General features: G+C 39.8%; 10 protein-coding genes and 1 long non-coding RNA gene across 27 annotated transcripts in view; 5 read left to right on the top strand and 6 right to left on the bottom strand.

Moving 5' to 3' along the window:
• Positions 1-1258, top strand: part of LOC115751307 — a 3032-nt gene extending 1774 nt beyond the window's left edge. For all 4 annotated transcript variants that reach the window (XM_030689158.2, XM_030689155.2, XM_030689156.2 and 1 more), the window contains exons 4-6: positions 43-165; positions 356-499; positions 674-1258. In XM_030689158.2, coding sequence (XP_030545018.1) covers positions 43-165; positions 356-499; positions 674-1123 — 717 coding nt within the window. In that variant the 3' untranslated portion in view covers positions 1124-1258. The remainder of the gene's footprint in view (positions 1-42; positions 166-355; positions 500-673) is intronic.
• Positions 1259-2725: 1467 nt separating this feature from the next.
• Positions 2726-8261, top strand: LOC115751325 (type 2 DNA topoisomerase 6 subunit B-like). Of its 7 annotated transcripts, XR_004016607.1 has the most exons (13): positions 2726-2900; positions 3041-3149; positions 3473-3556; positions 3734-3760; positions 4066-4270; positions 4371-4446; positions 4967-4987; positions 5323-5519; positions 6186-6336; positions 6946-7139; positions 7229-7358; positions 7477-7545; positions 7754-7892. XR_004016607.1 is itself a non-coding variant. In XM_030689204.1 (12 exons), exons 1-12 carry the CDS (start codon positions 2736-2738, stop codon positions 8051-8053), a joined length of 1563 nt encoding a protein of 520 aa, XP_030545064.1. In that variant the 5' UTR covers positions 2726-2735; the 3' UTR covers positions 8054-8261. The 7 variants fall into 7 exon arrangements, 6 of the variants coding, with proteins under 6 accessions (XP_030545064.1, XP_030545061.1, XP_030545067.1 ...); XM_030689204.1 differs by lacking the exon at positions 7477-7545 and having other exon boundaries at positions 4162-4270; positions 7754-8261; XM_030689201.1 differs by lacking the exon at positions 7477-7545 and having other exon boundaries at positions 7754-8261.
• A 556-nt stretch (positions 8262-8817) lies between these two features.
• LOC115751326 (galactinol synthase 1-like) lies at positions 8818-11319 on the bottom strand. The gene is made up of 4 exons (XM_030689209.2): positions 10816-11319; positions 9771-10091; positions 9473-9610; positions 8818-9349 (listed from the first exon to the last, which is right to left on the bottom strand). Exons 1-4 carry the CDS (start codon positions 11149-11151, stop codon positions 9125-9127), a joined length of 1020 nt encoding a protein of 339 aa, XP_030545069.1. The 5' UTR covers positions 11152-11319; the 3' UTR covers positions 8818-9124.
• A 22779-nt stretch (positions 11320-34098) lies between these two features.
• LOC115751293 (disease resistance protein L6-like) lies at positions 34099-66424 on the top strand. Its single transcript, XM_048277006.1, has 8 exons — positions 34099-34889; positions 35774-36865; positions 38939-39250; positions 39346-40761; positions 64372-65339; positions 66040-66105; positions 66203-66275; positions 66359-66424. Exons 1-8 carry the CDS (start codon positions 34233-34235, stop codon positions 66422-66424), a joined length of 4650 nt encoding a protein of 1549 aa, XP_048132963.1. The 5' UTR covers positions 34099-34232.
• Positions 44341-63197, top strand: LOC125313593. The gene is made up of 3 exons (XR_007197256.1): positions 44341-44351; positions 61721-61949; positions 63175-63197. It is a non-coding gene; the product is annotated as an uncharacterized LOC125313593 (long non-coding RNA).
• A 1341-nt stretch (positions 66425-67765) lies between the features above and the next one.
• On the bottom strand, positions 67766-80223 carry LOC115751294 (phosphatidylinositol 3-kinase, root isoform). 3 transcript variants are annotated; one of them, XM_048273270.1, is made up of 19 exons: positions 79947-80223; positions 79339-79435; positions 78150-78170; positions 77349-77445; positions 76121-76279; positions 75830-76039; positions 74688-74863; positions 73570-73717; positions 73074-73169; positions 72175-72310; positions 71970-72091; positions 71221-71415; positions 70933-71103; positions 70460-70597; positions 69795-69949; positions 69015-69158; positions 68723-68870; positions 68456-68632; positions 67766-68180 (listed from the first exon to the last, which is right to left on the bottom strand). In XM_048273270.1, exons 1-18 carry the CDS (start codon positions 80059-80061, stop codon positions 68495-68497), a joined length of 2466 nt encoding a protein of 821 aa, XP_048129227.1. In that variant the 5' UTR covers positions 80062-80223; the 3' UTR covers positions 67766-68180; positions 68456-68494. The 3 variants fall into 3 exon arrangements, with proteins under 3 accessions (XP_048129227.1, XP_030544997.1, XP_048129228.1); XM_030689137.2 differs by lacking the exons at positions 67766-68180; positions 78150-78170 and having other exon boundaries at positions 68434-68632; positions 79947-80222; XM_048273271.1 differs by lacking the exons at positions 67766-68180; positions 78150-78170; positions 79339-79435; positions 79947-80223 and having other exon boundaries at positions 68434-68632; positions 76126-76279.
• A 6513-nt stretch (positions 80224-86736) lies between these two features.
• LOC115751366 (1,4-dihydroxy-2-naphthoyl-CoA synthase, peroxisomal) lies at positions 86737-89664 on the bottom strand. The gene is made up of 9 exons (XM_030689259.2): positions 89326-89664; positions 89119-89241; positions 88661-88762; positions 88364-88402; positions 88159-88257; positions 87862-87909; positions 87631-87726; positions 87251-87373; positions 86737-86989 (listed from the first exon to the last, which is right to left on the bottom strand). The coding sequence occupies exons 1-9, from the start codon at positions 89596-89598 to the stop codon at positions 86873-86875; spliced, it is 1020 nt and encodes a 339-aa protein (XP_030545119.1). The 5' UTR covers positions 89599-89664; the 3' UTR covers positions 86737-86872.
• A 19734-nt stretch (positions 89665-109398) lies between these two features.
• On the top strand, positions 109399-116935 carry LOC115751313 (pleiotropic drug resistance protein 1-like). The gene is made up of 24 exons (XM_030689168.2): positions 109399-109902; positions 110219-110339; positions 110448-110536; positions 110925-111009; positions 111126-111285; positions 111398-111474; positions 111673-111726; positions 111808-111898; positions 111968-112269; positions 112373-112654; positions 112739-113055; positions 113151-113311; positions 113404-113507; positions 113601-113763; positions 113845-113961; positions 114099-114232; positions 114362-114694; positions 114834-115124; positions 115214-115297; positions 115383-115516; positions 115608-115835; positions 115912-116083; positions 116186-116440; positions 116531-116935. The coding sequence occupies exons 1-24, from the start codon at positions 109580-109582 to the stop codon at positions 116789-116791; spliced, it is 4338 nt and encodes a 1445-aa protein (XP_030545028.1). The 5' UTR covers positions 109399-109579; the 3' UTR covers positions 116792-116935.
• A 3429-nt stretch (positions 116936-120364) lies between these two features.
• Positions 120365-123801, bottom strand: LOC115751315 (probable polygalacturonase At1g80170). Of its 2 annotated transcripts, XM_030689173.2 has the most exons (9): positions 123067-123801; positions 122695-122823; positions 122350-122520; positions 122247-122267; positions 121922-122129; positions 121657-121738; positions 121386-121494; positions 121079-121195; positions 120365-120965 (listed from the first exon to the last, which is right to left on the bottom strand). In XM_030689173.2, exons 1-9 carry the CDS (start codon positions 123364-123366, stop codon positions 120651-120653), a joined length of 1452 nt encoding a protein of 483 aa, XP_030545033.2. In that variant the 5' UTR covers positions 123367-123801; the 3' UTR covers positions 120365-120650. The 2 variants fall into 2 exon arrangements, with proteins under 2 accessions (XP_030545033.2, XP_030545034.2); XM_030689174.2 differs by lacking the exons at positions 121079-121195; positions 121386-121494; positions 121657-121738 and having other exon boundaries at positions 120365-121078.
• Positions 123137-126013, bottom strand: LOC115751314 (pentatricopeptide repeat-containing protein At1g74600, chloroplastic). 3 transcript variants are annotated; one of them, XM_048274410.1, is made up of 3 exons: positions 125852-126013; positions 123919-125819; positions 123137-123260 (listed from the first exon to the last, which is right to left on the bottom strand). In XM_048274410.1, the coding sequence occupies exons 1-2, from the start codon at positions 125888-125890 to the stop codon at positions 123978-123980; spliced, it is 1881 nt and encodes a 626-aa protein (XP_048130367.1). In that variant the 5' UTR covers positions 125891-126013; the 3' UTR covers positions 123137-123260; positions 123919-123977. The 3 variants fall into 3 exon arrangements, with proteins under 3 accessions (XP_048130367.1, XP_030545030.1, XP_030545032.1); XM_030689170.1 differs by having other exon boundaries at positions 123919-126013; XM_030689172.2 differs by having other exon boundaries at positions 123142-123260; positions 123811-126013.
• A 2565-nt stretch (positions 126014-128578) lies between these two features.
• On the bottom strand, positions 128579-132552 carry LOC115751316 (pyrrolidone-carboxylate peptidase 1). Of its 3 annotated transcripts, none has more exons than XM_048274429.1 (5): positions 132152-132552; positions 130407-130768; positions 129977-130081; positions 129830-129877; positions 128579-128967 (listed from the first exon to the last, which is right to left on the bottom strand). In XM_048274429.1, the coding sequence occupies exons 2-5, from the start codon at positions 130665-130667 to the stop codon at positions 128728-128730; spliced, it is 654 nt and encodes a 217-aa protein (XP_048130386.1). In that variant the 5' UTR covers positions 130668-130768; positions 132152-132552; the 3' UTR covers positions 128579-128727. The 3 variants fall into 3 exon arrangements, with proteins under 3 accessions (XP_048130386.1, XP_030545038.1, XP_048130380.1); XM_030689178.2 differs by having other exon boundaries at positions 132197-132548; XM_048274423.1 differs by lacking the exon at positions 132152-132552 and adding an exon at positions 131932-132130.
• Between the last annotated feature and the right edge of the window lie 8611 nt (positions 132553-141163).

The raw sequence follows: 141163 nt of genomic DNA, 5'->3' as shown, positions 1-141163 counted from the left end.
CGCTGCTGCAAAAGTACTGGAGTCTAATGTAAGTCTTGGCAGGTGAGTGTGCCAAAAGGATCTCTTTGCAACCTCAATGTAAAAGTCAATGTGGGGTTGCCTCCGGATGCGGTGTACAACATTGTCACTGATCCTGATAATAAGAGGGTTTTCAAGAATATTAAGGTATCACGCTTTTCCACCATTTCTTCTATATTTCAGCCATTAATACATGAAGGATCAAACAAGTTATCTTCTGGTTAATCCGCTGCAATTTTCGTCTTTCCCTTGCGAATTATTCTTGTTCATTTTGGCAATCTTATATATAAAGTGGAGAACTTTTTAGAAGAATTTTGAAATTTAACTTTTCTCTTAGGAAGTCATATCCAGAAGGGTTTTGGTCGATGAAGGTTTAAGACAGGTTGTTGAACTGGAGCAAGCGGCCATGTGGAAGTTCCTTTGGTGGTCAGGGACCATTTCAGTACATGTTTTGGTGGATCAAAATAGAGCAGACCACACGGTAAGACTTTGCTCTTGTTGCAGATTATACGTACCTTTTCTTTATCCTGATTGCCATTAGTAGAATGCCTGTGCCTTTCCATTCCCTCTTGTTCGGAGAAAGGTGGTATATTTGTAAATTCTAAGATAATCTCAGGTAAACTATGAAACTATTCCTATTCATCTATTTTTTCAGATGAAGTTCAAGCAAGTGAAAACGGGGTTTATGAAAAGATTCGAAGGATGCTGGAGAGTAGAACCTTTGTTTGTCGACGAGAAACTCTGCTACCCGTTCAAGCCTAAGACTTGGGAAGACTATAATTCTTGTACCGGAGGAAAAGGAAGGATCGGATCAAGCGTGAGCCTGGACCAGCTGATCCAACCATCTATAGTCCCGCCTCCGCCCATTTCTTGGTATCTAAGGGGAATCACCAGCAGGACCACAGAGATGCTGATAACCGATTTGCTTGCTGAAACCACAAGAATCAGAGGCGGCTTTGATCCTGCGAAATCGGGTGACAATCATGAGTCGTCTAACGAAGCTTTCGATAAGCAACTCGAGGAAACAAGCGATATTAAAAAGCGATGGGCCTTGCGGAGGAGATCGATGAGGCAAAGAGATAGAAGGGTGCTATCTGTGGAATGATGCTCGGGAGATTAGTCTTGTATCTGTCTGCAAGGATCTATTCTCTGTACTAATTGCTGTCTTTGCTCCGACAGCCTCCGACTACATCGTCACTAAATCTTTTTGGATGTGTCACGGTTGCATATTCCTTTCAAAGGGTGGGGCACCCACACATGTTATGTAGTAGTAGTCTGGGATAGGTCACATTCTAATTCCTTCAAAAATATGTGGAGAAGAGGAGACTTGGCCCTAAGCTTCTAGCCCGTTTAAATCTTACTTTCGTCGGCGGCGGCCATAGGCCAGTGACAACCGCCATCTTCTTTTTCTATTCAGTGGCGGCCTCTCCGGCAACACCGGTTCTTCCCCTCGCTATAGCCATCGACCCCGTCGAAGCTATTCTAAGAAAATGTCTCGTGTGTGCATTTGATTAGCATGAATCTCGTTGAGCAGGCTACTTTCTCCGAAAACGCTTATATGATTGAAAGGCACATTTGAAACGAACGCCCGCCGACGTAGGCATACAACGGTTGATATTGGAGGAATAGAAAGCTCAGCCTTTCCAATTTAACCTGGCTGTAAAACCTACATTCCCCACATACGATGTTGATGTTGTTGTTGTTGCTCCGGAGATAGATGCATCTTCATTTTGGTTGAAATTTACGGGGATTTCGTCGCATGAACCGTGGATCTATCTTTGATGTCGATCATATTTGGGCTGTGCAATTGGTTCGGTTCCACTCGAGAATCGGACTGAATTGACCATGGAAATGGTTCCCGGTTTTGCTCTGGGTGATCCACCCACCTACCCATTCGAGAATCGGCAATTAGAGCCAAATTTATGGATTTAGATTAAGATTATTTATATTTTTTTTAAATGAACTTAACTTCCAAACTACTTTCCTTCTAAAACCATGGTGAAGTGCATCTTCCAAATTCCAATGATATTCACCTGCACATTTTACTCGAGTAAATAATTCTGATTTTCTTATTCTTTCATTTCTCAAGACTCGACACGAGGGCACCGCCTCGCACGAACAATTCATTCATGCCACTGTTTCCCATCATTTATGTCGGGAGGATATAAAACACTGTTTGTTTCGCAAATATAATATATATATATATTAAAATAATTGTATGTATCGTTTATAAAAATGAACGCACGAAAAATATTTTTCGTAATATATAAATCGGTATCGTTAATAAAAACACTTTTTATTGACTAATTATTTCAAACAATATAAGTGATCATTTTTAAGATAATCTTTTTCAACTCATTCAATTTTCGTTAAACAAACGGGCCTAAATTTCAGTGGTTATTCGGGGGGTTAAGGTCGATCTATTTGAACGGGCAATCCGACTTCGAAAGGCTTTCGTTTTCTATTTCAAATTGAAAGGTCTCGATTTTTTTTTTCCCGTAAGGAGAGATATCGATTGCGAAGGCATCTTCTCGCTTCTTCGCGGCGAATTGACTGTGATTTTTTGGAAACTACTTAAAAAGAAAAATGCCTTTTTTTTTTTTAAATTCAAAACCTGTTTTATAAGCGATACATTTATTAAATTGCCATAGTCTACGAATTCATCCGAAATTCTAATGAAATGGATGGTAAATAAACACTCTTTAAAAAAAAATTAAATGATTCTATTTTATATTGCACCGGTGGCGGGAGAGACCAGCACGCTCGGTGAATTCGTCGGTGTAGCTCTCGGCTCGTCTTCTTCTCTCTGCGCGAAGAAGAAGAAGAATCTCTCCGGCTCCGGCATGGACTCCGTCCGTACGATTCCCGACCTCTGCCACCGTGTTAGTTCCCACCTGTTCTCTCTCTCTCTCTCCGGCGATCGCCGATGAAGGACCTGCATTCCTCTCCTCCGCTTTCGCTTTTGGTTTCTCCGTATTCACCTCCCGTGACTTGCATTTTGTCCTCCTTTTCTTCGTCGCAGCTGATTTCGTTCGCTTTCCAAAGATGCCGCGTCTCCGACGACTTGTGCCGTATCTCCGTCGCTCTCGTGGGTTCGCTGCTCGCCGGCTCTCCGGTTGTCCGAATCTCCAGTACGTCGCTGTCTCCTTTGTCCTGCGCTGCGTTTCGGTTTCCGTGTTTCTTTTTCCCGGAATTCGATTTGTGGCATGTTCGTAAGTTTACTGAGTAGTGAGATGTTTCTAGCCCTAGGATATAACTGGAACTAGACCTGGATACATCCGCAGTGTGACAGTGCGTTGTTTAGGGATTCAAATGCTACTGAAGCTTAAGCTAGGATATAGCTGTGCCATGTGTGATATTATAAGTGTCATCTTGATAGTTTTTAGTAGATTAATGGTTTCACGATTGCAAAGTGACGTGATGCGACTCTCTGTTTGGCCTTACTTGGAATCAGTTTCGGACACGGGTGCTGCTAGTTGCTTGGAAGAGTTTCAGGACTTAAGAGTCACAGATGAAGGGATTTTTGCCGAAAAGTGGGGTAAGGAGTATGGCCATGTTTCAGGTTTTGTGCCCAATTGCAAGAAATAACACCATCCAGCTTGCTCTCTACTGAAGATATGAGCAAGCCCCCTTTCTGCTAAATGAATGCTGTTTGAATTCGAGGATTTTAACTATGTTCGCTATGTTAGTTACAAGCAATCTTTGAACAATGCAGATGGAATGCTTGCTGTCAGAACTACTGGTAATTTCCTGTCTCAGTGGAACTCTTCGAAATTGTGCTTTCCCCTGTATAAGAAGTGTGGAATCGCAGAAGCTATGTACACTCAAATGAGGTTGACTTAAATAATACTGCACATGAAATTTATAAAAAAAATAAAAAAAGAGCTAGATGTCATTTGATGTAGTAGTTTCAGTTCTTTTCATTCTTTTACGTTGGTTTGTAGTGGAGGATCCATTGCCTGGTCAACTTTCTACACATTAACAATTATAATCCTTCTACTTCGGAAAAAAGACTTAGAAGATCATGCGCCATTCCTCCTTTGAAAGGTCATTCCTTTCTATGTTATTTATTCAGCCATCGTAAAAGGGAAGGCCATCACTGTGAAGTGTTGGTGCTTTTACTTATGGTTGAGTATGCTGCAGGTGCTTCTGATGAGGAGGTACATTATTATAACTTGAATCTAAAAGAAGGTAGCTCGAATAATTGGCTAACCAGGCTCCCTTCAATCACTAAAAATGGCGTGAGATTCAGGCATGCAATAGTATACGCATTTATAGTATTATACCACATCTAGCGTTCTTACCCATTAAAGTTTTAGTGCTGAGACTTTTTGTTGGTATTTCTTTCTCAGTGGGACTGAAGTTTGTCTATCTGTCTCTGAGAAATTTGAAGTTCTTCTGGGTGGGATCAAGCAATTCGTTGAGAAGGTGTATTGTGCTCCATAGAAGTTCTAGTTCTTTTACTTGTGGATCATGCAATTTGTCTATACTAAAGTATTACATGTCATGAAGCTATTGAATTTAGCCATCTTGTGAAATAAATATTCACATATAATTCTGATTCTTTAACACTGAAAAGGCTAAATAACTAGGGATGCTGTTGTAGGAAAGCATCATCTAATCACACATACATGTAATAATAACACAAGAGGATCAAAGTTCACCTTATTGGTTCTATATATCAAATAGGATCTTAATCATCCACTCATACTTATGTGACCTGAACAACAAAGTTACTCACCAGCTTCTTGGCACTAGTCGTGCCAAGTCTTTTGTCGTTATCAATTCTGTAATGAAAAGATATTACCAAGAATATTTGTATCTTGTACAAGGTAAGCTTCTTTTACTTCACTCGGTCACATACGTTCCTTCTGCGCCTCTTCCTTTTCAAAGATGGTCAATTAAATATCCTCTTTCTGTCTAATCATTTTATCTTGGTTTTTTGCAGATGCTGATTTTGAACATCCCGGTTAGTCCAAATGCTGTATTTCTTGAGTATCTAGTTCTTTAAGTTTTCCCGAAATATTTTTTTTGCTTCTCTTTTTAAGAAAAACAGATGGAAAGAATTCTGATCGATTCTTCTTTAGTCATTTGTTGTAATTTTAGGATTTGAAAGCAGAGTAGCTTGCACACCTTGATTGATACTGGCCGTGACCACTCTAAAGAGCAAAAATGTCCTAGGAGAAGTATTGTCTTATGTTTCTAATGATAATTTGTACATTCTTCACCTTGTGATGGCATATCTATACTTGGTTGCTTACAATATTTAGCATTTGGTCTTACCGTCCTGGTATCCTTATGCAGAATATTGCATTTGAACTGGCGGTCCAACATGAGAATGTCTATAAATCATGCTATGGGGATGCTTTCCTGCCAAATAAAAGCATGCCTTCACCCTTTTCAGCTTCAAATGTAGAACGTTTGAAGTACGGCCTTCAGGATTATATTTTAAGGCGCCGCAACGATCTAGATAACAACCTTGGTTTATCATTAAATGCCTTGTAAGTTACATGCCAAGATGATGCACATTCCTGTTGTTTCCAGTAGCCAGCTTTGGTGGCTTGGCTGGCAAGGAAAAATAGTTGCTTTACCTATCGAAGTTTTCCAGCTAGAATTGATGTTAATGCTGAATTTCTATTTTAGTGGAAATTGTCTGTTGTTATGTCTTGCATGTTATTTTATGCAAGGTAGGGCTGGATTCGGGTCCTGTGTGCATTGCTGTATTACAGGCCTGTCATAAGATATCTGTGAGTGGACAATTTTGTATTATCATGTGGTCATTCGATGGATATATCTGGAGGAAATAAACTGTTAGTTCATTAGGATGTTTCTGTAGACTGCTGTGTCAATGAATGCCACTGTTAATGAAACTTTAATTTGACAGCTCACCTAAAAACATTTTGCTTGGTGATCTTTCCACATGAATTTGAAAGGTTTTCTGCTGCCCTTCTGTTGCATCCACTGGAGTAGTAGACGGAAATAAGTAGAGGATGCATGTTCTTTTTATCAATGGTATTAACTGTTTTTGAACTTTCTTGGACTGCTTATTCCACTGCCTAAGCAACAATAGTCGAATGCAGTTAGAAATTGTATCCAACTGTTTACGTCATAAACAAGAGGTTTCAGCATGTTTTGAAAATTCTTTATTGTTTGCATACATCTTCAAGGGAGCATTTGAGGACTGGAATGGGAACTATTTGCAGCTCAAAAACTTCTGGAAGACAAAATCCGGGATTAGTGGTTGATGCAGTAATAATCATATGCGAGTTTTCTGATCAAACAAGTCCTTGTCCGAGGGAGTGTGGTCACCAGACACAGGTTTTTCTAGAAGCATTTTCTCCTACTGTCTTAATCGTCGATCAACAGTTTTTTTGGCAGAAGACCATTTTGCTATTTTTCTTTCATGCACATTCTCAGAGACAGCTATGTATTGTGATATTCCCTGCTACTTCTGTCATTCCTTGGGCTTGCATATTAAAATAATCAAACTTGCTTCCTCAAATTCCCAGATCTAAGCTAGAATTGCGGGCAGCTTTAGAGTATTATGCATGGAAATTGTCCCATCACCACATCTTTAGTTGCACATTGTCGATGTCGACATTACCCACTGAGATTTTCTGATGGCATAGTGAGAGAAATCAATTGATTGTTGTCATTGTCTACACACCATAATTATGGAACCTCTGTATATTTTTCGTTGTTTTCTTCTGAACCTAATAAACTATCTGTATATTTTTCGTTGTTTTCTTCTGAACCTAATAAACTATCTTTGGATTGTTGCTTGAGAAGAGCATTAGTCATGGTTTATTGATTCACAATGACCCATCACAGAGTGACTGGGGTTAACAACTGTCTGTCATGCTTCATTTTTGTCTCACTATTGTCGAACTCGATTTCCAGTAGTAAGTGTGCCTTTTTTTCTTCCAGGTTTTGTATTTCAAGGATTTCTCACCTTCCTCAATTTCCAAGTCATCTCTTAGTGCATTGAAGAGCATTGATTGGAAGAGTTATGGCTTGACACTAGGCAACATCATGGATCAAGGAGGTGGTGTCTCTCTAGAATGGGATAACTTGCCACCACATACTCATATTGATGTTATCTTTCATTGCTATCAAGCAGAATATCCGCTTCTATTAAGTTATTTATTTCTTTAGTGAACCATAATTTACTGCATCATATACTATGTTGCAATCCTTGACTCATCGGTAAGGTTAACTTCCCTCCTTCGAAGCAAAAGGTCTTGTCAGAAAGATCTCTTCTGAAGAAAGCAGCTAAACTAGCATTGGATGATATGAAGGAGAAACATTCAGGAGTTCTTCTAAGTGATCGTGCTCTGAAGGTAAATCTCTCTCTCTCTCTCTCTCTGGGGCGCGCTGCTTGGGTAGGTGCTTGAGATGGTTGAATTCTTTGAAGCGTCATGGTTTCATAAGAAAATATTTTTTCCTAGTGCTTCACAGACGTAGTCCAACAACTCAATGTTCATATAGTCAGCTAATGGACAGCTACAAGATTCAGTACATTCACTGGTTTAGTTTCATATATTCTAGAAATGTGCGAAAATTAAATACTTCCAATATAATTCACCACTTGGCCAATCAAATCAATATTATTCATCACATGGCCAATCTAAAAATACCATCGGCCTATGTACGCATTTGCGATTAACATTTAAGCATTGTCACAAGGAAGATTGCATTTGTGCTGAGCACCATTTTTTTGGTGTTGCATCTGCAGATACAAAGTCATGCCCCTGCTCTTGCAAGAACACTCGCTGGTCTTATTTTGTCCTCCAATGACATGGAATTCCAAGGAGAATGTCTCTCTCTTTTGGGTTTGCTGACAGGAGTTGAGGCGGAGATAGTTGAAGAATGTGTCAAGGACAAGATTAATGCGGTTATAGAGCTGAATGACAGGAAACCTGAGAGATGCAAAGACTCTGTTCCTTTACTTTTCGAAGATGATCGTCTTCAGGAAATGAACTTTGAAGACGAATGTGAAGAAGGTGATGACTCTTATGACTCTTTAGATATATAATACCAAGAGTATTGCACTTCATATAATGTGGCGCAAATCGGTAGACACCTAGCTGTGTTTCACCTCTTGATGATGACCACATAGGCTATGATGCATACGTGCCAATCCTTTTAGAGGCAAACACTTGCTCACTAGTTAAATATGATCTTGTGTCAACTGAAGCAGCAGCGTCCACTTCTGGATAATGAAAGTTGTTATGCTTTTGATATTTTACAGAGCTTCCTTTGTAGTCTGAAATTTTAGGTAGACTATTGAAGGAGAAGATTTGTTTCTTCCCATTGTAATAACCAGTAACAAACTGCCATATTGGTTCACCCCAAGACAGTGGCTGGAAGTAGAGAAGATATGAGCCTACAAATTCTAATCATAGAGGGACCATTCAAATATTCTCTACAGGTGCTACAGTCTAAGACAGGTGACGGCGCAGGTTCTATGATAGCTTGCAATGTCTTGAGCTCCTCCTTCGACATGATTATATTAAGCTACAAACCAAAGCAACGAAGGTGAAATACTCGTCTCGACTTGGTTGATGTAGATAGATACTATTAAGTGTTAGGTTATTCCCAAAAAGGATGCATAAATAGGCAGTTGGTCGTGAATTTGCCACGCAATGCTCGATCAATGGTGGTCAGTCGCTTCACTCCAGGAAGGTTATCTTCGCTGGATTCTCATGGTAGCATTAAACAAGAGTTTGGGAAACGCAAGTGTATGTTATAGGATCAATCCTTCTGAAACAGAGTCCCATATATAAAAACCACACCATGTCTATATAAGCACTACGTATTCATCATAACTTTTTAGATAACAAGGAAAGGCCAAGATGCCTTAGAAAACTAATTACCGGGTGGTCAAAGCTGGAAAAGAGGGAAAAAGATTTGAATCCCAACTAATTTAAACACACTTCAAAAGACCTCTCTAGCTTCAAGCGGCAGGGGGTGCAGGAACATAGGAAATAGCGGGGTCAGGCATGGAAGGCGTGATATATATCCTCGATACTGTCTGTTCTTCGGCTTGGGCAGATTGAATACCAACTAATTTCAAACACTCTCTTCAAAGGACGACCTCTCTACTTCAAGCGGCGGAGGGTGCAGGAACAAAGGAAATAGCTGGGTCAGGCATAGAAGCCATGATGGATGACCTCGATACCATCTGATCTTCGGCTTGGACGGCGGCCTCTTCCGCCCTCAAGTCCAACGATGTGTCGTTGTAGATATCCCACCATTTGGACACTAGCATCTTGATGTCCTCTCTCTCCATGTTAGCTTCCTTGCCCGTGTACCTCCACGGCTTTGAACCCTGTTGTCATTGAAGAAAACAGAAGAAAATTTTCACTCTGGTGCTTTTGGAAGATCGAAATTTGAAATTTCGGAAGATCGCCGAGGAGCGGAAAGATGAAAAGCAAGTGGAAGATTTGCTTACGGCGGCACAGTAGTGAACCACCTTGACCTTTTCGAGCTCGCCCACGTTCTCCCGGTGGCGCCATAACATGGCCAGAACCAAGTTGTATGCCGGAGGGATGGGCTTGTAAGTTTTCTGGAAGAACATGTTCAAGAAGTCCTGCCATGTACATGAAGAATTGTTGAAAAAGGAAGTGAGAAAAAAGAGATATTCGTTGCTTAATTGAAGGGCGACGAACATTCAAAGTATGCTCATCTCTAGTTCTCTCACTGTGCCCTCAAGTCATATCCTAATCAGATCATCGATTCGAGTTAATCACCTGCTCCGCAAAGGGCGTGGGAGGGGTGATCCTGAGAGTGTGGAGAAGGCTCTCGTAGGTCGAGCGGCTCGGCTCGAACACGAACATGCCGGCATTGAAGTACAAGGGTGGCGGCGAGCCCATCTCGGCAGGCCACGCGACCTTCTCGGGGCACTGCTGGCAGTACCCGACCGAGTACTGCGGAGAGTGGCTCCACGTCTTCTCGCAGAAGCAGTCCATGACGGCGTAGAAGTAGCCATCTTCCGCGTCGAGCAGATGGTCGATGTTCTCGTACACCTGAATGTCCGCGTCCAGATACACCATCTTGCTGTAGTCTAAGAACTGCAGTACGGGGCGGATGAAACGAATCAAAAATCACCGAATTGGATCGCGCAGCGCATCAAAGTAAGAATTTGACCGCGACTGCTCCTGCATGTTTGAAAAAGGTTGCATGCACGTCCACCATACATGCAGCGAGACAACCTTTGACAGTAGATATGGTTCCGACTATTTCAAGCCACCTCTCGCTCCTATAGCCTAAGAAAAAAAAAGGGTTTTTTTGTCCATGATTTTTCCCAAACTAGCCAACCACCTCAGTCAACGGAAAATTATACGAAAAATGCTAGATATACTAACATAGATTTGCGACAACAATTAGGTATTGAGTATGAACTACTTGTCTAGTTATCTGCTTGTAGTCGGTCATATCATTTGATTTATAGAACTCATTCGGATAGAAGTGGAACTTATTTAAAGGATTCTTCGAAAAAAGGGGGTCCTCAAGTCGACAACCATAGTATACTCGTTTTTAGACCATATGGAAGCTGCCTGATTAAGAACTGTAAAATCAAATCACTTGAAACTCATGAACGAACTCCGGAATTCAGTTCCTGGTTTAGCATGTTAAAGACTGCAAAATAAGCAATTCTAGTCACTAGGCAAAGTCCAAGTTCTTGTTTTTTTGGTCGGAGGCAAAGTCCGAGTTGAGAATGCCTTAAATTGACTTCTTTCCCTATGTGGAATCTTCACTACTAGAATTATTACTCGTGAGCTTTGTTTTACTTACATTCCATATGCGAAGCTTGGAGTAGTTGATCACGTAGTAAGCCATGGCAAACTGGACATGGTTCTCAGGAGGATAGATCGGCTCTATCTCGTGGACAACACACCCTTGGGACCGCAATATGCCGCGGTGCTCCTCCGGCACATCGGGCAGCACCGCCACCACTAGCGGGTACGCGCTCTTCACCTTGCGCAGCCCTTTCGCCAATCCCACCACCCCCTTCACGTAATCGCCGCTCCCCGCCAAAAAAGTTACGTACCCCTTTCTCGCATACCCTCCATCGACCGCACAAACCTTCCCGGCTCCGGTGAACGAATCGAAGGGCACTTCCGGGGCCATCGAGAAAAGGGATTTTTTTTTTTTTCAACTCTTTCCTTCTCTCTTTTTTGGGTTGGTGAGAGGCCAAAGCGAGATGGGTATTTTATGTGAGGAGTGTAGGGAAAGCAAGATTAGCAACACTTCACGATTGCCACCCTACTAACCTTCCGTTCCCGAGTGTGAGCAACAAACCTTAAGACTCCTTAAAAAGACCAGAAATGAGACGTAAATGCACGCGAGATTGAGGCGCAAATGAAACTCAAATTCGAACAGACAAAGCAATGTCTTTTTCAATTTAAGAAAATAATCACTTTTTTTTTTTTTTGCTGTTCCGAAATGTCCTCCGCCTTGGAGTCGGATTTATTTATTTATTCATAGATAAACGGAAACCGTGGAAATCAAACAAAGATCAAAATGAATGAACATAGTTCATTCTTCTTCCTCACCGTCCATCCAGCCTTATCATCAGAACGAAGGGATGGGATTAAAAGAGTGTTTAAGGTCAACATCTGCCCGAAATTGATGTGGACACTAATTCCCATCTGTCATTTTTATAAGAGAAGAATATAGATTGAGTACATACGAAGAAATCGAATTTTTTTTTTTACTATGCACTTCTCTTGTTTCTTCCTATTCCTCCTTTTTAAAGGTATTATTACATTGCGCTTTGATGATGTTGAGCTGCACATGTAGCTTGGATTTCATTTGACGCTGCAGAAATCACGAGCTTTGACATTGTGCTTTGATGACGTTGAGCTGCATCATCGTAATGATCCACTTGATGATTGTTTTAAAAAAATTCACGGTCAAATTTGTGACGCTTGATGTGATTATTCACTGATGGGGGTGGTGGTAACAGACCGGCATTGTTCTGGGACTCCTAGTTACTTTCTTTACTGGTAGTTTTCTGGGTAGGGTTATTTCCACGCTCTTAATGGACGGAGACGCTCCCCGTCAATTTGAACGAGCTAGATTACCTTAAAATTTACCAAGTCAATATGATGGATCCGCATGATTGACTTTCCTTAAAAATGCTTGCATCGAAATGGGTTTCTTGCAGACGAAAATGAAAATGTTTGGGAGTCGAACCATTCAACGAGATTTGCACGTTTGTCCTCATTTGAAGATGCGTCATTGGACGATGGATCTCCAATGGCTATGACACGTTTCGAATTCAACTCTCGACCAACGAATGACATCTCGAATAACTTGCCACTTGACGATTGATTTTTTCTTTTCGGTAGGAATTGATTGATTGGGAGGGCTATAAGCAAGTCTTGATTTTTGTTGGCTTAGTTTGTCATGAAGAGGTGAAATAAAACTATAGTTGACAGGAAGGAGAAGACGGCTAGGGTGAAAAGGGTCTGCGTTTCTTTTAAATTGAAACTCGTAAGAGAAAGAATGGAAATTGGAACGGGATACAAAATTATTTGATTTTTCTCTATCGCATAATAGAGGTATGTCTGTTCGGATAAAAGGCGTGTCTCTAGCCATTTAGGATGTGAAAACAGCGCCGCCCCATTTTTTTGGCGAGTGCTTGTTCCTTAATGATAATTTCGTAGTAGGATACATATATATATTTTTAATTACTATTTCACATGCATGCATGGCAAGGACAAACTAAATAAGCTAAATGAAAGCCCGCGGAAATCTAAGAATCAAAATCTAAACATTAACGGGAAATTTAACGTCATAAAGTTAGCGATTTTGTTTCATAAGAGACGGTATAACATACCCGACAACTGACATATTTGGATCGTGAGGAGAATTTCAGCACGACGAGATTAACACCGACGAACACGACATTTGGCGAACAGCAAAATTCAAACAGAATTTCAAGGCAATATAGCCATTTCTAAGAAGAAAACTTTGATGTGCTTTTGGAACATCTTGCGGGAGAAAATCAACCGGTCATTCTGTCGGACGGATTGGTGGCCAACCATTAATCGTGAATGTAGTGTCTAACTTTAAAATTGACACATTCTGAATGTTATATTGTTCTTTAATGTTGTTATTCAACTTTAACTTTGTTCCATCTAATTGCGGGAGTTTCGGCCAGACTTTACCGTCCATGAACAGAAGAAATGAGATCTCTTAAGAAAAAGCTTCTGATCCTGTCGAAATTGAACGAGTACCTCTCTCTTGTTACGGCTTCGCGATCGCTTGCCCAACCAGTAAAGAATCACAGACAGAACATCGCTTTAAAAGAGCACATGTTAAACCTTTTCCAGTCTTGTACTAGAAGTCAAATCATGCCTCACATCGAAATCACTGATTAAGGAGGATTGCTAGTTTGGGTAAGAACGATAAATATGTTAAGGACGATGAAAATTAATGCGAAGAACTATTTGTTCGGCCTTTCCGCTCGGTCTATTTCGCTCTTCCAATTCTTATAGTCTAAAAGGAATCCGCTGGTGCAATCCTTGTAACCTTTGACGACGTTTATGTTAAAAAGTCCAATCCAAAAACTTAAATTGATAGATGTAGGGAGATTACATGAATATAAATAGCATACATGATCAATTCATAATCAATGTGAGACAACAACAACAACTTCAACAGTTTAGAGATGAATTTGTCTCTCTATGAGAGGCTATAGCTCACTCTATAAGTACACATCCTTCATTTTATGGTCAAATTACTCTTTTTATCAGGATTACACAGGTAAATCTCAGAGAATTACAATCAAAGTCACGATGTTTTTTTTCTCCCCCCTCAAAATAAGCACAACAAGTAAGAATAATCTTGAGCATTTTTTTTTATCCCTTAACCACCTTTAACTCTTTCTTTCATAAATGTCCCTCCATGCTTCCTCAACACATTGGACACTTCAAATAGTTCAAAGTTTCGATCAAAAGAAAAAAAAAAGGTCAAAGTAGCAATTCCAAAAGCTACCCTTAGCTCAGAACGTTCACCTAAAGCTAATTAATAGTAAATTTTCATGCTTAAAACTTACTAGTCACATGAATAAGTAAATTACCGCACACCACTCTTACTTCTCTATAATAGAACACAAGACGGGGTAAGTGGATTCGAAGTCTTAAACCTTACAACAAAATTGCAATCAAATCCTAAAATTTTTTAATTTGTGCAATCAAGTCCCAAGTCCTGAGTGAAAAATGCAATGAAGTACCTAGTTACCTCCGCTCAATTTAGGTGATGAAAACTAGTGGCATGGCTCTTTATTAAAATGGTTTTTGGGGCCACACGGCATTGATTCGACGCCAAGTTGGTGCCACGTGAACATAAATCCCAAAGGAAGAGAAAAACAAGGAAGAAAAAAAATCCAAAAAGGATAGAAAAGCAACGGAACTAGAACGAAGGCCCTCACCAATAATGACATACAGATGATGAAAATTGCTGTTGTCTGTAGAGAAGGCAGATGCTGGTCTCGAATAATGACATCCAGGACGAGCCTCAAGAATTAGTTTACTTGTTAAGAGATATCCTGAAACCTTGGTAGAGGGATTTTGAATGTACTTAAGGAACATCAGATGCACTTTGACATATAGCTCCAATATATGTTTTTATACGAGCCCCTTTATTCTTTTTTTCCCCTCACTTATGTAGATGATTTATGACAAATTTTGCATTCCATAACTAGTCACGTGTATTCGGGAAAATTACCAAAAGAGTCCTACACATATTGCAATTGTGTCAATTTAGTCGTAAACCTTTTACAATTATCTCAATTTAGTCTATCTGGGTAAATTTCACTAGTCGGTGCTGCCTTGAAAATTTTAATATTATTTTGATATTTTTTCATATTATTTATTTTTTTTCCTTCTTCCTCCAATCGGTAGCCGATAGCGAGGGCGACCACATTGGCCATTGGCGAGATTGACCTTGCCGGCCCTCACCAATTTCGAAAGGTAACGCTAGGGTCACGTTAGGGTCACGTTGTCACCAATTTCGAAAGGTAAGGGGGCAAGTTGCAAAAATTAAAACGCAAGGGGGCAACTTGCCACAATCCCAAAAGCTTAGGGGGTGGGAGGAAATTGTAATTCTCCCTTTATACCGATCTTTCCCGTAAAAAAATGCTAGAAGTAGCACTCATTGTTGTGCGAGGCGGATGTATTACTTAAATTCTGTGTGGCTCAATCATCTTCCTCCCACTTTGTGGGAGAGGTTGGTCGTTACACGTTGTGTGATATATAACTATCGAAGATAAGATGTAACAATTCAAATATCTAAATTTCGTTTCAAATGCCATTTTCTACTCTAATATTTGATCGTGCCTAAGGACATATCGATTAGCATAATCCGATTAAATGCAAGACTTTAGCAAAAATAATGGGGTTGTGGAAAATTTAGTTGTTGGAGCAGACTAAATTGGATTGAGCCTTAGTATGGATCTACTAAGTGACAACGTGCGAATTCAAATATACCCTAGAACCAACTTCATTGCAATTCCACTTGATACTTATCGTAAATAAAAATCGCAAAAGGAAATTTCAGGCTGTTTTAAAATTAGACATGGAAAAGGGCTATGATCGAGGAGTAGTGTGTGGCTTTCAGCGTCTCGCCGTCCAAATGGGGTTATAAATCCTTGATTCCAGCAAAATTGACTTCACATTTAACACGTGGGCTACGCAAGTTGTGTGAAATAGTGGACTGGACAAGGCTTCCGTGCATGGTGGTTTGCCATGGCTCGTGGTCATGACTACAAAACGCAACGTTCGGCGAGGCTCAGCCTCGCCAGATTTCGGCGAGTTAACGGCGGACATGGAGAAATCGTTGGAATCATCCAAGGAGAAGCAACTCGACCCGGCCTAGCTCGGTGGTTTGGAACTGCGGGAGCGTGCGCTACGGCTCCTTCGAGCTCAAGTCCATCAAGCGCCAGTTTGGTTCCGCCATCTCCACCTGCACCTTCCCCCCTCCTCCTCCGCAACTGCAACCAGCAGCCTCGACGACGACGAGGAAGCACACTTGAATCTCGCTGTCGATCCAGCAGCTGCTGCGGTCGGTCTTCAAGCTGAAGGCAAGCTCAAACCTGGCATTCGGCGTCGGCGATTGGTACTCGTACGTCAACAGCGAGGGCAACATGTTCTCTTGACCAAGAACTGCAAAATAATAATTAATTTTTCCGATCGGGGTTAACGATCGGCAGAAGAAGCAAAAAAGGAAAAAGAAAAAAAAGAAAAGAAAAATAAAATAATTAAAAATTCAAAGCTTTTAGTAATTTCCTTTAACAAAATGAAATCATATTTTCCATATCAAATTGTGGACAATATATTCCTATTCATTTGCAGGATTCAACCAAATAAAAAAAATATTCTCATTTTCCTGGAAAATGACTTTCTAAAATATATATTCCAAAAATATTTCAATTTTCGCGAAATAAACGGAGCCATAATTTCATACCTTTATATATATATTTATAAGTTCGGACGTGTACTGCACGTGAATATAAATTGTTGTATGAAAATTTTTATTGAACCATAACTTGGCTTCATTGAAGTTTAATGCGCTCGTGGAATGTGTTTAAGCTTAGATAGGTTGAGCATGAACAGGCGCGAACATTTCAATCTATGGCTTTATTTGTTTCCCAAACAGCGAACAAAAAAAAAAAAAAAATCCTATTCATTTTCTGATTTTAACCGAACATCGGATAATATTGTCATTTTCCTGGAAATGACTATGAAAAAAATGCAAATTTAACATTCTATGAACACGTGATCTAATGAACTAAACAAAGCGTTTAACCAAATCTAAACTCAATTAAAAATGAAGGGAGCTACTTCTTTGTTGTCTGTAATCCACAAATAAAAAATCCGATTTCTTCCTGCCAAGATTAAAAGGGCAATGCCACCCTCGCCTAAATGGCAAACAGAAAGAACAAAGGAAGTGCCAAGAAGCCAATTTTCGTTTCAACGCACCGATATTTTTCTATTGGTACGAAACTTCCTCTTTTTTGGACCGAGAGAAGAAAACGATGTTGTCAAATGGACCATTGAGCAGCTTGGACGAACCTTCTTCACATACCAAGTTGTCTACAGCGAAGTGTGGTTTGGCAAGAGCCGGCCGCGCGATGACAAAACACGGAGACGAGTGACCGAAACCGGTGGCCCGTGCTCGGCCTCTCGTCGATTGAGAGGTCGGAAGATTTCCCCGAATATTATCTTATGAAGGCCGTATATCGAAATAGATACATGATGTGGCGGACCTGGAATTCGTTTTTCGAATTCCATCATCTCTTCATCATTGAACTGGAATTCGTTTTTCGTACAACTATGTTTAGCAATGATTGGTTTGGAATATTTGACTTTGGTTGCGTTTCTTATGTAGGAGACTCAAAGGACTACATCATCGGTGCAAAAACATTTTCGTATATATGGCCATGAAAATAAATAACTTTTTATCTATTAATGGAATGAATTTATCGAACGAAATTAGGACCATCATGTACCCTGCCTGTGTAACGATGATTTGCGACAACTTTCGTACCAAACGGAAGTCGAAAAAGGAAGAAGAAGAAGAAGAAGCAGCAAGTGAGGATATGTGAAACTCCTCGTGGTCTGACTTTGAAACCCTAGCTAGTATACAAGCAAGAAAGCCCCAAGAATGTATTAGATCAGATGGAATCTGTCCCCACTTGCTCCAAGGCACTCCCAATTGGGCCACGTGGCCATGCGAATCAAGGCGTAAAACGACGGCTCGATGGCCTTAAAAATTCGGGCAAATACTTATCTGGACGGGACCGGACTAGACCGGTCTATGTGGATTTGGATCCATCAAATGAATCTTACGTGATCAACAGATCATTTTGACTTCGCGAACCTAATTCAAAACTTTTTTATATGCTCATGCAATTGGAAAACTCAGTTTTTCACTTTTCAATCATCACGTTTTTTGAACCCCTTTTTTTTTTTTAATGTGGACCGGTAGATAAAGAAAGAAAGGGATGATTATAGAGAACAAAACAACTTCTGTTTTTAGAATATCACGTTATGATCATTTTTATGTTCTCAATAAAAAATATTTTGTTATAACATTGTTTTTTTAGTTGGATCATGTTAACGAGTGTCTTGATGCATAATTTAAAACACTGATTGCAAAGCACGAGGGTGATGGGCTTACCGGAAAATGTGAGTATTCATACTTGGATGTTCCACTATTTTTTCTTTCTCTAGAAAAAATCTTCAAACATATCCAAGAAAATTACATGGTCAGTAAAGAAGTGACATTTCTTCGAGATTAGCAAATAACTTTTGCTCTCCGAAAGCTTGGAATCATTGTTGGAGATGTGTCGTGTGTTCTTCCTCATCCTTGCTATAATTAAGGATAGTCATTGAAATTTACGATGACAAATCTTCCAAAGAAGGAGCTAAACATTTTATTCACAAGCACAGAAAAGGTACTCGAAGGGTTTGAATGTCCAAACGGCATGACGGTCAACTCATATAATTCATCACAAGCCCCCCCAAGAGCGATCTTCCGCTCATCTCCAGCGCAATTCGAATGCGATGGTATCCGGTTTTCGAGTCTTTATCTTTAAAAGGACGGATGCTCCATGTAGTTGATTGAGTAAATCATCCAAGCATGGATTGAACAAAATGATGCTTGTAATTTTTAGTTACCGGACGACTCTCGATACACACATGCGGTCACCTATCCATCTTTCTTAGGAACAAGTCAGGTCGGCATAGCGTGAAGGCTAACACTTTGTTTAACCAAGCCTAATCCCATTGGTTGCGTCACCCGGCATTGGCGTTCTTCTTCTTCATGCTCCTTAGGAGTCATGCGGGAAACGACTTTGTAGGGGATGGCTGCTCCAGGCACATTTGCTAGGAATACATGAAAGCAACCTTATTATTGATTATAAAGATTATGTTAGTACATTCAAAGAATGAACTAGAAAAAATAATGAGAGGAACAGAAAGAACTGTCCTTTTTTTTTGGTGAAATAAAGAAATAATAGTCTGATTTACCAAGAAAGCTTTCAGGAACAATACATTTATTCATACAGTTTGATAACATAAGCTTCTTCATTGTTGATGATATGTACTTATTCTAAAAGTAAGAGCATAAGTTTTTGGTACACAGATATTGCATTCAAGACAGTAGTGAACTAACAATCTTCTCTCTCGCCGAGTGAAAGAGCTGACATTCTTAATTCTATTCCGAACTTTGGGACATCTTTTTCTTTCTTTGTTTAATTTGTATTAATTTGCAGCACTTCACATCATTTATTCTTCGGTCATCACCAAGACCGTGGCCTGTCAATCTTTGGGCTAATTCCCTAAAAATGCATCAACTTTAGGTCTAATGACGATTCTGGTCCCAACTTTTTTTTTTGTCTCATAAAAAAGCATCAACTTTAGGTCCAATGACGATTCTGGCCCTAGCTTTTTTCATCTCATGAAAAATCACAAACTTTAACTCAAATCCCAAATCCGGTCCCCCTTAATTTGGAACCATTAGTTGCCCAACGTTGCAATTACACGTCTTCAATAAATTCACATGGCTTGTCGATGCGGATTTAAGGCAATATTCATCGTCTTCTTAGCAAGGAATTCGAAGTTGTTCATTTGCTTCACCTCCGGTACAATTTGAAGGACGATGGTTAACCTATTTATCATCTCCTTTACTTCACCCGCAAGCATTAGCTATTTAACTGAAATCCGAAGTTGTGTATTACCACCCATAGAGAGAGGCCATGGACGAGATCGCCAAGCTCACGACTAGAGCCTTCTTTTTTTAACAAGCCCCGCCATGCCTCCTCCTCGAAGCAGAAGAACAACTTCATATTCCGTACCAAGAAGATGATGAATAGTATCTTAAATCCACGTCAACAAGCCACGTGGATTTATTGATGAAGTGAAATTACTATGTTGGGCAACTAATGGTTCCAAATTAAGAGGGGCTAGATTTGGAACTCAAGTTAAAATTTGTTCTTTTTCATGAGATGAAAAAAAGTTGGTGCTTTTTTTATGAGACCAAAAAGAGTTCGGGTCAGAATTATCATTAGACCTAAAATTTGTGCTTTCTTAGGGAATTAGCCCGTCAATCTTTATATTACACGCCGGAAATTGTGCATCGATATTGTCTTTCTCCCTCAAGATCTGAATTTGGCTCATCATACTTGTGCATTATCTTATAATAGGCTTTGAATTGGCCAAAGCTTGCAAAAGACTTGAACTTCAGCAAATTCTTATTGTCCTAACATGTGTATTAACAAACCTCTGACCTAACAATGCTGGGTCATGCCAGCATGGACGAAGCCCTCCTGGGCCTGAGCCCGAGACAGCCCCTAGCAGTGAGGGATCGTGCTAAGGCGGGCCCATTAGAATGACCTTCCTTCTTTTGCTTTGTTTTCTTACTTCATTTCTTTTCATTTTCACTTTGCTTTTTTCACAAAATTTTCCTCGGATACTCTCAGGCCATTTTCACTGTTGATTGCTTGATAGTTAATCATTTAGATAGTTGCTCGATAATTAATCTTCTGGCCAGCATTTGATAATTGATTCTCTTTTTGCCAGCAACATTTGATAAAGGGTATCACCAAATCATGATCTAACATTTAGCAAGTAAACAAAATAGATTTATGAAAATATATACTATATAAGTGTGAAAATCTTGACAATCTCATTTATCACATAAGAGAGTCATTTTTTTTTTTTTGGAAAAAAGAGAATATTCCGCATCTCTATCTTATTAGTCGAAAAATCTTGAAAACTTTACTCTTGCTTTTAAAAATATTCTGAAACTTTCGACTTTATCGTAGTGAATATGAAAACTTTCCACTTGCTCGTGGAAGGCTTTCACTTTGTTCCCTCGATCAAAAAAAAAAAAAAAGAAGAAGAAGAAGAAGGAAAAACGAAGTCTCAAGGAAAAAGCTTGACCGGCCCGGCTCTACTACCGTCGTACATTGCCGATCGCTACCGTACACTGCCGCCGGTTGTTATCTCCGACCTCTGTAGAAGAAGGAAAATAAAAAACGCATTTTAAATAAAGAGAAAAATATTTTTAAAAATAAATTAGAAAATAAAAAAATAATTATCTTAAAAAAATTAAAAAATCAATAGATTTGTATTGTATGAAAGGGCTTTAACAATATCATTTTTCTTAACAAATTACAATTATTCCATGAAAGAAATAGATGTTATAGCGGCACAAAATGAATAGACAATTTATGGATTATGCATTATCTATATTCATTTTATTAGTAATGTTATATAGGTTGACTTTATAGTGACAAGACGTAATGATTTGACTTAAATGAAGAAATTGTTCTAGGAAAAAAAAAATTGTGTAGTTATCAAACACGTTCCGATTATCTAAAACTTGTTCAAAAACAGCAGAATGGATCAAAATCGTTACCAAAGTGATTAAGTGTCATTTACAATTAATCTTTTAATCTTGCGTAGCAAATTTTTTAAAAAATAAAGTCCATGTAGATTTCTAAAATTTAAAACAAGCTAATAAAATTTAATTTTTTTTTTAAAAGATGAATTTAAAAACAAAAAAAGAACAGATGGTTACATAGGTAGCAAGGGTTGGAGGATAGTCGGCAGGGGCTCAACAATCCCCTTGACCACAAGCGAGGGCCCGCAAGCTCTGCCGCGGACTTGGGTGAGGGCGAGGGTCTAAATCTGGGTGAGGGCTGCGACCCTTGCCTACAAGCCCTCACCCACATCGGCATGGGTTGCCGGCCCTTGGCTAGGACTCGACGACCCTCTCCGACGATGGATCTAGACAAATCTGCCACGCATCACACACATGTTTGCTATGTGCACCAGAGGTAGTATTGCGCACCATATGCGTTGACCAATCCACGATCGGTGCTTGTGGCGCGTGGTCACTATGACGCCCTGGAAATTCGACCTCTATAAAGTGCCTAAATTCAATAAAATGATTAAAATTGAATTTCAACTTGTAAATTATTTTGGATCGTAAGGACGTAAGCGATGATTATTAGACGATTCCCGAAGGGTCGGTCAGATTAGATTAGGTTTCGAAAATCTTAGTCGCTGCGATTTAGGATCTAAATCCTAGTGTTCGAGCCTAACCTTGACCGACTCTAGCCTGTGAAAAGACTAAAATAACCCCTTTCAATACACCAAAAATCCATTCAGTCCTAAAATGCAAAATTACCCTTTTGCCCCTCCTTTATTCACTATAGTCCAAAGAAATTCAAATCCCAAAAGGTGGGCCCTCTTCTTGTCGATCCCACCAATCGGTCACCCTTCGACCACTCCCGGTCGTCGTCCTCGACCCCTCGACGTCCCCCGGAGCCGTTGGAAGTCGTTCGACGCTTGTGGAGCCCGATTCAGCCCAGTCCAACCTCTTCTATTCCTTGCCTTGTTCTAGCGCCGCGGCTGCCCTTCTTTTGCTCGAGCTCCGTTGCCATGTCCAGCCGCCGTCGCCGCATCCCTCGGCCACCATGGAGGCCCTCGACCTTGGTTCAACCATCTCGCAGCCCGTCAAGCCACCACAAAGCCCTAGAAACCTCCAAGACCAAAGCTTGACGTCCGATTGCCTATTTTGGCTGCCCCCGCTCCGCCCCGCACAACTTCTATTCGTGGCTGTCCCAAATCATGATCTCAGATTTAGCAAGTAAACAAAATAGATTTATGAAAATATATACTATATAAGTGTGAAAATCTTGACAATGTCATTTATCACGTAAAAGAATAATTTTTTTTTTTGGAAAAAAGGGAATATTCCAGATCTCTATCTTATTAGTCCAGAAAATCTTGAAAACTTTACTCTTGCTTTTAAAAATATCCTGAAACTTTCGACTTTATCGTAGTGAATATGAAAACTTTCCACTTGCTCATGAAAGGCTCTCACTTTGTTCCCTTGACCAAAAAGAAGTAGAAGAAGAAGAAGAAGAAGAAGAAGAAGAAAACGGAGCCTCAAGGAAGAAAGCTCGATCGGCCCGCTCCACTACTGCCGTACATTGCCGATCGCTACCGTACACTGCCGTCGGTTGTTGTCTCCGACCTCTAGAGAAGAAGGAAAATAAAAATAGAAAATAAAATGAAAATAAAAAAACACGTTTTTAAATAAAGAGAAAAATATTTTTAAAAATAAATTAGAAAATAAAAATAATTATCTTAAAAAAATTTTAAAAAATCACTAGATTTGTATTGTATGAAAGGGCTTTAGCAATATCATTTTTCTTAACAAATTATAATTATTCCATGAAAGAAATAGATGTTATAGCGGCACGAAATGAATAGACAATTTATGGATTATGCATGATCCGTATTCATTTTATTAGTAATGTTATATAGGTTGACTTTACAGTGACAAGATGTAATAATTTGACTTAAATGAAAAAATTGTTTTAGGGAAAAAAATTTATGTAGTTATCAAACACGTTCTGTTTCTCTAAAACTTGTTCAAGAACAGCAGAATGGATTAAAATTGTTACCAAATATACACTTAAGTACTAAATCGGAGAAAAAATGATCGCTTAAATACCTCCAAGTGAGAAATTCGGCCAAAGTGATTAAGTGTCATTTATAATTAATCTTTTAATCCGGCGTGGCAAATTTTTTGAAAAATAAAGTCCACGTGGATTTCTAAAATTTAAAACAAGCTAATAAAATTTTAAAAAATTAAATTAAATTTGAAAAAAGCTGAATTTAAATTAAAAAAAAAAAAAGAACAGATGGTTGCACAAGCAACAAGGGTTAGGGGATAGTCGGTAAGGGATCGGCAACCCACTTGACCATAAGCGAGGGCTTGTAGGCTCTCGGCCGGACTTGGGTGAGGGCGAGAGTTAAGATCCGGGTGAGAGCCGCAACCATTGCCCACAAACCCTCACCCACATCGGCGTGGGTTGCCGGCCCTTGGCCGGGACTCGACAACTCTTGTCGATGATAGATCTAGACAAATCTGCCACGCGTCCCATGCATGTTTGCCGTGTACGCCGCAGGCAATGCCACACACTATATGTGTTGACCAATCCACGATCGGTGCTTGTAGCGCGTGGTCACCGTGACGCCTTGGAAATTCGACCTTTATAAAGTGCCTTAATTCAATAAAATGATTAAAATTGAATTTTAGCTTGTAAATTATTTTGGATCGTAAGGATATAAGTGACGATTATTGGACGATTCCCGAAGCGTCGCTTAGATTAGATTAGGTTTCGAAAATCTTAGTCACTGCGATTTAGGATCAAAATTCTCCCATCCGAGCCTAACCTTGACCGACCCCGGCCTGTGAAAAGACCAAAATGCCCCCTTTCAGTACACCAAAAATCCATTCAGTCCTAAAATGAAAAATTACCTTTTTGCCCCTCCTTTATTCACTATAGTCCAAAGAAATTCAAATCCCAAAAGGTGGGCCCTCTTCTTGTCAACCCCACCAATCAATCACATCCTAGTCAAATCTTGGTCAAAACCCCCCACCCATACACACACACACACTCTCTCTCTCTCTCTCCTTGCTTATTGTGCGACTTCCCTTCCCCCCCCCCCCCCTCCTCCTCTCCTCCTTCATTCTCCTGTCTTGTGCGACAACCACTCCGTTTAACCGTTGCTTCGCTACTCCGCCACCACTATGTCTCCTTTCGACCGCCGTGTGTCTCTCCACAGCAGTTGAACAACCTCGGGAGACCTCGATGCCCAGCCTATCCTGCTCGGCTCCCGTGGATTGTTCGAGCCGTGGCAGCCTTGTCGTCACCCCCAAACACTACCTCACTACTCCTCTGACCCTCGGCCACGACCGCAACCGTCCCGAGCCACTATGGAAGCCGTCGGACAACCCCACGAGTAGCTTGCACCCAAGCGCTCTTGTTCAGTTTCCCCAATCTATTCACTTCTATTTCATTGCTTCCAACCCAGCGCAGCCGCCCTCCGACCACTCCCAGCCATTGTCCTCGACCCCTCGATGTCCCCCGGAGCGCTTGGAAGCCGTTCAACGCCCGTGGAGCTCAATTCAACCCCGTCTAGCCTCCCCTATTCCTTGCCCTATTCTAGCATCGCAGCTATCCTTCTTTTGCTCGAGCTCCGTCTCCATGTCCAGCCGCCGTCGCTGCGTCCCTCGCCCACCCCGGAGGCCCTCGACCTTGGCTAAACCATCTCGCAGCCCGTCAAGCCACCACAAGCCCCGGAAACCTCCAAGACCAAAACCCGATGTCCAATCCCCTATTTTGGCCGCCCCTACTCCTCCCTACATAGCTTCTGTTCGTGGTTGTCCCAAGCCACCAGCCGCCCTCTCGAGCCCCAATACTACTATCTTGGAGTGTCGTCGCCTCATCCGACCACCCACGGTCGAGCTTGAAGTTGAGGATCACTTGAGAGTCATCGAGGAGCCCGAAGATCAAGTTTGGCCGCGTGTCATCGAGAGTTCGACGAGTAGAGCCGAGTTCGTCCCCGTCGCCGTCGCCATCGCCGTGGTTGTCCAAGTCTGTTAGACAAGTGAGTTAGCCCCTAACTCTCGGTTAGGATGCTAATTGCATTCGACATTAGATTAATTAGCTCGTTAAGGTGTTTAGGTAGTTTAATTACGATCGGATTTGTTAAGGACTTGGTTTAGGATAAATGATCGTAATTGGTTAAGTTAGTTGATTAGCTAGGTCATTTGTGACTAATTGAGAATTAGAATTGATTGATTGTGATTGTTTCATCGTTGTTGATTGGAATTGGAATAGATAATGGAATTGACTACCTTCATTTGATTAATGGTCTCTTGAATTGTTTGATTTGAATGTTTGAATCGACTATTGATTATCACGAGTGTTTGATTGGGAGCTAGTCGCCTCGAACCGCTTGAAATGTTAGTCGAATTAATTGTGCATTTATATGACCACATGTGAGATCAAAGTGCATGTTTTAGCATGAAAACGGCATTGAGCCAAATATTTGAGCATGTGTATATGAGCATTCGACTAAATTCAAAGAAATGAATTGGCTGGATGTCGAATTACTTGAGTGGTCACGTAATCGAGAATCCCGACAATCATTATCTTCCGATTGGTCCGTCCTAGCAATCATTGTTTTCTGATTATCGGACGTGCATTAATCATTATCTTACGGCTGTTCGTTAGTCGGTCGCAACTTGTGAAGGACCGAAACCCTTATAAGGATTCCCGTTAGCTTCGCGTCGTGTCGACAATTGTTGTCTTCTGGTTGGTCGAGTGGGGTCACATGGACTATTAGAAGACGTCGTTGGAAGTAAGGGACGATACTTGATCTTGCCAGGAGAGCACCAACTGCCTAGTATGCTAAACCTATGGGTCATATTTGTTAGTAAATGGAATAAATGTGGTGTCCTGTGCATACAAGTGATGTGATGTTTTGTCAATGAATCGGTCGGTTTGACTATTATGTCACGTATGCATCGCATTATGTGTGGCCACTAGAAGGTAAGCTTGCATGTGATTGAGATATCCGTTACGTGATGTTGTGATTGCTTGTTAGGACGTTACGAGCGAAGCAACACCCTAGCCGAGCTTAGGTGTTGACTCACCGAGATTATTCTCACTCCGTCGTTTAACCTTTCGGGCTCGAAGTGATGGAGAAGCCCGCTAGATTCGGGTTTTCGTCTGACCGGTCATTTAATATCACGTCTTATCCGGTTGCGGGCACGGAGCACGTTTGGGAGCATTACATCACGACAATCCGAGTCAATGAGAGGATGCCACACCTTGTGGCACATCTCTTCAAGGCCCGATATTTTCTTGATGGGATGGTCTCTTCAGCCAACTCGTGGGCTTGAAGGGCCTCATAACCCGGCCGTTTATGCTTTTGCTTGGGGGCCTAATGGACCTCGATACTACCGATGGGAAGATAGTGGATCTCGAGTCCGATATGGAGGTTGTACCTGCTAACACCCGGTTTTTAATCAATCTTTTTCCCATTTATTTTTGGGAAATTCATAAAAAATTCATAAAAAATTGGAAAATTGTAAAATCAACTTTGGTAGCCTTGGCCAAGCTCAAGGAACCATTTTTGATCAAAAAATAATTTTTCATATTTTTCACATTTTTTGATATTTTTCAGAAAATAGGAAAATTCCCAAAAAATCAAGAAAAATACTATTTGAGGTCACAAAAATACAGAAAAATAGTCGGTATTTTTATTTTAATTCCCTTTTCATTTTGATCTCTTGAAATTTGAAAATTTCAATTCGGATTTGTGTGTTCTTTTACAAGTACACCCTTCGAATTAGGCATAAAAAATACCATCCGAGTCATTTCATTTTCTTTTTGTACTTCTTATGAGTATTGACATGGTTCTTCAACATTCCATTTCACATTCTGATCCAATTGCACTTTAATTTGCTCAATTTCGGCACTAGGGACTTAATTGCACAAAAAATTCTTTCACTTTAGTCCCTAAAATGCCAAATCCGAAATTAAATCTTCCTAAGAGACACCCATGGAACCCCATGATTCCTATCCTATAGTTTTCGACCTTCCGAATCCAATGACAGGCTCAATTGACGCTAATTCTTTCACTAAGGACTTCAATTTTGCAAAAATCACTTTTGGATCCTACCCAACATTTGGGGATTTCACTCAATTCCTAAGGTATTTTTCATGAAAATCACATTTTCAGAGGCAATCCTTGTTGGGAAAGTGATTTTTGGTGTCGATTTTGTAAAAAAATGATAATTGCTACCTTAATTGGGCCTTCCTTCGCACAAACCGGCCCTGCGGGGTCGGGTGGATCCAACCCGACAACCCGGCGCTGCTCATCATCTTCCCCAATGCTTCATAGGCGCAAGATAGAGTGGGGTAGTCAGTTTTTGGGAATTGATTTTCCCCAAGAAGCTTTGAGAAGGTTTAACGGTAAAGGCTAATCGGTTAGAAAGGGGAGAGGGGGCTCGCAAAAAAAAAAAAAAAAAAAAGGGGGAGGAGGACGAAAAGAAAGAAAGAGGAGAGGGAATTGCTTTTCCGGGCCACCGAAGCTCTGCAACCGGAGAACTCGGAGTTTCACCTCTCGACGATTCGGATGACGCTAGGCGACGCCACTACCTCCCTTAGCTCCATCTCGACCTTAGAAACACGCCGAGCCAATTCCTCCGCAACCTCTGAAACAAGTAAGCTTCGCCGTCGTTTTTAAGCTGGAATTTCCAATGACCTAGCTTAAATGTATCATTGTTTCTTCGAGATTCTTTGTTCGAGTTGTTTCTTATGTTCGGCTACTTGTGTTTCTGTGCTTGGTTCGCGTTCTCTCTGCATAAAAACGTACCGAGTTGACCTATACCCCTCCGGCGTGCTCGAACCCGCAACCCGGCATCTCGGCCTCCACAGATGTTCACGGGTCAATCCGGCCCGTAGGTAAGCTCTCTAGACCTTCATAAACCTATTCTTGGAGTTTGTTAGCTTGATTTTAGACTAACGATTCACTGGTCATCCGCCATGGCCGAAAGCTCTCGAGCTTCGTTCATGGCGATTCCACTGTTATTTTCGTCAAGTTTTGGGCATATGTTGATGTGGAACAGATGAGGTTTAGATTGATACAAAAATCGAAGGATTTCGGGTAAGTTTGGACGTCGGAAATGGTTTTCCGGCGAGGCGTCGGTGAAGATCGCTGGCGCCGGTCATCTTCTCGAGCGAAGACGTTGACAGGTCAACGTAAGTTGACTTGGTCAACGTTTATGTGTCGCCGACGTGGCAGCCACATCGGTAGGTTGTTATAATAGAAAACAAAAAACAAAAAAAGATTTTGGATCCGACGGCCCAAAGCGTGCTACATGTTGAGATCTTAGTTTTTTCGAAAAATAAATTCACTTCTTTTTTTTGGAAAATATTCTGATTTTCAATAAAAAAAAATTTGTGATCACACGGCGTAGGTTTGGCTGCGTGTCACTATTCCGATTGTTGGATCGGATTTTCGAAAATTCGAACAAAAACAAAAATCATTTTCAAAAAATAAAAATTGTTAGATCAAACGGTTGAGATTTAATCACACCATTTGATTTGAACCGTTGATCATCGATTGAGACCGAACAGTCACATTTGGTCGCGCTATTTGATCTCAACAGGCGATTTCGGTAATTAGATCGTGCGGTGGAGATTGAGTCTCATTTTGATCTAGACTGTCAATTCCAGTTAGAAAATCAGATCGACGGGCATGCGCCATGTGGCGCAATCTAGAGCGTCGCTCAACTTTGGGCGAGATTTTTGAAAATCTGAATATAATATGCAGAAGCGACGCCGTTTTGAAGGGGTGCCGGGCCGAGCACGGGTTTGGATTGGGTTGACCGGTTTGTTAACCGGGTTAACCCGGTCCAACTTTGAATAAATAATAATAATAACATAATGAAAAAAAATCATAGAAAATCCAAAAAAAATTAGGAAAAAGTGTAGAAAATTCCTAAAAAGTTCTAGAAATTCTCAAAAATTGTGGAATGGCCACAATCAACTGGTCAATTCTATTTTTGAGATTTCTTTTCCCGATCTTTCCCAAAATGATATTTCTACCCTTTAGGGGTAATTTGTCTCCAGAAAATTTCAGAAAATTCCAAAAAATGTCGAAAATTAGGAAATGGGTCGGTTTAGGTGGCAAATCCTATTTTCAACATTTCTCACTCCAGATCTCTTCCGAAATGACGATTTTGCCCTTTCTGGCAAATCGTCCCCAAGTTTTCTCAAAATTGCAATTTTGCCCCCTCATGGGTGAATCACTTCCAAATCACTCATGACCTCTTCTTATACTTTGAATTTCCCTTTCCCTAAGCTGATAGAGCTATACTAGGAATGCCACGTTGATTTGATGCGATTTATCCTCACGTTATGGATTTCTTGATTTGCGCGTTTACTTTGACTGATTGTGATTGCTAGGATAGTTACTCCCATATGCATGAACTCCTAGATTTAGGATTCGTACCCCACTCGTCCGTATGAAATCCGAGATTAGAAAAATTCATTCAACTTAGGTACCAAAAGAGCATCAATTAAGGTAATTGGTGTAACTAAGTCCCCAAACCCACTTCTCTGGTTCTCGTAGAATCGAATAGAAACTCATGACTATTCGATACGGTTTCCAATCATATCTTCCACAAAATGATTGGTGCCGACTCCTTGGCATGCACACGTAGCACATGTCACCGGACCGCACCGAAAGGTCGACTCGATTTTATTCTCCGTTGCGATTTAGGTAATGGGCCTTGGGAGAGGCCCGCGTCCGAAGGTCCACACGCAATCGGGCCGGAAGGGTGACCTATTAGCCATCTTCCTCTTCGGATCGAGGAGGGTCGCGACAGTACCCTCTCGGTCGTCAGAGATAGTCCTTTCATCTTCTTTTGATAACGGCCATGTCTAGTGGTCATAGGTGGAGATGGACTTTTTGGGGTGGAGCTTAGTCGTTGAGGAAGACCATGGTGGAGTAGTCTTTTGAGAGTAGATGAGAGTATAACCTTACCTAACTCCTATATCTTTTTGAGAGTCTTAGAGGGCCGCCCCGAAGCATGAGGTTGTATATGTTAGTTAGTAGCTCTGTAAGGTTAAGGATCATCTGTTCTTGTTATGAAATGAAATTGTCTTTTGCATGAATGACTGTTGTGTTTATCTCCCGCTTTACTATTCCTATATATTGGTTTGTCTGGGAGAGTTCACGTTTCCGCATGCGTCATAATTGAGTTGGTCGATAGTGTGCCTGGATGCTATCCTTTGTGACCCAGTGGCGAATAAGGTAGGGATGTCGCGAGATAGAGAGTCGGGACGTGACGATTACACACGCCGCCTCCCCCGTGTTTTTAAGCCGTGCATGGGGGAGCATGTGGCCTCCGATGGAGGCACACCACCCACCGAAATGTTTTTCTTGATGAGACGAGCCCGAACATTTGGTCAAAATCAATTTGATCTAACAAAAATTTCGAAAAAGGGCATAAATTGAAACTTTTAGATGGAATGCCCTAATAGCACATATATATAAGATGCTAAAATCTTATGATAGCAATCCCATGATCTACATCACTAGAACATAGAACTCTGTATGGAGAAAGAAAAGTGTTTGTGCGTTTCATTTGGAATCCATCGTTCTTTAGGCAAAATAACGACGGTCCAAGCTCAAGATCTTCTCCTTCATAACCCTCTGTGTAACCGGCTTGATGAACTGTCCCTCACAACTCTTGTTTCCTTATGTGAGATGATTTATGAATCATTAGGGTTAGAGGAGAGACTTCAGCGCTATTTATAGAGTTTTTCGCTGTGCCCTTTCATTATGGACCGGGCTCAACTTGACTCACACTAGCTAGGCCCATATTGGACAAGTTAAGAATCATTATATCTTTACCTTATTAGACTAATCCCGTAAACGGTAAATTTTCATAGGACGGTAAATTACAATCTCAATTAATACGACCCCACATAGAAAAATTCTTACATTGATCATTTCTTATGATACTTGACAATCGTTAGTGACATTATGTTAGCATAGGCGAGTGGGGATAATACAACACTTTAGTAGTGAAAAGAAGTTTAACCATTTGATACTACAATATTTAAGAGGCTCAAAGCGAGCGGGGTAAATTCCTAAGTGGGATCAATAGCTTAAATATATTTCAACAAGATACCTTATCTGAAAGAATTTTATAAAAATAAGAATGTCCACGTTAACCCAGCCATGCTACGTAGGATGACGAGTGTTCATGTCAACGATTTTTAGCCAAAATTGACATGATAGACTCAATTGAAAGAATGTGAAAATGTTTGAGACTCTTTTGGCACAATTTAAAAATCTAGAATTCAATTGACACAAACGTAATGTAATAGATTAAAGACATTTTTGGTATTTTTCCTCGACTACAAGGGCTTCTACTGTTCTCGGTCAATGAATTATCAAATTTATATCTAGCTTCAGAAAGTGCTTTTTTATTTTGATCCCTTTAATCCTTCAATGATTTTTGCAGCCGGCCTCGTAATTTCGGGTTATCATAAGTAACTTTCTTAAGCTTATCCCTGACTCAGGGAAAGCTTTTATGAATTTTTCAGTTGCTTCGTAATCAAATGAAAAAAATTTTCTGACAACAAAAAGTACATAAATATTGGATTCATCAGGCGCATAAAAGGTACTTCAAGCGTTTGAATAAAATTGAACTGAAAATCGAATTTATACCGGAACATAATTGAATCAAACCAAAATTACGTGCATTTTTTGTTCGGATCAGATTTCGGTTAGGATAATAATATAAAAAAATTATTTTTTTTCTCTCGGATCGGATAGTTTCGACTTGGTTAACCAAAACCGAACCGAACTAAAAAACAACATAATCCACTCATAACGGATTGAGTTCTCAGAACGGCGCAAAAAATAGAATAAAAAGAAAACCAAAAACCGAACAGATGGATCGCAGATGGGTTCAAAGCTAATGTACACACAAATAATTCGGTTCGGGTGTCATGAAAAATCGAACCGAACCGAACTTTTGATACCCCTACATTTGAAAGGCCAACACAGCATGACAATCAACTTGTGTAATCTCCATTACGAGTCTTGAAAACAGCCTTCCACTACTCATCTCTAGAGCACACCCTAATTCCATTGTATCTACTTCGAAAAGACATGCTCTATGTAGTTGAAAGAGTATCATCCCGGCGTGGAATGGGAAAATGATACTTTGGGTGCATTTGTTTGAGTGAAAATATTTTTCAAGTGCACGATTATCAATATGCATTCGCCGCGGTACATAATTCTTAATTCTCATGAGCAAGTAAAGCAGGAACTATTCAATCTACAGGATGATTTTTTCATTAATTCATCTTATGGAATGAAATTCCTTGTGGCACGGGAAAAGAAGGGGGAAAGCAGGAAGGAGCAGCAGCGAGCAAATATCTCTCCACACGAAAGGCATCCTTGAGGGAATATTTTTGACAAAAATCTTGCCGACAGCACAAAGGCATGTCAAAGCACTGGTGGTGGTGGATCTTCTTTTCCACGCTAAACGTCGTCGACACTAGCATTTATTTGTCGTTTTAGGCCACTTCTGTCTGACAAATAATACCATAGCAGCACTTTATGTTTTTACTTTTGGTTTTGGTGCGGACCGAGGAGAAAGGGGCCTAATTCAAATCACGATGTCATTTTCTTGTTCTGGTCCAAACTTCGGTACTCCTTTCACTCAACGAGAAATAGAATTACATGAACTAGCGTTCTGAAAATCGCAAAAAAGTAAATCCCAAAGGGATTGGGGGGTTTAACCAACCAGTTAGCTGGGAGCAAGTTTTTTCTATGGGCCTTCGCAACCCAATCGACAGCACCATTTTCTGTACGTGGGACATAAGTTTCTTACACTGCATCCGTGCCCAACTGGGTCATGATGGTTTTACAATTCATAAACGGGCCTCTAAAAGCCCAAGGACTATCCTCCTGTTCTTGTAAAAGATAAGGGATAAATTAGTTGTCAGTCAGAATGTCTATTCTCATCTTTTCTCGTACGGTTTTGTGCACAAAGCCCAACTGAACCCTTTGACTTTCTAGCTTCTCCTTCTGGAGCTCCACAACTCGAAGCGTGTTCAGGACGGCTAGGGTTTCCATCTCCAACACTGAGCTTGCTTCCTCCTCTTTCGCAAAACCTGTAACGACGAGTCCCCTGCTATCCCTGCATATACCAGCCACAGAACCACGCTGCTCTCCTACTATCCACGAGCAATCCACGTTAAATTTCCAAGCCCCCCGGTCCCTGCGGTGTCCCTCCATCAGGTATCTCTTCATCCTTTTCTTTCGCCTTGCGTTTGCAGTGCTTTCCTCTCTCAAAGATTGCTACTTCTAACTCGGCTTCATCCGCAATTAGATCTGATTTGGGCTGCCTCCCTCGGAACACCATGTTGATTCGTTCTTTCCACAGGCGCCAAAGCAGGTTGGCCAGCATAGCAGGATTGGGGAGGCTTTGAGTGGGTCAATTCCTTGAGGTAACTCGTGGGATCCAGGCTGTCCGGGGGACCCACTCTCACGTCTCCTTTGAGTCGAAGCAATAATAAGAATATTTTGAGTGGAACGTTGGTAAAGAACTTTTGGTTTTGCTTCTTAATTCAGCATCGAAATTCCCTCATATATTTTTCTCTTGTACATCGATCGACCTCAAGCACATACTTAGAGGGCGAGAAGAAGGCATTTCCTATTTCCTCAGGCATTTTGGTTTTTTCGACGGGCAATCTTGGAAGGAGAAACTGAGGGCAGGATCAGAAGAAAGAAGAAATGGATCGTCTCATTTTTGGGCACTCTTTCGCCGTGCTCGTGGCGGTGGCGCTGATCCTTCTCTCGGTGCTCGCGTTCAATTTCCTCAAAAGGGAGAAAACCAGTCTGCGTAGAGATGGAGAAGATAGAGATATTAGCGGATCTGGTTTGCCAACCGCGCCGGCGGAAACTAATGCCAATCCGTCTAGTTCGTCGATCGCACTGACCGGAAACCGCTACGACGTGTTCTTGAGCTTCAGAGGCCCAGATACTCGAGAAGGCTTCACCGATCACCTCTACTACGGACTCATGGATGCCGGAATTCGTGCTTTCAGAGACGATAACGAGCTTCGCCAAGGCGAGCAGATCGGTCCTGATCTTTTGGCGGCCATCAAGAATAGTAAGATCCTGATCCCCATTATCTCCGTGACTTACAGTTCGAGCAAATGGTGCCTTGATGAACTGGTTCAAATGATGGAGTGCAAGAATAATAACACGGGGCATCTAGTGTTGCCTATATTTTACAAAGTGGAACCATCTCACGTGCGGCATCAAATCGGGAGTTTTGGGAATGCATTTCGTACACGTGAGAAGCGTTTCGACTTAACGATTTTGGAGAAATGGAAGCAAGCGCTCAAGGAAGTCAGTGACTTGAAAGGATGGGAAGCCAAAGGGTACTTCTTTTTTTCACCAAAACATTCTCTATTTTCTTTTAATTTGTCTGAGCGTTTAATGCTTGTCCTAATTCCTACCTGATTCATTTCTTCTTTGTTTCTTCAATAAAAAAAAAGGCACTAAGATCCTGCAATGCATGAGTTTTATCAGTTATTCTTTTTTGTAGTTCTTGACTTTAATGATGTCGATCAATCTAATTTTATTGTTACGATCCACTTCGCTTGAATTAAACAAGATTTTCTTCAATAAATTCTTACTCTCGTATCCAAAGATTTTGTAGCAGCGCCATTCTTATTTTTCAGGTTTATATTATAAGATCTATTAATCTTCATCTGAAACTTTTCTGAGGTCATATTTATTTTAGATTAATTGTACAACTTATTGGTGGTTCCTGTTTAACCTTCCTAACATCATGACTTTCCAGATTGGTATTGAATTCGTCTGGCATCAAGATTTATTACTTGTTTATTGATTGATGGCTGAATTCTCATATCGAGCTGGCTGATTGGATTTTTGCTTATTCAAATGCTCTAAAAAGTTCTCAAAGTCACGTCCAGGTCATTCCTAATATCTTTAACAAACAAGAAGTTGGAAATTTGATTCACATCCATAATAAGTACAATAATCAATATTCATTAGCGATACCCTCAAGTTTGTTTTGGCTCAACAAATAATGTTAAAGAGTAATGGAATGGGGTACGCCGTCTAAAGAAACCACCAGTACTTCCTACTCTGGTCTTTGCATATAAGATAGTATATAGAGGTGTGACAAAACAATTCTTAAAGTTCTGATGATCCCCCAAAGTTATTTACTGTTGTCTCGTTAGATAAACAATATAAAATTGTTGTGGCCACATATTTGAACTCTTGTCAAATTTGGCCAGTACGAAGGAGAATTAGTGAAAAAGGTTGTCCAAAAAGTGTTGAGCGAGTTAAAGAAAGAGTTTGAGTTGGTTATTCCGGAGAATTTGGTCGGAATTGATACTCATGTAGAGAAGATTATGGAATTTGTTGATAAGAAGTTTAGCGCTACCTTGTTTGTTGGAATCCATGGAATGGGAGGCATTGGTAAGACAACTCTTGCTAAAGCTATCTACAACAAGCTCTTTCATCAATTTGAGTATCACAGCTTCATTGCGGATATTAGGGAATCAAGTAAGCGTAATGGTCTTGAGTATTTGCAAAATCAGTTAATTTCGATATACTTGAATCAAAAAAATCAAGTTTCTAATAAAGATGAAGGGATTAAGTTTATCTCTTCCAAGTTTGAAGGTAAGAAAGTCCTCATCCTTCTTGATGATGTGGATGATGATGATCAGCTGAAGAGTTTGGCTGGAAATCATAATTGGTTTTCTTCGGGGAGTAGGATCATGGTAACGACCGGAAACAAGGCTATTCTTGACAATTGGGGGATGGACCATAGTTATGAACATAAGGAAATGGATATGAATCAATCTTTGATTCTATTTTGTAGACATGCATTTCGAAGGGACTTTCCTCCAAGTGAATTTGAGGAAGACACTCGTAAAGTCATATCCACCACTGGAGGGCTTCCTTTATCTCTGGAGGTTTTAGGTTCATTCCTATGTGGAAAAAAGCCAACATTGTGGCGCGATGCGATAAACAAGTTGAGAAAAGTCCCCCATCAGAAAGTGCGTGAAAAGTTAAGGATAAGTTATGAAGCATTAGAGCATGGACAAAAACAAATATTTTTGGATGTAGCTTGCTTTTTCATTGGCACCGATGGAAGAATTGCATCTTACATGTGGGACGCTTGTGGCTTTTACCCGGAGGAGGGAATTGAAGTATTGAGATTTATGTCGCTAATAAAAGTTGAAGATGATCATAAGCTTAGAATGCACGATCAATTAAGAGATCTTGGCGGGGAAATCATTCGCGAGGAAAACCAGCTGGAGCCTCGGTATCGTAGTAGGTTATGGGACTCCGAGGAAATCTTGAAAGTGCTAAAGCGAAATAAGGTAACCATTTCTCTTCTTTTGCTCCTTGAGTCCATGTGGTACTGTCGAGGTGATGATGGTCTTCTACTTAGTGCTTGGTCTAGTGAACAAAGAATCTTTTAATAAATATTTCAGCTTATTGACGTAATTACAAAGTAGGAGATTGCTCTCTCTTAGTAAGTATTGCAACTTATCCGAGATTTATCAAGGAAAAATTATCAACAAAGTCTTAATGCTATTTAATTGTGCCAATTCGGTGCTAACTTTTTTTTTTGTGGCTAATTGAGTTGTAAACCTTTTGTATTTATGCCAATTCAATCCATCCGGCCAACTTTGGCCAGCGGTCTTGACACAAAATTTTTTAACAACATTTTAATACTTTTCAAATTATTTTCTTTCTTTTTTTCTTTTGTTTCTTTACTTTTTGTTTTCTTATCCTTCTTCCTTTAGTCGGTTGCCGGTAGGCATGGGCCGGCGAGGATGACCTCGCCGGCCACTAGTGAGGACGACCTCGCCGGCCACTAGCGAGGCTCATCCTTGCCCAATGACGGCGAGGGCGAGGACAACGTTGGCCTCGTCCTCGTCGACCCTCACCTTGGCGGTGCCAAGTTAGCGTTGACCCGTGTCCACGTTAGAGCCGGGGCCGGCCAAAGTTGGTTTGATGAATCGAATTGGAACAAATGCAAAGGTATAGGACTCAAAAGGCCAAATTTTTTTTTGACTGAATTGACACAATTGCAATAGGTTTAAGAATTCGACCAAAAAAAAAAAAAAAAGGTTTAAGACTTTTTTTGGTAATTTTCCCAATTTATTCGATACTTGATAGAGGTATTTTAATTTTGTCTTTTTAGAGTAAACATGGTGAATGGTGGAGATAGTGTCGGCCCTCTTTTTTTTTTTTTTTTTAAATATAAATAACATATATGACTTATTGAAATTTTGTGAGGGAGGTTTATCATGAAAATGATTAATCTGGGTATGACTACTTCCTTTTTTTTTTTTTCCCCATTCTCTTGGATTCCTTTTAGGTATTGGATCTAGTTCGTTCCCCACTAATTATGTCATTCTCTTTTGAGTATCCATGAAATGTTGTACAACATTGTGGAGTACAACAAATACATTTCCGAGTTTGGAGAAACTGACATGGATTTGGAAATCCATGGATATTTTGTATTACTTGTTTATTTCTTATGCATAAGTGAACTTCCTGGGTGAACAGACTCGTTAAAACATCCTTCCCTGAGATTGTGAGAAGCTGAATTTGTAGATCCCTAAATAAAATCACTCAATTTGGACTAGATATGGTTTCACAAAAACGGTTATTTTCATTTCTAGTCTATTCTGATGAAGCAACTAATTGTTCGTTTGATCCCAAAGTAGATTAGGAATAGCTATTCTCTCAAAATTAGGATTTGCTATTCCTAGGGGGCCAAGGGATTAGTAGCTATTCCATGTAGCCAAGAATAGCTTCATTTTTCATGATTCATAAATGATTTTGCTTTTTAAGAAATTAATTATGATTACATTAAATCGAAGTTATTACATAAGGACATCAGTTATTATACAAATAATATTTGAATAATTCAATTATATATAGCGATGATTGATTTATAATATATCAAAGTGCCATATAAATCAAATTGTAACTTACACTAAAACAATATGTTATAGAGAACATACATATAATCAATATAATTTCTTAATTACTTATAATTAATGCACATTGTAACTTGATTAAATCCTGTGCATAGCACCTACACCCTAACTGGTATAGTAATAAAGCTACAATACAGGAAAGAAGAGGATCTACAAGTAGTAGAGTTTTACCGTATATAAGCCATTAGATCGGTAAAAGAACGTCTATATAAGAAACTATGTATTATTATAACAAGATCAAAGTACTTATGGCCTATTTTCGAAATCGAAGTTGACATCCTTCAGTTTCTTGGCCTTTAAAAATTTTGTTTATCGGCCAAAAGGGAAAGTCGTATCTTCACTTTGCTATTCTTTTCAAAACATCTTTGCGTGTTCATAGCAACATGGACATATGTTATCAGACTCCTCAATGTGATGAACATTGATTTTTACTTATAGGGAACAGAAAAAATCCAAGCCATTTATCTTAGCAAAGGAAGTTCAGAATGCTCCGGCAAAACAGCTGACCAAGATTGCGATATCCACACGGGTGAACAATTTAAGAATTTAACAAGTCTAAGGCTCCTTCACGTGAATGGGGCACGTTTTAGTGGAGATTTTGAGAACTCTATAGAGGAGTTAAGATGGCTTTGCTGGTGGAATTGTCCCTCAACTTTTGAAGCAAACAATTTTCATACAACGGAATTAGTTGTACTCGATTTGTCAAGAAGCAAGATTTCAGATGAATGGCGAGGATGGAGTTCCATCATGGTAAGATGGAAAAACAAGTCTTTCTTTTTGCCGCTTCCTTTTATTAATCATAATTAACCTATGCTAACTCCGCAACAATTTTCTTCTTTTATCAGATGGCAAAGAAGCTAAAATTTCTCGACCTTACGGAATGTCGATCTTTAAAAGGAACTTTCTTCCTATCAGCTTTTACGAATTTAGAGGTTTTGATCCTCCAAGGTTGTGAGGAGGTGGAGCAGATTGACTCCTTGATCGGAGACATGAAGAGTCTGGTACGCTTGGACTTGGGGTTTTGTAGGATGCTCAAGGATCTGCCAGCAGAAGTGGGCAAACTAGATGCATTAAAGCAACTCCATCTGCAATATTGTCCCAAAATTTCTGTAGTACCAGACAGTATAGGGGCCTTGCAGAATCTAGAAATTCTAGATATGAGGGGCAGTGGGATAAGAGAATTGCCAGATAGTATAGGGGCTTTGCAGAATCTAAAAATTCTGGAGATCAGCGAAACTAGGATAAAAGAATTGCCGGAAAGTGTAGGGGCCTTGCAAAATCTAGAAATTCTGAAGATTAACGACACTCAGCTAAAAGAATTACCGGAAAGTATAGGGGCGCTGCAGAATCTAGAGATTATGTATATTGGTTGGACTAGGTTAAAAGAATTACCCAATGGCATTGGAAGGCTGACAAAGCTCAGAGAGCTAGATGTTGCATGCTCTGATATTTTTGTAGTACCAGAAAGCATCAGTCATCTTTCTTCGCTGCAAAGACTTGAGCTTCATCGTTGTAAGAAGCTTCGATCGCTGCCAGAGCTTCCTTCCAGCTTAACGAGTTTAAGCATCACCTGTCAAAGTCCTAGATTGCGTTCACTTACCTACCTGACCCATCTCAAGAAACTACAACTGTGGGGCTGCAAAATTCTGGAGTGCATCTCGGAGCTTCCATCGACAGTATCAGAGCTTTCAGAATGCTCCCACCTGGCGAATGTTGAAGAATCAGAATTACCAAAATCCGTCAACACTCCCTTCAATTTGGGAGAATTATGGATCATGAGATGCAATTTTATGCAAATACTGGATGTTTCACATTTAAGCCATCTGACGTATCTATATGCTGAAATTTGCTACAATTTACTTGAAATTCGAGGTCTTGATGAATTGAAATGTTTGGAAACCTTGATAATCAAAAGTTGCATTTCAATTGAAAGGCTAGACCTTCCAAAGTTTGGGAGTGTAAAGGTATTATCTGTTGAAAATTGCCAAAAATTAGTCGAAATTCAAGGCATGGATAGGCTGGAGTTCTTAGAAAGGCTGAAAATCCGCAGGTGCACTTCAATTGCAAGGTTGGACCTTTCAAAATCTGCAGGTATGAAGAAATTATATGTTGAAGACTGCGAAAGCTTAGTTGAAATTCAAGGTCTTGATAAGTTGGAGCTCTTGAAAGAGCTAGGCATCTCTGGTTGCCCTTCAATTCAAAGGCTTGATCTTCCAAAATCTGAGGGTTTAAAGATATTGAATGCTAAAGATATGCATTCTGTTAAAAATGCATGGGGACATCTCATAAATGCGTCATTGAGGTTTCGAGAAAAATGGAAGGAAGATTGACTAGGATGACTCAGAATTGTCTACATGATCCACATTTCCTAACAAAGGTTCATAAAGTAGGTAAGCTATCTTTCGAGAGCTATTGCCCCACTTTCATTTGTATTTCCTGTTTGTAATTCCTTGTAGCGTTTATTACATTTTCATTTGTATTTCTGGGTCGATGGTGTTTTTATTTTCTTACTTGAATTCAAGGAGTCCGGGGAAGATGTTCATGGAAGTTATAATGTGATGCTTTGGGGAATATTTCTGCTGATCATGCCAGTAATGGAAATAGATCAAAAGGCCTTCTGAGTCCATCATTTGTAATTAGTCTTCAGGTAAAATTCTTCATTCTATGCAGAAAAATATAGATTCTCCATGTTTGATTGATTCTAGATGCTGAACCTACTGTATAAAAACTGATGTATGCAGGCACTTGACAGCATGGGAAAGGTTATCGTGCATATGGACAAATGCTAAATGAAGGGGCGTATATGGAGGTTCTTCTTATGTGAGGTTTTAGTTTGCCCTGCGCAGCTCAGCATGCAGTTTGCGACTGGATATTTCTAAGGTACACTTAAGAACGAGTTTACGGTGCAAAAGGAATATATTAAAGGAGGCATCTCCTAGTATGCAAACGCTATTGACTTGGGACAAAATTTGTCCAACCATTGTGTTCCACAGGTTTTATCTCACGGAATTGTCTGCATTACCTGATTAATGTACTTGCATCGGTCGAGAAACTCTATATGCAAGAAAGATTCTTCCTATAGTGGTGTGGTAATGTTTGTAGAGTTAACAATACCATCTGTCATTTGCCTGAACTTAAGCAAATAATCGAGATGGCAGATATGAATGAGAATGTCGACCGCACCGCGAGATAATCCCTTATATTATGCATCAGCTCTTATGAGTGCATTTACTTGCTGAAAATAAAAACATTGGAAGCGTTTTCGTAACTTTCCCACGGAAACTTTCCTTTATCCTATATGCCATTTGATGTTTTGTCTTTATTCTGATATATGAATAGCACATGATTATGGGGAAAATAATCATACTATCTCCCACAAAAGCAAGCAACCTAAGTTGAATTCACCATACTAACTAGATCAAAGCTTTTGTGGTTGTGATAATGTTAGATGCCTATCCATTGGATTGAAAGAGTTCAATAGGAAAAAAGATCCGTAAACTTTCGCGTATTATTAGTACGTAGTTTGCTGATGTTAGTTGCTAGACTGATTTCATTCCATTCATTGGCAGGACATGGATATTTTCTAGTGGTGATATAAATACTGAAATATTTCAAAGACTTTCTAGAGGCACTTCTAGATAAACAACATCATCAATGGACCAGGAGCTCGATGTTTCTTGGACTTCTCCAAAGGCTGACAATGCATACTTGGGACAGTAATGGATTTTCGCATATTGTTGTCCCACATTGCCAGGATATTACGTTCAACAGAAGCTTTGCCGAGCTGAAACCGTCCATTACCTTGAGAGGTTTCTGGAATAGTGAAAGTCTAGCCAATTAGATCGATATTGTGCCCACTAACTTGGACGATTGTATTTCAATTTGGCGTTATAGTCGACTTGTTTGTGATTCAGGTTTGGATCTTCATGCTGCAGCGGAAGCTGGTAATCTGTGAATTTGCATGGGTGCGGTCTTCTGTCATTTGTGTGGAATCTTGTCAAGTTAATGCTGCCATTGATGATCGTATTGTCTGGCACAGCTTCCTTAAAAGGGCTCTTTATCTACTGCTGATGTTTGGAGAATGTTGGAACCAGGAGCTTTGAAACGGATCGCACAGACTTGGTTAGTGATCCTTCATAGACTTCCTGCTTACGATCATATGAGCAAGTGGCCTAATGTGAATCGTTTCTCTATATGCTATGCTGAAAGGTCTCACAGCTTTGATTTATCGGTAAATCGCCATTCAGTGTTCGCCTGCTAAACTTTATCGGGTAGACGAAGAGCTTAGAGGTTCTTACTTACGGAAGCTGCAGACAGAGTTGGCTTGGAATTGAGGTGTCCACCGCGGTTGGAAGTCTCGGAATCAAAGTTTTGCGAGGTTGTGATCTTATTGCAGTTGGTTTTGCTGTTGGAATGATAGAGGTTATTGCTTACCGTTCCAGAGTTTGTTCCTTTACTTGATGAAAGACTCAAGGCTATTGAGCATATGGGAGGATAATCTGTATTCTTTTAATGCCTTTTGCGTCATATGATTTCTCCTACCATGTGCAAGGGATGAACATTAGCCTCTGAGAGCGATCGCCTAATAACTTGATCAATTTTGACCAATTTTGAAAATTGATGGTTCAGAAAGGTGCCCTAACAGGGTTTCGCTTGTTTCGTGAAAAATGAATAATTTGAAAAATATTTTCCTAAAAACTATCAGATGTATTTCTTTAAAAAAAAAAGTAATCGAGAAATATTTCTGCTCTGTCCATGAAAATATTTAGATGTAAATTTTTGCCAATAAGGAAAATACTTTTCATTAGTTGATTATTTCAGGCGATATAAGCAAGAAAAATATTTTGAAATTTTCCGGCTGCAAATCTCTCGATGAAAGACCTAACGTTTTGATTCATTAGGCGCATAGAAGGTACTTGGAGCGTTCGAAAGGCTAAGAACCACGACGGTCAACTCATGATATCTGTCGCGAGTCTTGAAAGTGGCCTTCCACTCATCTCCAAAGCGCTTTCGAATTAGATGGTGTCCACTTCTTGAGAACGGAAAACATGCTCGCTTGTAATTTAGTTTACAGCACAATTATCTATACACAAAGTCTATGTAATGTTAAATATCAAGCCAGAATCTCATGAGGAGCAACCAAAAAACTTTCGAACAGTTATGTGCCGCATAAACGCACTGCAGATGCACTTTTGCTAGTTGTACTAGAAATAGAAAGGAAACTTATCGGGAAAAGGACATCGGGAGTACCAATATTTGTGTATGGCGCGCACTTTAATGCCAATATTTTTTCTTGGATCACTTCAGTGCCAAAGTTTTTGAAAGAAGGTTAATTTAGTACCGAGTTCGGCGAGGCCTGCCACAAATCATACGTGGCAATTATTTATTATTTAAGTTGTCCTATGTGGGTTGCCGGAGATCCATGTCAGCTTGTGTAAGGAAGAAACGGCGTTTTTTACTTGTGACCCCAAAAAAGAACATTAAAAGCCCCAATTGGAAACCCCCAACCGGCGAGGAGCCCTAAATCGCGCTCTAATTGAGCTTGCCCCGAGAATCACAGGGATGTCGCCGCTGAATTCGACGTGATGGTTCAATCCTGTCTTCGTCGATTTTCCGAATTTATCAATTTGTATGGCTTGCAACCTTATTTCCGGGTAAGATCAATGGAGCCAGTGAATTCGGGATGGTTTTGTGCTTTGGTATACATTTGCTTCCATTTTAATGATGTTGTTCTTTTGGAATGCTTGTGTGCCTCGTATATGAAAGGACACCATTTGATTTCGTGATTTCTTGAAGTTGTTTGAGGAAGAGAGCTGGTTGTAGGTTTGCGAAGGTTAATCACCGACGAGAGGTTTGAGGCACTTAAATTATATTTGTGAAGCTTAATCTTTATCTTCATTTTTGTTGTTGTCCTTTTGCCTGTTTGCTATGGAAGGCATGAGCTTGCAAATGGAGGGTCGAAGTCGGAGTTTCAACAGTGGCTCTAATTTGTTTCAACGAAATGAAGAAGAAGATGAGTGTTATTGTTTTTGTGGGTTCCCAAGTCCAAGAAGAACATCTTGGAATCGGTTGAATCCCGGCAGAAGATTCCATGGATGCGGCCGTTATAAAGAAGGCTTGAAGTGCAACTATTTCAAATGGGTCGATGCAAAAATCTTTAGTCGAGCGAGAGAGGTGATATTGGAACTACTTGAAGGACAACATGAACCTTCACCTACATTAATGGACGAGTTGGAGGATGTGGACTCAATGCAAGCTGAAATGAAGTGTTTAGCTTCTCTAGCCAACCGATTGAAGGAGGAAGTTTCAAGAATGAAATTTGAAAGAAAGTTTTATCGAGCAGTTGTCGTGATATTGTTGTCTTGTGTAATCTATTTCATGTTGAAATGCAATGTTTACGATAAGAAGAACTTTCTTAGTCTATCATAGTTGACGTTGGGTGAAATATGTACTTGTATATTGTGAAGCAACTGCTTTGTTGTTGGTTCGCTGCAAAAATTGAATGTTCGCATTGCAATGTATGGTTAGACGTGCCGTATTTCTTTGTCTAAAAAAAGAGTAATGAGCACTTTAGTTTTTCTTTGGTTTTTTGCAATGTTTGCTAGTTTGTGTTTGCTACAAATTTTACTACAATTGCAAGACTTCTAAGAATTTCGTACATTACTTATCGGTGCCATTGTTCCAAATTTTGATCGTTTTAAGTGCCAATAATTTTTGCATGTGATCACTTAAGTGCCATAAGTTTTTCAAAGTGATTAGTTGGGGTTGAAATTTTTTGCAAAAAAGTCACTTTTGGTTTCAAAATTTTTACGAAGTGATAATTTCAATTCTATTATCACCGTAGCAGCACCAAGCACTAACCTCCAACCCGGTGCTGCTGTACCACAGCAACTTGCTGGTGCACGATAGCAGCAGCAAAGCTAGCAAGCTGCTGGTACGGTAGCTGCTGGTGATTTAGCTGCACTGCACCAATAGCCGCTGCAGCAAGACACCCGCTGCCGTGGTACGACTGCTGGTTCGTGAAGCGGGTTGCTAGTTCAATCGCTTTCGCACCACACCGCATCCTACACCAACTTAACACTCGTTTGTTGAAGTACCAACACAAACTCAGCCACAACCAACAAAATAACACAACCACAAAGCGAACCAATGAAATGTGAAAAGCAAATTGATATTGAAATCTACAACTCAGTCATTATATCCAACATTGTTGTAGAACCAAAAGTGAATCCAAAACCAAATCCACATCCACATACAAGTGTCAATGGTGTCGCACTTGAACCGAGTCTTACATCCAAAAGCAAATTGATATTCCAAATTAGATGCACGACCTCTTAGCCAAAAAACAAGAACAAAAAATACAAAACCAAAAGCGGTGGCCTCCTCATTTTTCATGGTTTGGCTTCATTCATATGCGTAGCACCCTTGGTGTCGCACTTAAACCGAGTCTTACATCTAAAAGCAAACTAACATCCCATATTAGATGCACGACCTCCCAAACAAAAAACAATTATAAAAAATACAAAACCAAAAGCAATGGCCTTTTCATTTTTCATGGTATGGCTTGATTCATAAGACTAGCACTCTTTCTAGTTGGTGATACGGCTTCATTGGTGGTATCACAATGCTTTGATGGAGCTCGCTTCCTTGGAGCAGCACTTGCTGTCTTCTTCTTAGGAGCAGTCTTCTTTGGCGCAGCCATTGACTCTTGCGTTGGGACACCTTCACCGATAAACACCTCCGTAGGAAACCCAAGCTACAACAAGATATCCATCTTAAGTTATCATCAACAAAATGATATACAATATAAATGCATGAGTAAGTACAAAATTCACATTCAAAATGGTCATTCCCGTATGGTCGTCTGTAAAAAGCCCATAACCGTATTGTCTAATCATTCTCCCAATGCCCCCCTTGTTCGGTTTGGTGGTTGACTTCCTCCGACCTCGTTAACCTACACGGTTTGTCCACATCCCACCTAATAAGGACAATGTGGTCAATCTTAGACTAATTTAGCCCACAAAACAATAGAAATAGAAACTTAAACAAAACACAACTTACTTGTTGGTTAGTATTTTCAATAGTCGAGGAGGGGTTTGGCCCTACATTTTTTGTAGTATGTCTAGACCCTTTAGCGGCCACACGAGTTGGTCTTCCTCCGACTTGATTAGATTAAGACAAAGTTAGGTCAACTTTCACAAAATGAGCTCACAAAACCAAACAAACTTAAAATGAATGGAAACACATTTTACTGGTATTTTTTCCCTATTGTGTGCAACAGTCGAGGATGGAGTTGCCGTTGCATTTTCACCGAGACTTGACCCTACAGAGGTCCATTCATTTGTGCCTTCGGGTGCCCCTAAACTTGATTGTTCATATCCAGTGTGGCTTTTCAAGGGAAAAGTACACTAGAAGTGCCATAACTTTCAAAACGTTCACTTAAGTGCCATGTTAACGTGGAAGTCGGAAAAGTTACTGTAGACGCCGGAAAAGTTCTTGTAGCACGTCGGAAAAATTATTGTAGACGCCGGAAAGATGACGTGGCACGCTGGAAAAGTTCTTGTAGCACTCAAGTGAACGATTTTGCTCTAACGTAGCACTCAAGTGAACGATTTTTGAAAGTTATGGCACTTAAGTGAATGTTTTGAAAGTTATGGCACTCAAGTGAACGCCGTACACAAGTTATGGCACTTCTAGTGTACTTTTCCCGCTTTTCAATACACAACTAGCCTTATTGTGACCTTCCTTTCGGCAAAGGGAGCAAGTTTTCTTACACCTCATTTACTCATCTTCTTAGTTGTGGTCTCTCCATGATGCCTTATCTGTCTTTTTTTTTTTTGTGTGCCTTCCTATTTGCTTTTTCAATGGCAAAGGGTGAGGGGCTTCATGATTTGTTGGATCCCAGAACTTGTTACTACGAATGGGCTGCATCATGAATTGGTGCGAAACAAGGTATGTGCTTTATCTATACTAAGTGTCCATGTAATCCTTCGGATTTCAGTGGTTATTGAGGATCGCGGAAATTACGTGTTCACGGGGAATTCTAGTAAGTTGCCGGCCTCGACATGAGCACTTTCTAGTATCTAGTTTGACTATGTATTTAACATCCTTCTGCATGATCTCATATCCATCTTCGCCATTCCAAGTAACATGGCGGAACCTCACGTTGGCTATGTTGTCACTCAATCTCCTCACAATCCTAGGACCACAATCTGTTGTCCACTTCGCAGCATCGTCTCTCTGTCTTTGTAGCCTACTCATGACCATCACTCGTATATCCTCGAGCATGCTTATAATAGGTTTGCACCTGGCCTCTAAGATTCTGCCATTGAATGCTTCATTCAAATTATTGTCGATGATGTCGCACTTGAACTCTTCGCTAAAGAAAGCCCTACACCAATGCTTAGCTTCGGTCTAGAATAGTGCATTAAACCCCTCCTTAGTCAAGTCATACAAGGCTTGTTTTTGAACCCTAAATTCAGCCATGTTCGGACTCCTAGCTATCAGCCAAAATTGCTTTTGTGGTTTGTCTCCTTTGTACTTCTTTGCCCGGTTTGCATAAATGCGCCTTGCATATATCCTATGTTCAATATATGGCATCAACTCGATCAATCTTGGAACAAGTCCCCGCAAGACAAAAGAAAACAAAGACAATATCACTAACACAGGACAATTCTGACAAGTCACTATCTCTTGCAAGACGCTTGTAGTCGTAGCAACATAGAAGCAAGACACCGCAATTGCTGCCGATTGCAGCACACCAGCGGTAGCTGCAATGTGCTGCAACAGTTCAAAGAACAGTAGCGGGGTGCAACAACAGCAAAATTACAGCTACTTTAGCACCCTCGGTTGTAGTGAGCTACAACACATTGCAAGTGCAGCAAGTGTCTTATTTTTCCCCAAAATAATGGCAAATACTGCATAATATTTACCTTCAGTTGGTCGCTTATGAATGCCCAACCTCCTCCATTGTCAATGTTAAGGTCTGCCATTAAGGTTTTTAGAAACCATCACCAAATGTCCTTATTCTCTATTTTGACAACGGCCCCAGCAATGGGAAACATCCGATTGTTGGCATCCCTCCCAACAGCAACCAACAACTCTCCCTTAACTATACCCTTTAAAAAATAGCCATCCAACCCGGTGATCCTTCTACAACCAGCCAAAAAACCCCTTGTGCATGCACTAAAGGAAACATACATCCTATCAAACTTGGTCCCAATATCAGGTAGAGGCCTCTCCACCACCTCTACATACACTCTACTGGATGGATTTTGAAGATTACATTCACTTGCATAATCCCAAACCCGACCATACTCTTCCTTGTACCTTCCCAGCAGTATCCTCATCACCTTTTGCTTGGTTTGTTTGCATTGATTCCTTGAGACATTTATCCCTATCTGCTCCTCCACCAAAATCTTCAATTGAGGACTCTTTATATCAAGCATTGCCTTGATAGTGTTGAAGAGTCGCTCCAACAACCAAGCACTGGTTACCATTTTATTGTTAAATACCACTGAACAAGCATTTTGCTCCTCGAATGACCTAACCTGGAACGATCCACTCTTCCTAACTACTGTGCCATAGATCTTCCTTGAACAGTTTGGTTGAGAACATATAGCTCTCACAAATTCTTTTGTACTTCTAATGAACTTAATATTCCTTTGTTCAGAAATAGAATACTTGATAATAGCTTCTTTAAACTCTTTCGCATCACCAAATTTTATTCCAACAATCACAGAACGAGATGTAACACTCGGATCGTATAAAGGAAAAACTTACTTTTTCTTGTGCGCACCGCATGTTCATCTTCAAGATCAATTCCGAACTATCGATCTCATCATCGTTACCCTAGCTTTCTTTGTATTCAGTCTCTTGACCATCATCTCGAGCGGCCGCCCCCCCCACTTTCTACTCCAGCATCACGCGACTCTCCTAATACGGGAACTCTTTTTTTCGAAAATCTCGCTGTTTTTCCCTCAATTTTGCAAGGTCCTCATCATCATCATCACTTGGGAAATTGACATTTGACAAGTATTCATCATCTAATGAACTAGATCCACGAACTTCCCAGGCATCGTCTATAATGGAACCATCACCAACCTGAGTGCTATGCTGTGTACCATCTCTTACTTCAGTGGTGTCATCATCATCAACACCATTAATATACTCGACGTACACTTGAGCTTCCTCGCCATGAAGATAATGATAAAAGATGTCTTTAACACCATTATCATCATGAAAACATCTCAAACCATCCTTCAACTCCTTGCCAAGAACACAATAATGCAATCTCACTATTTTGCAATGCAACTGTTGCACTATCTCTCTAAACAAAACAATATAAGATGACCTACTTGCATCCATATACAACGTACCTTCGTTCCCACCAACATATTTCCACTGATCATCTCCTATAACAAATTCCCCACCATAATTTACAATTATGGCTAAAGTTCTGTCCCCACTTGCCATGCCAACATTGCATCCAAGAGAAAAAAATATTATTATTTTTGGGGACCATATGCACGATAATATTGACTCTCAGTAAATTCGATAACCTACATCCACATGTTCACATGGGTGGGGACCACTTGAAGGACAACCCGCAATCAGACAATTTTTTTTAGTGGACAGACCCTCATATGCATGACAATCACATTCAGCCAAATTTTTTAATACAATAAATGCCGCACAACAAGAATGGAAGCCCCCACATGGACCACAACTCATGTAGATGACGACAATAACAGCACAAATACAAAAACACGGACAAAAAATCGTGGACTGTCCATTTCCAACAAAACCAGCAAGCTCTAGACGACCACTTTCAAAACCTACTTGTGCGTGTCACCCACTGCGGCAACAATCGCGATCGAGCCTGAAATTTGCGCCGCAATAAAAATAAACCTAAATTTGAGCTCTAATTTCACTTTGAACCCTAGTTTTCCGCTGATCGAGCTACAAGAGGACAAACTTACTGCAAGCGTATCACGAAGAGCAACGGCTAGCAAGCAATCCACAGCCACCAAGCGACGAGCCTAGCGATGGACGTCGACAAGGAGATTGAGTCAGTTTGGTGTGTTCGCGACGAAGGGAAGGGGAAGGTTCTTGTCCTTTTTGGGGCCCCATTTGAACGACGTTGCTTTTGCATTTGCAAAAGCGACGTCGTTTTCTTTAATTGGCATGGGTGAAAGTCGAATGGCGCCGTTCGACTTTCACTCGTGCAAATTTTTTTTTTTAAACTCTGGCCATGTCAATAATTATTTGAATTTAAACTATCATGTCACCAATTTGGTTTAAATGAAAATGCCACGTATACATTTTGGCTGGATTTTCTTGCCGGTGGCACTAAATTGATCTGTTTTTCTCCGATTTGGCACTAAAGTGATAAAAAAAAAATATTGGCACTTAAGTGCGCGCCGTACATAAATATTGGCACTCCTGCTGTCGTTTTGCCGAAACTTATCAGTACACTCAAAAGAATGAACTAGAAAGAAAAAAGGAGAGGAACGAATAGAACTATTCTTTATGAGGATAGGGAAAATGGTTTTATCCACCAACAAAGATTTAGGGAATAATACTTTTACCGACTCAATTTGAAACTATAAGGTCGGTCATTTTTCTCTATTTGGGATAGTATGTATCTGAACTAAAACCTAAGCTTTTGGTACTCGAAGATATTGTATTCGAGACAATAGTCAACTAAAATTCTTCTCTCGCCAAAAGGAAAAAAAGAGAGAGAGAAATAACTTGTTAATGCTACTTCAAATTTGATGACATCTACTTCGCATCTCATATTCTTTGCTTATTACCAAGATCCTAACTTTCCAGTCTTCACATTACACAGGCAATTGCACATTGAAATTCTGTCTCTCAAAATCTGAATTTGACTCATTATTCTCACGCATTGCCTTTGAAAATCTTTGGCTTTCAATAGCCAAAATTTGCAAAAGACTTGAATTTAGCATTTTGCTTTTCCAAACATGTATATTGATAAACCCCTCATCCCAAGAATGATAACTAGGTGGTCGTGCTGTGCCAGACTTAGCACGAACCGGTCATCTTGGGCCCGAACCCAGCACAGCCCCCCAAGCCCAATCTTTTGTGTTTTTTTTTTCTTTCCTTTTATTTGTTTTTTTTTTTTTTGTCAGATTCTTTCTTTCCTTGTAAGATGTGATGAATTGTAGGATCTACATCACGATTTAAGAAATTGCTTGTAGTAAGGGAAAGGAAGGGCAAAATAGGAAGGAGCAATAGTGAATAATTTTAGGGATGAGCGGTTTCACAGAAGGTACATGTTCCACTTAGAACTTACTCGTCGGAATTGGTTTCCCAATTTCTAAAACTAACCTACCATTCATGCCTTGAAATGGAGAAAATAATTTTTTTTCTCTTTCTTTCTCCTTCACATTTGTTTCTCATCGCCGTCTATCTTCCATGGCCATGGGTGCCTTCAAACTTTGTTACGGCCAGCTCTTCCATGGCCATTAGCACCGAGCAAAACGTCATCGCTCGTGGCCATGCGCCAAACGAGCCTTCATCTTGGCCAGCTCCTTTACCCACGTTTCTCTCTAGATTTGGGTCTTCCATGGCCATTGGCCTATGTTTAAGAGTCTTGGCTACTTTTTCAGATTTGGCATCCATGGCCACCGACGCCAAATAAGCTGTCGTCGTTCGTGGCCATTAGGAGTGAGCATAGTTTCAGAGTAGAACCGAACCGCTAATTTTCGGTCTGATTCTAGGTTCTAATAAGCTAGGGTCCGGTTCCTGCTTTTATTTTTCTAGGAATTGCCGGTTTCGGTTCTGGTTCAGAATCCCAGTTCCCAGTGGAATCAAAACTTGAACCAAAACAAAAAAAACTCTAACGTAACAAATCCTAACAAAACACAACATATCTTGATAAATTAGCCCAAATTGGCCTTTACAGTGTGTCAAGTGGGAATAGGAATCAAGTTTACTTCTGTTGGATTAGGACGCGAAAGTTAGTGGGAGGAATCTATGATGCACACTTTCATATAAGCTTTGATTCGGTTCTCCTCCGGTCGTTACCCTCCATTTTCCCCACCGTTTCGTTCCAAGTTGTTGCCACCTTTTGATCAGCGACAGAGTTTTTCTTCTTCTTTTTTTGTCAAAACTTCTTCTTCTTTTTCAACTTTAGGAAAAATAATTCCGGAAGTAATTATCGCAAGACAAAAATATTTTCTTTTATTTACGAAGCATTAGGATGGTGACACCTGTGCACTTCATGGAAAGCCGTGCGTCCAATTCAATTGTGAGTCCACCGTTTTGGAAAAGAGAATTTTTTTAATTGCGTTAAGTTTAATTACAATTTATTTTCTAGGGGAGATGCAGGGAACGGACAAGCTGAGCTAAGCTTGATGCTTGTTCTTGGCAAATCCTTTTCTAGCAGACTCTCCTTTTAACTAAGCTTGATTGATGTTTTATTTTATTTTACGTGTTCATCTTTATGATGGATTGTTGCTATTAACAGATAAGATACTTTAATTTTTTTTGTTGCACTCACTCTCATTTTTCTTAATTAAATAAAAAAAGAACAAATTGAAATTGACATGTTCCTAAATACCCTGGAACCGGAACCCAGAACCTGCAACCTATGACATGGTAGGTTCTAAGTTCCAAAAAATGAAGAACTTGTTTTAACGCTTAGACTCGGAACTTGTAAAGAACCTGAAATCGCTTGCTCTTAGTGGCCATGGCTGAGCCGATCTTCGTTTTTCATGAACTTGGCCTTCAGCGCCTTTTGCTTCTGTTGCTTCCAACTGTCTACTCAAACTTCCTCTTCTTATTGTTAGAGTCGTGTTGCTTGCAATCGCCACTATGACCGTGAGTCATGATAGCTCGCTCAATGTAGATAGCCATGGAAAACCATGGAAGAGCTAGCCAAGACGAATCTTGAAGGTGCCCATGGCCATGGAAGACCGACGGCAGTGAGAAATGTGAGTGAAGGAGGAAGAAAGAGAATAAAATTATTATTTTTATATCAATACATTATTGGATACAAGTAAAAAAATGCCTGCCATGTCAGCAAAATTATTATTTTTCAACCATTGAATATGTCTCTCAGAAATTTGAAACTGAATCAATTCCCATCGGTCTAATTCTTTGATTTTCGATTATATCTTGGAACTATGCTCACTCTTAAGTAATTTGTGGCTGCCAAAATGCATCCTCATTGTGTTATTCCTTGAGGGAATTCTTTTTTTTTTTTTTTTTTCGAAAAAAGGTCTAGATTTAAGTCAAGAGAATCCCCTCGCAGCCATTGCTTACCTAATATGAACGTGAGAAGAGAAGTTGACTTTTGGCCACCACATTCATTGCATGATGAAGTCGGTTAAGCAAAGAAGAAAAGGTGAAGTTGAACTTCTTAAGGATTATCTCAAGTATGAAAGAGAGAAGTCTTGGTAAAAAAGATAGGAAAAAAAAAGTAAAGTTAAGTTCGTCTATTTGTGACTTGTGCTTTGAGAAGAAGAATTGTGACAGATTGCTTTCACTCTTGAAGTCGGCGAACTTCAATGGTGGTGGAGTCCTCAGGTAGTGGAAAAATTCTTCTATAAATAGGGACTAGAATTAAACTTGTGGTGTATGGGATAGCTTAGAAATTGAGAGAGAATAGACAGAAATCACCAAGTGCAAAGGTGATCTTCAAGGAGTGAGGCATTGCAGCTTACATTCTCATAGAGAGTTGGAGAGTTTATGTAAACGAACTTATAGAGCAAAGCTTGTGTATTTTCTCTATGTGCAACGCCTTTGCAAAGGCATTTTGAATATCATTCTCTCTCCTTTGTGTATTTGTGTGTTTCTCTCACCAAACCACCACAAAGCTTCTACGTACCTATGACTTGTATGCCTAGCAAGGTTGCGCACTCTACAATTGGTATCAAAGCCCGCAGGCAGGGGATGTGTCAAAGTTTAGGTGGTCAAGAACCAGAGTATCAAAACTAGCGACCGAAGACCAAGAACCTAGAGTAGAGATGGAGGATTGTGAACTCGAAGCTAGAAATGGCATCCACCAATGCCGCTCAATTACAACTTCCAAAGTTGAACAGAAGGAATTTCAACAACCAGTCCATCTAGATGAAGGTTTTGTTCAAATCACAGGATTTGTGGAATATAGTGGAGAATGGTTACACCAAAGAAACCGATGTCCAAGAATTCAATGCTTTGACAAAGACGGAGAAAGATTTATTGGTAGAAACCCGAAAGAAAGATCAAAAAGCATTATATTCGATATTTCAAGTAGTGGACAAGACGATATTTGAAAAAATATCGAGTGTAGAAACAGCTAAAGAAGCGTAGGATATTCTGCAAAAATCCTACAAGGGCGATGATTGCGTGAAGCAAGTTCAACTCCAAACACTTCGAGATGATTTTGAGTCTTTACGCATGAACGACTCTGAATCTATATCGTCGTGCTTTGATTGTGTGCAAACCATTGTTAACCAATTGAGTTTAATAGTGAAGAACTCCAAGATGAACGAGTCGTAGAAAATATCTCGAGGTCTTTGACGAAAAGATTTAATTACGTTGTTGCGGTAGTCGAAGAAGGCCATGACATATCAACCATAACGTTAGAGCGGTTAGTGGGTTCATTATACTCACATGAGCAAAGAATGAATCAAAAGTCCGTCTGTGCGTATTATGAGCAAGCACTACAAAGTCGAGTCGCTCACTCAAACCGAGCAGGCTATCATGGCTTTTGAGGTCATGGAGATAGACAAGATAGAGGTGGAAATTTGAATTCCATCAGAATGTATAAAACATGTGACAAATTAAAGGTAAGGTGTTTTAGGTGTAACGAATTCAGACATTACAAATTCGAATGTCGAGTAAACATGAGGCATGAACATCCAGAACACGTACATATTATCAATGTTGATGAAGACGTGGTGCTCGCATGTACAATGGATTATGGTAGTTCCCTCTTTAGTAATAACAGAGGTTTCAAGAACCATAGAAAAAATGATGCTGGTACTAAGAATGGCAAACAGTGGAAAGAACATGAAAACTAGCAAAAACGGCCAGTAGTGAGAAGCATTCAACCAAGAGGAGCTCATCAAGATCATGATAAGGACAACAAAAAGCGTAATGGACGGTGCTACATATGTGGCAAAGTAGGTTACTTTTTCAAAGTCTATTGGTTCAAACAGGTAAAAGAAAATGACGCATCTTTTACCAGGAAGAAGCACGATGGCAAAGAAGAATGGAGTCTTCAAGCAACTATTATAATAGAGGATCAAGAAGAGCTCGCACCCACCCACCAGCATCTTCGAAGCAGATGATGTGACAGCCACCGAGATGTCCCCAAAGAAAAGTAAGTCGAGGGAAAACTTGAAGAAGTAAGTAGCAGCTTCAACAAGCAGTTGTGAGAAGGAACTGCTAGAGATATTAAAAGCAAGGGATGAAATGGTGAGGCAAAAGGACAACAAGCTCAAGCTAAAAGAAAGAGAGCACCAGAAACTCCCGGTATGAGCTTAAGAAGTTGCAAACACTCAAGAAATGTGGCCCGGAGAAAGAGATTGTAAGAGGCAAGGATCAATGGAAGCATGTAGAAAAGAAATCCTATGAGAAAAAGGATCGAGATGCCTATACCGAAGTGCTTCATTTGGAGTTGAATCAATTGAAGCATGAAATGAAAATCGTGAATGAGACATTTGACCACATGAGTTGCAATCTCAAAACTCTTGCGACTACGGAGACCGTAAAGAAAGAAAGAGTGACCAACGTACAAGTTCAAATCGCATTGATAAAGTCCGAGCTTTGCAAAGGCCAATCAGAAGTCGTAGTTGTAGAAGCAGTTGAAGAAGATGAACATAAGATGTTATAGGGTGAAGAGTATTAGGTGTTGAGGGGGAGTGTTGGAGCCCAACATCTACTATGAACGTGAGAAGGGAAGTTGACTTTTGACCACCACATTCATTGCATGTTGAAGTCGGCTAAGCAAAGAAGAAAAAGGCAAGTTGAACTTCTTAAGAATTATCTCACATATGAAAGAGAGGGATAAGTATACCATAAGTGCCATAACTTTTGTACGGCGCTTATTTGAGTGCCATAACTTTTTTTTTCGTTCACTTGAATGCCACATCAAAGAAAAATCATTCACTTGAGTATCACTTCTAGCAAATCATCCTACGTGGACTTTTTATTATTATTTTATTTATTTATTAGTGACATGTGGATTCTTTTAAAATTTTTCTAGAATTTTTCCTTTTTTTTTTATTTATTTTGATTTTTTTTCTTTTTTCTTTTTGTGGGTTTTTTCCCTCGACCGAGAGAGGGTCACCGGCGACCCTCGCCGGCCACGATCGGCCAGCCCAAGGGCAAGGGCCTGCTTGCCCTAGGCCGGCAAGGCCGCGAAGGCCATAGCAAGTTCGGCGATTGAGCCCTCACCTACGGCCTCATCGGCCCCGGTGACGGAACTTAGAGAAGGCCTTCGTGCCCTCGTCCGCGGCCTTCGTGCCCTCGTCCGCGGCCTCGTCGGCCCTAGTGATAGAACTCGTAAAGGTTTTGTCGGATTTCCTCGAGGGAAGTAGCTTTCGAAGGTTGTTGGTTTGGCGCATTCGAGGCCAGAAAGGAAGATGAGAAAGTGGGTTTGTTATATCGCTGCTGCTCTTGCTCCTGTTCTGCTGTTGCTGCTCCAATTTGAGCCTGGTGTTGACCACACTCAAGTAATTAGAGAGATGGACATGTGGCGTTAAAGATTGCGGCTTTGAGTCGGTGTCGTTGGGAGTGAAGTTGGATTGAGGCGATTTGGCAACCGGGTCTGCCTTTTCGGAGAAGAAGCGAATGGGGGAAGGGCTAGGTAGCGATTTCCGTCGTCTTCTGAGTTGGAGAGCCATGGCCGGCGGGGCAGCAAGGGCCCTCGGCTAGATTTGGCGAGGGCCTTTGCGCCCTTGCCCGGGCCACCAAGGCAGCGATGGCCCTCTCCCAAGGCTGTCTCGGCCTCGCCGGCCTAGGTCAAGCCGGCCCTCACCCTTGGGGTGGTTGGTGGTGGCGGCAGGGGGTCGCCGGTGACCCATGTCGGCTAAGGGAGGAAAAACCAAGAAAGAGAAAAAAAAAATTTACTGAATAAATAAAAAATTTGAAAAATTCCATGTGTACATTAAAATATTCGAAAAAATCGTTTCGCCGGTGCCACGTCATCTTTTCCAGTGTCCATGTTAGATTTTCCGGTGACCACGTAAGCGATAACACTTAAGTAGTCAATTTTTGAAAGTTATAGCACTCAAGTGAGTGAAAAAAAAGTTATGGCATTCAAGTGAACGTCGTACAAAAATTATAGCATTTGCGGTGTACTTACCCCGAAACAAAGAAGTCTTGGTCAAAAAGTTTGAAGAAAAAACACAATTAAATTTGTCTGTTTGTGACTTATGCTTTGAGAAGAAGAATTGTGGCAGATTGCTTTCACTCTTGAAGTCAGCGAACTTCAATGGCGGTGGAGTCCTCAGTTGGTGGAAATTTTTTTTTAAATAGAGATTAGAATTAAGCTTGTGATGTGTGGGGTAGCTTAGAAATAGAGAGAGAATATACAGAAGTCATCAGGTGCAAAGGTGATAGGCATCACAGCCTATATTCTCATAGAGAGTTAGAGAGTTTCCGTAAATAAACTTACAGAGCAAAGCTTGTGAATTTTCTCTATGTGTAACACGTTTGCAAATGCATTTTGATTATCATTCTCTCTCCACATACCTACGAGTAGCAAGGTTGTGCACTATACAGCTTTGATGTGGCGAGGGAATTCTCGACTTAAATCTTGCCGACAACACAAAGGCACCCCAAGGCCCTGGCGGCTCTTCTTTTCCACGCTAAATGTCGTCGACACTGCTACTACATATTTATTACTTTGGTCATTTGTCTGACCAAACAAGAACGGCACACTCTCTACTTATTTTCGGTTCCATTTCTTGCTTCTGAATAGAAATTTCCTCTTCGACCAAAAAAATAAAATAAAAAATTTCCTCAGATATTTTCTCTTGTGCAGCGAAATTTCCACCACACAAAAGCAAGTGCCCGTGGCGCCGATCCTTCTCTCGGTGCTCACGTTCAATTTCCTCAAAAGGAAGAAAACCGGCGTGCGCAGAGATGGAGAAGATGGTGTTGCTGGCGCATCTGGTTCGCCAACCGTGCTGACAGAAGCTAATTCCGATGCGTCTAGTCCTTTGACCGCATCCACTGGAAACCACTACGACATGTTCTTGAGCTTTAGAGGCCCAGATACTCGAGAAGACTTCACCAATCACCTTTACAAAGGACTCGTCGGTGCCAGCATTCGCGCTTTTAGAGACAATGACGAGCTCTGCCAAGGCGAGCAGATCCGTCCGGATCTTCTGGCGGCCATCAAGAACAGTAAGATCCTGATCCCCGTTATCTCCATGAGCTATGGATCGAGTAGATGGTGCCTTGATGAACTGGTTCAAATAATGGAGTGCAAGAATAACAACATGGGGCATCTAGTGTTGCCTATATTCTACAAAGTGGAACCAGCTCACGTGCGGCATCAAATCGGGAGTTTTGGAGACATATTCCGCAAGCGGGAGAAGCTTTTCGACCCAACAACTGTGGAGAAATGGAAGCAAGCACTGAAAGAAGTCAGTGACTTGAAAGGATGGGAAGCCAAAGGGGGCTCCATTTTTCCACCTAAACATTCTCTGCTTTGTTTTAATTTGTCTGGGTGTTTCCTGCTTGTCCACATAAGTGTGCTGTTCTGTCTGGCCTGCTTCTAATACTGTTCTTTGTTGCTCTTAACATCCACTTGTATGTATGCGAAGAGACCGAGTACGCTGCTAAATAATCCGCAGTGTAGGTACTGTTGTGGATTCTCTTTGTGCTTGTAGCCTCTGATTCACTTCTTATTGGTTTGTTAATTGATGCTAGACTGTAGGCAACCAATATCTGGACGGTACAAATGTTGCGGAAACAAGCGATCAAACAAATGCTTCATATTCCGCTTAGACTGTTAGCTAGTGTGTATCATCTTACGAGAATAGAGTGCACAAGATTTACGTGGTTTGGTCGGTATGACCTATGTCCACAGGGAGGCAACAAAGAATTACACTATAAATCAAGCGATACAATGGAACTTATAATCACACTCAAGTCATTCAAATACTTTGGGTGTTTCTCAACACCTAATTACACCAATAATTCACATGGTATTTGGCCACACAATTTCTTACGAAATAATATCTCATTCTTGCAAACGAATTATACAAATCTTACCATAAAAGTTATTGGCTTTCAATAATCTCTAATTTGTTTGGGGTGTAACTCACAAGACGTTGCCTCTTGAATGCTCTTAATAGCATAGACACTTCTTATACATAGACAAGGGCAGAATCCAAAATAAGAAACCCTTTTTGAGTCTACTCCAATTTGGAAACCCAACTAGGAAACCTACACGAATTAGGAAACCAACTTGAATTAGATAACATCATTCACCATGCATCCTCATTGTCGAAGCCATATCTTCCCAATTTACATTTATAAAATCATCAATGTTGTTAATTAGTTGCTTTAAATAATTATTTTTAGAAAGGAGTATTCATTGGTAATATATGATTGTGGTGAATTTAAATAAGGAAAAAAGATTATCTTGGAATCTCTTTGTTTAACTAATTTTTAATGCATTTTCCTTATCTACAACACACCACTCGACGCAATGTTCTAATTTTCGGGAAAAAATATTCTTCTACTTCCCAGTCAACGTTAAATTGATTAAAATCATAGAACTTAGAGACTCAAAAGGGAAAAATGTACAATGCATCCCTCGACACGATTAATACTCATAAGAACACGAATGTAAAATGATGCTAAATTCACAACACAAGCAGAAACATCCAAGCGCTATGAACCACTTTCCGGATTGTCAATACAGAGCTTGAATTCCTCCTGCATCAAAATTATTACTTGTTTATTGATTGATGACTGAACTCTCGTACCGCGCTGGCTTATTGAATTGGCTTATTCAAACGCTCTAGAATGGTTTCAAAGTCGCGTCCACATTGTCCCCAACATCTTTAACAAACAAGAAGTTTAATGTTTGATTGAAATCCATAACCTTACAATATTCGAGATTCATTAGCTATGCGCTCAAGTTTCTTTTGGTTCAATAGATTATGTTAAGAGTCATAATGGAATGAGACGCCATGTCAAGCAATCACCAGCATTTCCAACTTTAGTCTTAGCATATAAAAATAATATATGGATGTCTGACAAAAACAATTCATAAAGTTTTCTTATTTATCCCCAAATTTATTTATTGTTGTGTTCCCGTTACATAAACAATATAAAATTTCTGTAGCAACATATTTGAGCTCTTGTCACATCTGACAGGTATCAATGAAAATTGGTGAAAGTGGTTGTCCAAAAAGTGTTGAGTGAGCTGAAGAAAGAGTTTGAATTAGTTCTTCTAGAGAACTTGGTCGGAATTGATAGTGACGTGGAGAAGGTTATGAAATTTGTAGACGACAATTCTAGTGCTACACTACTTATTGGCATCTACGGAATGGGAGGCATTGGTAAGACGACTCTTGCTAAAACTATCTACAACAAGCTCTCCGATGAGTTTGAGTGCCGAAGCGTCATTGCAGATGTAAGTGAGGCATGTAAGCGTAATGGCCTTGAGTACTTGCAAAATCAGTTGATCTCTAATATATTAAAGCAAGAATTTCGGGTTCATAATAAGGATGAGGGGATTAACTTCATCTCATCGAAGTTTAAAGGTAACGAAGTCCTTATTCTTCCCGATGACGTGGGTGATGATAATCAATTAAAGGCTTTGGCTGGAAATCGTAATTGGTTTTCCCTTGGAAGGAGGATCCTTATAACCAGTAGAAGCAAGAATATTCTTAACAATGCTTAGGTGGGCTGCGCCTATGAACAAGAGGCAATGGATATGAATCAATCCTTAATTCTGTTTAGTAGACATGCATTTCGAAGGAACTCTCCTCCAAGTGAATTTGAAGACCTCACTCATCAGGTTGTATCCACCACTGGAGGGCTTCCGTTGTCTCTTGAGATTCTAGGTTCCTTTTTGTGTGGAAAAAAGCCATCGCTATGGAGAGGTACGTATGACAAGTTAAAAATGGCCCCTCATAAGGAAGTGGGAGCAAGATTAATGATAAGTTATGAAGCACTAGATTATGAACAAAAGCAAATATTTTTGGATATTGCTTGTTTTTTCATCGGAAACGACGGAAGAATCCTGTCCTACATGCGGGATGCTTGCGGCTTTTTCCCAAAGGAGGGAATTGAAGTATTGAGACTTATGTCATTAATAAAAGTTAGAGATAATCATGAGCTCATGATACATGACCAATTAAGAAATCTTGGTAGAGAAATCGTTTGAGAGGAAAACCAGCAGGAGCCTTAGCACCGTAGCAGGTTATGGGACTACAAGGTAGTCCTGAAAGTGCTAAAGGGAAATAAGGTAACACTCTAATATCATTGTTGGTCCTTTATTTAGTGTTTGCCCTTGTGTCGTTTCATTCACGTGATTAGAAAGTAGTAGTTGCTCTTTCTTAGTAAGCATTGCAGCTTATTTGAGATTTTTCTTAAACAAGCATACGTGGCAAATTTATCTCCAATTAATGATGTACTTTCAAGTTAATTTTATCCTTGGAGGGGTATTCTATATTGAAAAGATCCTGATTTTTTTAAAATTGATTCAATTATGTCCTTGACACATGCAATAACCTGATTATGATACTTGTAAACCATAACTACATATAACTCTAATCTCTAGGTGCTAGAATTAATATGATAGGAGTAACCATGCCCGCATTTCTCGTGAAATGTCAATCATCTTTGTAATTTAATTAAATCCTGTCCATTGCACGTACATCCTAACTAGTATAGTAATGAAGCAACATTAGAGGAAAGAAGAGGATTTACAAGTTGTAAAGTTTTTATACTATATAAGCCACTAGATCAAAGGGTAAAAGTACATTATTTTATGTATAAGAAACTATAAACTACTATGCAGAACAAACAAACTAAAAGAAAGAGAACATCATTATTCTTGCTAAGATTCAAATACTTATGGCCAAATTTCAAAACCGTAGTTGGCATACTTCAGTTTGTTAGCCTTTATATATGCCATTTATTGGCTTAAAAAGGAAAGTCATATCTTCACTTAGCTAGAATCTTAAAGACATCGGTGCATGCAAATAGAAATATGAAGGGCTAATGGCACCAAAAATCCCTAAACTTTGATCCAATATGTAATGTGATCCCTGAACTTTTAATTTGACCAATATGATCCATGAACTTTAGGCCAATGTGTTGTGTGGTCCATGAACTTTTGGAACATGTTCAACTTAGTCCTTGAATTATAGGAAGATATTTAATATAGTCCTTCCATTAATTTAAATTCATGGAGGACTTTGAACATTTTCTTATAGTTCAAAGACTAAGTTTAACATTTTCCAAAAGGTCGGGGACCACATTGAAAAATTTCAAGTTTAGGGATTCCATTGCATTTTGAGCTATAGTTCAAGGACCATATTGGTCAAATTAAAAGCTCAAGAATCATATTGCACATTGAGCCAAAGGTCATGGATCATTTGCGTCATTTTTCCAAATATGAACAAAAGATATTAGATTATTTTCATTGGATATAAATAGTAATAACGAACATTGGTTCTTACATACAGGGAACAGAAAAGATTCAGGCCATTTCTCTAAGCAAAGACTGATCAAGATTCTCCAACACAAGAGCTGAGGAAGGTGGCAATATCCACACAGATGAACAATTCAAGAATTTAACGAATCTAAGGTTCAATGACATGAATGGGGCACATTTTAAGGGAGATTTCAAGAACTCAATTGAGGAGTTACGATGGCTTCGATGGCATAATTGCCCCTTGACTTTTGAAGCAAACAACTTTAATGTACAGAAATTAGTTATCCTCGATTTAACGTTCAGCAAGATTTCAGATGAATGGCGAGGATGGAGTTCCATCATGGTAAGATAGAAGAACAAGTCTTTTTTCTGCTTTTGAATCACCATGAGCTAACCACTCAACAATTTTCTTTCGTTTTCTTTTTAACAGATGACGGAGAAGCTAAAAGTTCTCAACCTTACAGATTGTCTATCTCTGAAAGGAACTTTCTTCCTCTCAGCTCTTAAGAATTTAGAAGTTTTGATCCTTCAAAATTGTGCACGTGTGGAGCAAATTGACTCTTCGATTGGAGATATGCAGAGTCTAGTATGCTTGGACTTGGGAGGATGTAGTCGCCTCGAGGAGCTTCCAAACAACGTAGGGGCTTTGCAGAATCTAGTACACTTGGACTTGGGGGGATGTATGTGCCTCAAGGAGCTACCAAACAGCATAGGAGCGTTGCAGAATCTAGAAATTCTGAATTTCAGTTTTACTGGGATAAAAGAATTCCCCAATGGTATTGGAATGTTGAGAAAGCTCCAAGATTTAAATTTTTCACATTGCAGACAACTGGGAGGGGAAATGCCAGAAAACATCCGTAATCTTTCTTCCTTGCAACGCCTTGGTTTAAATGGTTGCTTTGAGCTCCAATCACTGTCTGAGCTTCCCGCCAGCTTAACATACTTGGCAGTCACGTGTCAAACTTGCATATTGCCTTCACTTTCCCACCTAACCCTTCTCCAGCAACTCAAACTTCATCACTGCAAATCTATTGAGAGCGTCTCCGTGCCTCCAGCAACGCTATTAGAGCTTTCAGAATGCTCCCAACTGACGGATGTTGAAGAATCACAGTTACAGAATTCCCTACACACTCCCTTGAAGTTGGAAACCTTAGAATTCATTTGCTGCAAGCTTGTGCAGACACTGGACGTTTCGCAGTCAAACCATCTGAGGATACTATCTGTCCAGTTTTGCAATAACATACTTGAAGTTCGGGGTCTTGACAAATTGAAATATTTGGAAAGATTGAACATTGAAGGGTCTTCAATTGAAAGGCTAGACCTTCCAAAATCCGAGTGTATGAAGAAATTAAATGCTAAAGATTGTAAAACGTTAGTTGAAATTCAAGGCCTTGATAGGTTGGAGTTCTTGGAAGAGCTTAATATCTCTGGGTGCATTTCACTTGAAAGGCTGGATCTGCCGAAAACCAAGGGCATGAAGAAATTAGATGCTGAAAATTGCGACAACTTAGTCGAAATTCAAGGCCTCGATGGGTTAGAGTTCTTGGAAGAGCTGTATATCTCTGGCTGTGTTTCAATTGAGATGCTGGATCTTCCACAATCTGGGCGTCTGAGGATGTTATATGCTGGAAATTGCGAAAATTTAGTCAAAATTCAAGGCCTCGATAGATTGGAGTTCTTGAAAGAGCTATATATCCCTAGATGTGTTTCACTTGAAAGACTAGACCTTCCAAAATCCGAGAGTCTGAACATATTAGATGCTGAAAATTGCAAAAACTTGGTTGAAATTCAAGGCCTCAGAAGGTCAAAGTTCTTGAAAGAGTTGTATATATCTGGGTGCCTTTCAGTTGAGAGGCTGGACCTTCCAAAATCCAAGAGTCTGAGGATAATAGATGCTGAAAATTGCAAAAACTTAGTTGAAATTCAAGGCCTCGAAAGGTTGGAGTCATTGGAAAAGTTGTATGTTTCTGGATGTGTTTCAATTGAAAGGCTGGACCTTCCGAAATCTAAAAGTATGAATATATTATATGCTGGAAGTTGTAAGAACTTAGTTGAAATTCAAGGCCTCGATAGATTGGAGTTCCTGGAAGAGCTGTATATCTCTGGATGCGTTTCAATTGAAAGGTTGGACCTTCCAAAATCGGAGAGTTTGAAGATATTAGATGTTGAAAGAAGCAAAACTAAGTCGAAATTCAAGTTCTCAAGAGATTATTTTCCTATGTTTATGGGTTGAGGGTTGAAGTCCTTAGCAGAGCTACTGGACTTGTGAAATTTTCACAATCCACAGAATTGATCCTGTCAGATTGTCATGAACTTCGGGAGATCCCGAGGCTTGAGGAGTCGACATCTCTAGAACGTATTGTTATCTCTGGAGGTTCGTCAATTGAGATCTAACAAGATTTGTCATCACGTGCCAAGTTGATCAGCTTGGTGGTGAAAAATGGCAGGAAACTGATTGAGCTTCGAGGGCTGGAGAAATCGGTGCACTAGCGGAGTAAGATTACTGGATACAAGTTACTCAAGCCATAACCAGAATCTTCAGGATCACGGCTTTACTGAAACTACGAGAAAGACCCATTTGACTCGATCATGGAATTCACGACCGCATGTTTCTAAGGTACGCTTAAGGTTGAATTGTCAGTGCAAAAGGATCGTGTTGGAGAGGGCATCCCTTAGCATGCACATGCTATTGAATTGTGACCAAAATTTGTCTGACCATAATTGTCTGCATTAGCTGACAATGCATCCTTCACACGGTAAAGGATATTCCAATTTTGTTATCCTGCCCTGCCCTGATTATTTTCAACAGAAGCTTTGCAGAGCTGAAACTATCCGTGACTTAATAATTTCGACCAATGTATTCGAAATTACTATCAGAATGGGCACTTGCATATAGGTCTTTTGGGGTCTTTATTCAGTTTATTGGACAAGAGCTGTTTGTGATTCAGGTTTGGATCTTGCTGTAATTTGTGAAATTGTATGGGTGGGGCCTTCTGTCATTTGAGTGGAATTCTTTTCCAAGTTAATGTTGCCACTGATGATAGCATTGTCTGGCACAGCTTCCTTAAAATGGGCTCCTTACATGCTGCTGATGCTTTGGAAGAATGCTCGAAATGGATCGGCAAAGACTTGGTTAGTGATCCTCAGTAGACTTCCTTCTATATCAGCTAAGTGGTCTTAATGTGAATTCTCACTGCTATATGTTCGGCTGACAGGGTTTACAGCTTTTATCCATCAGTAAAGCCATCCAACGTTTGCCTGCTAAACTTTGTTTTGTTTGATAGAAGAGAGGTCGTTACTTTTGGAAGCTGCAGTCAGAGTTGACTCCGAATGGATGTATCCACTGCGGTCAGAAGTCTCGGAATCAAATTCTTTGCGAGGTTGAGATCTTATTGCAGTTGATTTGCTGCTAGGATGATGAGGTTGCTGTTGAAACCAAATTTTGAAGCGTTTCCGGTGTGATGACAGGACAGGGTCGCTGGAGTCTAGTTATGTGCATTCGAGATTGTGCTCTATTTGGGATATTGGAGCCCGAGTGATTTTGCTTTAGCTTGTACCAAAGGATCATCAGCTCTCATGAACACGAGATTTTCGGATTCTAATTGGACAATGTATCTCTCAAAAACAATTACAACTCCACAGAGATTAGTGTCGGAAGCGTTGGATACTTCGAAAACAAAGTTCGTGCAGAAAAGACATCCATCATCCACGATTTGTTCGCACACTAACTTTGGTAGCGACAAACTCAAAATGGGAAAAACTGGAAATGCCGCATCAATAGAATGGTCCGGTGCAGAATAAGGGTGCGCATGAAATCACTTCGAAATTTTTATTTCTCTGCCAGAAACCCATCTAGCAGAGAAATGTGTTTGATAAAAATCTGATCGAAGTAGAAATTCGTTTAGTAAAAAAATTAATTTATGATAGGATTTTTTACTTTTGGCAAGATTTTTCACTTATGACAGGATTTTTAGCCAATTTTGAGAAGTAAAAAATTTTAACTTCTCGGCTCGAGAATCACTTCTTGGACCACACCCGCCTCCGCCGACCACCGTTGCTGCGACCGCCGGCCACCAACCACAGCCGCTGCGGCCGCCGGCTCATGCCCACCCATTGCCGGCGGCCGCCGGCTGCCGTCGGCCGCCCATCGCCGTCGCCGCGCACCGCCGCCACCATCCACCGCCGCCGACCACCGTCAATCGCCGCTGCCGCCGATCGCCGACCACCACCGCCGTCACCACGGACCACGGCCATCGCGGCCGCGGGCCGTCGCCGCCGCCGGCCACCACCGCCGACTACCACCGCTACCGTCGACCACCACTACCGAAAATTTTGTTAATAATGTTTCAAAAGTAGAAATTTTCAATCATTACCAAACGAATTTTTCTGATCGGAAGTTAATCCGGAGCAGAAGTAGAAAACCCAACTTCTATTTTTGAGGAGAAGTAGAGAAATCAACTTCTGATCAGAAGTTGATTTCTTAGAGAGAAGTGTTACCATGCGCACCCTAAACGATCTGGACCCGATTCTTTTGAGCGCGCAGCATATACAATCAAATGGAACTCAAGAAGTACTATGGTGGTATTTGTCATCGAAACTCAGATCCGATAGAGGTACATAAATGCAAAGTAATCTGATTTGATTACCTTCGTTAAAGCATGACAACTATGTACAGATAATTAATCATTTCTAAGCTCCCAAGCAACCTACATGCTCGAATCCAAGCAGGAACAAGGGGAAGAGAGAACCAGGGGGAAGACAAGATCCTCGTTACATATAAACACATCTTACAAAGTGGGGGACAAATAGAATTTTCCCCTGCCTCTTTCCTTGAGCACCCTTGATTTCTGCTGCAACAGAATGCAACCACTGCTCTCGAGCGAGTTTGATTGGCCGAGATCAAACTTCTACCTCCGGATTTGGTACTTGCATGTGTCTAAAACCCTAGCAGGATCAGGGACCCAGATACTAGTGTCAATTATACTTACGCTAAAATACCCATCAACTTTTGGCCTGGATACTAGCGAGGCACCAGCTCTGGTCAAAACAAATCAGTCGGTAAGAAACCCCAATTTGAAAAGAATGAAGAAGCAGGAGCAACTTCACTGTACACTCAAATACCAAGAAGGGACCAAAAGGAATAGGTTATCCTCAATCACATCCCAGCACAAATAATATGTTTTCATTTCTTGTATTGTCTTTCTTATTCATCTGCTAGAAAGGTCACCCATTTTTTTTTACCTAGGATGTCCTGTGTTTCCCCCCTGCGGAATATTTATCTAGACAGAAATACAAGGGAAATCACATGTCACCTGAATCTTCAAATTTGAAGCTCCAGATACATTTCTGAATCATCGCCAATACTGAGCCCACCGATGAATAGTTTCCACCATTTGAGGGAACAATGCATTAACACTATCTGTAATAAGACCCTGAAAGAAATGTATGCAGGCTTCATCGTCCAGGTCCAAATTGAACTTCTCCTGAAGCTGTAAGCGCGGACGGATAATCTCAGTCATGACCAAATGCATAACTTTGTCTCCGGATGGAAAGTTAACGCATAGGAATTCAATTCTCACCTTAAGGATTCCTTTTTCAGGATCGGAAGCAATGTCAGGGATGTTGGAACCCGCCATCAGATGGAAAAGGTTCAAAATTAGGTTACTTGATTTCCGAAGAATGTTGTATGCTTCACAACAATATGTCTTGAATCTCGTATAGTACTGGCTGTGGAAGAAAAATGTCGCCTATTACCTCATGCAGGACATCAACTATATTGCCCCAAGTATTCTTGTAATTTTCACAGAATGAAAATGCTATCTATATATTAACAAAATTCTCTGATATTATAAAGATTAAAAAGCAAGCTACCTTTCTGTTCCACCCATAGCTTCAACCATTTCTTTGCAGAGTTTCATTGGGGGTGGAAATGGCTTAGGATCTCGGCCAAGAATAAAACCAAAGTCCACGTGGAAAAGACGTCCATCATCCCTGAGAAGAAGGTTGTCCAGGTGTCTGATGACCAAAAAGATTAGAATCAGAAGCGTTCGATAGTTTGGAAATAACTAAATCAACTGAGAAAGCATAACACTATCACAGAGACAAAGGCTGCAATAAGGACGAGACATCTGGGGATGGGCGAGATGTCGCTAGAGTGATGTGTTTTCCGAAAGAGGTCTGCTAATCTTCAATCATCATACTCTAATCAAATGGAATTATGTTAAACGTAATAATGCCATTATAATAGATTATTGCTGATACAATTACCCACAATTTAAAAAAAAAAAAAAATGGGATTGGAACTTCTCCCGCTGGAACAAACCCTATCAGACTCATCTAGCACCACATACCACGCCAAATAAAGGATATCTACACAGGAGAAGACTAAGACACAAATTCACTCTTCCCAAAGTCAGATTTTAACAAGGTAACATCCTTGACAAGAAATAGGGAAGAGAACTTTTACATATAAATCAAACAGTCAAAAATAGCATGATTAAAAGAATAGCGCCAGCTCCAACACTACGGCTACTTTAGCATTTGAAAAGTAAAAACACTCATCAACAAATTTTATACAAAACATGTAAACATCACAAGTAACGCAAATTAAATAATAATGGTTTCTACATACTAATTGCATTCTACTATCACCTGTCTCCAATGCCGAGTATATATGTAATAACAGAGTACCCAGCACAGCTCTTAATAAACGTATCAAGACATGTAGCTGTAATTCCAAATGGTCCATGCTCATCAGGATGAAACTTCTGTAGATAACTTATGATGCTTCTATGCTCTGAGAGAATCTGCACGCCAATAGAAACGTATGACGGTTCATAAAACAGTGCACACCAAGAGCAATGTTTAACAGCAGCTTGGGCATTAAATGTTGGTATTGCTTATAAAAGAATTTTCTTAACTGTTATATGTCAAAAGCAACTACCACTATCTCCAGTAACCAAAAATATGGCCATTGCCATGTTGAATATGAAATCACAAGGTAAAAAGAGGAGCAACACTTTAATTAACTATGAATTTCCCTAGTGCATTTTGCTAAAGAAAGATAATCAGGCAACTGAGATACATCATCTAAAAAAATCAGGTAACTGCGATACATCATTTGAAAGGTCTGGATATTTGCCCTTGATTTTTTATGTGCATAAGAACCCATTTCATCATGACTCCATTGTGGCGACTGAACTTGCTAGAGGACATAAATTGGCACTTTCATCTTGTTTATAAGAACTAAGCTACCCATTTCTGAATCCAGCTAACTCAAGAGGAAAGGGGTATGAGTAGTCTTTATAACATGATACCTGTGCCAAAGACCGAGATGGTATAAATTCCAACATGCCTTCATCTTGGCCAGTGGCAAGCACCTTATATGGAGTCAAGCACAGATCTAGATTTTCCGCCTTCAGCAATCGATCCATGAGAGAGACCATTTGGACCACCTACAGATAACAGAAAATTGGGGCACTAGAAAAATATATGCCATGCATGTCCAGCTGCTTCTTACTAGCACATCTATTCACTTAGAAGAATGAAGTCCAAAAAAGCTCATTCAATCCCCCAGGATGACTTACAATGCACAAAGTAAGAGAGATAAATGAAGAGTCTATCGATACCTAAGGCAAGTCATAATTTTGAGGCTCTTCTTACTTCTCAAAATCAAGGACTTATTCTTTATAAATAACTAAAGCGTCGTTATTAGAAAAAAGGTCCACAAAGTCAGAAAGCGAAAGCTCTAGAAAACAATTATCAATGCATCAAAGAGAGGTTTGATTACCAACTGATCTTGTCGAATGTCATCTCCCTTCTTGAATATGATCTTGCAACTTCCACCGCTGGCTGTTCGAAAAGTAAGACGCAAAGGATGAAGTGCACTTTTGAATATTGATGACTCTGCAGGCTCGAGACCGGTGATGAGGATACCAGGAGAGAGTGGTGAACGTATCGGCTAAACAACATAAACCAAATTTATGAAGATGAAATAGTAAGAATCTGTACCATATATAAGTTCCCATTATAGGGTAAAAGGAGTTAAAAGGCAGATAGAAAGAAGAATAAGAGATACCTCCTCAAAATATGTAAGCTCGCTTAAAAGACCAGAAAGAAGCTGTCTAAGCTTCTCAATCTTTTTCTGGGTATTGCCACGTACATTTCTAACATCTCTCATTATGGAACACAACTGAGCAGTCAACTCTGTCTGACGCACCAAACTTTGCCAAAGTTTGAATCCATCATCATTTCCATTGACACCAGATGCCAACTGCACAAAGTACAATCTAATAACTGATGTGCAGAACCAGATTTGATCATTTGTCAGCTTAGGTTTCCAGGTTAATAAATACATGGGGCCCCTACACCATCAGAAAATAGCTCTAGTAGATAGAGCCACCCTTTCCAGAGTTCTCATTAACGAGAAGCTGAAGATAAGTACAATGATACTGCACTAATTTCTCACTGAACAAAAAAACATAAAACAATTTGGACAGATTTTCTTTGTTTTTTCTTTCTCTTCAGTTAATCATCCCCAAGTAGACACAATGCAGGAGCATACATGTTCAATCCCAAATGAAGAGAAGTGCGTTACTCATTTTCGTAGTTAATAGTGAGAAAAAAATCAATTAACCTTTGCCCGACTCAGTCGTAGGGAAACACCGATAGCGGTTATGACTGCTAATGCCCCACAATTTGCTCTTATAAAACTTAGCTAGAGAAGGAGCCTCCACTCAATATCAAGTACAACTATCTACATTTTATTTGACATAACCCCTGTAGGAAAACCAAAATACCAAAGATTAGATCCGGAAAAACTCCAACCTTCATCATATTCTCTTCCAAGATCTCATAAGTGAAGTAGTAGCGTTTGGCAAATGCAGGGTCATAAAGTTCCACAGCAACATACCACCGAAGAAAGCTGGCAAGCTCGATGTTACGCAATGCTGTCATAAAGGTTTTCTATCATAAGCAAGAAAATGATTCAATGAAATATCTATCGATTCCCAAAGAGGAAAAGAAGGCATACATCGTTGCACAAGAAACTGACAAAGGCGAGATTTATCAGATCGTTCAAAGCGTAGAGCCTGCACCAACTGAAGCAAGTAGCACTGCAGCTCTTCATCATCGGCCCTTTCAAGCACACTAACTGCATATGCGCGAACCTGCAGTGAAGAAATGACAAACCGCAACAGCATCAGACCGATGCTCACTTCCTACGACATCAACAACCTCTACCTCTTTTGTAATGTGTAAGTTAAACGCACCACACTCATGATGTCAACAAACTTCACGCAACAAATCAATTCATCCGCACCCATTTATACGGCACAGTCAAGTTGAATTGCACATAGCATTCTCTTTGGATGGAGGAGATATAAGCATGTGAATGTGTCTTTTATCAAACCATCTCCATGCCTTCAAACTAATAACTCTGTTGAATGACCATTCTCCACAAAAGTTTAACCTATCAGGAAATGTACTCTCACGTTTACCAAATGTATCTCTTAACACTCCCCCTCACTTGTAAACGGGACCTCACGTCAAACGTAAAATGTGGACATAACCACATCAAATACCAACCAGAGGACAAAGAAGAGTGACTGGGCATAATACTAACAAGAGGGAATGCCAAGATTCGAACCCCCTTAGCCCAAACCTTTGATACCATGTTAAACAATCCTGTATGATAAAAACTTAGTATATCAAGAATCGTGCCCACGTGGATATCAAACATATCACTTTAAAAACTTCTTTCCTATCATTTCTCCAGTGCTTTATAACTCCAAAGAATCTAATGGAAACCCTGAATCATAATGTCATATCAACGAGATGGACCAAAAGTATAAAATTTCCAACTTGCTTGCAGAAAGAATAAGAAAATAACTAGAATCGCAACAAACAAACCATATCTTACAAAACTCCTACCTCCTCTTTTTCAAATACAGGAGATAAAAGCTCCAGAGCATCGCACACATCAATGGTTTCCCATCTTCCCATTAATTCTAATGCCTGCTTAGCTTCCTGCAAGGGTAAAAGAATTAAGAACAAGGATTATGATTTGGTGATATTATGACTAGTCAATTGGATTCTCTAGTTTTTCCAGCATTTTTTTAAGGAAAAACAGCCTTTCTAGGATCAAGAAACACATAATAAAAGATCCCATGCTGCAATCTGCTTAAATACTTTGTTAGCTAGCCTGAAGGCTGTCAAACGCCCTATTAACCAAACCATGATTTTTTTTTTTTTTTTTGGGGGTCCAAAAGGGGCATATGTAAGATTTCCTAATTAAAGAGAATACACTGACAGGAGTAAAAATAATGGAGATACTCAGGGTGAAAACAGAGCAAAACAATGTGGTTGGTTAGTTGGCATTAGTAGGTCTACAAATACTATATAAGAGTCATGCGGAAACAGTGCTGACCTGAACATCACTCCATTCAACACATCGAAGGAACTTTGTGAGAGCTCTCTTCTCAGACATCAAAGAAAAACGGAATTTCCAAAGGAGCTGCCTCTCATCTCCACTTAAAAACCTTGTAGGGGGATATTTGAGTATTCTTTGTATTGACCTTACATTTGTCAAAAGGTAGGGTAAGTATAACTACCATGAAAGGCCAAAAAGGAAGAGCAAATGTACATTGCTAGCATTAAGAATTTAACTATTAAAAATCAGAACTCTGTATAGACTATAGAATATAATCTTGCTGAACTGCAAGGACTTATACAAGGATAATCTGCCCCACGTGAAGCTGGCCATCAAGGGTGCAACATCACTCAATTTAACATTTTTTACAAGACTAAAGATAGCCCTATCTAGTCACGTAACTATGTAGATATAGTTCAATCTAGCTGAAATTTTGATGAGAAAAACTCTTCAAGCACCCAATATAACTTCTTCAAATTCATGCATATTTGGCAGCAGGTTAAAGTTGGGAAATCATGATGGACAATTTTCCAAAATACACAGGAAGTCATACCATCCATGCTGTTACTAAAGAATGCAATTAGTTAATTCAATTAAGAACAACTTAGAACTAATTTAGTAGCACAAGAGAGTGCAAATAAACTAAATGTACATATAGAGAAACAGCAATTAGAAATTTTCAGTAGTATGTCGAGCAGAATTGAATGAAGCAACTTCTCATAAAGCAAATAGTGGAAAAGGATATTTAACAAATTTCTACGTTCACATCAATTGGCTAACACCTCTCTACCTACTTTAGTCTAACCCGTCGTCTGTAATGTAAGAAAGATCAGTGCAAAGAAGAAACAAGGATCCTCAAGTAAATCAAAGACCCATTGAAAATGAAAAATAATGCTGTCCAGGACATGATACCAAAATTGAAGAACAATTAAAAATTAACTGATATAAGGCCAATTAATTTAACCAAAGCAAATATCTTCCCAGGATGAATTAAATGATTAACATTATCAAAATGACGACCGTAGTTGGAAGAGAAAAAAAAAACTTCAAAGATATTTTCCCTAGTACTGAAAAATTGTAACTGAATTTCTATGATATAACAAATTCAGGCTTACTTCCTCTCGGTAATGCTTGGTTTAAGATCCTTGTCGATAATGCCACGGGTTAAACTCCTCGCTAGCTTTAGTTGCTTGTGCTCAGATGGATTTATTTTTCCCACTTCAGGGTCCCACACAATGACAAGTTCATTTGTTGAAACTATTGGAGGAGGTAAGAAATTTGCTCCAGATTCCTACAAGTTCAGCACAATATATGTTTTTTTCACATAAAATATCTAGAAGGTCGACCTGCTAGTGTATGCATAAGCAAATAAAACCTTGCCAAAAAAGTATAGCAGCACAAGTGCATTCAGCCCAACAAACGAAGACATGGAAGCAATAATCAAGTTCCACATTTCAAGATCGTGGTCCAAAGGTATTGTTTCCTCTCATTTCCACCCTTTTCCTTCGTCCTTTTAATTAGCCAAATACAGGATATACTCCCTGCCATGATAATATTTTTATCCCACATCCCTCCATCCAAACAAGTGTTGGCACAAAATTTTACTTCACATCAATATTAGATTTATTGATGAGACTACCAATAGCCAAAATAATAATAATAATAATAATAATAATAATAATAATAATAACAATAATAATAATAATAATGTCATCGCCTCTTGGATTCCTACTGCTGACCTAGAGTATGAACTTAGCCAAGATGAGAAAAGGCTGGCACTAGCTAACACTACACGTAGACATTATACTAGGTTCTAACCTATAGAAATTGGAAAACAAGACTAGATTGCATTTCAAATAATCTTTGGTCAACAAAGCATGTGTTCAACCACCCACAGAGGAAAAAGCCTGCATCAACAAAAAATTGACTTTCACCCTTGCTAGCGAAAGTATATGATCGCAGTTCTTGGCAACCAAGTAAAATGCCTTATTACTATACTGTTGCTAATTTCCAAAAATTAAAACTAGAAGCCCCTTCTCACAAAATGAGATGCCTATAAGTCCAATTGCAACAACCTCGCCAACTGCAAAGGAAAAGGAAAAAGAAATACAATGCACAGTGTGTTCACTAGGAAAAAGAATTTGTCAAACTGTGTACAAGTATCAAGTAATACATGCAATATGTGAACTTGAATGGAGAACAAGTAAATCATTCTAAGGAATAATAATTCCTCCTCTCATTCTTCCTAAATGTTTACCTGGAAAACAACTCGATGTTCAAAGCTACAGAAGTCAACAACCAGGTATAAGTGAGAATTTCCAGCTTTATTGCTCTCCCGTTCCTTGACCTTGTCCATAGCGTTGAATGCAAGACGGTCCAGCCAATCAATGCGTTGAATCTGTCCTCTTTCGTACTTATTCATAAGCTTTTCTAATCGCTCCAACTCACCACGCTCATGCTTAGGGACCTATAACCATATTATGTCAAAAAATTTGTCATTCATGGCCAATGTCTCATGCTCACCAGCGCAGTACAAACAAGCAGAAACCTTGCCAGGCGTAGTTGTTGGAAATGAGCCATCAGCTTCCTTTCCTTGCCAGAGTCTAAGCTTCTGCTTCCCTGTTTTGAGCTGCTTTTTGCCGCTAAATAGAAGAATTGTAGCCCCACCAATCAATCCCTCCTCTTTCCCACAAGAAACATCCCAGACCTAGTGATGCATCCCACAAGATCAAACAAGCTATTTCGTGGCCAAAGCATCAATTAAATTTCTGAGTTTCGATCAAGATCAGCTATGGGTCCACAATTCAATAAGAGACAAGAAGGATTAAGATTCTTCTCGTAATTGAATTATATTCTAATAGGATTTCAATTCTGTTGGAGTCTAATAAGTATGTACTTTTCTATTTGTTATATGAGGTTTCCCTTCACTTGTGTTTCTCGCTTACAACTTTCCTATTACGACTGCAATTAGGAATTTTATATAATCAAAATTTATTTCTATCCAAAAACTTTTATTATGATTATCGAAATTAAATGAGTAGTTGATTTTAAATGGTGTGACAGCTCTTCTCTTAAGTGCGATGCTAAAGAAATCATAATGTGAAGCTTAGGAAGCTATAGGTGTGATGCCTAGGATGGTTTACACGAGATGCCAAAAGAAATTTACTCTTGGTCTTGTCTTTTGTAGTAATTTCTCATTCAAATTCTCTTCTAAATCGCACTTGCTACTTTTGACTCATTATCCTGCATCCAGCCGTAATACATATCAACACCCAAAGTGCAAGTACCAAATTATTTATGAACTACATTTGAGAGGATAAAGTTGGTGAAAAATGAAACCATCATAGGCTCGTCACTAACGAGCCCAACCGAAAATTTTCACGTGTGTGTCATGCTCTCTTAAGCAACCATTCCAAGCGTCAGCTTCCATTCACAGGTCATGCTTCTCCATAGAAGTTAAAAAATCTTGACAAAATGTGATTAAGCAAATTCGTAGAAGTGGATGCAATTACGCTAATGAACATAAAAAAGGACATATGCCCTAGTATTAGCTCTGACCAAACAGAGCGTTGCCTAGGAATGACCTTTATCATAGAGTGATTGGGAACATATGTAACAATGAAGATCGGAGTAAAAATAAAAAGTAAAGAAAAATGAGAATATACAATTGTGTGAGTAATATCAGTTAAATGATGCATATACTGTAACTAGTCACCAATATAAATCTCCAGTTAACTTGTACCTAAAATACAAGTGAAGGAACATTTCACACTCACCGTCAAAGCAAGTTGTGAGTGAGCAGTTAAGTCTCTATATTTCGTACTCAGCGTGATGAGTTCATTCCAACAGTATGGTGGCCCTGCAGATTCCAACCTGACATTAACATGAGTAGATTTAGATATACAGAAGATTCAACAAGATCTGAACCTCGTTTCTAATAGTCCTTTTGAAAGATTTAAGAAAGCTTGTCAATCACCATCTGAGGGACCAACATACTTACCCGCAACAGTTACCTTCAAAATTGTGGAAATTGGTACAAACATAACGTGAATTAAGGGTAAGCAACCTGGCTGGTTCACATGGGGACAGGTAGGTTCCTAAGTAAAAAAAATTGAGGAACTGGCCTTGACCAGTTCGGTTCCTGGTTTTATATTGTGTACACTCGGTTCTACTTGTGGCAGATTCTCGGGTATAACCGGTTTTAAACCTCAAGTCGAACTGATTTTGATCAGGTTTGTTTTTTTTCACTTGGTTTAAAAAAAAATATATAGATACATTGGAGATGGGTCTTGAACCTGGGAAGCCTAGGAATTCCATCATTACCTTAACCACTATGCCATAATTTGATAATTGGCTTGTTTACTATAAAAATATTATATTGCTTAAAGTTAGGCCCTGTTCTCGGGTCAACCTTGAAACCGATAACTTCGGTTCCCACGCCGGTTCCTAAGGGAATTAGTGGTTCGGTTCCCGATTTTTGGAACCCATATTCAAGGTTCATGATCTAGAACCTACCCACCTTAGAATCAATCACCTCTAGACTGATTGAATAATAATTTTTTGAACTTCTCTCATACTTTATTTCCTCAGCATGTTTGTTGCATAATCATAAACAAAACAAAAAGAAAAACACACTGCAAGTTTTAGACTTGATAGGAAGGACAAAAAACCAGAACTTTTTCAAGGCAGCTACCTGTGAATAAAGACCTTGAAGAGTTTTGTTTCAATATTTCACATGTTCTTGGCCATGGACACTAGACCATGACGTTTGATTCATATCTGATCTCCATGACCAGCAGAAAAGACACTTACAAGCCATCATCTTAAATACACACCCCCGACGTATACTTCCGATATTCCATCAATCTTTAACAAGGATGGACTTATTGCGGATGGTTTTTCCCTAAGGATCACAAGCATGAGTAGTCTAACTACAGGTGCACGTCTTTCCAACAAACCCAATACTATATTGTTTGTCAGCTCTCAGGACAGTTTCCAGAAGCACCCCCAAAGCACCACGGTCCAAAACGTGCTATGGAAAGTAAGCTAAAAGGTACCTTAAGATGACACTTTAAGCTCCAGATATTCAGTATCACCAGTAAACCCGAATTAAAAATTAGAACTCCAGTGGATTAAGTCAAACACAGAGTTTGGCACCAGAAGAAAAAATGAAACACTGACCAAAATGACCGATCATTTTAACATTAATAATTGAGAAATTCACAATTCTGTCCATAGTAGCCATGCTTATAATCAAAATGTTCTTCAGGGCTACATCCGAACTCTACATTACCCCTCCTAAGTAACACCCAAAAATGAGCATTCAGAGTAAGTATATATGCCGCACTCCTTACCATCAACACAGGCTACACTCATTTTGCCCCTTTCAGACACTCTCATTCTCTCCTCGCCTTTAAACAAATATGGACATTTACACACTAAAACAAAACAAAGATCAATTTTTCATTCTTAGTTCCAATCTGCTACTCATCACGGACCATAAACCTGCTTCCCCTGATTTATCATCATATATGGTAAGCCTTTTCATAAGTAACTAGAAATGTTGGAATTTACCCCAGATTATCCCATAATCATCCTTGCCATTTCCTCAAAACAATAACTTTTTTAACATGTCTGCAAATGGTAAAACAAGACATAATGGAAGAAACTGTCATTGGGAAGTAGCGTTTGGCCCAACAGACAACAAAACGAACATACAGGGGAAAAGTATTAGCACATAAAGCAAGGATTGAATTAAGAAGGCACCTTGTTCTAGTGGGAAGACCGAAAGGGGCACCATCAATGTACAGTGAGCACTCAACGAACAGCTCCGACTGTCTCTCGTCTGCAGTATGATCAATCTCTGCAGAAGGATTCAACAAAAGACGCCATATAACTAGCGAAAGCATAATGAAAATAGAATCTTGGCACGCTGAACCATCGCCCAATAATTAGATACGTAGATGTTAACATATAAGGGGAAAAATAAAATTACTGAACCTTAATACTATCAAGATTCTGCCTTTCCCTGAAAACTCACACCGTCTGAAGAGAGAGAACTCTCCTTACACCATCAAATGGTTTGTCCATCTACAATCGACGACATTTTTCAAATCCGCAATCAATTCAATAAAGTAAATACAACTTTGCCACCGCACTCAACTTCTTCACCAACGTAATCAACCTCTTCATCAAATTGAATATAGAAAGAAGGCCCAGTTCAGCTAAGACAACCGCCGAGCTGAGCCAGAAGATCTTTCACCACGTCAGACTCCAAAATTCCCAAATTCCACCACTGACATCCATCACAGTCCCGAACGAGATAAAAGGATTCTCTTTTTCATTCTTTTTCCTCCGCAAAAAAGAGATCATACCTGAGTTTGGAGAGTGCTTAGCGGGCAAAGCGCCCTCCAAGTTCTCGACTCGGAAGGTGACGGGTAGATTGATGTCGCACGACAAGAAGAACCGGAACTCGTTGCCGCCGCTCATCTTCGCCTTCGCCTTCGCCGAGTCAGAGCGCGCGAATCCCCTTCATCCCAAAGGACTGCCTCGATACCTCGATTTGGACAGCGTGAATCGGATGCCCGTATGTTTTTTTTTTTTTTTTTGAAGATTCTGAGCAAATCGAGTTTTGCTTATTTAAGGAAGTGAAGTGCCACGCACGCCAAAACAGATGGTTTTAATTTCGTTGGATGAGAAGATACAACAAATAAATAAATAAATAAATTTTTAAACATTTGGCCCAAAAAATGATCATGTGATCGAATCTTTAAATGTATCTGATGCAATTTCTTCCTTCTGTTGAATTATTGATATTTTTTATACCATATGTGATCATGGTACGGCATGTCACAAAAAGTTGAAAACTTAGAAAGAACCAAAAAAAAAAAAAAATTGCAAAAGATCGGGCAAAAAACTAAAAATAAAAAGGTAAATGACTTAACGACAGAGCACGGGAGAGTCGATGGTTCTATTCGGTTCGGGTTTTCATGATACTCGAATCAAATTATATGGGACTTGTGCATGTTTTGACCCAAATCGTGACCCCGAACTCATGATAAGGTAACGCCACATGAAAACTCCTCTATTTAGGGGATATTGTAAACCTGAAATAAAAGGCAAACTTAATAAAAGAATAAATAGATAAATAGGGAAAAATGTATTGAGGTGCTAATTTGTTCTCTCGAAACAGAACTCTTTCTTTACTTTGATTTCTCCGAACAAAAAAAAAATTGTTCTTCGATTTCAGGGAGCCGTTACCATCATGTGAAAAATCAAAATAAATATGAAATTGCTAGATATCAGAATCGAAGCGATGACCATTGAATAGTGCAATGTTCATGAGAAAATTTGTAAAAAAGTTCTATACATTATCTGTTAAAATTCATGATGCATAATAGATATTTCTCATAATCCGCTTCTCGTAAAATTAAAAAGACAATCACCGTCGGCATACTTGATAAACTCGGCCAGACGCAAGCTACTTGATTGACACCAAATTAACATGGATAAACGATCACTTAATTAACTTAATATCAAGAGGTTAATAATGCATTGCGTCTTAGCTAAAAGTTTAATTAAGTGAAAATACACATTTCTTCCACAAACACGATTAATGCGAACCCAAATATGCTAATTTTTCATAAGGTCAACCAAAAAAAAATGTTGTATTCTCATTCCGACCAAAAAAAAAAAAAGTTGTATTCTCATGTATCATAATTATGTTTTCTCGTGTTAATGAATCTTAAGTGCATAAAAATTAGAGAAAATTTCAAATAAGGATCCGAAATATTCTCATTTTCTCAAACAAGAGCTTGAAGTAAACATTGTATCAAATAAAATAAAAAAAACCCATATGGTTATAACCCCGGTCAAAATCAATCTAAGTTAGGAGGTTGCCTTGATTGGTGGATGGAAGTACCCAAGTGCGTCGAGTCTACCTGGTTTAACGATAACTACCTAATATTCATGCATGACTCACTAGTTGTTAGGGGGCATTTTCATCATTTACTTTTTTTATTTTTAAATTTTTAAATTTTTTGTTTTTCAAAAAATATGAAAAAACTAAAAGTTATATAAAGAAAAAAACAAAGAAACACGGGGCCTCTCCCCTGTGGTCGTCACCCTTGGCGAGGGTCGACGACCCCGCCAACCAGAAGTGAGGTTTGGGTCACGTTTTACCCCGATCATACTCCCATTTCTCTCTCTCTGGCCCGAGATCATCATCCTCTCCGATTGAGCCAAATGTGGCTCCGTCGAGAGAGGAAAGGAAACAAAGTGAGCGAAGAACAAGGAAAGTAAACACAGACGAAGAAGAAGAACAAGAATAATGAGCGGGAGAGATATGATTTGACTCTGTGTGAGGAGGGGCTTGTAACGGCGCTGGCGAGGGCCTATTGGCCATTGCCATTACCCTAGAGGGGGCCATTTGGGCCCGTGGGCCCGGAACCGGCTCGTTGACCGGCCCGGAACCGGCCTGTTGACCGGCCCGGAACCGGCCCGTTGACCGGGCCCACGGTTCCAACCCGGAACCGGCGGTTCCGGGCCGGTTCGAACCGCCCAAAAATAAAAAAAAATAAATAAATAAATAAAAAGTGGGCCCGGGCCCCCCCTTCCCCCCCCTTTGGGCCGTTGCCAACGTGCAACGGCCAAATTGGCCGTTGCTTTACATTTAAAAAAAAAAAGAATTAAAAATGATTATTACCTATAAATGCATATGCTTCCCCTTTCATTTTTGTCACAAATTCTCCGAACAATCTCTCGAATTCTCTCCGAAATCCTCTCAAATCGCTCAAATTCTCCCAATTCTCTCAATCCCGACTCAATTCTCTCAATCGGATTTCCGATCAATTCTCTCAAAAATAGCAAGTGGAAGCGGAAATGCCGACAAGGGCAAGATGGCTATGGGAGATTCCGAGTATCCCATTCATGAATATGATCCTCGTGAGTATGCAAGTTGGGAAGACGACGACGATAATATCAACTATGTCCCGATTCCGAACGTCGAGCACATCCCAACACAAGAAAGTCTTCATCCTCCCACCGGTGTCGAAGAAACGTCAACGGCAAATGAGCCGGAACGGAAGGGCCGAGATAATACATCGGACTTGTGGCTATACTTCGACAAGGTACGTGATGAAGTCGAAGGTAAGTATAATGTAAAATGTAAATATTGTTCGCAAACATATAAATTCACGAAAGGAGACGGCTACGGAACATTCCGTCGGCATTTGACGAAAAAACATCCAACGCAAGCGGGGATCGACAATACGCAACAACAAATTTCCGAATACGCCACTTCTAAGCCTCATCCTTTATTTCGTTTCACCGAAGCACTTTATAAACAAACATTAGGTGAATATGTTACCCTTGATCATGCTCCGTTTAATACTGGTGAAAATTTTAATATGAAATATTTGATAAATACTGCGTTGGTTCCGCAAGCGCCAACTATTCCAAAAAATACTCTTAAACGCGAAATTTTTCATCTTTATAAAAAAGGAAAAAAATCTTTAGGAAAATTTTTTGCGGAATTCAATGGACGTGTGCATATAGGTAGCGATATTTGGAGTGATCCTTGGCAAATTCATTCTTATATGGGTGTCACGTGTCATTGGATAGATGACAATTGGATGATTCAAAAAAGACTTATTGCATTCCGAGTTTTTGATGAAAGCCATTCGGCTCATAATATTTATAGAATAATTAGGCAAGTTTTAGAAGAATATAATTTAATAAATAAAGTATTTTCAATTGGTTTTGATAATGCCGCCGCAAATACCGCTTCCATTCCCGAATTAGAAAATATTTGCAAACCCACTTTTGGCGGACAATTTTTTCACATTAGATGTGCTTGTCATGTTTTAAATTTATGTGTACAAAATGGTTTACGAACTCTTGACACTTCTCTCGCCCCAATAAAAAGTGCAATTAAATTTTTATGGAGTCGTCCCCAATGTATGAAATCATGGGAAAAATTTTGTAAACAAAATGGGAGAAGGCCAAGAAGATTTCCAAAAGATATTCCGACTCGTTGGAATTCTACGTACGAGTTGCTTCGGCAAACTTTTGAATATAAAGATTTATTATGTATGTTTATTTCACAAAATATTCCCGAAATTACTTTACTTCCTCAACATTGGGACGTTTGCAAGAAAATTTTAGATATTTTGAAAATTTTTAATGATGCTACTAAGACTTTATCTGGTATTTATTATCCTACAACGCATTTATTTTTAATATAGTGTGTTAATATTAGTAGTGTTTTTAGTGAATATGAAAAAGATACCGAATTAGGTCAAACTATTTTAGTAATGCGAGAAAAATGGTTGCATTATTATTTGCAAATTCCTCTTGTCTATCTAGTTTGTATTGTTTTTTATCCACGTATTAAATTAGACGGTTTACAAGATTATTTGAATGTGTATTATCATGATTGTTTACATTTGGATGATTCAATAGATATTTCAAATATATTAGAACATGTTAAAGAATCTATAGTAGCATTATATGGAGAATTTTGTAGTAGATATGATTTAAGTGATTCTGGATCTTTACAATCTACCGCCTCACGTAGCGAAGGTGGTAGTTTACTTAGTAGAGGGTATAATATGATTAAGAGTAGGCAAAAAAAAACATAAAGGGGCAACAGGTAATATTTCTGAATTAGAAAAATATTTAACCACTCAATTTGAGTTTCGTGATGCGTAACATAGTACAGATTTTGAAATCCTGAAGTGGTGGAAGAGTCACCAAATCGAGTATCCAGTTCTCACCCTCATCGCTCGTCAAATATTAGCAACCCCTTCTTCAACGGTTGCAGTTGAACAAGCATTTAGTTCTGGAGGATTAATTTTGGACTCTCGCCGTTCAAGATTAAGCCCGGACTCTGTGGAAGCTCAATCTTGTGTCGGCGATTGGACGAGGGCGAAATATCGACACCAAGAGTTAGATCGTGAACACGAATTTTTTAGCGATGATGTTGGAGATACCACCGCCACAGGTACCACAACGGGTAGCGACGATTGACGATGAGGTAAGTTGGGGTTCTCAAAGGTAAAAAGAACTACATGGGCTTTGATTCTTCTATCCCCAAAAAGATATATAGGCCGCTTAATGATAATTCATTAAGTTCAAGCCCATTCCTTCTTTTTTTTTTCCCATATTTTATTACAATGTACAATTTAATTGTATTTTATAATTTATAATTTATTATATTTATTTTATTATTTATTATTTTAAAAATTATTATTAAAAAGGAATCGGAATGAACCGCCGGTTCCGAAGCGGAACCGGAACCGGCCCGGAACCGGAACCGCCGGTTCTCGAACCGGAACCGGCGGTTCCACCGAACCGGCCGTGACTACATTGCCCCATTGCCGATGGGGCAGAGGCCACAAGCAAGAGGGCACCCTTCCACATATTTTTCCTTTCTTTTTTTTTTTTTTTTACTTTTTTGTTGTTTTTAATTTAATTTAACTAAAAATTAGGCTAAAATTGGATTTTGACGAAAATGCCGTTGATCAATCGGAATATTTAGCTAGTCAGCCGACATGTGTGATCAAACCCTTATTTGAAACAAACATGGCCACTTTAGGCTCTTATTTAAAACAAACATGGCAATTTCATGCCCTTATTTGAAATAATGATCACTTGAGACCCTTATCTAAGAAAATGACGACATTTCGGGTTCTTATTTGGATTTTTCTCCTAAGAATTATAATTTAAAACAAATAAATAAAATAAGGAAAGAATAAATACAATTTTGTTTAAAGAAAACTTGAAAGTTAAAGCAGATTGTGGAAATACTAGCATTGATATACGGCTCTCCCTTATGTGTGGCCAACTTTACCTAACTCACCAATTTTCATGAAACTAGTTTTCCTGTTTCATATATGACCATGCCGCTGCCATAGCTAATTATTACTGAAATTTCATATCTAAATAATTATTTTTATCCTTAATTAAACATGACTTATTAAGCATTAAATTCAGTTGTCATTTTAGAGTAGTTACAACCGGCAGACATAAGAGGAAAATGATACTAGTAGTACAATTCCAAATCATGGAAATGTATGGTGTTTGGACTGATTTTCACTTTTCAAGTTCTACTTTTTCCATAAATTTCGTTGGGTGTGAAACTGATGTCATATGTAGCTATGCATTGTCATTATAGAGCTGCAATAGTCGTTGCAAAGAATAAAGCTTACAATGGCAAGAGATGGTATAGGATCGAAACATAACACTAAAGAAGCTATCGAAACGTGGAATCCTATAGGTTGTGTAAAGCCCGATCCTTTAACTAAACCTTTGAGAAGGAAACAAATAGCTTGGGGGCGATGAAACTTGTGCCAGTTTGAAATATCGACAATGATAGCAATGAGAGAAGTACACTAGAAGTGTCAAAAGTTATGAGCGACGTTCACTTTAATGTCAAAAGTTTCTGCCGAATCACTAAAATGCGAAAAAATGATAATTTAAGTGTCTTCGCGAGAAATTCTAGCCAAAGTTATTACATGACATTTATAATTAAACTTTTAATTTGACGTGGTAAATTTTTTGGAAGATACAGTCCACATGGATTTCTAAAATTAAAAACATGCTAAAAAATTAAAACAACAGCCAACACATATATGTGTGTGTGTATATATATATATAAGCACTCGTTGCCGCCGGTGAGAGTGGGGGATAGCCTGCGGGAGTCGCCGAGCATGCTATTTTATTATTATTATTATTATTATTATTATTATTATTATTATTATTATTAATTTTTAGCTTCTTTTTAAATTTTTAATTATTTTGATCTAATTAATTTTGTATTTTGTACTTTTTAAATATGTTTTTGAAATGTGATCTTTTTTTTATTGCTAACTAGACCTCTGACGAAATGCGTCGATTTCAAATATTAATAATAAAAAATGCTATGTCGGATTTTCGGCCAAGAAAATCGGAGTTGACACTTAAGTGATCGGCTTGAGTAATCCAACGAAAATTTTTTGCATTAAAGTGAGCGCCATACATAACTTTTGACACTGTACGTATCCCGAGAGCAACCTAACATATGTGATTGAAAATGCTAAAAGGAAAAAAAAGGAAACAAAGCCGAAGCATAAAATAATGAAACAGGTAGCGAGAGAGGGGATAGGGGCGTTTAATCCACTCTAGTTACAGCTACTGAATGAACCTGTGTGCGGCATGAGAAGAATGATATTCATAAGCAAATATTGGATAATACGGTCGTACATCGGGACCTATTCGTACACACTCGGCCAAAAAATAACAAGTACAGAAATTACGGTTTTCATGGCAGTCGAGGGAATTTAGAGAAATCCGGCCGCCTCTGCTGCATGTACGCTGTTTTTCCCTCGTTGCCTTCTTCGGTTCCATAGAACAGAAGTGTTGCATCTCCACCCAGTTCCTAAACGAAGGGAAGGAAAAGAAACAACAGACTTGTTACGACAACATGAAGTATCATCAACTATCCGAAGCTTGATTAGCTATGCTGACATGTGAATGAGGGCAGACAGCTCTAAAAGGTTCAACTGCTAGATGGGACTGAAACGTGTTTGTAAGGCCCGTTGAACCCAACATTGGAATGCTGTCGGACTCTTGACAACATGGATGGTAATAACTGGAACAGACAAATATATTGCTTCATAATGTGTGTGACTGAAGGTACCTGAAGCCCTGCGTGGCCATCATCGACTGCATTAAGGGCTGATTTGAGCACCCTGATTGCCGTCGGGCTATTTCTCAGTATCTCTCTGCACCACTTGATTGTTTCCTGCTCCAAATTCTCTAGCTGAACAAGATCGACAAATCATTAGCATTGCTTAAGTCGGTAAACTGGATGGCCAAGGGAATGTGCCTAGTTCATCCGCGTATATATTGGAGTCTAAAACACGATGAGAATGCTATTAGGACTTTGCACGCTATACTTTTGTCCTAGTAAACAAGATTCAAGCACGGATCTGCAGTTCTTCCCCATCCTCATCAGTTTTTAGTTGGGAAGAAACTTATGGACAAGTGAATACAATGAATACAGTGGAATGAGCTCACCGGCACAACAACATTAATGAGTCCCATCTTCTCTGCTTCAGAAGCTGTATAGAACCTTGCCAAGAACCACATTTCACGTGCCTTTTTAGGGCCAACCTGTTTGTTCATATTCATGCCACAAATTTCTTATGATGCAAAAGAAAAATGCGCTCAACAGTAATCCATCCAAAATTAAGAACAAAGAAATAGACATGACATGAAAGCAAAGACAAGTTCATCCATAATGCTCACCAATCGAGACATGATCGAACTTCCATAACCAGCATCAAAGCTTCCAACCTCAAAAGGGGAAAAACACGAAGAGTTAACAGCATAACTTCATGACTTCATATTGAACAAATGGAATAAGTTGAAAGGTTGTCAGTTTAGCTTAATTATAAAGGTTACATTGTGCTATACAACATTAAGAAGGCGAAAACAACACGGTACCCTTTATCAAAAGCAGTTATGGTAGTATGTCCTTCTCACCTCAGCATCACTGAAAACTCCTTGCTAGAATGAGAAAACATCTAGACAAGTTATAAGTACCTTAGGACCGGTTTGACCAAAAATAGCATTATCAGCAGCAATTGTGAGATCACAGACCATATGCAGAACATGTCCTCCTCCAACAGCATAGCCAGCAACCTGAATTGGTAATGGATGATAATATAAACCCCATCGCATGTAAATTCACCAGAGAGAAAATGGAAATTAATATGTGCACTGAGAGTGAAATAAGGATAATATTTACCATTGCTATTACTGGCTTGGGGAGACGCCTAATTTGGACCTGCAAATGGAAGCAAATAAAACATGAAAGCCTGCTTTATATGACACTCGAGAAATGGCGCGCCATGTTTTTCTTTGCATGAACATGACGTGAGCGGCCGTTTCATTCATGTGAAAGGAATAGAGACGTATAGTTTTTGAACACTTAGAGTCTGAAAATTTTGTACCAGGAAGATTCATCGACTGAGAGAGTGATGACATTGGATTGGCAAATGCACCCACAGAGTTTGACACAATTTGGCCAAGTTAACATCATTACCTGCAAATCCAGGACATTTAGCCTGCCGACATCGTCGGGATCAGCATAACCATCCTTCGTCCTCAAAGACTGGTCACCACCGCTGCAGAATGCCTTGGTTCCCTAAACATCGTGTGTGTTGAAGAAACAAAATTAGGCATTCCACGACCCTGAAATTCACTCAAAGAATGAGCCACCAACACTTTGATGTGGCTTAGATTGCACATGTGAGACACTAATTTCATGAGCAAAAGACAATGCATCTGGAAGTTGCACGGTTCATGATGAACTCTATTTTTAAGACTGCCCCATCAAGTTTTTTCAAGCCGTGAATGAAGAAAACTAGTTTACTCGGCCAAATTTAATCGCGAACCCTGAATTTTCGGAGCATCGCCAGCTCTGTTATTACCTTCCACTTTTCCAGGAAAGTGTGCGAGTTACAAGAAGAAAATCAAGATATTACAGAAATGAAGGGTTACCTTTCCAGTGAGAATGATGACCCCAATCGAAACATCGTCTCTCGCATCGCTAAATGCGCGGCTCAGCTCCTTGACCGTCTTCGGTCTGAACGCATTTCTTCTCTCCGGCCTATTAATCGTAATCTGCACAACACCATTAAAGGAGAAGGGCATTGATAATGAATTGATGATCATTCACTGCAGCAATGTTGACCACACGCTTAAAACCTTGGCGATGCCTTCGCCGACAGCTTTCTCGTAGATGACGTCTGTGAACTCCTGGCCCGACCCATCGTCCGCGGCCCTCCACGCGACTGGATGGCCGGGGACTTCGCCGTGAATGCGATGATAGGCGTCGTTCATGGAGGCGCCGCCACAGGGCCGACCGGAGACAGAGGACGGCGAACCCTCCGGGGCGGGATCGGGAGGGGACAGGTGGTTGGCGACCGCAGCGACTCTCCTCGCGACGGCGACCATGCCCTCGTCCGACTTAGTCGCCATCGGAGGAGGAGGTGGTGGAAGCAGTCAGTAGCAAGTGGAAGCGCGCTCTCTCTCTCTCTCTCTCTCTCTCTGTCTTTTCTGTGAAAAGAACGGATAAGGAGGCCATTGTCGACCTTCTGTTTTGTGGGTTTTGGATGATTGAATAAGGGCGATCGTCAATTCGTCACCTTCCGAGTGGATCGCGTGAAGAAGGGGACAGTGGGGAGCTGGAACAGTGGTCGTGTGTTACGACGACAGTTACAGTTAAGACAAAACAGGAGAATAAGAACGTCGAAATGCGTTTGCTTTTGCTCTTAGATTAATGTGTCACAAAATTCACTAGTTTCTTCGTAGAATCGACATAAAGACAATTAATTATCTTGATACTATGGTACTTATAGGGGTATCAATCGTTGAAGTCAATTCAAGTTTCCATGCTACTCGAATCGATCCGAACGTATTTGATAAATATGTGTTCTGCCCAAACTGAAAATACAACTATTTCTATTTTTTTTTCTTTACTATTGATTATCTTCTCATTGAAACCCCCCTCTCTTTATCCTCTCTGCCGCCTCTGTCTTTCTCCTCTGCCATGCTCTTTCCTCTCTTGGTAGTCTTTGAATTCGCTTCCTCCATTTGAGCACTCGCCTCGCCTCGCCGGAGCACAAGAAAGGCCTCAGCGATGACATTGTGTGACGGGTGGAGGAGCGGCTGAGAGACAACGAGGGAGACTAAGATTCTGATCGAGGTGCACACGATAAGGACGCGTTCTTGGTGATGGAGGTCCCGACCCGAAATACCCAAAAATGGGTCGGTTCAGTTCGGTCCAATTCTTGTTTTGTTTTTGTTTTGTTTTTTTTAAACCCCTCTAGGACATATAGTACGATGTGTTAGAATCAATGATTTGTTGATAGGTAGGTGGGCCGTAATTTGATGAATCAAAATATTTATTACTAACCCAAAGACATTATGGGAGTATGACTATTGGATGATTTGAATTGCGAACCAAAACAAATAATTTGAATGTAAGTACTTTCAAATGTTTAAGGTGTTTTTGTGTCATCATACGGTTCATACTAAAAAGCGATTAAGTCCAAAGTTCAAAAAGTCGCACCAAACAAAGTGCGCATCCATAAAAGTATGTGGTTCTTCGTCATCTTTAGACTATTAGAGACGGCAATGTGCTTTCATGATGGATTAATCAGCAAAACTGGACTCCCTTTTCCATGGAAAAATGCTTTGCAATCCATTGAAAAAGTCTACATGACTCCCTATCAAACCAACAGATCCAGCACAGTTATTCCCACCAAATCACAGCCGTCCAGATTGAGATTTATCCAACGACTAAAAGTTGTCCCATTCAATCCAACGGTGAACGATTGTTAGAGCGCGATATGAGTGAGCATGCATCGGGGCCCGCACGTGTAGTGCCGAAGACGTGCGAGCTAGCGTTGGGCCTGCACCGTGCAAAGCGCACGCTGGCCCGGCCTAGCATTAGTCGGGCGCCAGCATTTGCCATACGTGTTGCCGGGAGCTACCAAGGATACGTGCCTGTTGTGCCCGCCATAGCCTGGCACCAAGCTATGATCGCGCGCCATGTGGCGCATTCAACACGCTGATGTGATGGGTGCCATGTGGCGCCCGCTAACGCATGCCACGTTGGCATTGTCTTACACTTTGATCAATTTTTAACCGCTCATTACTCTCACATCTTCAACTTGATTTTTGCTTCCGCAGAAAGCTCGCAATGTGAAGTTTTCCAAATTGCGCTACGATTTCAGAAAAGTTACCAGCATTACAAATTTTTCTGAGTCGGGCTGATTGGACAGCTCTGGTGAGAAGTTATGATTTCTTCGTCAATAAAACTTTGTTCCACATGTTTCTCGAGAGTTTGGAAAACTTACATCAGGTTTTCGTGATATGATCGCCTAATATGAGGAAATCACAATTTGCCCTATGCTTTTTAGATGCATGGCTACGGTTAAAAGCTAATGATATCTTGTGACTCGACCTACGAATTTGGGCAACCAGTGTCATTGCATAGCTCTTACACAACACGACTCAATCTTGCTACTGACCGCAATTTTCACGATGTAAATGAGGAAGAGAAATGGTAATAATTGTAAGGATTGCTAGTAATTTTCAAAGGGTACAATGAAGGTATCTCCACTCAAGAGTGTGATAAATGTAGCTCCGTTGTTTTGGCACATTCAGATTCATATATGTTGGAACGATAAAGATTGAAGATTTTATAATTCTAATATAGTAGGAAATATGGCTAGTTGTGCGATATCCATAGTTTCCAAATTCATGATTGTAATGCATCGCAAAATTCTCTATTAAAGGATATAAATCCTTCCTAAAGAAAATAAGATGAATAGGGGATTTACCGCCACCGACGTAAGCTTCCAAGAGATTCTTTTTCTCTTGGTGTCCGAACCACGTTAACTATTGGGTATTTCTCTTCTCTTCTTTTATCTCTTTTTTGTTATCATTAAAGCATGGTATCGGACCTAGGCTCGATCCTAAAGTCAGCTCGTTTGTCAATGTTTCCGCTTGTCTATTGGTGATGGAGAATCCAAGTTTTTTTGTGGTGCTTTTTGGTTTGCACAGAGGGCAATCATCTTCATCACACCTTCATTGGATTCTATTGTTCCCAGATAATTTTGCTGAATTTTGTGCTATCTTTCTATTTAGCACGATGGCCGATAACAAGAAATCTATTTATGAGATGTCAAATAAACTTACGGCTATTATGTTAAATGGGCGTAATTATTTGCCTTGATCTAGACCGTCTCTACAGCTCGTGGGGGCAGATCAAAGTTGGGTTATGTGAATGATCTTATTAGAGCACTGTTGACACCTAAATTTTGACCAAGGTTTATCAGTCATCTCAAGATAAAAATTAAAACTAATCTTAGTTTTAAACAAAATATCATCTCGCATATTTATTTTTAAAATGCATCGCGTTTGCATTTAATCGGACCGCCGGTACGAGAATGAGCTTAATTTGGTGAACGGATTGGCAGTAATCATCATGGGTTGAGAGGTGAGACATAATCATAAAAGGTGAAAAGTAAAAGTAAAAAGAAAAAGAAAAAGAAAAAGAAGCCGAAAGGGAAGAGAGAACGAGGGAGAAGGGGAGAAAATGAGGGGATCTTTCGATGAAAGAGAGGAGGGATGGAAGGAAAAAAGAGAGAAGAAGGAGGGTTCGTAAAAAAATGAGAGAAAACGCAACCTCCATGGCTGGTTTTCGGAGATCCTCTGGTGGTGACGAAGCCTTTTCGAGGCCGAATATCGAGCGAATCAGAGAGGGTGAGCAACCATCACAATACAGCCAATGTTCCTATGTACTTCCTTTCTCCAAAGAGCCATCCCGCACCTCTTACCGTTGCCAGAGCTGCCCGAAAAGGTAGCACCAATACCCTTTTGCGACCAGCTCTGCAATGGTTTTAAGCTATTTACCCGGTTTGGTCCTGTTTGACTTTCGGGCCAAACAACCCCTTTATGCATGTCTCCATGCTTATTATACCCCATTTAAGTGATTGTGTGCTTTGGTCTCGCTTAAAATCCCTCGATTTAGTCATTTTTGTGTCGCACATAACGTGCTAGATTAAATACCCCATCCGTCACTTGAGTAACCAAATTTAAACTCTTGTTTCATGGCTTTCCCATCCTTATTTTTGGGTGTTCTTGGGTTCATTGTGTTTTGCTCATTTAGTACTTTGCAACGATGTTTAGTTTTGCCATTGATGGTATGTGGATGTTGAGATATGGAAGCCTGAACATGCCTCGCCGAACTGATTTTTGTCTCTCTTTTATGTCTGAAATAGTCCCCCTACCTCACTTTCGGGGTCATTTGCTCTCTGGTCTCTCATGCTTTGGGGATGGTTCTTGTTTCATTTTACTCCTCGTTAGTAGCTCTTTCCATTGATATATTGTTTACCCGTTGGTTGTGACCGAGGTATGAGATATGGTTCCTCAAAGTCACCCCATGACATGAGAGTTTTTAGGCTTAGAATTTTTCTAAGTGTTAGATTTTGAATCAATTCAAACCCCCGACTTTCGATGCGAGTTTATATATGGTTTTACGAGATTTTAGAGTCGTCCCTATTTCGTTTTGTCACTGGTATATGGCTCTTCGCATCGGTATGTTGCTTGCCCATTGGTTATGCTTGAGGAGTGAAATATGGAGTTGAGAACTTGCCTTGTTGGTCTGGTCTTCTTGTAAAAATTGGATGAGAAGGTGAGTTCGTTGTTGATTTTCGACGTATTCTGGTGCCAACTTTAAGCCGATTTTTTATCCATCTCGTACCTGGTATATAGTGGTCCGTGTATGCATGTTTACTTGCTGTTAGATCCGTATGAAAGTTTAGGGTTTGCAAGCCATCAAAACCCCCCACCAATGGGGCCCTTGCTAGTGGACTACGGGACCAGCCTCCCTCCAGGTATAGTTCCGTCGGAAAGGGCGAAGCTCAATTATGACTAGTGGATCCTGGATCATAAAACCCTCCCCCACCAAGTGTTTGGGGGAAATGCCTCAAGGAAGGGGAGAAACGACGCCGTTCCACTGTTCGCCGTTATGCCGTTACGTTGTTCCGCCGTTACGCCATTTTGCCGTTTCATCTAAAAAATTAAAAAAAATCCTAAAAATGGTGAAAATTTTTGAAAATTCAAAGAAGTAATTTTTTTTTATATTTAGCCTAATTAATATCTTTGGACCCCCTTTCTGCGATGAAAGGTAGCCAATCGTTTCTTTTGTACCCAATCTAGTTATTTACCTTATTATATTTTATTTGCGGCTTTGTATCCAAATACCCGAGGGTTGCGGGTTTTCATTCATCGCTTTAGGATAGCTTTTTAAGCTTCCTCTTTTATACTCTTTGAATGTTTTGATTGATTTTCCTTTTTAAGATAAAACTCGAAAATTATAACAATGTCATAAAATAAACCCCTACAAAATCATTTTGCATGAACGCCTAGCACGGTTGCAAAAACATGATTAGAGACTAAAAAGCAATTAAGTCTCACATGATCATCTTAAGCAACAATCGATCTCGCGGTAACCGCAAGGACTCTAGTAGATGTATTAGGGTAAATTAATCCCCGAACTCAGAAATCTCCGGTTGCGTAGAATCGAGCGGTCTCTCCCAACCGCACGATAGGGTCTCCGATCTACCCTCCTCGAAAGATCGGTGGCGACTCCCTTTTCCGTGTACACTTGCACATGCCACTCGACCACACTAAGGTTAATTACGTTTCTTTGACGTCATGACTTGGTATGGGCTTGGGAGAGCCCGAGCCAAAAGGGGCCCGCACTCGAGACCTTCCCTTGGCAATCCATTAACCCACCTTTCCTCGATTTACATATCGAAAATCGAGGGCAAGTTGCGACAAGCACTTGTAGCTACGGATGCAAAATTTGCTAAATGACAGGCAAATGATAATATAGTCATGTCTTGGTTGTTTAATTCAATGGAATCTCAAATTTATGAGATATATGCTTATTCGGAGACTACTAAGTCCCTATGGGATTCATTGAAGGATATGTACGGAAATATTGATAATGTATCCCGTGCCTTTGAGTTGCAATAGGAGCTTGCTCATACTGAGCAAGCATCTAATCAAACATTCACCGAACATCTTGGTAATTTGAAAAAAGAAGTGGGATGAATTGGACAAGATCGGTCACCTACCCAAACTGTTAAAATTTATGCCCAACGTGAAGAGCAAGATAGGATTTTCCAAGTTTTGGCCGGTCTTAGGCCTAAACATGAAGATCTTAAGAGGCAAATCCTAATGAGTGCTACTCTTCCCAATTTTGCTACCGTTTGAGTTATTGTTCAAAAGGAGGAACTCATTGTCGTGTAATGATTCCCGATTCTAAGAAAGGGGGAGATTTAGTTGAGAATTCTATAGCCATATTGAATTTTAATTGTAGCAAAATTCAATATGGCTATAGTATAAATGTCGTGAACAATATACAAATTGACAATCGTATTAAAATTGAAATTAGACTAGTACCATCACGGATCTAAACAAAAATCGAATTGCAATAACAGTATTGAAAAGAAATGGAATCGATACAAATAATACCGAGGCTCGTGTTTGATACAGTTTCCTTAAAACAGATTCGTCCCCTCTAGTACGTGCTCGAGGTTTTGTGAACATCTGTCTCCCGGGATACAACGGCCGGCGGCGAAGAAGCAAGCACAACACTCCAAGGCTTTCGGCGAACCCGAATAAAGCGGAACCGAACACTATCGAAAACAATGCAAATGCCAAGAATGGAAAAAGAGAGAGAGGATTTTCAGACGAGTAAAAAATTTTGGATGGGAAGCCACCTACTTCTAGGGTCAGCGGGCGGCGTTTCGAAAATTGAATTATAACGGCCAATTAAATCTGCCGTTATTGTGTAACAACAGAATCAATTCAGCAGCCGTTTCAACATTAACATGCTAATGAATTATAACGACTGATTAAATCTGCCGTTATAATATTGATTTCGTAACGGCAATACCATTAATCTGCCGTTATAATATCGATTTCGGTAACCGTTACAAAAAATTATAACAATTTGAGTTGGAAAAATAAATCAGAAGGCAAAATTGGGCTTTTCGCGAGGTGGCCCACCTCTCGGTCTTGCATTCGTGTACGCGGGTCGTGCGCTCGCGCCCAAGTTTCAGCTCGTTGGGCCTCCGTCGGGGCCTGGGATTTGCACCCCCCTGCGCCCGTGCGCGAGGCATAGTACTTGTGTTGTGACATTTACCACTCAAAAGGAGGGTAACTATCTATAAAGCACTCTAAAGCCTTCTTTCTTTTCAATGTGGGACTAGTGTTTTTCCACTTCCCACTTCCAACTCAAGGGTGTTTTTTGAACATCAATTTCTCATTCATCCACCCTTCAATTTTGTCCCATATTTCCAACAATCCCCCACATGAATGAAAATTGTTTTAGTTTTGACTCTGTGATAGTGTTCAACAATTGAAACCCGCATAGGATAGGTAGGTGTTACCCTTTGAACCTTCCCTTATGAAAATGTATTTACTTTACTAGCTGTCCAGTAGATATGATGTCCTTGAACTGTCCTGTTTTCTCATGTAAATGAACCATACACTTCACACATGAATCATCTAAACGTTTGTTCGGTTCTCATGATTATGTTCGTTTTGGCCATGAACATCAACCTGGTTCTCAGAGAGTTTTTAAAGAATGTAGCCCTAAATAATTCTCCTTTGAAGCGGCCCCACTTCTCTCTCACATAGGTGATTACTTAATTTCGAGTAATTTGTTTACTCCACTTAAGAATCATTAAAGCAAAAAATTGCTATCATTTTCCTTACAATATCAACGATATTTTATAAGAATGGTTTTAGGGATAAACCCCCACAGTGACATCATTAAGTTTATATAATTAGGTTGTCCCTTTGAATCTAGATATTGGGATCTCCAATCAACTAGGTTGGGTTTCCTTTATATCAACTTATTCTTTCATGGGCTTCGATCCCATTCCTCTTGTCGATTTTTCAACTAACTCACTATTTAACCCTTTGGTTAGCAGATCCGCAATATTATCCTTTGACTTTACGTAGTTAATAGAGATAATTCCAGTTGAGAGTAGTTGTCTAATGGTATTATGTCTACGACGTATATGTCTAGACTTACCATTATACATGTTACTCTGTGCTCTTCCAATCGCAGATTGATTGTCACAATGTATACGGATTGGTGGCACAGGTTTTTGCCATTTTGGAATATCCTCTAAGAAATGGCGTAGCCATTCAGCCTCTTCACCACATTTATCCAAAGCCATAAATTCAGATTCCATTGTGGATCCGGCTATAACAGTTTGTTTACGGGATTTCCAAGATACAAATGCACCGGCTAATGTGAATATATATCCACTAGTAGATTTTGAGTCTTTTATATCGGATATCCAGTTCGCATCACTATATCCTTCTAGAACAGTTGGGTATCCGGTATAATGCGGGGCATGATTCCGAGTATACCGTAACTACCTAAGTACTCTCACTATTGCTTTCCAGTGATCAGCACTCGGATTGCTCGTATATCTACTCAATCTACTAACCGTATAGACAATATCCGGTCTAGTACAACTCATTAAGTACATTAGACTTCCAATAACTCTAGAGTACTCTACTTGAGAAATACCCTCTCCTTTATTCTTGGACAGATGAAGACTATTGTCTAATAGTGTTCTAGCAATACCAGAATCATTCATGTTGAATTTTTCAAGAATCTTGTCCACATAGTGTGACCGATTTAAAATAAGACCTTTTGACGTTCTTGTGATTTTAATTCCTAAAATCACATCAACAAGTCCCATATCTTTCATGTCAAATCTTGAATTCAACATATTCTTGGTAGATTTGATCGTTTTGTCATCGCTACCAACAATGAGTATGTCATCTACATAAAGACACAAAATGACATAGCCATTTTCCGTCTCTTTAATGTAGACACATTTATCACATTCATTGATCTTAAATCCATTGGTAATCATTGCATAATCAAACTTTTCATACCACTACTTTGGCGCTTGTTTTAGGCCATACAATGATTTCACCAATTTACGGACTTTCATTTCTTGCCCTGGAACCGTAAAACCCCGAGGTTGTTCCATGTAGATTTCTTCATCCAAATCACCATTTAGGAAAGCTGTTTTTACATCCATTTGATATACTTCTAGATTTCGCAATGCTGCAATTGCAAGTATCATCCCGATGGAGTTTATTCTCGTCACTGGAGAATAAGTATCAAAGTAATCTAAGCCATCTCGTTATGCATACCCTTTGATTACAAGTCCGGCTTTATACTTATCAATGGAGCCTTCTGGTTTCATTTTCCTTTTAAAGATCCATTTAGATCCTAAAGGTTTACAACCAGGAGGAAGATCCACTAGCTCCCAAGTATGATTCCGCAAAATAGAATCAACTTCACTTTTTATAGCTTCTTTCCATAGAGGTCCCTCGGAAGAATTCGCAGCTTACGCATAGTTTAATGGTTCATCTTCTAACAAATAAGTTAGAAAATCATTTCCAAATGATTTTTCCACTCTCGCTCTTTTGCTACATCTGGGTTCTAGTTCATGATCCGAATCATGACTTTTTCCATTCATAGTTTCATTCGTTCGTTTAGACGAACTTGATCCATCATTGGATTTGCAAGGAAATACATCTTCAAAGAATGATGCATTCCTAGATTCCATGATCGTATTCTTGTGTATATCTGGAATTTTCGATTCATGTACAAGAAATCGATATGCATTACCGTTATGTGCATAGCCTATAAAAATACTGCCCACCGTTTTAGGACATATCTTTATTTTCTTTGGTGTTGGAACAGCCACTTTTGCAAGACACCCCCACACTTGTAAGTATTTGTAGGATGGTCTCCTACCTTGCTATAGCTCATAAGGGGTTTTATCCTCTTTCTTTTGAGGTACCTTATTTAAAAGGTAATTGCTTGACAAAAATAGCTTCACCCCACATATTTTAAGGTAAACCTGAACTCGGTAATAACGCATTCATCATTTCTTTCAATGTGCGATTTTTACATTCAGCAACACCATTTGATTGAGGTGAGTAGGGCGCGGTTACTTCATGTGTAATTCCGTGTTGTGCACAGAATTCACCAATTGGTACTTCATACTCACCACCTCTATCACTTCTCAATCTTTTAATTTTCTTGTTAAGTTGATTTTCAACTTCATTCTTATAGAGAACAAATTTCTCTAAGGCTTCATCTTTGCTTTTAAGCAAATACACATAGCAGTATTTCGTGCTATCATCGATAAAAGTAATAAAGTATTTATTACCACCTCTTGCTTGCATGAATTTCAAATCGCAAACATCACTATGAATTAATTCAAGGGGTTCGGTGTTTCTTTCAATTGTTTGAAACGATGATCTGGATAATTTTGCCTCAACACAAATTTCACATTTATGTTTTAAATCAATTTGGAATGAGGGTATATGTTCCAAGTTAATTAATCTACGCAATGTATCATAATTAATGTGTCCTAGTCTACCATGCCATAAATTGGAAGACTCAAGCAAATAAACGAAAGACTTATTATCTTTATTGATAATTGTCATTACATTGAGCTTAAAAAACCCATCGGATACATATCCCTTCCCCACATACATTCCGGATTTAGACAAACTAACTTTGTCTGACTCGAACACCATACGAAATCCATGCTTGTTCAACAGAGACCCGGAGACCAGGTTCTTTCGAATTTCCGGCACATATAGGACATTATTCAGAATCGGCTCTTTTCCGGATGTCGTCTTCAGCGGTACCTTCCCTTGGCCTTCGACAGCAAAAGAGGTAGAGTTTCCCATGAAAATTTTCTCCCCAATAATTGGTTCGAGAGTTGTGAACGGGTCCTTATTGGAGCATACGTCCCTAGTGGCACCGGTGTCAATCCACCATTCCTTCCGATTGGACCCAACCAAGTTCACTTCAGAAACCATTGCAGAGAGGTTTATATCTTACACGTCTTGAGCAATGTCATTCACCATATTTGTCTCATAACTCTTCTTCTTTGGAAATCTACAATCCACAGATCTATGACCCATCTTGCCACAGTTGAAGCATTTTCCTTGAAACTTGTTCTTGGAAACTCCTCCTTTTGGTCCCAACTTTGGCTTGGCAATCTTCTTGTTCTTGGGGCCATGCCCGTGCTCCACAACATTCGCTTTAGCCATAGTAGGATTGAACCTTTTGCGTTTAGAACCTCTGTTGTCTTCTTCGATTCGAAGTCTAACAATCAGCTCCTCTAGGTTCATTTCCTTTCTCTTGTGCTTGAGGTAGTTCTTGAAATCCTTCCACCCAGGAGGTAGCTTCTCAATAATAGAAGCTACTTGGAAGGTTTCACTCAAGATCATGCCTTCAGCCTGAGTCTCATGCAAGATCACTTGAATTTCTTGCACTTGACTGATCACAGTCTTAGAATCCACCATCTTATAATCAAGGAATCGACCGACAACAAATTTCTTTGCTCCAGCATCCTCTGTTTTATATTTCCGGTCCAAGGATTCCCATAACTCCTTTGCTGTTTTTATTGCACAATAGACATTGTACAATGAGTCATGTAAACCGTTCATGACATAGTTCATACATAGGAAATCAGAGTGCTTCCAGGCCTCAACGGCGTTGAAGGCTTGCTTATCTGTTTGTCCCTCGGATAGCTTATGAGCTTTCTCGGTCAAGAATCTCGCAAGATTCAAGGTTGTTAAGTAAAACAGCATCTTTTGCTGCCACCTTTTAAAGTTCGATCCGTTGAACTTTTCGGGTTTCTCACCATGGTGGACGAAAACCACAGGCGGGGCAGAGGATGATCCAGGCAATTGGACAGGCAAGGCGGAGACAGTACTTTGGTTGATGTTGTCGGCAGGCACATCAACAACTTCGTTTCCAGTAGCCATTTGAATTTCAAGTACGAATATGTTTTAAGATTGTAGCAAAATTCAATATGGCTATAGTATAAATGTCGTGAACAATATACAAATTGACAATTGTATTAAAATTGAAATTAGACTAGTACCATCACAGATCCGAACAAAAATCGAATTGCAATAACAATATTGAAAAGAAATGGAATCGATACAAATAATACCGAGGCCTGTGTTTGACACGGTTTCCTTAAAACAGATTTGTCCCCTCTAGTACGTTCTCGAGGTTTCGTGAACGTCTGTCTCCCAGGATACAACGGTTGGCGGCGAAGAAGCAAGCACAACACTCCAAGGCTTTCGGCGAACCCGAACAAAGCGGAACCGAACACTATCGAAAACAATGCAAATGCCAAGAATGGAAAAAGAGTGAGAGGATTTTCAGACGAGTAAAAAATTTTGGATGGGAAGCCACCTACTTCTAGGGTCAACGGGGGGCGTTTCAAAAATTGAATTATAACGGCCAATTAAATCTGCCGTTATTGTGTAACAACGAAATCAATTCAGCAGCCGTTTCAACATTAACATGCTAATGAATTATAACAGCTGATTAAATCTGCCATTATAAAATTAATTGTCGTTATAATATCGATTTCGGTAACCGAAGGCAAAATTGGGCTTTTCGTGAGGCCCACCTCTCGGTCTTGCACTCGTGTACGCAGGTCGTGCGCTCACGCCCAAGTTTCAGCTCGTTGGGCCTCCGTCGGGGCCTGGGATTTGCACCCCCTACGCCCGTACGCGAGGCATAGTACTTGTGTTGTGACAGTTACCACTCAAAAGGAGGGTAACTATCTATAAAGCACTCTAAAGCCTTCTTTCTTTTCAATGTGGGACTAGTGTTTTTCCACTTCCCACTTCCAACTCAAGGGTGTTCTTTGAGCATCAATTTTTCATTCATCCACCCTTCAATTTGTCCCATATTTCCAACAATTTCCTCCCATGCTGTTAAAAGTAATCGCTCTAGTTTTGATGAGAGTTGCTCTGGTTTTGGTACTAAAAATAATTGCTCTGGTTTTGGCAAAGGCAAAGGCAAACGTCGCAATAATAAATTTTATTGTGATCATTGTGATAAGGATGGTCACTCTAAGGACCATTGTTGTTAACCGTGTCATCATCTTCGCCCTTATAAGGATAAAGGGGGGGGATACCAAGATTGCAGCTCATACTCAAGGATCAACATCCGACTTCCAAGCTTCTTTGAATAAAATTGCTCTTCAACTATAGCATCTTATCCAAGCCGGTGGCACAACATCTTTTGTTTCTGATTTTAGCAATCCGGCTCAATCTAGTAATTCCCTAGCTCTTATGGCTCTGTCTCCAAAAAATTCTTTTATTGTTGATTACGGTACTACCGGCCATATGTGCAACACTTCTTATGGACTATCTAATTTTTGTGTCGTTGATGAGAGTTCTTATGCTCCGATTATTGTGGCCAATGGAACTCAAGTTTCAATTAAAGGACAGGGCACTGTCAATTTATTTTCTTGTGCTTGTGATGTGTTATTTGTGCCAGCTTTATCTTCAAATTTGTTATCTATCAATAAACTTACCGAAGAATTGGATTGCAATGTTATTTTTTCCCATCAAAAGGTAGTGTTCCAGGATAGACTCACAGGGAAGACAACTAGTGAAGGCCATTGTTAGCAAGGTCTCTATGTGGTTGATTTTCCGAGTAAGGCTTCGGTTGCAAGGAAGAATAAGGAGGCTATTTCGCAACTCTAGCATTTGCGCATGGGCCACTCGTCAGATAATGTGTTGCATAGTTTGAATTCTGAATTCTCTTGATTCAAGTAATTGTGAAACTTGTCATTATTCTAAGCAGCATAAACTGCCTTTTACTTCTAGCTCACATGTTTCACATGAAGTAGTTGAATTAGTATATTATGATGTTTGGGGTAATGCTCCTAAGGATTTACGTCATGACTTCAAATATTTTGTTACTTTTATTGATGATAAGTCTCGTACCATTTGGTTTTATTTGTTGACCTCTAAGAGTGAAGTGTTGAAAGTATTCCGAGATTTTTGTGGTATGGTTCACACTCAATATAGTTGCCACATCAAGATTCTCCGAACTGATGTGGGAACGAATAGATAAATCATATTTTTGCATTATTTCCGAAGGCTTTAGGAATTATTCATCAAACCTTTCTTATGGTCGCACGACAGCTTTTTGTCGAAGGAGCCGCACGAGTGAATAGAAAAGGAAATTTTTTGAAGAAACCAACTTTTTTTCCAGGCTTACTAATCTGTGCCTCCTTCAATGTCATCCCTCCACGTTCCCGTTCGGAAGGGCGTCTGTGTTCCTGCACAAAAATTGAAAAAATGAATAACAAATTACACGCCCAGAAAGCAGATAGGGCGGTGGAACTCCTTCCAACGACTCAATTAGTGCTGTTATCTCGGCCACACTATGGACGACTAATCTGAATCTGTTGATGTACCCTCGAGAAGAGTAAGCTTCTCCAGCTTCGACTTGGAGCACGATTCTTTCTGCTTCAGCAACAACTCTGAGACAGATATCACATTCCGGGTACCTCTAGGCTGTTCTCCTCGCATTTGCATGCGCTCGGCTGAGCTCGGCAAGGCGAGCCCTTCGCCGTTCGGAAATTTCGACAAGCCTGGTGAGAATAGAGGGATGGTGATGGGCCATGAGTTTTTGAAAAGAGGAAAATATGGTGATGTGATTTTCAGTTAGAAGTAGATGGAGATTTTGTTTATTAATATCTTAAGCCGACATTGCTCACCGAATGGTCTAGTCAGCATCTAAAGTATAAACGATAATGTTAAATGCATTTGCCTCAAATAAGAACCCTAAATCACTCAATTGGAAGACAACCCTCAATTTCCAATCCTAACCGGCCATTGAATTCAAATTCACGTCTTATTTCGGTTTACCCCCAAAATTAGCAACTCAAACTTGCAAATAGATGACAGGAACCTTAGCAATGGCTCAAATTCGTCTCAACAAAGTAGAACATCCCCAATTTTACCCTCCCAACCCCAATTTTTCCCCTACGAGCCCTAAATTTTCCCTTACGAGCCGTAATTTCCCCTCCAATGGAGTGGCATAAAGAGAAAAATTCATCTTACTGAGTGCGAGCGACGACGAGTGACATTGACCGAGCAACACGAGCAAGTGACAAGGAGAGTGTGGGACAAGGCCGACCTATTTACTTCATTTTGAACATCATCTCTGCTAAGCACGTCCACATCGACTAGGTTTCACTTTTTAATGAAAATCTAATCTATATTCAATGCATGGATTCTAATCTAAATGCAACGACATATATAAATGCAAGATATCCTAAGAATGCATTGAGTGAAACTAAACTACATGACTAACCTAATCGCATGCAATTTAGTAAAATTAATCCTAACATGCAATGTACATGATGAATTAATTAAACTAAACATGCAATTCTAAATGACATGATAAATGTGACATGTAGTGCATGATGACATGGCATGGATGACATTTTTTTTTTTGTGATTTCGGAAATTAATTATGACCCAAAATAAACCATGACAATAATAATTTTCTTATACATTTTAGGGCTTAAAATTGACCTAAACCCTAACCTATTAGATAGACTGTTTTGGGTATAGTAATCTGTTCTATACATGCATATTCTAACCTAGAATTCAATTTTTGTCTAAACTATTCTAGAAATCTTTCCAACATGCAAAGATTATCTAAACGATTCTATATTAGAATGACATGCAAAGCTATCTAGACCGACATGCAGTCGCAATCTATGAGGGAATTCATCTACGGGCAGGGTCCTTTAGAAATTTGAGAACGTGGGATCAAACATTCCACAAATAACAATCCACATCAAATCAATCCAGATGTGAAAAGTGGATGCAGTTAAATTGGATGTTGCGCGATTTGTTTTAAATTCGAGAATTGATCTAATGGGAATGATTTGAGACCTTGCTGGACGGCCACCGCTGTGCTGCTCGTGGGTCGGCCAAGAAGTAGGAAGTCGCCGTGGTAGCTCAACATTTAAGACCCTGCTGGACCCACGGAGATGCTGATTTTGCTGGCTTCGGGGCGTGTTTGATGCAAATGGAATCGTGTTGGAATTGTCGAGGCTTCGTGGCATCAACCCACCCACCAAATGAAAATTAGCTGAACGTGAAGCACGTGACCCCAAGGAAATTGGAGAAATTTCTGTGGCTTTTCTCGACGTCCTCTCTCCATGTCTGCCTCCATGAATTGCGAGACAGAATGTGTAATTTATATTGAATCATGTAGGTCTAATTCTCACGTAAATGGCTAGATTTCGGCTATATTAAGGACTCTGACGATCTAATGAGATCAGTTAGGCTTAAAACTTTCAATTCCAACCCCAATTGCCTAAGCTCGAGGTTAGAACTTCCTACCATTTTCGGCTAGCATAATATGCAATGGACTTGGGCCGAATTCGATGATTGAGTTCGGAACAATCTGCCTCCCGTCCGATTAATATGCAATGAATGCCGCAACAGTTAAATACAATGAATGCAACATACAAATTAAGTATTTTTGTTGGGACCCCAGAAGCGGTCCCTAATTTTTCTATGCAATATATGCCTAATGGGAATTTAAAATTTAGGTGTCACCATTGTCGTGCACCACTCTTGACATTTCTAGCGTCCTTATGTCCAATTCATTATCTCTTGGCATGCTTCATAACTCATAAGTCATAATTATCGTTCGAGTTGTTTGTTTTTCCTTATAACAAAAACGTTTTAGGCGGAAGCGAGATTACTCAAATTTCAAGATAAGGGCATGCCCTTGCATCTCGCTTATTAACTAGAAAGATCGCAAGCGGCGAGAATCGAACCGAAACATATGATCGGCTCAAAGTGTCCGATCCTTACCAGCTAAGCCAACAACCGCGGTCTTGTCTCTGAGTTATTTTGAATTCCCGGGCGAGCAAGTGTTCCTGTTCTTGACCAAAATGCGTTTTCACATGTTGAGAAGATTAAAAGGCTTGGTGCAGCCGATTCAGATCAAGACTTTTCTTCTCGTTCTTTATTGTTGCTTCTTCCCTCCGGAGAAGCGCGGCGACCCCATGCATAGAATCTTTGCAGATGACGATAGGCATCACGTTCGGCACCGTTGCCCATTGGACCTTGCAGATGACGACACGCATGACGTTTTGGCAACACAGAACCTTCCTCGCCACGTGGCGCTATCCTGTCTGGCTAATTTGCATGTGTTGCTTTCTGGAAAATTAAGAGGGGCAGAACTCCTAATACTAAGTTGTTAATTGCAATTTCATTACATAGGCATCCTACGTTTGTGTCTCTGGCGCCATTTTGCTTATCAAAAGCTCTGTTTATTTTGTAGAAAATGAATGATTTAAAAAATATTTTCATAAAAATGATCGCGAAAATTGCTTACATAATATATGAACAAAAGATATTTTAAATATTTAATTATAAATTGTTATTGATGATGAAAATATTTTTTTTTATTGATTCACTATTTTAAATGGAATAAGTGATCAATTTTAAGGAAATATTTTTCAAATCATTTATTTTTCACGAAACAAACATAGCTTTAGTAGTTATTAAGTTTAATTTTCTTATTGTCAACTGCATAAAATACGATCTTTGTTGTGCTTCTTTCAGTCCAAATTATTTTCTATAACAGCATAGTTGCGAGAACAGCTTGAACTTTTCTAGAAACTTTTGTAATACTTGGTTGGTGGACACTAATTGAAGGTAGTCACGAATTGTAAAAGTGTTGAACACATTAGAGGACGCGAAAATGACATTTGCGACCTGGTCAGACACGAAGATGCAAATCATCTCTAAAACACGAGACGTAAGATTTCGCAGAAAATTCTTCCGTAAAGAAGAAAGTAGTATTATCTTTAACAAAACATGCGTACAGAAATACGTCTTACAAATCTCGCAGGTTCAATTCAACCTGAGTTTTGATCAATCAGTTCAAGTGTTTTGGGAATTCATATCTTTATGGTGCGTTTGTTTCGCGGAAAGCTAATGTTTCGAAACTTGTTTTTCTGAAAAATGGTCGTCTATATCGCTCACAGAGATAAATGAACGAAAAATATTTCCATCATCTGTGAAGATGATTACACATAATTTGTTATCAACGATGAAAACATTTTTCATCGACTAACTATTTCAAGCGAAATACGAAATTATTTTTACGAAAATACTTTCAAAATCGTTCATTTTTCGAGAAACAAATAGAGCCGTGTATGCATGTGTGTGTTATTGCCTTTTTTCGGCTGGACCATTGGAAATTTGACTTTTGTCATGACTTGAAAACTGAAAATTCAGAGTGACATGAAGATATTGAGATGCATATTCTCACATATACTTCTCAGCATATCTGTGATCTAGAATACATAGTAGTCATTTGAGAAGACTTCGAAAGACAGAATCTTACCAGCCTTTGACAAGTGAGCCAGTTGAAATAGTCGTTTCTTTATTTTCAAAGTTTGAAACGGGAAAAGGAGCACTAGTGCTATTACAACGAAACGACAACGTCGTGCCAACGTTGGCAAAACTTACTTTTGTCTACACTCGTCAAGAAAATTTTGGATATGTCAACCATTTCCAATCTCATTGACAGGGATAAATAAGAATGAATATTTTTCGTTTTGGAATTGGACTTTCAGGGAAGAAGAGTTTCTTATTGCCCCGCCAATATATTTTTCTTTTCCATTTTCTTTCATACCTTTTAATTGTCCGTAGTTTAAACGTTATTTTTTTGAAGGACTCTACCCTCTCTTTTTCTCTCTTGTAACTCCTGATTCACATTGAAATTTCACGACTCCCTGTAACTCTCTTATTCACGTTGAGGCATCACGATAATGACGAGAGAGTCGAAGCTCATTTTCTTCCGTAACTCTTTGATTCACGTCGAAGCTTTAGAAAGCAGCCAGAAAATTGAAACTCCTTCTCCTTCGTAAAACTCCGATTCACATCGAACTTCATGAAAGCAGCGAAAGAGTGGAAGCAAGATGTTTTTTGAGATCGCGAATGTGAATGATCAAACTTTCTCTCTCTTACTAAATCCGGCATTCTTTAGTTGATTTATCTCATCGTATCGGGAACCTGTTTACATTTCTTGTCATAGTCAATTCTATGGCTTTGGAAGACTACGACAACCTCTTTTTGGTAGTTAGAGCGTGTTTGGCAACATTTCCTTTCCGGGAAAATTTTCTAACTAGCAATGATTTTTTCTAATTCTATTCTCGAGAATAGTTTTTGAGCAGAAAAATACATTTAGTAACTGAACAAAATTCTTATTCTCGAAATAGAAAAAGAAAAATAATGTGTTTGGTATGACTCCAAAAATCTCTACTCCAAATTTTTTCAATCTAACTATAAAAACGTCGGTGGAGGCAGCACAGACCGGCAAGCTGCGATGGCGACAGCAAACTCGTGTTAGTAAAGATGGGCATTGAGTTACGGTGAGCTTGTTTTCCTAAAATGATATTATTTCTGATTTCATTCCTAGGAACAAAGAAGCTACTTTCCTATATTACTTTTTAAAGTTCCCGGGAACAACAAATCAATTTAGATTTCTAAATGAGTTTCCATTCTTTTTTTGTTCATGGGAACAAAAAGAACAGAATAAACATAGAATCGAAACATTACTAAACGTGCTCTTAAAGTTTGGATCATACAATAATTCTGAATTTATTGTTGCAAGTTTCTCCATTGCATTTCGATTTCTTTAGCAGGGAATCGTGAGAAATTTTTATTATTTTGATTTGTGCATTTATGCTGCTATTGTAGTTTCTACCTAAAAAGTAACGAGATAGAATATGAAAATATCAGCTCTGTTACTACATTCATTAATAGCGAAGTTTCTGAATTTTGTAGCCCACCTTACTTGAAATCTAGACAACCAAATACGATCTTATGGGATAATTTAACGAAGATAACTTTACAGTTACCCCAAAGATCCCAATCATTTGTTTGACCTTTTTTAATAAAAAAAGATATTTCTTTTCGTTCGTATACTCACATTTTTTTTCTAACTAAATTCCCTTACTTTTAATTTGCCTGGTCAAGACGTTCTACTTTCACGGATATTCTAATTAAGTCCCTTCAACACCAAATCCAATTGAGTTTGGCCATCGCACCATGCAAAGTGGGGTGCGAATAAAATGCGAAAGTCGAAGGATTTAATTAGACAAATTGAAAATATAGAATTTCAATCGAAATTAGCATAAATATTTAAAAGAAAAATGAGTTTTTAACTTCTTTGTTTTTTTCCAACCCGGGAAAATATTTAAAGTCAACCATTCAGATGCCGCCCTGTGGGGCGTAACACGCACAATCTCTCTATATAAACTCCATTTTCACGTCTCTCTCTCTTGCTCACGAGCTCGATCCAAAAGAGCAACTTTTCATACACGAAGCTCAAGCGCACATCAGCAGTAAACAGAGCACAAAACGCTGTCACCTACCTCTTCCTCTTCTTCTTCCTTCTGCCTCTTGTGCTTTGAAAAACAGAGCAAGAGCAACGCTTTAGCAGGCACCCTCATCCATGGATGGAGGAGATATATACAGCGCGGGCAACAGCCTGCGCGCGACCAGCTCCAGCATGTGGAGGAACCCCACAACGAGGATGGACGTGTTCTCGAGGTCTTCGCACGACGAGGACGACGAAGAAGCTCTGAGGTGGGCTGCTCTCGAGAAGCTCCCCACCTTCGAACGTCTCCGGAAAGGGGTTCTGACGGTCTCGCAGGGTGGCGGCGCTAACGAGATCGACATCCACAACCTGGGTTTTCATGAGAGGAGGAATTTGTTGGAGAGGGTCACTGAGGACAATGAAGGCTTCTTGCGGAAGCTCAGGAACCGCATTGACAGGTACAGTCTCTGTTTGCTCTGGTTTTTGGAACCTCTGTTTGTGGGGTTTCTGAGAAAAGAGAAAATGGTCACCAAATTTGCCACGTTTCTTGGCAGTGGAGTCTGTTTGGTTCCCAGAGGAAAATATTACCAAGGAAAATCCTTATCACGTTAGAACATCTCCTGTTAGTGAAAATTTTCTCGTCCAGAATGGTGGGAATTGTTCTTTCATGTTTTGTTTTGTTTTTTCCCGAGAAAGTTTTCCCGGTATTCTCAAGATGTTATTTTTTTTCTTTTTGGATTTGAATAATTGTGGTTGTGGTGAATCTGGTTGCAGAGTTGGAATTAATGTTGCTACAATCGAAGTCAGATTTGAGCATTTGAACGTGGAGGCAGAGGCTCACGAAGGAAGCAGAGCTTTGCCCACCTTCATTAATTTCTGCACTAATATTCTAGAGGTAAGCTAGCAACCACCTAAAATGATATTCATGTAAATTGCTTGGGTGTTCTGATTGGTTTCTTTGTTTAACCTTTGCTTCTCTTTTTGTTTCTTTCCCCCCCTGAAGGGCTTGTTCAATTTTCTGCACATACTTCCTAGTAGAAAGAAGCACTTGAATATCCTTCGGGATGTCAGTGGGATCATCAAACCTGGCAGGTGAGCAAATCAAACCAACTCAAAACTCAGTTCTTTAAGCCTCCAAATTGCATTGAACTGAACTTAGTTTTATCCCAGCACGTGTGATTTGGTTTTCATCTCCAAGCTTGGTGCTGTGTTCTATAAATGCATTCCATGTCGTGTAATTATGCAAAGCTGTCAACTAGAAATTGTCACGTTCTTGTTGGAAAGAAGTTTTCAACATGTTGATTGGATTACGGCTTTAAATTCGTTTTGGAACTAGTATATTTCCTTTCTTTCAATGAGAAAAAAATCGAACTGAACTGAATCTGGATTCTGTCTCTTTCCCTTGATCGAAAGGACGAAAAATTAGCTTTACTTTTCTTTTCTGGCAAGGTTCTTCTCATTTGGATGGACAATATTGCAGGATGACTTTGCTTTTGGGTCCACCTAGCTCCGGGAAGAGCACACTCCTGTTAGCTTTGGCCGGCAAGCTCGATCCTGAACTAAAGGTTTATGCAAGTCACCTTTCATTTGATTTAAGCCCTTCTTTTGTGGATTTTCAACTTTTATATGATACATCAAAATATCATCCAACTACACTGAAAGAGTGAAAATTGTTCCTCAGACCACAGGAAGGGTAACTTACAACGGACATGGCTTGAATGAGTTTGTGCCCCAAAGAACTGCGGCTTACATAAGTCAACACGATCTTCACATAGGAGAAATGACAGTTAGAGAAACTTTGGCCTTCTCTGCAAGATGTCAGGGTGTTGGATCACGATACGGTTAGCGAATTTGAATTGATACTTCTTTTTATGATGCCATATTTGAGTTTGACTTAGAATTTTTCTTTTCTTTTCGGATGAGAAACGCTGATTCTTTTGGCGGCATTTGCAGATATGTTGTCAGAGTTGTCGAGAAGAGAGAAAGCAGCAAATATAAAACCAGACCCGGATCTTGATATCTTCATGAAGGTAGTTAAACAAGAAGAGCTTAGAGTTGTTTTTCGTTTTTCCAAGTAAATAAGGAAATGAATTAAGTATTCCCTAAGAAGAAACTGATGAGAAAGTAATGGTTTTGAGTCGGACTCCAGCAAGCAGTTACTGTGTTTTTGAATTCTTAGACCAACGTGGGTGTCTGGATTTTCTAATGCAATAGTTCTAATTCCACAGGCAGCAGTAACAGAAGGTCAGGAGGCTAATGTTGTCACTGATTATATCCTCAAGGTAACTTTGACAAGAATCACCACAAAATCATGCAGTCACTCGACAAATAGCAGAACCTTAATGCATATGTTCTCTCCACAGATTTTAGGTCTGGAAATATGTGCTGATACAATGGTCGGAGATGAAATGGTGAGGGGTATTTCTGGAGGACAACGAAAGCGTGTGACCACAGGTTAGTACTAGAAGCATATCAAACTTTTAGTAACTGGAAATGTTCAATTTTCTGACCTGTAATTTCTAGGTGAGATGCTGGTTGGGCCTGCCGAGGTGTTGTTCATGGATGAGATATCTACTGGGCTCGATAGCTCGACGACATACCAGATAGTCAACACCCTGAAACAATTTATTCACATTCTTGATGGAACGGCCGTTATCTCTCTCCTCCAGCCAGCTCCGGAGACTTACGATCTGTTTGATGACATAATTCTCATATCTGATGGTCAGATCGTGTACCAGGGCCCACGTGAACTCGTCCTAGATTTCTTCGAGTCCATGGGATTCAAATGCCCTGGGAGAAAGGGTGTTGCCGATTTCTTGCAGGAAGTACGTAAAAATATGAATATTATGTTTCAGCAACTTTTAGAATATAATAAATATTCTCAGTAGGAAGTCTCTTGCAATAACGTACTTTTCTACCTTTCGATAGGTAACATCAAGAAAAGATCAGCATCAGTATTGGGCACGCAAAGACGAGCCTTACGCTTTTGTGACGGTTCGGGAATTTGCGGAGGCATTCCAGTCATTTCACGTGGGAAGAAAACTCGGAGATGAACTTTCCAAATCTTTTGATAAGAGCAAGAACCACCCGGCCGCTTTGACTACCAAAAGATTTGGTGTCAGAATGAAGGATTTGCTAAAAGCTTGCATTTCAAGAGAGTACTTGCTCATGAAAAGGAACTCCTTTGTCTACATCTTCAAGATCAGTCAGGTAAATACCAACTTCATTCTCGTTAAGTTCACTTCAACTATGAATTGTCTGATGCATTTAAACTGACATGACTCGTTTTATTAGCTCACAATGATGGCGATTATTGCGATGACCCTATTCTTACGGACTAAGATGCATCGGGACACCATTACTGATGGCGGAGTTTACATTGGTGCCTTGTTCTTCGCCGTGACTATGATCATGTTCAATGGAATGGCAGAGCTTTCAATGACCATAGCCAAGCTCCCAAGTTTCTACAAACAAAGAGACCTCCTCTTCTTTCCGGCCTGGGCATATGCTCTTCCAACATGGATCCTAAAGATCCCTATCACATTTGTGGAGGTTGCAGTTTGGGTGTTCATCACCTACTTCGTCATTGGATACGATCCAAATGTTGGAAGGTAAGAAAGAGCTGTGATCATTCTTTGGTGCTAAGGTGGAAATTCTAATCTCATTGTCCTGGTTGACACATTCAACTGTCTATGTTCTGTTACAGGTTGTTCAAGCAGTATCTGTTGCTTGTGTTTGTCAATCAGATGGCCTCTGGATTGTTTCGATTGATTGCGGCACTTGGGAGAAACATGATCGTCGCCAACACATTCGGGTCGTTTGCTTTGCTCGCTCTCTTTGCATTGGGCGGAGTCGTTCTTTCCCGAGGTATCACAAATACTAGAGTTCAACCTCTTTCTTTATTTGTTTGTAGCTTCTTTTTCATAGACAGTCCTAATCCTGTTTTCTTTGAATTGTAGAGGACGTAAAGAAATGGTGGATTTGGGGCTACTGGATATCTCCTTTAATGTATGGGCAGAACGCGATAGTCGTTAATGAGTTTTTAGGATCGAGTTGGGATAAGGTGAAGTCATCTAACTGCTTAATGAAAATATTTTGACCTTTCATACATACAAACCTCTGATTGACCGATTCCTCATGTTATTCCCTATAATAGATTGCCCCAAATTCAAGTTCGAATGAACCATTGGGAATTCAAGTTTTGAAGTCTCGCGGGTTCTTTACTGAAGCATACTGGTATTGGATAGGACTTGGGGCATTGTTTGGGTTCGTCATCCTCTTCAACTTTGGGTTTTCGGTGGCTCTGGATCTTCTCAACCGTAAGTGCCTTACGCTTTTCTTCTTGTCGAAGTTTCTGTCACGCAAGAGCTTGCCTACTCAAGCTTCATTTGATGATGCAGCCTTTGGCAAATCCCAGACAGTAAAATCAGATGATCCTGAGGGCGATGAGGGAGTAAATAGAATTGGAGGATCAATTCAGTTGCAATCTCAAGGCTCTAGTCAACAAAAGGGATCAGGTATGATGTCTTGATGGTTTATTTTCATTGTCCATCATTTAGCAGTAGTAGAGACCTCAAAGGGGTGAACAAAAGGCTTTGGTCCATCAGGGACTCTGTGTTACTTCTCTGCCTATCTTTTCTTTTGGGTCATGTAGGAAGGTCATCCAGGTCTACACACATGCGGCCTGAGACTGCCATTGCTGCCAATAGGAAAAGAGGAATGGTGCTCCCGTTTGAGCAGCACTCAATTACTTTCGATGAAATAACTTATTCAGTTGACATGCCACAGGTAAATGGTGTTAGGCTATGAAAAGTCTGAAGATAGTCCTTTCTCGGTATATCATCATAGTAGATCATAAGTGTTAAAGCTCGAATGTTCGTCCAAAGTATAACTGAGAGTTTGTTATTTATCTTGCAGGAAATGAAGAATCAAGGCATTCTCGAGGATAAATTGGCGCTTTTGAAAGGTGTAAGTGGTGCTTTTAGGCCAGGTGTTCTTACAGCTCTAATGGGCGTTAGCGGTGCTGGTAAAACTACTCTGATGGATGTGTTGGCTGGAAGAAAAACTGGAGGATACATCCAGGGGAACATAACAATTTCTGGGTACCCAAAGAATCAAGATACATTCGCTCGGATTTCCGGATATTGTGAACAAAACGACATCCATTCACCTCATGTTACTGTCTTCGAGTCCTTACTTTACTCGGCATGGCTGCGTTTGCCTCCTGGCGTGGACGACCAAACCAGAAAGGTTTGCATCTACCACCACAATATATCTCTACCAGGATTGCCTTCTTAACTCGAAACAAATTGTCGAAGTGCTTGCTGCTTAGTTGGTTTTCTAGTCTAATTGAGGATCAATCTAATTCAATGGAAACAAAATGTTGTAGCTGTTTGTTGAGGAAGTCATGGAGCTTGTGGAGCTAAATCCTCTGAGACAGGCCTTGGTCGGTTTACCTGGTGTGAATGGTCTATCCACCGAGCAACGCAAAAGGCTGACCATTGCGGTTGAACTAGTTGCAAACCCCTCCATCATTTTCATGGACGAACCAACCTCAGGGCTTGATGCAAGAGCTGCTGCTATTGTCATGAGAACAGTTAGGAATACAGTGGACACAGGAAGAACCGTCGTGTGCACAATTCACCAACCGAGCATTGATATATTCGAAGCTTTCGATGAGGTGCGTTATCTCAACACATTCAAAATGCGAAGAATCTCTTTGCAGCACACTCGAACTTAGAAGCTATTGCATTTTCACTTGTTCTGCAGCTTTTCTTAATGAAACGAGGGGGACAAGAGATATATGTCGGTCCTCTGGGTCGTCATTCTTCTCATCTAATAGAGTATTTTGAGGTACAGACTGTTTCCCGAACATAATCTGGCTTCGATTTTATTTTCCTTTTGCTATTTGAATCACCAAGGTATCTTCAAAATGAAGGGATTCCAAGGAGTTAGCAAAATCAAAGACGGCTACAATCCAGCAACTTGGATGCTCGAAGTTACAAGCCCGGCACAAGAACTTGCCTCGGGCGTCGATTTTTCCGAATTATACAAAAACTCAGATTTGTACAGGTCGGTCTACAGGATATATTGAGTTCCGACTTTTAGTCTTGCTATTGACCCGTAAAATGTTGATGGGAAATCACCTCTTCCTGATTTTCAGGAGAAACAAGGCTTTGATTGAAGAGTTGAGCATACCTCCTCCAAATTCTAGGAACCTCTATTTCCCAACTAAGTATTCCCAGTCAACTTTCACCCAATTAATGGCTTGCTTATGGAAGCAACATTGGTCTTACTGGCGGAATCCATCGTATACGGCCGTTCGGTTCCTCTTCACTATCTTCATCGCCTTAACGTTCGGGACTATGTTCTGGGACCTAGGCTCTAAAATGTAAGTTCTGCCTAGAATGTCAATCTCTGCCTCATCCATTCTCGAAGTCGTGTGTTTCTGAATGTTATGTTCGCAGCACCCAGAGTCAAGATTTGACCAATGCGATGGGATCTATGTATGCGGCCGTTGTCTTCCTCGGGGTCCAAAATGCGTCTTCTGTGCAGCCAGTTGTCGCAGTGGAGAGGACGGTTTTCTATAGAGAGCGAGCTGCAGGGATGTACTCGGCCCTACCATACGCTTTAGCACAGGTAAAATTGCTTCGAAGTGATTCCGAGCATGCTTATTCTAGCTAGTGTTATGCATGAATCAATATTGGAAAGTTGCTTATGTGATTCATTTTCATCTCGTAGGTTCTGATTGAAGTTCCTTATGTTCTCGTGCAAGCCATATCATACGGTGTCATAGTTTACGCTATGATTGGATTCGAATGGACCGTTGCGAAATTTTTCTGGTATCTGTTCTTCATGTGCTTCTCATTGCTGTATTTCACGTACTATGGTATGATGGCCGTGGGGATGACCCCGAATCACCACATCGCTTCCATCGTCTCTTCCGCATTCTACGCCATATGGAACCTCTTTTCCGGATTCATTGTGCCAAGGACTGTAAGTTCTAATCGCAACCTGTCGAATTTGATGTTTTCTGCTGTGTAATGCCTGACTCGTGAGCATCCTCATGACTTCCTAATTTAACAGAGGATGCCTATCTGGTGGAGATGGTACTATTGGGCATGCCCGGTTTCTTGGACTCTGTATGGACTGGTGGTCTCTCAGTTCGGTGATGTAAAGACCAGGCTCGACGACACGGGGGGCACGGTGGAAGAATACGTGAGAGATTACTTTGGCTTCCGACACGATTTCCTGGGCGTGATCGCCGCCGTGATGCTAGGATTCACGGTGCTCTTCGCATTCATTTTCGCCATTTCCATCAAGGTGTTCAATTTCCAGAGGCGGTAGACTTCGGCCATCACATCGATCCGCGAAACAAGCATGTTCCTGTCAGAAAATGTACTTTTTGTTTTCCTCTTTTGCTGTCAAATAATGTATAGGTAAATTGGCATCTAATTACAACAGCAAGTATATGAACTCTTTTGCTTTCCCCAGAAACTGTCTGGATCTTTTCAATCATAGATCAATCCTGTAATTACCATGGAAGGCCAGATCTCAAATGATCCAATCAGAAGCTTTATTATATAATGATGTTCGAGTTGGACACACTACAATAGGAGGCAAGATCTCATGAAATCCAATCAGAAATCAATCATTTTGTTCGTACTTTAGGCTCCGTTTATTTTAAGAAAAATAAATAATTTGAAAAATATTTTTCTAAAAATGATCGCTTATATTACTCACAAAAATGAATGAACAAAAAAGAAAATCATCGGGCACGAAGTAATGAGATATAAGTTGTTGTCCACAGTGTAAATGTGTTTTATTCACTAAGTATTTCAAGCAAAACAAGCCATCATTTTTAGAAAAATATATTTCAAATCATTCATATGCCGTGAAATAAAATAGAGCCTTAGAATGTAATTTACTGTGGAAGGCATGGTCGAAAGAGTAGGATAAGGAAATCTATCCTTCGCATTTTTCAAGAAAAAGGTGAAAATGAATCTCACGGATTTGTTCGGTGGAAAGACCAGAAAAGGACATTAAATTACTTGTCATGTAAGTATAACCTAAGGCTCAACTTATTTACCGAAAAACGAATAGCCTTGAAATAATCAATCGATGAAAAATATTTTTATAATTGATAACACTTATGTTCATTTTGATCAATTTAGTCTTAAACCTTTTGACGTTTTGCCAATATGATCCATCTAATCAATTTTAGCCAGAAATTGTTAATACGGATGCCGGCCATTCCTACATGGCACGACCTGCTCGAATGTGAACAAATTTTAACTATTATAGTACATTATCTTTAGCTCCATTTGTTTCGTCGAAAAATGAATCATTGGCGAAATATTTTTCTAAAAACGATCTCTCGTATCACTTGAAATAATTAGTTAGTAAAAAATGTTGTCATGAGCGATAACCATTTTTGTGTCTAGACATTTTCATGGACACAAATATAATGCGTTCTTGTGCTCGCAAGGCCCATCGAGCGCATCTCCCACAAAGGCTCCTCAAAACCACACTTGGGGAGTCAGCTTGCGTTTTCCGTTTCTTTGGCTCTCTTCTCTGAGCAGATGCTGTCCCAAAATTATCTCCTTTCGTTTTCCGATTTCGGGCTTATTGACTTAAGCATCGAAGGGCCCTCCCGAGGTCATTTGCTCGTGGTGTGCAGTTCGGCTCAGTCTGCAAAAAGAGTTCGAGCTAGCCTAGGAGAGCTCGAAGAAACCGTGTGTCATTCGATGCATGTATCAGATACACGCGAACGCTTTCAATTCGTGCATCATTATCTTGGAAAAACCGAAAAGTGCTCTAAGATTGAGCCCTTCACTTTGTTTGCACAACACAAAACTAATCAAAACCGTCTTTAGAATCTTAGGACTCACGGATTGGATTTGCCTTTGAGAAACTAGAGTCGACAATTGTCATGTCATGCATACTTCCTCCTTTTCCTAAACAGGATAGAGGCTGGACCTGCCTCTCTTTCTCTTGCTTGGCCAGTAATCTAAGGCTTGCTCCACTTTTGATTTCAGAGTAGTAATAGGGCACGTGCATTCATAGACATGAGCGAGAGAGCAAACAGGTACCTTAAAACAAAACCGTAAGAGCCATTTATAACATCAGAAATTAGCAAAAATGGAAACTTGTAGGGTATTTCATGATCCTTCACGTAATTGGGCATGTATAACGTCAAGGAGATAATATGGAAAGTGCTTCTATACTTCGGTTTGTTTTGCAAAGAACATTTTTGAGAAAAATATATATATTTTTTCCTTATCTTCCGGCGTTTGGTTCATTTAGAAAAATGAGTCGGCAAAAAAGCCTATGCTTAAATTCAAGACAAAACAATAAAAGCCAATAGGCATGCGACCCTACTGATAAAGAAGTTGGGGGAATGGAGACGCTAGTATCACAACATGTGGCCCCGTTAGTAAAGGGATTTGAGAATGGTGGTGACACTAATATCACAGGTACGGGGTTCAACTCCCGTGCTCTCTGCAAAAAAAAGGTAGAGCAAAAATAAAAAAGATGAGGGCTAGACATAGGACATATATATATATATATATATATATATATATATATATATATATATATATATATATAAAAATCAAGAAACTATTCTTTAAGAAATCGAAAATTATTTTTTAAAATATGACTAAGTATCGGACTCAATACCCCGGCCCTCGCGCCTCTAATCCATCAAGGCCGGACCGAGGGCTTTGGTGCCCGTACCCAATTCCTCTGTTGCCCATGCACTTCCTGAGGTCACATCCTCTGGCTTTTCCGTAAGCTAAAAGGTGCATGGATCCACCGACAACGTTGCCGTGATGATTTGATGCCGACTAATCTCCTAAGCTTTGTTACGATGTATCAATGTCAAGCCCACTTTTGTCATTCAGTTGAAGATAACTCACTCGAGATGGAAGCAGTTGCTTCACAAATATTACTTCTTGTTGATTTGATCTTGAGAGTATTATGCCTCACTAAAAGTGATCCTGAAAACTAATATTTCTGTAATTCGTTTTAGTCGCATTTCCAGCTTAATTAAGCTTTTAACCTCTACGTCGCCATATTAGTCGACTAGATTGAAAGGTACAAATTGAAATTTGAGGAGAATCTTTTGGCATCTCAGGTGAAAATCATAAGGTGTTTGTGCTGGATTGATGATCAAATGGTAGAGGAGCCACATAGAAATATATAAAGACGCTATTTTCTACTCATGGGTGATAGTATTCGCTTGAATCAGTAGATCGAAACAGTATCTCATGCACCCGTTCTACCATGCGTCGTTACTAGTTCAACTTATCAATTAACAGTATGAATGATAAACAGGCCATAAATGGATTTACAATTTATTTAGACATGACTCTCTCTTCATTCTCTCTCACCCTCGCTCACTCGACACTCTCACCACGGTTCAGGTGTGAGTTTTCCTAAATTTAGTTAGATATGAAAATATTTTAGGAATATGGATCGGGTATGGGTCAAGTATGAGACGGTAGTTTTGCATTGAAATAAACGAGTCTTAAACAGGTTCAATAGGTCTATTTCGATCGAATCATTTATGACCCAACCCACCCGTTTAACGGGTTGTATGTTCATGAGTATCTCATGCGTTTTACATATTTTTGCCTTCTATCTTTTGTTGTTACTGTCGCGGAGTATGAATTGATCCTTCCTCGATGGAGACGTTTTTGCCGGCCACACATACTTACTACCAATGCCAAGACTTGACATTAGTACCTTACAAGTAATTTCTTCTTGCAAACTTAAGCTCAACAATCAAATGCAGAATGGAATTTGCCTTAAAAGTAAACAAGAAAACGGCGTCACAAGTGTTCGAATGTCTGCTAGAATTTGACAGCAATTGTAGGGGAAAACAAAGGGATGAGATTGAAAGCAAAGGCCTTAGTGGCAGTAAATTTCTGTAATATCTCATTCAGAAGCGTAGTTTTTTTCCATTTCATTGCGTACGTATTACCCTTTCATAAATTGGGTATCTTCTTGAATAAATTGTACTGCAGTTTAAGCATTGACTATAATACAATACCCTCCATTTCCCTTGATAATTTACTTGGGTACCTCAAACCTTCTCTAACAACCCTCAATAGTTAATACTACAACTCTACTACCAATTTTTTGTATTAATATGACTCCACGACAGCTTTTTTATTTTCAAGAAAACGTGATTGAAGAAAGGTCAGAGCTCGGTGTGAACAATGTCCTCTCCGATAGGTCGGTCAGTCACAGTTTCCTGAGCCCAGCCAATAGAAATTAAGTCCTTGTCATGCGAACTGAGGCAGTCCGCCGAGGGATGCACGATACCGTAGCCGAAACCTTCGGCAGAGTGGCAGTATGTCTCCACAGTCCCATCCTTGCTTTCTAGGTTGATATTGCTGAGGACGATGTTGCTGCATGGAACAGTGTCGCTGCAAGCGAATTTCATGGCCTCCTCGCTCTTTGTGGTCCCGCTGATGTTCCGGTACATTATCTCGCTTATTTTCACAGCTGACGTCTTCAATGGTTCGGGAAATGGACAGGAGCGAAAAGTCAGTTCTGGCAAGGTAAGAGGATTTCTGTAGCGTGACCACAAAAGAAAAGCCAGAGATGACCACTTGGGAGCTTTACCTGATTTTGACACACAGTTGGTGAATCACAATAGAATTGGTCGATAATGATTGGATTTGCAACATCTTCCATCCTCACGTTATCAAACCTTACTGCACGGACATAACCAGATCCGCCCTGTAAAGAAAGCCAGTGAATATATGAGAGTCGCTGTCTAAATTAATTTGACCACGTGTCTCTTTTGTGATGCATAGAGAGGACCACAATCAAGCCTTTTGTTTGTTTGAAGGAGCTAGCTCAGAAACGCAATCTCGAATGCCTGAAGCTGACATAAGTCAGTTAACCTCTCTATGCTTCAGAGTATTACCTGCCATGTTTTTATTCTGAGTCCATTGGTGGTCTCCCTAAGGAATGCTGTGTCTAGGACCACTTTAGAGACAATGCCGGTTGAGTTGTCCTTCCCGAGGCTTCCAATACTATTTAAGAGAATCACGGATGATAAAGCATAAGGAAAAAAATCAAGATTCAAGCTATAAGTAACTCAAATTCAGAATAGTAGCATTTTCTTGTTTTCCTATCTTGTGAGTTGGTTAAGGGCACTAACTGTATTTTTCTGAAAAAGAAAGTTAATACTATACCTTATTCCATGTCCTGGTCCACAGAATAATCTCTTCATTTTAATGTTGGAGCAAGCATTGACAATGGAGACGCAATCATCTCCTGAAAGTCATACAAGAAGCACCATATTTTATTTTCTGAAAATCACTATTAATGCTGTCATGTATTGACCATTATGGAATTTATTTGAATAACCATTATGCCTCGTCAATCAAAATAACATAACCATTAATCTTTTCATCATTCATGCATTGAGAACTGAGCAGAAAATGGATTTTTAGCAACCTGTTCCTATTTTGCAATCTTGGAGGACAACATCGGTGGATTCGGTTATATGGATTCCATCGGTGTTTGGACTATCTCCTGGAGCTGAGACTAGCACTTCAGATACCCGAACTGAATCAGAGCGGGAAATCACAAAATGCATCTGTTGACTGTTCTGAATTGTGAGTCCCTTTACCTTTATGGATGAGCTAGAATCAATTGTCAGTGCCTGCAAAAACCTCTCATGTTATATTAACTGCGTGTATGACTGGCAATAACAAATCGCATGCCATGATTTTGTTTAGATGGGCGCTACAAGCATACGATGATGGAGAAAGATCCTTACTGTCGGTGCCCCTCGGCAAGGCTGTTAACACAAATTAAAGACTGAAGTTAGTATCATGAAAACTGCGACTAACATCATTTCAAGATAGTGAAGATATTAATACATTTGTTTTGTTCTTTTTGCAAGATGCAGCCCACCATTTGCTGCCTGATCCATCGATGATGCCATTGCCTTGGAAAAGAACTCCATTTAGCTTATAAAAATCAAGCCAAAGTCGAGCAGACTTTGGATCCCAATGACTGGGCTCGTCAGGTGCAACTATTGTCCCGTCTATCTGCAACTCCAATAGGTTCACTCATGGTAAAAGAAAATCCAGGCAGAGTTTGTCACATTAAGAACGACAAGAATGATGTGGAAGATTGCAAGGATAATGGAACATTTGAAGATAGCACTTGGAAGATATACAAGAATTCACAGGTAATCCTTGTATGGTGAAGGGAACAGATACCTGGATGACTAACTTATCTGAACACGGTCCTTTGAATCGTGTGGCATTGACTAGATAACGGCGTCCTGGGGGCACCAAGAAAACAGCTTTTGGTGTTGCGCAGGCCATATCCCATGCCTTTTCGAAGGCCTGTACCATTAAACAACTGGACTAAGAAAAACTGATAATTTTGGATGCTAAATACTAGATAAGTTAGTAACCAGTCTGCTAGACATGCATATATCTCTTACTTGATTGTTTTAGCTTCAGTTATTACTACTGGTTGATGATTCATTCAGTTCCCTCGAACAAGCATTAGAAAAATGAGTAACAGATATAGTAAACCGCTTGAAACTTAGAGCCTAAATACCAGAAAACAATATGTATATGCACCTGAGTGTCATCAGATATTCCATCTCCAGCTGCACCGAAGCTATCCACATTCACAAGGACCTTGCCTCCATATTGGCTTGACCATGATGGAACATTTGCATCTTCCACTTCATTTTCCTCTTCTACGCGCAAACTCTCAAGCTCTTCAAGAATGCTATACTTCTGATACTCAATCTTGTTTGCTGCTCCATGAACTATTATCAACAAATTAAGAAACAAAATGAATAATTTACCCATAGTTCTCTTCGGTCTTAACTGCTCCCAAGATGACTGCTTTTGCATAAAATGCAGTGAAGCCATACACTTTAAATTAATAATAGCATATTAGTATTGGGGGGCATTGGCTTGGCTTGGCTTGGAAGTAGATGAAGGTTCAGAATTTCCACACTTAAAGTACAAGGGAAATTCTCTGTTCCTTGCTTTACTCTTCATCCAGAGGACAGAAACACAAGTCAAAAAGCTTATAGATATTCAAGTCTGTAGGTCTACTCCTTCACCCAAAATAAAGGGCAATAAAATATTGAATCCACTTTGCACCAAAATATATTTATTTATCAAATCTGCCAGAGAGAGAAATCATATTCAAGGCTCTATGTGCTTCAAACAGAGCATGAATTTCCTCACAAACATGTACATTGTGTAAGAGGTCACTGAAATCAAACGGGCACTCTTCATGCTGCCCCCACCACGAAGGAAAAAGAAAATAAAGCAAGAACAGATAAAATGACCCATAACAACGAATACCTGGAAAGAATATGAGACGTCAGTCAATTCAGTCAGGACCGCAAGGGGAATGGCCAATATAACTACTGTCCCATGCATACTCAAGGCTTCAAGCAAAAGCATACTTGCCTTAGCAAACTAATCAAGGAGATGTAGACTTCCACAAATGGTGCAACCAGTCCAAGATGCTAATGTTGGATATGAGTCTTGGCCTCTATTAAACTATGACCAATCTGCCTTGTCATCTTCTTCTCCATGGCAATGTCTCTTATTTGCATTGAGGTCTGATGTTCCCCAATTTCACCATAGAAGTTTGATACTTGAAGAGTAACAGCAGGATCCCCCAATTCAAACCCTATCAACTTCTCTGCTGCCCTTCTCCCTACCATTTCATTCCCGTGGATCCTACAACTTCTCAACAATGAACTCCACATTGCACAATCAGCTTTTTCTGGAGCCTGTTTCAGCAGTTCTTCAGCTTCAGAAAGCAGCCCTGCACGCCCTAATAGATCAATCATGCATGAATAATGCTTCCGGTTAGGGTTTATCCCATGGTGGAATGTCATATTATAGAAAAGGAATCTTCCTTCTTCAACCAGGCCCGAGTGACTGCACCCCGATAGTGTAGCCAAGAAGGTCACCTCATCAGGTTTTAGACCCTTTTTAGTCATGGCATCAAGCATTTTAAGGCCTTCTCTTCCCATTCCATTGCGGGCATATGCACTGATGATCGACGTGAAGCAGGTGACATTTGGTGAAGCCATTCTCTCAAAAACCTCGTGGGAAAGATCTATGCGACCCCATCTTGAATATGCATCAATCAAAGAACAAGAAACTGCAGTGTCTGATTCATAACCTGATTTTATTGCGCAGCCATGAACCAAATCAGAGCTCGTTAAGCTTCCGCGAGAAGACAACAATATTCCTTTCATCATTGTCGAGAGAGAGACTTCATCAAAACCAACCCCCTCATCAACCATAAAACCAAATAACTCAACCACATCTTCTACCATGCCACATCGCAGTAGAGACGTCATGAGTGAATTGCAGCAACCCACACATTTCTCAGTAAGACTCTCAAATGCTGAAAATGAGCACTCAATTTCACCACATTTTCCGTACATGTCAATAAGAGCAGATGGAGCATAAACACTGCCCTGATCAAAACCCAATTTTATGACAAGACAGTGAATCTGCTTCCCCAGATCAATATTCCGTGTTTCACTGGATAAATTCAAGAACCCAACAATTGATCTGACAGAAGGTCTCTGCCCCCAGAATTGCATCCTCGAGAACAATTCAAGAGCATCGAGCAATAACCCCTGCCCCGCATAGACCGAAACAATGGAATTCCAAGAAATCACATCCTCAACTGGAACAGAAATAAAAGACTTCTTGGCATCATTTAGACACCAACAACTGGAGTAAAAGTCCACCAAAGAATTTGCAACAAAAATTTGAGACTCTGCCCACCCAGCCTTAATCACCTGACAATGCAGTTGCTTTCCTTCATCGACAAGCTTCTCCTTAGCACACCCATTAATCATATAACAGAAGCTAAGCTCATTTGGCTCAAAGCCATCAACTTTCATCTCACCAAACAATCCAAACAACAAATCTGGTCGACCCACATCACAAAAACCACGTAAAACCAAGTTCCATGTTCCCAAACTTCGCTCCGGCAATTCTCGGATAATCACCAAAGCAACGTCGACGAAACCCATATGCATGTAAAGACTAGCAAGAGCGCTGCCTATGTACAGATTCGAACTGAATCCAAGCAAAACAACCCTGCAATGAACTTGCGTTCCTTCTCTGTAAAAACTCCTGTTCGTGCAAATACTCAGTACGGTTGAAAAGGTTTGCGCACGTTCTTCAAGTCCTTGTGAGACCATAGTACTGTACAAACTAAGGGCCTCCTCTCCGAACCCATATCGGCCTTGCCCAGAAATGAGTAAATTATAAGTGACAACGTTGCGAACTGGCATTTCGTCGAACATATTGAGGGCAGAGCCGACATCTCCCGATTTGATCATATCATCAAGCGCTCGGTTTGTAAAGTAAACATAATCACGAGGTGGGCTTTGAGGAGCTTGTGCATGAAGGGGTTTGTGCTTGGGGGTAAAGGTTGCAATTGTTCTTACAAGGCGAAGCAATCTTTTGCTTGGCATCACTGGTTGTTTAACTGAATTCTAAAGTCGAAAAATGACGATTAATGTCGAAAGTTTCGGTTAAAAAGGAAAACCAAGGACAAAATCTGAGGGAACGGTCTTTTTTTTTTTTTTTTTGGTCGGAAGAGGGAACGGTCTTTGAAGACGGAGAGAGACAGAGTAGAATCTAGGAAGGAACGAAAATTAGGTGAATCATCCAATTTTGGTCATGTTTGTCGCTTTAGAGAAATGAATATTTGTTAATTTAGCTTGGCTTGCTATTTTGACCCTGTTATCTGCTCTTGACACCCTCTACCTTGTTGATTTGACTATATTATCCCTTGAAGGTCTCGTTCTTGATCTAATATGATTTCTTTCCTTTTTTTTTCTTCGCTTTCTTTTATTTTAGTTTACTAAAAGACAAAATTGCCCATCCCTTTCATATATATATTTTGGCCCTAGCTAGTAGCTGCTTCTCCTACACCCATAACATTTCAAGCTTCCTTCATGCTTGTTTTCTTCTGAACTTATTCTCCACTATTGTAATCTGAGCAAGCATCAATCATACATCAAAGTTAAAAAGATGTTATTTTTATCCATAGATTGTTTACTTTATTTCCATAAACTATCCTCATGATTTTGAATTGTTGATTTTGATCTTCAATACAAGTTTACTCAAAGATCAAATATTATGGTTGATGTGTGCATTATATCCAATTTATCCATCTTTCATTATATTGTTTTTTTTTCCTTTTCACGGATGATTTTGTAAAATTCCAATGCATTTAGAATTGACAACAAATATGTGATTGCAAATGTTTGAATAGGCTATCTTATAATGTGATTACAATTGCTATAGTTTCTTATCAGCAGCTAATTATACCAGCATTCAAGGCAAAGATAATATTCTATGCAATAATGTTTAGGGAGTATTTTCTTATGCATTTATATGATAATAATGGATGTTTATAATTTTTTATGTGCTTAACTTTGTCATATTTTTAATTTTTTTTTAAAGTATCTTTCAAAATATCATGCAATGATGGCATGAAAAATAAATGGTTAGAGGGCTACTTCACTCATTGAATAAAAAATGAAAGTTGCGCAGTTAAAGTACACGAATGATAAATGGTTCTTTTTAGTCTTACTTAAGCTTAGGTTATTTTTTAAATAATAGTTTCTTTGCAAAAAAAGATAAATATAAACTCATTAACCCAATAATTCATTAGCTATCTACTCATAAACTATTTCTTTTGAAATATGAGAACACTGATTTTGTTCCAAATGGAGAAGAAAAGGAAAAAATAATAATAAATAAAAAGAAGAAGAAAAAAGAAAGCAAGAAATAATACTAAAATCACGAGTGGACGTCACATTTAACCTTTAAGAGTGGGACCCGCGCCATTGGTTGTGCGAATACATATGGTAGCCTACCATCGTCAACTATTAATCAGTTGTGGTTATTTAGGAACGGGCGCAGGCTATCAAATGTTTTCAATGCCAAAGGCCGATCCCGAAGCCATTCCTTGCTTGATGAATGAACGTTGATAATTGCTTTGGTTGAATGAGCACATGTCAGGAACGAGTGCAATGAATGGAAACCGACACCACGGATGGTGGCCGACGGCGGCCGTGTGAGGTACATGAAGATGGTGGAAGGGTCGATGTCCTTTCTGGCCCCAATTTTTGCAATAGTTCAGCTTAATTAACTTAGGCTAGTTAATGAGCTAGTTTAGCTTAATGTCGAAAATGATTCAGTTAGAAAACCCAAAAGATTCAAATCAAACAATAATAGTCTCTAGTTTAGCTTAGGACTCACCTCCTCAATGAATAAGGGGAATGAATGCGGAGTAACGACTTTTGAGGCTACTTGAAAAGGATTAACGACGCACTTTGTACTCAATGGAAGGATTGATGACCCGACCTCATACGAGTGAAAACATAGGATTTCTTGTAGCCATGGTGGCGCAAAACCACATTCCTTATCTAACAAAGGATTAGTCCTTAGGACTCATTCTGATTCAACAGCAAGCTTCCAAGGGTTCATGTGTCCAGGCTCAATAACAAAGCCATGTAGATTCTTTGCCCGACTTTGTACCAAGTTTTCCATTTTCACAATACTTGATGAGTTGCGGGATTTTCTTTATCGCACGTAAAATAGTTCGTCCTTTCAGGACATTGCGTGTTTCCTTACCGCAAACGCATTTTCAATACGTTGATTGTTGATTTTCTTTCCTAGACTAGGATGGGTTTCGCTTAGAAATGCATGAAAATGAATTATAAAAACAAATTGCATGAACATTTAGCATTGGTTTAAGATAGAACCTCTAAGATGAAAATGATTAAAAAAAAAATGTGTTGTCACTTTAGGTAAATAACCCCAATAGTTAGGTACCGAAATGGTGCTAATAAAAAAACTAGCATAATCAAATTCCCGATCCTAAAACTCTAGTTGAGTAGGGATCAAAATGCTTCTTCTGCATTTTGATCGGGTTTTCTAACCTACCAAAAAATGGTCAACGGCGACTCCTAAAATCTTAATAGGTTGTTTAGAAAAGAATTCAAAACAAAATGTCCCAAACCATAGCTATGGGTTTTGGAAGGGCCCTCGCCCGCCCTTGAAATGATGATTCTTTTGAATCTATTGGCCTTGGTAAGAAGAGTTGCTGAAAGTCACAAAAGTCTCCCTGTACCTGATGGAATCCAACATGACTTCTCTTACAACTTGCAAGAACATCACAGTCAAAAGAACAAAATGAGACACAAAGAGAACCCCTTCATCTCGACGTTAGCAGGATGACGCAATAGCTTCCAAGAGGGAGGCTACGAAATTCATCTGAGTCTCTTCATCGATTCTAGAGAAGGGAGGAACGTGTACAAAGAGAGATTTGCTACCCCTTTGTTCTGCAAGCCGAAGAGAGTGGTAGTAGACATAGTTGCAGACGAAACGGCCAGCGTCCTTCGAAAGAGTCACGTCATAGCCCTTCTTCCTCAGGAACTTAAGGATTGCTTCCGTGGATAAGGAAGTCTACAAAAATGGCATGAAGAGAATGTCAAAAGAATACAGGATTTACAGGTCACAGACAAGAAACATTTTGTCTAAAATAACTTCAAAAATTAATCAGTGTACATTTCCAGAAATAACATGCTGCGAATATGGCGATGAGTGCTTTCTCACAAAATGAATCACAGAATGCCGACATTTTTTTGGGGACCAATGCATGATGCCATGGCTGGTTCCTAATTTCTTCTATGTTCGAGACCTTTCTTTATGCAGTTTAATCCCTGCAACTTAAAAAAATTTCCAAACGCAGCTCTTCCATTAAGTGTATTGCCACTTTGATTGTGTCTATCAGATGTGGACTGCCTCCGCCATTAGCATTTATTGAGCCAAAATAATGATATAGAATGACACGTCGTTTTTCCAATTCAGCAAATGTCTTTTAGTATTTTTGCTCTTTCTTTTTGGCCAAAATAATGAGAGAGATATGATGGGGTAACAACGTGTAAGTCACGCTGATACCGGCATGGCAAATGTAATATCAAATTGACATTAATTACGGTCATCTCTACATTAACCGGATTTTTGAAAGTTCAAGGATTAATTGAAGAAAAGAAAAAGTCGGGGACCACATTGAACATTGAAGAAAAGTTTAGGATCACTCGTGATCATCCCAATGCATAATGGTGATGACTCATCCTTTGATCATTTTACTGCACAGATTAAACGGCAATGATTCGCCTAGCAGGACTAGAATCTTCGTTGCAGTTATATTTTCATCAAATAGAGCTGTCTGAGTGCTGTGATTTCTAGAGGCTAGAGGGGTAACTTTGTAGATTACACTGATTATATGTGCAAAAACATTACAGTGTTCGGGGTAATCACAAACCTGTCTTGTTCGAGAAGTTTGGCCATCTTCAGGAACTATTGGAAGTTGCTGAAAGAAGCAAAAGCGAAATTGTAAGAGAACCAACTCAAGGACAAGGAACAGCATGAGGATAAAGCCATCTTATATAGCAAAGAGAGGCATCTCAACCTGAGGTTGCCATCCTAGCTCGTCTGGACAACGAAAAGTGGCTTCATTAACCGACTGTTGCTCGATGGCAAACTTAAGAGCACCACTATTTACCCCCAGGTGAAGCTGCAAATACACAGTCATATTCATAGTAACTCAAACTGTACTTTAGAATCACTAGACTAAGAAAGAATACTAAATTAACTTGTCTTCCTTATAATAACCTTCTGCAGACTACATGCACATTCAAAGAACATGACAAGATCATCACACTCACTACTCAGTCGGTCCTAATGAAAGACACACTGTTCCTAGTACTTCATCAACTGCAATTATATAAACCGTTTGTGGCAATTTTTGCTAGTTACAAGTACCAACTGCAGTCAACTTGTCATGATATATGTATTGCTTATCAACCTGATTAAATAGTTAACAAGCGTACAAAACTAACCCACACAACTTGTTCGTCACTTGTAGAACCATTGCTCGAGATGCCAGATTCCATAACTTCGAAAAGCATGGGAAGTGCACCATCACCTGCAGTTTCTAGTACAGTGCAGGTCCCAAGAGTCACTCCAGGCGGTAGCCTTTTCTTCTCGACAAAACTTGTCAGATTATTAACAATAGTCTCCGTGGGATTTTCGGGGACACCTTGAAATTTCTTGAATCCACTTACATTTATCGTGATGGGCTTTGGCCCTTCGGACCCCATCTTGTTCGGTACCCGAATGCAATTTCCAATTTTTGATGATCTGTGTAGAAGCACTTGGTTACCGACCAGACATTGAACAACCAATCAAGAACCTGAGCAACCTGAGATGCCAAGATTACATTTCCAATAACTAAATCAGTAGTCAGATTTTAAATAAACAATACAAACTTTTGTGCATATAGGTGACTAAATCACGGTCATATTAGTCAAGGCAGAGCAGTAGATCAAAAAAGGATCAAAGAGTTCAACTGGTGCTATTTCATCAGGTGGATCCTGAGATAAATAGGCTCATTATGATGCCAAACAGTAAGCTTTATCTGTAATTCGTTATGCTCTTGAGGTAAATTTGTGCTCAACTAGCAAAATCAAAACCTTTGTGATCCCAACTCTGGCAAGAAGTTGGTCCAACTGGGAGCTCAGACAGGCTAAATGCTTCTGTTTATGACAGTAATCTCTGTGATTATCAAGTCAGGAAGATGAAACAGATCTGAGAGTGACCTCCAGTCACTCTTTTCATTAGACAAAACTTCTGACAAGCATTCATGTAAACCACTAAAACACCACACGATCACAGGATCCTTGATCTCAGTCGTAACCATCTACTATCTTGCAAAAGCAGAGGACATACCCGTGATGATGCACAATGGACCAGATTGAATGTGATCAAGGAATTATAGAACATTCCTTTTGTATGAGAGTTCAATAAATGATCTAGTATCTAATATCAAATATCCTTTTCTATTTGCACTGGTCTACTCAATTACTGCGGCATCATGCCTTCAGCTCTTCCCCAAAATTTGAGCCTCAACCCTTTACGCCAAAACTTGGAAGGGAAACCTGTGATCATCCTATTAAAACATGCTTGGTTCGTTCACAACACAACATAGGGAGAACCAGAAACCATAAGCTCCATGATCAGACACATCATGTGGACAATGCATCACGTAAAATCGAAGCAGGGATCATGTTGAAAGTCACGAGCAATAGAGCCTTGCCTCTAAGCTTATGGATTGCGGAGATCCGCGTAATGCCTGGGTTTATTGCTCTAATTACTAAATGGTGTGAATATCCTCCCATTTCTCACAGACTGCAGCAACTTTTTCCCGAGTAATGTAAAGCTCCTACTGTAATTCTTCTCTAGTTTTTTTGGGACTTGTGACAGGGCAGCTGGACTATATCCTGCCCAAGATACAATTTCAAGGGAGAGGTAGCAAGACCGAGAAAACGGAATCATTGGCCAATAAATGAGAATTCAATAACTCACTCATCCATGGTCCTCACGCAAGGACTGATTCTGTCTTAACTTACGTCAAACAGACCAAAGCAAAAGCACAAGCATGGCAAGGGATTGAAATGCAGCATGTTGAAGAGGAGACACGCAGAAGCAATCAAGAACCATAGAGCAAGCAATTCAAAGGGAGTCAGTCCACCAACTTTGCCAACCGCTAGAGAAAACAAATTTGAAGGAAAGAAACTCAGAACACCCAAGAAAGATGACTCGCACGGGAGCAACTCAGACAGAGACTCACGCAATCCGAAGCTGTCGCCGACTCGCGCTGAGCTCGGGACTCCCGCAAGGTTTTTTCTGTTTCAGGCGGCGAATGTTGCTCTTCTTGGTTCGTGCGCTCGTAGTTTCCGCACCAGCCAGAAGTTTCGCGATCTTCCCTTTCTCAGCACGTTTTTCCCGTTTCCGTGTCCACTTCGGGCTTTGTCCGATTTTCGGACTTTTCATCGGACACGAGACGAAAAAGCCAGACTCTTCGACAGCTACGGCGCGGCGGAGTCGTCGTCGGTATTGGCAAGAGCGAAAGGAAGTCGCCAACTTTTATGTAATTTTGAAGTGACTGTTGCGCAGTGGGCCATGGTTAGTGGCGCGTGGCATCGTGTGATTGGTTGTTCTCATCGCAACGCAAACGGGGGCTTACACAAGAGGGGCCCACCCAGAAGGAAGCTTGAAATATATGGAAAATTACTGTGGCTCGATATGCGATGTGTTGGCTGAAATTTAAATTCTTTCAGTATAATCATTTTACTTTAACTCAACATACAATATTATCTTTAAAATTTTAATTTATTCAATATAATTCTTAAACTTATAATATATATTTAATTTAGTCTTTAAAATATATAAAAATATCGTTTATTATTCTTAAATTTGAATTAAATGATTGATAATATTACACAATTTCATACCGTCCAAAGATTAAATTGAATATATAATAAAATTAGAGATGAGCATGGTTTGGATGGACGGCTCCCATCCCAAAACCTAGAACCGTCCATTAAGGGCCGATTTCGATAAATTAAAATCGCGAATCTTTTTTGGATCGCAATAACCTTCACCAGAATGGAAGTGAAAGAGCATGAATTCCCATGTTTTTTCAAATATCTTTTATACATCTAGAACCAAATTCGAAGCCTCCTCGTAACTTATCTGGGGATGAACTTGGGACATTCGTAAATCTCCCTGTTCGCAATCCTATATTTCCACCATATCTCCCTTCACTAGCTTTATCGAAACTGTGGGGCTGAAACCTTTCAACTTTCTCCACGAATAAGAAATGATCGGTGGAGAAATTACATCTGTAATTCTAATGCTTGAACCCATCACGTTGAACAGAACATCATCCGTAGCCTTCCAAGGCCTTTCCTCATTCATGATTTTAATTGAATCTGATTCCATTGCTCGAATAAATCCTTAAAATTGTTTGAAAATATCGTCGGGAGTGGAATGAAATGAAATTTGATTTTGAGGCGTGGTAACACTCTCACTTATTTGCCCCGCAACGTTACTAATGGTTTTCGGCAAATATCATCCATAATACAATGAAGTCTCAATGAGAATAGCAAATACCAATTTCGATATTTCTCCAGGATCTCTCAAGGAAAACAATTGGAAAAGATGGCTGTGTTTCTTTGAAAAAAAATTTGAAAGTTCTGAAAAATTGAAGTTCTGAAAATAAATAAAATTGTTCAATAAATATTGGTTGAAGGAAGACAACTTTTCATCTCTCAAAAACTGTAATTCGGACGCACATCTTCGTGTCTAAAGAATAGTTAATTCGGGCGCACCTCTTTATTGTCCAAAAAAACTATTATGTTTGGAAAGTTGCAACCATTGGACATAATTAGCGAATTCAAATTCAATAAAAATAATTGCAACTCTACATGAACAATCGCACTATTTCGCTAGGACATATTTTCAAAAAATGAAAAAATAGAAAACAATAACAAAAGTAATTGTTGATTTATGCCAAATCTAGTCCACGTGCGCACTCGCATCCTTTCGATGTGCAACAAGGCACCCACAAACAAACTACCAACACTCGGTGGCGATAACTCAGGAGCTTTGGAGAGGAAATAAAGAAATTGGTGAAGAAGGAAGCAGTTCCATCGGTGTTGAAAGACTGCGACCAAAACGAGACGAAAGAGAAGGGAATTAGTATGTGGCTTCAACACGACAAGCGACATGTTATTTCTCAAAAAATAGAAAATTCTGACTCATTGGGACATGTTGCATATTAAATTTATATTTTTATATATACATGATAAACTAAAATAAGAATATAAGTAATGAGTTTCTTCTTCTTTTCTTCTGTTAGGGATTCACAATTATATTTTCTTGGGGCTGGTTGAGTATATTAATTTTGGGGTAGCTAGGTATATGACTTAAGTATATATGGTCTTGATAGATTTACATTTTAACCCCTAATTTATTAAAAATGCTTAAAATTGACCGGGTTCGTGTCAAGATGCTGAACTCATGTCGCTAGCATGTCCGGAGCATTAACCACATGTCGAAATGTCCGAGTGTTTGGCACAACACGACATGAAGACCCTCGGAGAGTATCCATGCCTCTTAGATAGGAGCTCGACGACGACTGGGAGAGGAATGGGTAACGGCTGGAATTGCATTGAGGTGTGAACGTGAAACCCTATAATATGAGATGAGGTGGCAAAGCTCCCTTCTCCATCGCTATAACAATGACCATGTCGCTGTTTGAATAGTTCAAGTGCTTTGCAGCCAAACGAAGGAGGATGTTTCGTCTCTCTATTCAAACAAACTAGCGATGCTCAAGTCCTTCTCCTTATAGACTCTCTCTCTCTCTCTCTCTCTCTCTCTCTCTCTCTCTCTCTCTCTCTCTCTGGATGGATATTTATTAGACCCGCCCTACCTCAATAGGTATGTTTCGATCTTCCCCTCTCTTTATCTCTTAATATCTCACCGGGATTTCTATCCAAATATATCACCGTCATAGTGACTACCCAAGAAACCCATGAGATGGACTCAAGGAACCTCCTAGCTGAGACTTAACAAGAAATATCTGCGGCTGAACAGGAGGTAATCTCTTACATTGAAGAGCATGTATTGTTTTTAGGATTTTATACAACTAGATATTATATTCGATGCCGATTGACTATTGTCTTACTTTGTGTGTTAACCTTGATTATCCGCTGAACTTGAATGAGAACTTCAATCCTCTGGTGAACTACGATCCTCAAGTGAATTTGCACCCAAATACTTTCGTCTTAAGATGCACCGTGGTAGTCTCCATCACCTTGATCCTGCTTGGTTTCGATCACATTCTCTCTCTACCATGGAGTGCTCACATGATGAACATAATATTTGCCTATGTGTTTTTCTTTTATTTGAATTTTGGTAAAAATAGGAGTGTTGAACGAGACAATAGCTACATTAAAGAAGGACCAAAAGACATTTGATGAGAATGTTGACTTCACGGCGGTGATCCTCCACATGATAGCACTCTTCGGGTCGATGCTCACGGGATTTACCGTTGATTGGATCGGCCGCTAATCCGCATTCCTCTTGGTGGGTGTCTTGGTCTTCATCAAGCCCTTCCTCATGGGTTTCGCTTTCAACAACTTCTGCCTTGCGTTGGGCCGCATGATCACTCACGTCGGGGTCGGCTACACCCTAGCAATTGCTTCCGTTTACATGGCCGAGATATCTTCTACCTGCTTTTGTAGCTTGTTTACCTCCCTATTTGAGGTATATAATCATTTTATTTTCTCTATTTATTTATTTTTTTGCTAATTTTGTAGCATCTTTTCAATTTTTTTATATGTTATCAAAAATCTTATCTTCATACATGTTGACCGTGTATTATGTATAACCTGAACCACCAAAACATATACATAATACACGGTCAACATGTATGAAGATAAGATTTTTGATAACATATAAAAAAATTGAAAAGATGCTACAAAATTAGCAACAAAAGAAATAGAGAAAGGAAAATGATTAACTACCTCAGATAGGGAGGTGAAAAAGCCATGAAAGCGGGTAGGAGACATCTCGACCACGTAGATGGGGGCCATTGCGAGGGTGTAACCGACCCGCACTTGAGCGATCACCCAGCCCAATACGAGGCAAAGTTGTTGGAGGTGAAACCCATGAGGAAGGGCCTGATGAAGAACAAGACACCCACCAAAGAGGATTGTGGACCAGCGGCCAATCCAATCAGCGATTAACCTCGTGAGCACCGACTCGAAGAGTGTCATCACGTGGAGGATCACTATCGTGAAGTCAACATTCTCATCAAATATCTTTTGGTCCTTCTTTATAGTAGTTATTGTCTCATTCAACACTCCTATTTCTACCAAAATTCAAATAAAAGAAAAGCACGTAGGCAAATCACATTATTATCATGTGAGCACTCCGTGATAGAAAGAGAAAATCTGACCAAAATCAAGTAGAATCAAGGTGATGGAGATCACCACGCCGCATCTCAAGACGAAAATATTTGGGCGCAAATTCACTAGAGGATCAGAGTTCACTAGAGGATTGGAGTTCTCGTTTGAGTTCGGGTGGATATTCGGGTTGACGCACAAAGTAACATAATAGTCAATCAACGTCAAATATAATATCTAAATGTATAAAATCCTAAAAACCTACTCTTCAATGTATGAGACTACCTCCTATTCAGTCTCGGATACCTCCTCTTGAGTCTCGACGAGGAGATTCCTTGAGTTCCTCTCGAGGATTTCTTCTATAGCCACTATGACAATGATACATTTGGATAGAAATCTCGATGAGACATCGAGAGACAAACAGAGGGGAAGATCGAAGCATACCTATTGGGGCAAGGCAAATGTGTGTATCATCTAGGGTGAGTCTAAAAGAGAGAGAGTGGGAGCGACTCTAAAAGAGAGTCTAGAGTGAGAGACAGAGAGAGCGGAAGGGGGTCCGGAGAGGAAAGGACTTGGGCACCGCTAATTTATTTGGATAGAGAGGCCACAGAGCATCCTCCTTCGTTTGGCTAGAGCACTTGAACCATCCAAACGGCGATCCCAAGAAGGAAGCTCTGCCACCTTATCTCATCTCGTATCTCATCTTGTAGGGTTTTGGGTTCGCACCTCAATGCAATTCTAGCCATCACCCATTCTCTCTCCCGAACATTGTCGAGTTCTTGTGCCTCATTCTCTCCTGTTTCGTCTCGTTTTAGCCACAGTCCTCCAACAACGATGCCATTGCTTCTTTCTTCTCCAATTTCTTTATTTCCTCTCCAAAGCTACGGATTGTCGCCACAATTCGCAGCCGAGGTTGCTGCCTTCACCGGAGACAATGCTGATCGTGGCAGATTACTCATTATTTACATCACATGTCCAAATGACAACGAGATTGGTTTGGCTTATCATGAGATATTTTTAGGAGGACAAACAAAACAAACACCAGGCTAATCAATCATGTAAGAAGCCTCACAAGCCCAATAATCAACGGGCGATGTCAGAAATGAAACCGCTGGTAATTACCAAGATAAACATTACGGATGTAGCTTCCTAAGCCAATTAAAGTAACCTCGGATGGTCTAAAGAAACACCATGACAGCCCATCATACACTAAAGCACAACATGTCAAAAACCATTCACGGAAATAACAAGTACCCGTTGCGTTGCATCCGATTAGGATGAGATGGGTTGTTACGATCTAAATTCGAAATTTCAGGTTAATGAATTGTTAGGTTAATTAAATTAATTAACTCAGCTCGGACTCTCCCAAGTCCTACCAAATCGTAACTTTGGTTCAAGTATTTAACGTGCAAATGATTTTTTTTAATTTCGGAGCCGTCACTAATCATTTTAGGTAGGTTAATTAGAAACATAAATAAAGTATTGGTATAAATATTTTATTTCTGCGAACCAGAGATTTTAAATTTGGGAACTTGGTTATACTACTATTTCTATTAATGTCCTTTCGGTACCATTTTATGATGAGGATTTTGATTTAAAGTTTCAACGGTGTAATTATTTTTTTATTTTTTATTTAAATGAATGCAATGCATGAATGTAATTGTCTTTTAATAACACAATTATTCTAATGACATGATAAGTGATGACTATCCTAGTATGACATGAATGCGTGACGATTTTTTTTTAAAGTTTTTGAATCTTAAAAAAAAATTCAAAACAACGTAAATTTTAACCTACATGTTATGCAAAAATGACATGAATTTAATCTAAATGGCATGTGACATTAGGCTAGACTAGTCATCAATTAAAAATGGATGGACCTTGACATTATTCTAAATGACGTACAAATGCGAAATTGCATCAATGACGTGTCAAGCTAATACTACATGCAATAAATAATATAACAAAATGACATGCCGAACTATATGATATGACAGACTTTAATGACGTGGCAAAACTATATGACATAGCTAAACAATGTTACATGAAAATGACATAACGGTTATGCGACTAGGCCTACATGACATGAATATGTAAAATGAATGTATTCAATATACATGAATAAAATGTTCTAAACTATATGCAACTACATGAGTGACACATTTTTTTGGTATTTTTTAAATGAATTTTTGAAATAAAAAATTGATGAAAATCTGACATGAGTTGGTTAAAGATTATCGTAAAAGATTCTAAATTAACTGTCATTAAATCCCAGAATTTTTAGAAAATCTTTTTACCCCTTTATTCGCATGTTTCGAAAGTGATGCAATTTCCAACAGATTTGTAAATTGATTCAAATATGTTTGATTTATTACCCAAAACCAATGAGATAGGAAATCTAGGATATCCTATCTTACTAATTCAACATTGGATAAAAAGAAATTAGAGTAACAAACCAAAACACATCCAAGATAATGCATGATCTTTTAAAAATATTCTCCGATTCAAATTAGATAATAGATTAAATCGAGGAATCAAATATTGCGGTTAAGATTAGATATCTTGCAAATCTCAAGGGTTTTTCTAATCTATAAAATATGATAAAGATGCCGAAAAAAATCGAATAAGCAACTATCATATATTGTAATATCAACAGATAAAATTTGCCTAACCGAAATGTCACCCAATATTCACATCAATTCAAAAATAAGAAACAAAATCTGAGTAAATTGGATTTTTACCTGATTTTAGATTTATTGCTTCCCGTTTGAGCACGAGACTTTACGGATGAGGTAGGTTTTCCTTGGCATTCGCACGGTTTTGGAACCGCAGCTTAGTTTGGCTTGCTAGCAGTGAACTTGTGGATTGGACCAGTTCGGATAGCGAGCTCGATGCTCGAATGGGCACAATGAACAATCGATGCACAAGGCATGTCATCAGGTGAGACCAAGGAAACGCCAAAAAAAAAAAAAAAACGACCGACAAAGTCAACTATATTGCCCAAAGAGATTACCGGACTCGTGTGGACTGGGTTTCGAGGGATCGCCGCAAACAAAAGCTGTCGCTCGAGATCTACAAAGAGGGACTTCGCAACAACAGCCTCACGTCGCAGAACAGGAAAGATTTGACGGAGGGCTCGAGCGATGGCACAAGCTGCGAGTAGTAAATAACGTCGAAAAGGTCCGGGCCAGCAGGAGCAGCGACAGTACAGAGCCACCTACGAGCCAAGGCGGGACAGGCAACGCTTGAGAGCAGGGCTGGTCTGTCCGGACTGAACCACCAGTAGCATCAGGAAGGCTGCGGGAGGAAGACTTGGCTAAAGCTTCTCACCACCGAACCCTCTCTCTCTCTCTCTCTCTCGGACAAATCAGGGATCGGCAAAGACGGTAACTCGTCTCGGCACCGAGTGGGATGGAACAACAGCGTCACAGTGGTTCAAGCTTGACTTTCGTTCGCACCGGCCAGAGGGAGTTGGACATCGGCTTCATCACCGTCGGTGGGATCATCAAGTCGGCAGCTTCTCACCTATGCCTTTGCACTCTCTCCGACTTTTTTGCTCTCTCTCCATCTCACCCTTCTCTGCTCTCCTTTTTGTTTTTTCTGTTTTTTGCGAAGCCAGACCCTTGAAGGGTCTTCCTTATAGGCTTGAGTTGATCTGTTGAGCCAACGAATCTCTGCAGAATATCTCGCCTAATAATATCCTCAACCCCCCACGATTCGGCCAGATTGATATTCCTCTTTTTTCTGTTGGGATTTGAACTTGTGAAAACCGCCTCTCCACATTCGTCGTGCAGATAGGCTCATCTCCTCATTCATTAAATTAAAATCTTGGTCTTCTTGACCCACACTTGCGACTTCATTGGATTTTTTTTTTTTTTTTTTCATTTTTCTATTTTTTTTTTTAATTATTCTTGGGCCTCCTTCCGTCTGGGGCACTAACATTTGGGCTTTCAAATGGCCTCCTTGATGATGGGCACTAGGCAATCTAGTGACTTTTCCACAAAGCAGAAGCCTTGCGAGGGATCTTCCTTTCGTTTGCACACCAAGTCACTTGCGTCCCAAACGTTTTCCCTGCTGTTTGATAATATTGAGCTTGGCTGCATTTCTAATGGGCTCAACCCAATCCATTCAATTTCAGAACCTTTTGTCGCTGATCCGATTAAATTCGAAATGTAATGTATGAATATTGAAATTAAAACTAAGCTAAATGTGAACTGTATGCAAAATTATTTTTGGATAGAAACTAAGGTTAGTCCTTAATTTTTTATGCAAAAATTAAAAATTAAAAAGAGTAATCAAAATTTAGGTGTCTATAGTGGTGATCCATAGATGGGCTTAGACTCTCTTAAGTCCTCACGTCCCGTGACAGCAAGATTTACAGACGGTTTCGACCTTTTAGTGCGTGGTCGGGTGGCATGTGCATAGGCGTACATGCTTTGGAGTCACCACCAACCTTTGAGAAAGGTAGATTGGAAACCTCGTCGGGCGGTGGGAAAAACCACACGACCCATACGGAACTAGAGAAACGAGAACGGGGAACTTAGTTACGCTAATATCGTCATTGATGCCCTTTCGGTACCTAAGTTGAATGATTTTCTAATAAGGAGTACAAGCGGATGATTTAGGCTAAGGAGAGTCCTAAAATCTAGGACTTCATGCAAACAAGAATATCTAAAGCCCTAATGGCTTAGAAAAGTGATACTCGAAGTTTGGAAGGAGTTTGGGAATGATTTGGGGACAATTTGCTCATAAGGGGCAAAGTTGTCATTTTGAAAAAGATTCAAAAGAATTTGGACACAATTTGCCCTTTGAAGCGAAAAAGTATCATTTTTTAAAAGATTTGA

This window comes from Rhodamnia argentea, chromosome 1 (assembly GCF_020921035.1).
Source record: "Rhodamnia argentea isolate NSW1041297 chromosome 1, ASM2092103v1, whole genome shotgun sequence".
In the NCBI taxonomy this organism is placed as follows: domain Eukaryota; kingdom Viridiplantae; phylum Streptophyta; class Magnoliopsida; order Myrtales; family Myrtaceae; genus Rhodamnia; species Rhodamnia argentea.
Note: the sequence above shows the minus strand (reverse complement) of the source record. Positions and strands in the feature narration are given on the sequence as shown.

Coding starts and splice junctions, on each gene's coding strand:
- LOC115751325 (XM_030689201.1), top strand. CDS start 2,736: ATGATTCTATTTTATATTGCACCGGTGGCGGGAGAGACCAGCACGCTC. Junction 4,447..4,966: donor TCAAGCAATTCGTTGAGAAG/GTGTATTGTGCT, acceptor GGTTTTTTGCAG/ATGCTGATTTTGAACATCCC. Junction 7,359..7,753: donor TAAGTGATCGTGCTCTGAAG/GTAAATCTCTCT, acceptor TTGCATCTGCAG/ATACAAAGTCATGCCCCTGC.
- LOC115751326 (XM_030689209.2), bottom strand. CDS start 11,151: ATGGCCCCGGAAGTGCCCTTCGATTCGTTCACCGGAGCCGGGAAGGTT. Junction 10,092..10,815: donor CCAAGCTTCGCATATGGAAT/GTAAGTAAAACA, acceptor CCCGTACTGCAG/TTCTTAGACTACAGCAAGAT. Junction 9,611..9,770: donor CCACGCCCTTTGCGGAGCAG/GTGATTAACTCG, acceptor TGTACATGGCAG/GACTTCTTGAACATGTTCTT.
- LOC115751293 (XM_048277006.1), top strand. CDS start 34,233: ATGGATCGTCTCATTTTTGGGCACTCTTTCGCCGTGCTCGTGGCGGTG. Junction 36,866..38,938: donor AAGTGCTAAAGCGAAATAAG/GTAACCATTTCT, acceptor TTTTACTTATAG/GGAACAGAAAAAATCCAAGC. Junction 39,251..39,345: donor GAGGATGGAGTTCCATCATG/GTAAGATGGAAA, acceptor TTCTTTTATCAG/ATGGCAAAGAAGCTAAAATT.
- LOC115751294 (XM_048273270.1), bottom strand. CDS start 80,061: ATGAGCGGCGGCAACGAGTTCCGGTTCTTCTTGTCGTGCGACATCAAT. Junction 73,718..74,687: donor CCAAGCATTACCGAGAGGAA/GTAAGCCTGAAT, acceptor GACAAATGTAAG/GTCAATACAAAGAATACTCA. Junction 69,950..70,459: donor CATCTCGGTCTTTGGCACAG/GTATCATGTTAT, acceptor ATTGGCGTGCAG/ATTCTCTCAGAGCATAGAAG.
- LOC115751366 (XM_030689259.2), bottom strand. CDS start 89,598: ATGGCGACTAAGTCGGACGAGGGCATGGTCGCCGTCGCGAGGAGAGTC. Junction 88,763..89,118: donor TCATCATTCTCACTGGAAAG/GTAACCCTTCAT, acceptor CACGATGTTTAG/GGAACCAAGGCATTCTGCAG. Junction 88,258..88,363: donor CCAAGCCAGTAATAGCAATG/GTAAATATTATC, acceptor TTACCAATTCAG/GTTGCTGGCTATGCTGTTGG.
- LOC115751313 (XM_030689168.2), top strand. CDS start 109,580: ATGGATGGAGGAGATATATACAGCGCGGGCAACAGCCTGCGCGCGACC. Junction 113,312..113,403: donor CGGAGTCGTTCTTTCCCGAG/GTATCACAAATA, acceptor TTTGAATTGTAG/AGGACGTAAAGAAATGGTGG. Junction 116,441..116,530: donor GATTCATTGTGCCAAGGACT/GTAAGTTCTAAT, acceptor CTAATTTAACAG/AGGATGCCTATCTGGTGGAG.
- LOC115751315 (XM_030689173.2), bottom strand. CDS start 123,366: ATGGCTTCACTGCATTTTATGCAAAAGCAGTCATCTTGGGAGCAGTTA. Junction 122,824..123,066: donor GAATATCTGATGACACTCAG/GTGCATATACAT, acceptor TTAATGGTACAG/GCCTTCGAAAAGGCATGGGA. Junction 120,966..121,078: donor CAACTGTGTGTCAAAATCAG/GTAAAGCTCCCA, acceptor GAACCATTGAAG/ACGTCAGCTGTGAAAATAAG.
- LOC115751314 (XM_030689170.1), bottom strand. CDS start 125,960: ATGCCAAGCAAAAGATTGCTTCGCCTTGTAAGAACAATTGCAACCTTT.
- LOC115751316 (XM_048274429.1), bottom strand. CDS start 130,667: ATGGGGTCCGAAGGGCCAAAGCCCATCACGATAAATGTAAGTGGATTC. Junction 130,082..130,406: donor GTGACGAACAAGTTGTGTGG/GTTAGTTTTGTA, acceptor GTGTATTTGCAG/CTTCACCTGGGGGTAAATAG. Junction 129,878..129,976: donor AGCTAGGATGGCAACCTCAG/GTTGAGATGCCT, acceptor TGCTTCTTTCAG/CAACTTCCAATAGTTCCTGA.